Source organism: Amblyomma americanum, chromosome 1, assembly GCF_052857255.1.
Source record: "Amblyomma americanum isolate KBUSLIRL-KWMA chromosome 1, ASM5285725v1, whole genome shotgun sequence".
Lineage (NCBI taxonomy): Eukaryota > Metazoa > Arthropoda > Arachnida > Ixodida > Ixodidae > Amblyomma > Amblyomma americanum.
The window spans coordinates 60,258,970-60,402,727 of NC_135497.1; the positions used below are offsets into that span (position 1 = coordinate 60,258,970).

General features: G+C 49.6%; 3 protein-coding genes and 2 pseudogenes across 3 annotated transcripts; 4 read left to right on the plus strand and 1 right to left on the minus strand.

Moving 5' to 3' along the window:
- The first annotated feature begins 17,449 nt into the window (after nt 1-17,449).
- On the plus strand, nt 17,450-33,709 carry LOC144099271 (piwi-like protein 1). Its single transcript, XM_077632492.1, has 6 exons — nt 17,450-17,653; nt 21,001-21,846; nt 22,220-22,360; nt 25,963-26,535; nt 27,593-27,976; nt 33,053-33,709. Exons 1-6 carry the CDS (start codon nt 17,450-17,452, stop codon nt 33,503-33,505), a joined length of 2,601 nt encoding a protein of 866 aa, XP_077488618.1. The 3' UTR covers nt 33,506-33,709.
- A 22,011-nt stretch (nt 33,710-55,720) lies between these two features.
- LOC144099343 (piwi-like protein 1) lies at nt 55,721-72,171 on the plus strand. Its single transcript, XM_077632606.1, has 6 exons — nt 55,721-55,924; nt 59,295-60,140; nt 60,514-60,654; nt 64,261-64,833; nt 65,891-66,274; nt 71,353-72,171. The coding sequence occupies exons 1-6, from the start codon at nt 55,721-55,723 to the stop codon at nt 71,803-71,805; spliced, it is 2,601 nt and encodes an 866-aa protein (XP_077488732.1). The 3' UTR covers nt 71,806-72,171.
- A 21,851-nt stretch (nt 72,172-94,022) lies between these two features.
- LOC144099410 (piwi-like protein 1) lies at nt 94,023-110,472 on the plus strand. Its single transcript, XM_077632731.1, has 6 exons — nt 94,023-94,226; nt 97,596-98,441; nt 98,815-98,955; nt 102,558-103,130; nt 104,188-104,571; nt 109,654-110,472. The coding sequence occupies exons 1-6, from the start codon at nt 94,023-94,025 to the stop codon at nt 110,104-110,106; spliced, it is 2,601 nt and encodes an 866-aa protein (XP_077488857.1). The 3' UTR covers nt 110,107-110,472.
- A 21,920-nt stretch (nt 110,473-132,392) lies between these two features.
- The window catches only part of LOC144099477 (piwi-like protein 1), a 15,310-nt pseudogene continuing 3,944 nt past the window's right edge, over nt 132,393-143,758 (plus strand).
- On the minus strand, nt 142,199-142,341 carry LOC144116758 (U2 spliceosomal RNA; annotated as a pseudogene).

The following is a 143,758-nucleotide window of genomic DNA, read 5'->3' on the forward strand; positions in this document are numbered from 1 at the left end:
TTGTCGTCATTCCCTCGCCTCTGCCGCCGTTAGCTTACGGTGTGGTGGGGGATAGACTTGCCTTTGTGTTCGGAGAAGGAGGAGGCGCTCGCCGTATGTAGAGAGGAGAGGGGAGAGGTCGGGGAGGTTAGTCGCTCGGTTAGTATATCCTCGAGCTAGTCTGTCCGCGGCCTCGTTTCCCTCGAGCCCCTCGTGCCCAGGAGTCCAAGTGATTTGGTGCTTGCATGTGGAATTTTGAACTCGAGGGGTAGTCAGAATGGGAGCGACGGAATGTGGAGGTCTGCCAGAGAGGAAGAGGCGAAACGCGGACTGGGAGTCGGTAATAATTTTAACTGATTTCCCGTAGCATCACCGTGCTGGATTGCGAGGGCAATTGCAGCAGTTTCTGCTACTGTGGGAGGGCAGTTTCGTAGGGAGGCGCTGGCGATTTCCTTGAAATTGGTGTCCAAGACGACCGCCACCGCGTTTGTTGAATCAAGGTACATGACTGCGTCGACGTATACAGCATTTTGTGCCTGTCGATGTGTGCGGCGCAGATAGTTCACTCGCGCCTTTCGTCGTCCCTTTTGTGAGTCCGAGTGCATGTTCTTCGGGAGTGGAGCTACATACACACGAGTTCGCATAGTTGAGGGTAGGTCTCGGTTGTCCTGGACGGCGCGTATATCAGCCGGGGAACCCACTCTTTCCAAGATTGCGCGTCCAGCTTTGGTGGTGAGGAGGCGTTCCTTTTGCGATGCTAGGACGGCTTCTCGAATTTCTTCTATTGTGTTGGTCAGTCCCAAGTCCTCGAGGTGGCAGTTGGCCGTGTACATCGGGAGGCCTAAGGCATGTTTGTAGGCGGTACGGATGATGGCATCTGCTTTGTCTCGCTCATTCCCCAGAAGTGGTAGGAATGGGAGACCGTATGACAGGCGGCTCATAACTAGAGCCTGTATCAGTCGAATTGTATCCTCCTCTCTCATGCCTTTTCGGTTGCGAGTGATGCGCCGAATCATGCAGGAGATCTGGAAGGCAGTTGTCCGGAGACGCTGTAACGTGTGGTTGGCTTTCCTGTCGCTCTGAAGCCAAAGGCCCAGGATGCGGATAAGAGGGACTTCCTTTATTCTCGTGCCTTCGAGGTAAACCTCGACGTCGCCGGGAGATTTGTAGGCATAGCCCTGAATGCGGATAATCTCGGATTTTTCGGGTGCGCAGCGGAGGCCGAAATTTGCTGCTTGTCGTCCTACGCAATTGACTGCCTCTTGTAGGCTGTTTGCTTTGTCGGCAAGGGAACCCCAGGTGGACCAGATGGTAATATCATAAGCGTAGATAGTATAGCCGATGCCTTGAATAGCCTCGAGTGCTTTTGCCATGCCGATCATAGCTATATTGAAGAGGAGAGGAGAAATAATAGAGCCTTGGGGAGTGCCTTTGTTGGGTGTCTGCTCTGTGCCGGAGCGGACATCTCCCATGATAATCGTGGCCGTGCGGTTGCTGAGAAAGTTTTTGACGTAGTTGAAGGTCTTGGGTCCGCAATCGAGGGTGTTGAGCTCTTTCAAGATGGCGTCGTGAGAAACGTTGCCAAAAGCGCCTTTCAGATTAAGTGCCATAATTAGGTGCTCGCCGCCTCTAGGGATGTTACTGAGTACTTCTTCCTTGAGAAGGAGGAAAGCGTTTTGCGTAGAAAGACCTTTCCTGAAACCAATCATAGTGGGTGGAAAGAGGTTGTTGTGCTCTATGTAGTTTTGGAGGCGGGTCTGGATAACGCGCTCGTATAGTTTGCCCAGGCAAGAGGTGAGGGAGATGGGTCATAATGCTTCCAGGCTTGGTGGTTTGCCTGGTTTTGGGATAGTCACGATTTCGGAGTGTTTCCACTCTGCAGGGAGTTCTCCCGCCTCCCATAGGGTGTCATTTATGTAGGTAGTGAGGACCTCGTTCTGGGACTTGCCCAGGTTTCAAATAATCCCATTTGTGATCTTGTCCGCGCCAGCTGCTGATCTTGTCCCACACGCAACACGCGTGTGGGAGATCGAGCCGCGGCGTAAACCTCGGCAGTGGTGATGGAGGCGTCCAGCCTCTCACTTGGTCCTCCCGTGTACGAGATTGTGCTGGGAGGATGAGGGGCAACGATGTATTTGGCTTTGAGGGCGGTGAGGAGGGCCGCGTCGTCTCCGGGGTACAGATGGGCGATTTTCTTGAGCGTACGGTTAGAGGCAGACCGCGATGTTTGCGGATCGACGAGGCTGCGGAGGATCGCCCAGGTGCGGGAGGTCCCCAGCGTGCCGCGTTGTGAGTCGCAAAATTCCTGCCAATTCTGTTCAGAGAGGTGTTGTGCATACTCTTGTGCTTCTGCCATGATCGGTGATGTCGTCCTCGGAGAGTTCTAATCGCAGTGGGGCAATGTTTATTTCATTTATTTATGGTCTTCCTAAGGTAAAGCGAAATAAAAATTCGGTCAGCCAGTTTGACGTCGTGAAGTAGTGATTTCGCACTAAAACTCCGTGATCTGACGAGGGGCATCAAGAGCTAAATCTTCGTTGTCTAACGGGCCGTAGCACGCGAGGAGCTCCCTTCGATGGCACAGCCGCCACAGTTTTGATCCTTGTCGTACTTTATTCGTAAAGATGTGCAGCAGGCGCTAACGCAACGCGAACTTCTCCAACCGAAACACACCTGCCGCGGTGGCTCAGTGGTTAGGGCGCTCGACTACTGATCCGGAGTTCCGGGTTCGATCCCGACCGCGGCGGCTGCGTTTTTATGGAGGAAAAACGCTAAGGCGCCCGTGTGCTGTGCGATGTCAATGCACGTTAAAGATCCCAAGGCGGTCGAAATTATTCCGGAGCCATCCACTACGGCACCTCTCCTTCCTTTCTTCTTTGACTCCCTCCTTTATCCCTTCCCTTACGGCGTGGTTCAGGTGTCCAACGATATATGAGACAGATACTGCGCCATTTCCTTTCCCCAGAAACCAATTATTATGATTGTTATTAACCGAAACCGCCACAGGCCATGGTATACCCGCCGCGGCAGCTGCCTGCTTAGGGCACTCGTCTACAGAGCCGAAGTATATATACATACATACAAATTTCATGTTTTCCAGAAACAGGAAAGGTCTCCTGAGCTTAAAAGCTGTAAGCTTGACTAGGCACAGGAGACTCAATACATGCCACTAGAGTGCGTTTACAAAAAAGAGATAAACATTCACCCAAGATGTTCACAAATGAAACTGATCTATACTATTTCCATAGCATACACACAGCATTTAGCATACATGATGCATATCACGAAAAAAAGATCTCACACAAAGCAAAACAAACGAGTTGTAACACAAATGTGCAACTAAATATTGAATATCGCTAACAGAACAAAAATAGCAATAGAAGTCTTTTATTAGCAAAATAGGAATGCAGCTGCTTGACACTGTGTTCTTGAATAGAATAGTATTTGTTGAGCGCAACAGGAAGGTTATGGGTCAAGAATTGATGTTTATAGAAAGTCTTTTGTCTGTGTTTCTCGTGTTTATGTTTGAATTTGTAATGCACTGTTTTATGGATGCCAAAAAGCTATGGGTTGGAACCGCCGAGTTTCGATGGAGGCGAAACGCAAAAGGCGCCGGTGTGCTTTGCGATGTCAGTGCTCGTTAAAGATCCCCCTTTAGTCGAAATTATTCCGGAGCCCTCCACTACGACACCTCTTTCTTCCTTTCTTCTCTTAGTTCCTCCCTTATAATTTTCCTTATAGCGCGGTTTGGGTGTCGACCAGAATATGACAGCGTTGCTGCGCCATTTCTATCCTTCAAAAGCAATTTTCAATATTGAATGGCATACGCAGCAGCCAATCGTCGTGCCGGTCCACGCAAAAGCGACTTGTCGCACACTGCCGCTCATCGCGCTATGTGCTGCCATTGCTGAGAGGCTGGTCACGAGCACTACAACTGCGTTTACCGACGAATATCTTCGCTAGGATTTACTCCAAACGCGCTACGAGCGCTGCGCAGACAGCGGCCGCATCAGTTAGCTTATAACTATTACCGGTCGCCTTTTCCGCGTCCTTTCTGATATACGGTGGTCTGAAGCGGAGACGGTGGCCTACACCCCGTAGTGAAAACCGGAAGCGGCAACATTTGTGGAGTGTCTGTTCCTCTGCAACCAGAAAAAAATTAATGCGGATAAGCTCAGCTAATCCAGGACATACATAGCGAAAGACTTCAGCGTTCCCTCTGTTCATTGGCGTTGACAATGTTCTAGACGGCGATGGCTTTGAGCAAAGAAAGGGCGCATATCTGGCACCCTGGATATACGGTCGCCTCATTCGTGCTTTGATACATGGGGCGGTGGGGAGAGAGAGATGTGTCCTGAATGCATTAGCGCTGACAGCGTTGTTGCTGGCATGCGGCACTGCAGCAATAGCAGGGCCGCAGCGTTCATTTGGCGATCAATCTCTCGTGATCAACCATTAACTGCATGCCACCTCCCAGGGTGGCAGGCGCGCTCCCTATCCAGTGTGCGGAACGCAATCAAAGCAGAATTTTATAGTCGGACACCAACGCCACGTGCATAAAAGCGAGATCGAGGTCTCCACAGACCTATGGAGCCGGTTGAGCGCCTTTCCTTTCGTGAAAATGAGCGGCCTTAGCAAAGTTGTCAAGGCCAATGAACTCTATGAACGCCGTCTGCTCACTTGTTTGGTTTAGTTTTTGAGGAAAGGAAATGTCACAGTAACTGCCTCACATATATCTCGGTGGACACCGGAACCACGACGTAAAGAAATGGACAAAGGAGGGAAGGAAAGAAGAAAGAAAAAACAAAACTGAAAGTTGTATTTTAAAAATTGAAAGCTCGGATTTATTGTACCCGCCGCGGTGTCTCAGTGGTTAGGGCGCTCGGCTACTGATCCGGAACACCCGAGTTCGAACCCGACCGCGGTGGCTGCGTGTTTATACAGAAAAAAACAACGATAAGGCGCCCGATGTTTCAGCGAACACATTAAAACATTTTGAAAATTAGGCCTTCAGATAAAAATACGGCTTTTGCGGTAAAGTGCAGTGTTGGCGGACACCAGAAAACCAATGAGTCATCTTAAGTAGTAAGCTCTTTGACTAACTTTGAAACACTAGAGTTAGGCGCCTAGCAGCAATTAGAGATTTGTAGTCGGTCACTATAGTAATACCCATATCAGTTTTAGAGTTTAGAAACCGCGATCTTCCTCGGCGCTGAGACTCGACAAAATTTGGTACCTTCAACTTGTTCCCTGCACTGGACGGGTTGCTTTGTCTGCGTGCTTTCAAAAGCGCATGTATTTTCGCATGCGTGCTTACACGTCTGCAGTGGCCGATTGTGCAGCTGTCGTGTGCGTGCTCTGCGGCGACGACAGATTTAAGGACCCCTTGCGCCATGAGCTACCCCTTACCGTTTTATTTAGGACTCTCATTTCTGCTCTATGTTTTTCACAGACCGTCAAGGTTGCCTCCTGTGTTCCATCGCAATTCGAGCACTTGTGCGCTTCCACCCTGCACGGAGGCCCATGCTGGACATCTATTCCCGCATCTGAAGGCGGCGTTGACGCGCAAGCCTCTGACATTTGTGGCATTACATAGGGTGCTGGCATACACGGGAGGACGCGGCGCCTCCCGTGTTCTACCCATATATGACGCGGCTATTTTTACCCTTCAAACCCGTACCAGACACCTCCACCGTGCAGAGTGGTTAATGCTAGGTTTGCGCACACTAGATTACAGCAACTTCCGTAAGTGAACATTTAATGTCCTCGTCGACGCTGGAAATCACTGCTGCCGTTGCACTTCCGTCGGCGCAAAATGAACCCCGCATATACTGCCGAAGCTCGATAGGAACTTCTAGGGTGTCCAAGGTTGTCCGGATAAATACATCAACAGAAAGGACGTTCTCCATGGCGCTGATACGGGCCTCCTTAACTTGCCCAGGAACCATCTCTTCAGGAGAGGCTGCAAGTTTGTTTGTCGAAGGAATACAAGTCTGACGCTACCGCGAAACCTCTTTAACGGTATGAGTTGTGTAGCTCACTGCAACTTGTTTACGCATGCTGGCAAGCTCGGTGACTTCAGGCCCGTACGCGCTCTAAATCCTGCTGAGCATTATTTTTGGGTGTCAGTTCATGACCTTGGTGCATCTACTATCGTACTCCATGTCTTCCAAGGCGCAGAATGTATAGATATCCTTGCGAGCTCTTAGTTGAGACAATCTTTTTCTCCTCGCCGGCTTCAAGCTCCGGGACTGCTACTCGTTGCAGACAGCACAGGCCAAAAAAGTCACCCGGCGTCGATTAAGACGGCGAAATCGTCGCATAAATTTTAGCACAAGCCATCAAACAAGAGAGGAACGCACGAAGAGCTAACAGCACTGCAAGTCTAGAGCTTTAATAATAATTGGTTTGTTGGGGGAAAGAAAATGGCGCAGTATCTGTCTCTTATATCGTTGGACACCTGAACCGCGCCGTAAAGGAAGGGTAAAGGAGGGAGTGAAAGAAGAAAGGAAGAGAGAGGTGCCGTAGTGGGGGCTCCGGAATAATTTCGACCACCTGGGGATCTTTAACGTGCACTGACATCGCACAGCACACGGGCGCCTTAGCGTTTTTCCTCCAAGTCTAGAGCTGCTGAAGAAGAAATCAGAACAACCGAGCGCACAGAAAATAAAAATTTGTTTTTGAGGAAAGAAAACGGGGCGGTATCTGTCTCACATATCGGTGGGAACGTGAACCGCGCCGTAAGGGAAGGGTAAAGGAGGGAGTGAAAGAAGAAAGGATGAAGTAGGTGAGTAGTGTAGATTTGTTGGTTGGTAACAACTTTATTTGAGGTCCTGCAGAGCTTTCCAAAACGGCGCCTGAGGTTTCCCGCGTGGGGACGTCGAAAAGTTGCCTCGGAGTCGCCTCACAGGCCTGCTGGACGGCCCAGAGTTGGTCGCCGAGGCCGGGGGAGCGCAAGGCAGCGGCCCACCTTGGCGGCAAGGTTCCGGAGTTTGCACCATGCGGGTTATTGCTACGGTCCCAGAGCATGTTGGTTAAAGTTGTGATATCCGTGTGGCAGACCTTACATATAGTTGTTGGGTATGTGCAGGAGTAGAGCCTGTGGTATCGTTCCGAGTTGGGGTATGTGATCGTCTGCAGTTGTCTGAGCGCTACCGCGCGCGCGCAGTCCAGATTGTCGCTGGACGGAGGGAAGGTTCGGCGGGCCTGGCAGAGAGCGTTGGTAATTTCGTTGTAGTTGGTGCTGTCGCATGGACGACGGTCGCCGGCGCGGTTCGCGAGCTTGCTCGGCTTGGCTTGTGTCGTCTCGTTTCGGTTGCGATATATCTTCGATACTTCTCCCATGTGTGCCGGGAACCACTGAGTTCTGGTTTGAAAATATACCTCCCGCCACTCGAATCGACGACCGCAACCGCTAATCGCGAGCGTTCTGCGTTTATTGGCGGTTTTTGAGGGAAGGAAATGGCGCAGTATGTGTCAGATATCGACGGACACCTGATCTGCGCCGTTTGGGAAGCGATTAAGCAGGAAGTGAAAGAAGAAAGAGGTGCCGTAGTGGAGGTCTCTGGAATAATTTCGACCACCTGGGGATTTTTAATGCACTGACATCGTACAGCACACGGGCGTCTTAGCGTTTCGCCTCCATCGAAACGCCGCCGCCGCGGTGGGGCTCCAACTCTAAGCCTCCGGTGTAGACGAGCGCCTTAACCACTGAACCACCGCGGCGGGGCGAGCGTACAGACGTTTCCACTTTTTACCGGTTGATAGAGCGCCTGCGCCTTGGACTGCATGTGATGCGTATGCGTGGTTAATGCCTAGATGAAATCCTTTAATCAGAACGCTGCTGGCACAGCCTAAAAGAAATATAACAGCGCTTAAAAAGGTAAAAGTGAAAAGGTCTACGGGTTCGAATCCGACCGCGGCGGCAGCGTTTCGATAGAGGCAAAACACATAGGCGCCTGTGTGCTGTGCGATGTCAGTGCATGATCACAGTAAATGCGTGATCACAGAAGGCATACCAGATGCACACTCCACGCCATCTATTTTAATTGCAAATATATATCACACACCGTCTCATCCGATGGCTTCATTGGAAACGCTACTGCGCGATCCCCATCGTCTTGCAGGCAAGGATCCTTTGATTATCGGAAAGGACTTCAACAGTCAGAATACTGACTGGGCTACCGCACCATCACGGGACGCGGAAGGCGACTCTGGTCCTTTGTACAACTCCGCCTCACAATACACAAGTTTAACACTCCCACGAGAATTGGCAACAGTGTCAGCGCGCACACCAGCCCGGACTTGACACTGAGCCACAACCTTGCGGGTATTACGTGGAACACAACACATCACACATCAGGGAGCGATCTTTACATCATCTCCGTTGCAGTACCGCACAAAGAACGACCCTTCACCTAACACACAAACTCACCAACTGGGATTCGGTCCGCGCCGCACGGGCGGCCCTTCCTGACGCCCCCATTACAGACATCCACCAGTGGGTGGCATCACTCATGAACGATGTCGCCGCACATACTCGAACGCTTGACACCACACGAGATACGCCCACCCTCGACACTCGCCTGACCCACCTATGGGAGGCCCACCATAGCATCCTAGAGCGCTGGAAAGGGAAAAAGCTCAATCAGACCCTTAAAAAGCAGCTAGCCGCACTGAAAACACAAATTGCTGAGAACTCTGAGGAGCTCTGCCGATCCAACTGGGGGCAAATTTGCGGCAGTATGGCTGGCAATCTGTCCTCCAACCGCAGTTGGCAACTCCTCCGTCACTTAAATGTCCCCACGCAATCCAAAACAGCCACATAACACCACGTCACACGCCTTATACACAGGACCGACCTTTCTCCCGACGCACTCATCGACATACTTAGGAACACACATACAACTCCCGGTACCTCAAACCAACTGCCCCCTATGCCGGCAACCCGAATGCCAATCTCGACGCGGAGATTACGGAAGCAGAAGTCAGAGCGGCCCTCCTGACTCTCCGCTCTAACTCCACTCCAGGAGGTGACCGTATCTCATAAAGCATGCTCCGCAATTTGCACGATCGGTCGATTGCCCAGCTCACGGGGTACTTCAACAGATGCTGGCAGGAGGGCACCCTTCCGCAATCCTGGCGTCACGCCTAAATCTTATTCATACCCAAGCCCCACAAGCCCCTTACACCTGCAAATCTTCGTCCCATCTCACTAACATCATGTCTGGGCAAGCTTTTGGAGCATGTCGCACTCGCCCGACTCACCCAACACATGACGGAGCAAGACCTCTATCTGCAGAGCATGGTGGGCTTCCGTCCCCACCTCTCGGCCCAGGACGCCATGCTCCAGCTCACACAGTATATTTTTGACGCCTCATACCGGGCCAAACAAAAGCTGTCCTCGCCTTGGATCTCTCTAAGGGCTTTGATCGCCTAGACCATAAATAGATCATGGTGGCGCTCTCCCCCTTGAACATAGGTGAACGTATGTACACCTATAGTCAAGCATTCCTTACTAACGGCACGGCCGAAATTCACTTCGGTCTCCACACATCCCATCCATACACCCTTAAAGGGGTTGACACCCCCCCAGGGATCTGTCCTCTCCCCTTTCATCTTCAATTTCACACTCATCCCCCTTGCCCGCAAACTACAAACTATCCCTCACCTTCGGCATACACTCTATGCTAATGATATCACTCTATGGACCACTCATGGCAGTGATGGAGACATAGAGAATACCCTGCAGTCGGCAGCTACACTCACCCATACACATGCGCGGAGTATCGGACTCTCATGCTCTCCGTAGAAGTCGGAGCTCCTCATTCTCTGCCCCACAACCCAAAACTGCCCCACAGCCCCCATAACCGTGAAACTGGAAAACAGGTACATCCCGGAGGTACACACTCTCCGGGTACTGGGCCTCCACTTCCAGAACAACGGGCAAAATATTCTCACCATCCAGAAACTCAAGCAGACGGCGGTGTCGATATCCCACCTAATCCGAAGAGTTTCTGGACACCACCGGGGCATGAAGGAGCAGGACCTATGTCGTCTAATTCATGCCTTCGTATTCAGCCGCTTTCTCTTCACACTTGCCTACCTGAAACTCCAGGCCACAGAAATCTCCACCCTCGATGCCATGATCCGAACAGCAATTAAAACAGCACTACACGTATCCCTAAATACCTCAACCGAAAAACTCCTCCAGCTAGCTCTACACAACACGATAAGTGAGCTTATCGAGGCCCACCGACAGACACAATACATACGTCTCGCGAGAACCACCACCGGCAGACACATCCTGCACAGCCTCGGCATCAGGATACCAGCCACGGATCCCACACAGCTCCCGGTCCCCCCCAACATTTACCGCGAACTACTTAATAAACCACTCCCTAAAAACATGCACCCCACCTACCACGAACCCCGCCGCAGAGCTCGCGCACGGGCGCTCCACAAACACTATGGCATGGAACCGGATGCCGTTTGGGTGGATGCCGCATGCACGGGCGAGGACGCGGTTGTAGCCATCACAAACCCCTCCCTACAAACGATTGCTACCCTTCACATATCTCCCACTGCCACTTCGGAGGAGGCTGAAGAGGCCGCTATTGTCCTAGCCATCAGGCGCACGGAGGCCCGGTATATAATATCGGACTCTAAAACTACCATAATAAATTTCGCCCGCGGGAGAGTTCACGTCCCTGCATTTCGCATATTGAACTCCCTCGCCGCACACCCGCCCGGCCACATGGAGCTCATATGGGTGCCTGCCCAATCCGGGAATCGCGGAAACGAGGCTGCCAACGCTTTAGCCCGAGGTTCTCTCAACCGGGCATCGGCGGCCTCCGATCTGAGGTTCTCACGGGAGCGCATGCGTTCCTTCAGTGAACTGACACAGGCCTGCAAAGCCGAGCGTCGGCTGTACACCCCACCCCACCCCTCCCTCGACAATTATCAACAGACATTTTAGAGGCTGCTCCACACACGCACCTTACCCTCCCCTTATATACGCACGCGCTATCACCAAGTCCACACAAACCCCTCCTGTACCCTCTGCCACCACTCCAAAGCCACTCTCGATTATGTCCTTTTCCTCTGCCCGGCGGATCCTCCCCCGCGAGGTCTGGAGCACCTTACCACTTGGGAGGCTTGGGAGACCCTACTGCGCTCCGAGGACCCGGCCAAGCAAGCCATCGCCACAGGCCGGCTGCCAGCGTTATGAGCCTCCGGGACATGAACATTTGAGTGCAGTGGAGCCGTGCGGGGGCCCAAGGGGCCCAAAGAACAGCGAAGAAAGGGACAGCAAGTCACGGCTCTATCTGGAATCACTGATTATTCAGACGACAGCGCACACGCTCAATCGAAATGACGGGAAATTGACCCAATCTACGTCAGGTGTCGGGGGTCGCTCATGCGCCGTGTATAAATAAAGGACGAAGCTACGTTATTGCTCATTGTGAACAAGGCTCCCGTGGGGAGCCGAAACGTCATCCCATATTTTCTTTTGGTCGGCGCCTTGTTCTTTCGTGAACAACCGCTATTCTGCGTGACGTCACGCGTGGGTACGACGGTGGAGCAGGCGCACGGCCGTGGCGACGACTTTCCTCCTTTCTCCGTTCATTTTCTTTATCTCTTCTTTTACGAAGCGGTTCAGGTATCCGCCGATATGTGAAACATACTGTACCATTTCCTTTCCCAAAAACCAATTTTCATTTTCATTCTCCCGGAGACCTTCAATACGGCACAACTTTCTCGCTTTCTTCTTTCTCTCCCTCCTTGATTCGTTCCTTATGGCGCGGTTCGGGTGTGCACCTACTTATGTGAGATCATTACTGCACCATTTTCATTCCTCAAAAAACAATGTTTAATTTCCAATTTCCTCTGGTGCATCGGGTAAGTTGACGTGTCTCGGGTGTCTGTAACGATGAGTGCGTTCCGCGCAATGAATAAGCAGCGCGCCCACCCTGCCAGACTGGCAGGTGGCAGTTGCATTAATGGCTGATTCCGACAGTTTCGTCCCCCAATGAACGCTGCGGCCTATTGCTGCAGTACGCAGGTCTGCCATAGCGTGTTCGGCGCTAATGCATGCAGCCCACATCACCCTCACCACTGCCATGTACCTCAAAGCACGATTGTGGCGTCCACTGAGCAAGGAAGCCAGTTATGCACCATTACTTCTCCCAAATTCATCGGAACCTAGAACGCTGTCCACGCCGACGTCAATGAGCACAATGAACCCCGACGGGCTTTTGAAACAGACCAGCGCTCGGTTTCGGCGGCGGCTGATTGTCATCATAGCTGTCAGGTGGTTTCTCATCGATTCAAGGTCGAATCGCACACGGGGAAGGGGCTACGGAGGGGCGTGGGAAAGCTTTCGCTTAAAAAAATGATGCCGCCACTCAAGGGACCCACCGGCCGTGAAATATTCAGTAATTTCCCTCTAAAATCTCAATTTTTCTGGAATCCAAACAACGGCGTCCCGGCGCGCATCTGTGCGACGATAGGACGAATGTCAGACGCGTCTTTTTTTTTGTTTAGGCGCGCCAATTGCACGCGAGCATGATCACGTGACATTCGCCCACGTGTGTACCCATTCCGCGCAGAGAGCAGAGAGCGAGAAGACGCCACTGCACAGAGTTCCCTGGAGCGACAGCCGACTCTTCGTCAGCTCAGATACTGGACACACAAAGGTCCGTGAGTATTGTTATTTGCTGCTTCGCAATATCTTCCCGTGCTTTTATTTCACATCTGTCTCAACGATATTTTTATGTTAGTGGTGTGTTGAGGAATTTGGCAACCATTTTTTTTCTCTAATGAATTGAGTTCGAGATCTGTCGTTAGGCCTCACAACGCGTTTCAAGCGGGGTGTATCAAGTAATAATCACGCTCTTTCGCAATTTGGATCTCTATTTTAGCTCAGTAGCGATGTATTGCCTCGGTATTTGTAAATCCAGATCGATTCCGCACATCGGAAGTTTTTTTTTCGAATGATATATACGGGCGCAACGGGTTTGGCAATTTCCGGCCGCGTTGTAGAATGCGTTTAGGCGCGACTTCGCAAAAGCAATTTAACGAGCAAATGGGTCAATTGTGCACGTTTTAGAAGAGGGGGATAGCCTCTTATTATTGTGAAAATGCATTTTTCAGTTACATAATCTTTCCCAGGTGTCGGAAGTTTTGTTGATCTTGATGGAGAATACTCTCAGACCTGCTAAGACTGAGCGTTCGAAGAGTGCACGGAGCCTAAATGTTGCTTTCGGTATGCTTGCTTAAACTTCGCATTTCAACTCTGCGTTATCGAGTTACTTTTAAACCTCGCTGTCTGCTTATTATAACGATGCAGTAACCGAGACGTTCATCTTGCCTCTGACGTATAATAGCTTTCTGGGCGTATCAGCTTGGAGAAGTTACTAGAACGAACGCTTGACATAAAAAAAGGTAAGTGCTGGCAGTTCATAAAAATAGCAGTTGTGCGGGAACCGAAGCTGTGCAAGTTTAAGCTGAATAAGGTGAGGGTTGTGCTTAGAGTTGCACGGTCTTCAGACTAACGTTCGTGCGATGCGCTGATGTTTGCTGGCCTTGACAAAAAAAAACCGTGGAAAGCTGTGAATAGAACGCGCTGGTACCTGGCGTGTGACAAAAATTTCGAATGTCTTTTTAGAATACTTTGCCTAATTTCGTGCCCATTTCCAATTTCGGACGACGAGCTCCTCCGACTGAAATTTGAAAGCTTTCCGCCACTTTTTTGCTATGTGACCTTGGTTGTTTTATGTCCGAAAGCTTTGTTGTGCGTTGACTAAACCCCAGGATCGAGCTGTCTTTTGGCGTTGTTGCGTTCGAGTACTGCACGCGCTATATCTGCCTCGAACGCTGCATGCCCCTAGCTGGTTGTGCCGTTGCGTTCGGAGTTAAGAACGCGATGGCTTTAAAAAGCTCGTTTCGAAGAAAAGTGGGCGTTGTGGGCCGTTGGCTTTGTTACATGAAACGCGAGATTCTCCATATAAAAAATTCCTGAGGGCACTTAAGTCTGCTTACGCGCAGACAATGCTAACGCATGGAACTTTCTAAAACGCGGGTTTTTTCCACCACAGCAGTAGTAGTTGTATTTTTAAATTTTTTCTGTAATTTTTATTTTCTATTTGGCATTTCAATTTTTTATTTTTTGTTTATTTCTATTACCTATGTTTGTCAATTTCCTTTTTCTTATTGTTTTTATTTTCATTAATTTTTAAGGTTTTCGCTTTTTATTCAGTTTTAGTATGCTGACGTGATTAGTTTGATTGACAGCTATAGTGTGACATGTTTCCGCGAACATCCCCGCTGGCGATTCACGAGCTTATAAAGGCTTTCGCCTTAAAAAATCGCGTAGACACTGGGAATGGAACCAAGGTTTCTCAGAATGCGAGGTAAGTACGCGTAAACGCGCTACGAAGGCTCGTTGGTTCGAACTGAATAGAAAGTGGACTTAGTGAATGTGTTGTGGTCTCTGACTTCGTGAAGTGTCTTCTTGTACTGATGCGCTCGTGAATAATTATGAGTGTGCAAATGTTGAAGCGGGACCCCAAAAAAACCGCGTTGTTCTTTATAATGCATATTAATTTACTCACGTGAGCTGTTTTAACGCGACACCATCTATGTTATAGCGATGAAGTAAATGCGAATAGCTTGCAGCTTGCAAACTCAAACCGTGTTCGGTTTGAGTTTGGGTTGATGGATTTCGGCGTTCAAAAGCGTTTCAGGCTATGAGAGACGCCGTAGTAGATGGCTTCGGTAATTGCCCCAATCTGGAGTTAATAACGCAGACGGACATCGTAAAGGGGTTGTGGATTTCAATTTAGGGAACCAGCAAACGAAATCGTTGAAGACGTCAACTGGTCCGTACGCTGCGCCCGGTGATAACACGACGGTTCCGCCCCTGCGCGCGGCAGCGTGGGTGCAACACATCGCGACCTCTTCGGGATTTGCACACGGGCAGGCAGGGGTGGCCGGACCTGCGTGCGTCCTGTTTTGTGCGGGTGCCAACCATTGCGATGTCGTGGTGCTCGCACCGCCCGAGCGCCTTTGATGTAAATCGCGTCCGTGTGCTCTTGTGTTAAATGCGACGCCAACAAGGACGCAGACCTCCATTATATCCTTTGTCTGTCACTACAAACTTCCTCCCTTCCCTGACGGCGTGGTTGAGGTGTCCACTGGTATGTGAGGCAGTTACTACCCCTTTCTTTTCCTCTAAAATCACAACAAAGACGCACAATGGCCAATTTAGGAATCAGCGTTTCCGCAGCCCATTCGCCTCTTTCGGTGCCAGATGGGCTTTCTTCAGATGCCTGCTAGAGACTCCGGGCTATTTCTTTCATGGGCATGGCGTTGCACCGAACGGGCGAAGGCGTTCCGTGGACTCCCTGGCAGCTCTGCAACACACAGTTGGGTTCCGCTCTTAAAGGCGAAGCTTTAGCGTCCTCCAATTTATTTGTTCCGCATTGTTAAATTTGTTTCTCACTATTCAGCGAGCCTGTAATATATAATGCAGTTGTATATTATACCTATGTAAGCCCGGAATGTGTGGTGTGTTTGCGCGTTCTACTTTGCTAGCGTAGATGCTCCTGGACATGCGCTAGTTACCGAGGTTTCCCGTTTAGTGTTTTTTGTTGTGTGTGCGCGATGCGCAATATTGCTTAAAACATTCTTTGGGCCTTGGCTGGTTGGCCAATGATTTTATTTTGTAAGCTACATTAACTTAATTCGGCTACGTCGTTAGAACAGAGGTGGTCGGTCCTCTGTCGCTGGCGTTCTTTCAATCGAAGACTGCTCTCCTGGTCACCTACTGCAAGCATCCCGAGCCTTGCTGTTCGTGCAGCTTTGTCGTCAGACGCTGCCACGTGCTTCAAACGCCTCTTGGACGCTATACGTAGCTGCGAGCTACGTGCAGCACTCATGGATCCCGGGCGTGTTTCATGTGAGGCGAAAAAGAGTATTTGCGCAGCAACGCCCTGTCGTACTTGAGCTATCGAAGCGCAGCTCAGAGCCTCATCGCTTGGTGGAAATGAGAAGGAGCCGTCGAACTAGACACGTATAAATGCGCAGTCTGCTCCATTCAGTTGTAATTAATTGACAGGAAGGATATCCGCCGAAACGATTAGCCACGATGTGCATTTCAGTGATTGCCTGGATGCTTATATGTTTCGGCTGGTGGAACAAAAATCTTTAGTATAGAGCGATGGCCGACTGTCAGATTCCTGATGCGCAGCGTTCCAGGAGCACCAAGCTGTTGTGCACCTTAGTGTGTGACTTAGCAGTTGAGGTATACATGTTAGGGAAGGAATTAAACGCCCAGCTAACGCCTTTGTCGCGTTGTGCCTCCATCCAAATTATCCGGAACGCAACGTCGGATGTAGTGCATAAATAATATTCTTCTCAATTCAAAATCAGCTAAGGCACAAACGAAAAGCCATATTTCGGTCGGGCCTTATAGCGATGCCACGTGAGTAAGCTTCGTTGCTGTTGTCTCTCTGCTGCTGTGCCCTGTCTCACTTCATCGAACGGAATATCATTCCTTTTTGTGGTGCAAGTTGGTTTGGTTTGATTTATGGCGTTTATGTCCCAAAACGACTCAGGCTATTAGGGACGCCGTAGTGAAGGGCTCCGTAAATTACGACCATATGGGGTTCTTTAAGTGCAATGACATCGCACAGAGCACGATCCTCTAGAATTTCGCCTCCATGAAAATTCTACCACCGTGGTCGGGATCGAAACCGCGTCATTTGCGTCATTAGCCGAGCTCCATAACCACATAGCCACCTCGGCGGATGAGGTGCAAGTTGTGTTATCCCTTGAAGGAAAAAAAACGCGTGTTCTGAACGTCAGCGCTCGTGTACTGGTGCCATGCAGTTGCCTCCCGATATATGGTCCTTTTGTCCTGCTTGCATTTTAAAAGTGACGATAGTGTCTTTGTTCTTTGCCGGAAGGCTTCGAGTCGATGAGGCGAGGATATATACCTAAGCGGCCTCGCCCTTGACTTGTCTAAAACACCACTGCACTGAGTGGGCATCGCTGTAGCTCAGCGGATTATTGTGGAGCCAGATGTAATGTATATCTAGTAGCTTCTTTTAAATCTAGCGATAATGCTACAACTCTGAACTTTAAAACTTTTGGGGTTCGAATAACAGCGGAAAAATCACACAGGGACAAACTGTTTAACGATAACAAAAACATTGGCTATATTCAAGAGGCAATACACACGTCTTCTTCCGACGACTTTTCTTTTTGCACTGGCCCCGTCCACACGCTTTTTCACCCTCAATGTCTTCGTTTCCGTATTTCTTTACACCAGATGGACAGAAAGACCGGCGATCAAGCACCTCCGCCCGCCGGTCGCGCTCGCGGCCGTTCGCGCGGCAGGGCACGGGCTGTGGTCGTACTGCCCGGAGCACAGGCGGCACCTACGGTGCCTCAATTTCCTGCTGCCATGGCGCCGCCAGCGGCTTTGCCAAGGACGCCTGGTGTTTTGGGGCCTGCGACGGTGCCCTTGCCGGTGCCTTCGGTGGCGCCGTCGATGCCCGCCCTCGACAGCGTGGAGGGCCTGTCGTTCTCCATCGACAGCATGGCCATCGGACACGGGGCGCACCTCCAGCAGATGGCGGCGATGGCCCCTTCAGCTGTGGTACCGCAGGTAAGTTATCTCTTGTTTACAGCGACAGATCTTAAAGGGCCGTTGCCTATGTTTTAGGCCAAGGTCAATGTGGTTTAACGTTTCAAAGCGCCTGAGGCTATGAGCGCAGTGAAGGGCTCCGGAAAGTTTGGCGACCTCGGGTTCTTTAATGTGCACTAACATCGCACAGTACACGGGCCTCTAGAATTTCGCGTTCATGGAAATTCGACCATGGCGGACGGGATCCAACCCGCGTCTTTCGGGTCAGCAGCCGAGCTCCATAACCACTGGGCACCGCGGCAGCACTCCTGGGTTTTGCGTCGTAGTAGTAGTAATTCGCAACTGAAATATGGCTGTCCCGGAAAACCGTCCGAAGAGCTGTTACCGTAGACAGGGGAGGGTGAACGCGGAATGTGCAAAGTATTGAGAGAGCGGAAGAATATGCAATCGGAGTCAATTTATAACAACACCTGTTAAAGGCCCGTTAACTGGGATTCGCGTCGTAGTGCTACTCAAGAACTTAAAAGCGTTGCTCTGAACTAATCGCATATGCATGTCGCTCTCAAATTCTTTAACTCTAGATAATGAAATAAAGATAAACCCTCAGTTGGCCCTCAATCCGCCATTTCACAGTGGTGACAAAGAAGACAACTTGCCAAAGTTCGCCCGTATACATTAAACGTCTTAGCGCATTAATCTAATGACGAGAAGATGCTTCAACTGGAAATGGAGCTTTTCTACGCTAAGATGGTGCCGTGGTGCGCAGATGTCACCTTTGCCATGTTTTCGCGGGCAAAATGAAGAGACCTCCTTTCCTGCGGTCCCAGCATGGCCAGAAATCGGCCTAACTGTCACCGTGCCGGGGGTATGCACGGCCTCACTGAGGTCGTCGTATAGGTCCGCCGGGATTGTTCGCTTTGGAAGACAAAGAATAGCATATCCACATTGCCCGTGTATATTGTGTATACTGATGCTGGGGTAACTGAGTGAATGACTGTATGGTGTGCACAGCTGGGATTGTTTCCAGGTTTTAAGCATTAGGAGATTTTACCGTATGGGCTGGAGGTGTATATGTGAGACGTGAGCGTGTGGCGCTGTACACATAATGCTTGTTGTAGCGCCCAGTCTGTGTGAATATAAGACCACCGCCTCATTGTACGCCACCGTCTGGTTGCGGCACGGAGTTGTGTGATGTGTCGCGCGTACAAGCCGCCTGTCTTCGTCTAGCCTTGATGTCATGCGATGGGGGAGGGGACAAACTCCAGGTTAGATGAGACGGGGGTTGGTAACGTGATGAGAGAGATCGAATGTGGAAAGGCTGAATTGATGAAGTAGCCAAGCGTCCCTTGGAAGGCGCCGGATAATTATGCAATTTGTCGCTTCCGGAGAACGCCAGGAAGGCAGGTAAGAGGTAGGAAGAGACCGTTGTCATGTAGTCTGATTTTGACTGGGGAGGTGGAGAGAAGCTTCGTGTAAATTGTTTAGGTAGAAGCGAGCCATGTGAGTTGTTGCTGTGTAAGGAAGATTTAATTCACTCATAGCATGAAGATAGCTAAAGTCATAGTTATACATAAAGGAGGCCGGCGTGACTACATAAACAAATTGCCCTCCTATCCCAGTCTTTCCTGTGTCCTCAAAAATTATAGATCGCCTCCTGAAAATGCGGGAGACGAGAGGATTGATGACTTTGAGAATGTTCGCGAAAATTGATTTCAGGCTGGTTATGCCTTGCGTTATGCACGAAATTTGTTGTTTGCATAATGCCAAACACACCTTAAATGCGGCTCATTGCTGTTCGAGGCAAGTACTTGATGAAGGGTGGTTGGATGAAGTTAGAGGGCCAGGATGGTTCCTGGCTGAGGATGACACCTGGCTGAGCAGTTGTTGACTTGGGCCTCCCGCACTAGAACAAGGTGACCTTTCCAATCAATTAACGTGGGATTGGATGGTAAGACCTCAGCTGCTGTCCGCTTGTTCCGCGGCGCGGGTGTTGGATGTGATCGGGAAGGGGATTGCGGTGAGGTTATTTGCAGTGGAAATCGTTCTAGTCTGGCCCAAGTTTCTGTATGACGGAAGACCCAAGTTGCCGTATGAGGCAGGTCGAGTGTCGGTGCCCCTTCCGATCTGTGTCCAGGGGAGGATGGGGCCGGAGTGCTATGGAGTGAGGTGGGATGAGGTTGTGGCTTTTGCGCGTCAAAATGGTTGTCGGTTGCAAGGATACGGTCCAGCGTTCAGCGAAGATGACATCAGTGACTATAGGCCACCTGTATACAAACTCGGTCCTTCGCTGTCGGACAGAGCACCTTGTATTGAAAGGGGGTGGTCCCCTCCGATGTGGTAGCACCACGGGGTGCAGGGATGCGGCGCTTGTTCAGGAAGGGTGGCTGCACAAGTGCAGCTGCGACAGAAAGTTGTTCTTAGCCTTTTAATATGCGATGCCCACACTGTAGGCACTTTTCGCGTTTTAGAGCCTCAGTTTGATGTGGTTGGCAGTCATACTGCTCGGACCTGTTTCCGGCAGTCAAAAAGATTAGGAGTGTTTTAACATCTGTGCGTGTCTGATGTGAGGGTTGTACGGGTTGTTGCAGTATTAAACATCACCTCGTTGATCACCTCAACAGTAGTATGAGTTAAGGCGTAAGCCTATCTTCGCTCATGAGTGCCGTGGACGGATGTCGTGGACGGAAATTATTAGCACGAACTGTCAATCTTAAGTTGTGTGGTAAATAAATGTAAAAAGCTACGCAACAGTTCACAAGCAGTTAAAGTATACGCAATGAAATAAGATAGAAATGGTTAAAATATATACAGAGAAATAAAAACAAAAATTACAAATTACAAAAATGAAATAGTAAAAGTTAACAGAAATGACGACGAATAATAAAAATATTGAAAAATAGAGGGATAGTTGATTTTTGACATAATGAAATGACGAAGCAACTGTCTCACATACATCGGCGCACACACTAACACGCTGTAAGGGAAGTGATAGAGGGAGTAGAAGAAGAAAGGAAGTAAGAGGTTCCATTAGGAGATCTCCGGAATAATATTTACCAGCCTGGGATCTTTAACTTGCACCGACTTCGCACAGCACAGAGGCGCCTTTTGCATTTCGCCTTCACCGAAACGCGACTGTCCATGACTAATCGAACCAGGGTACTCCGGCAAGATAATCGAGCGCTCTAATCGCTCAGCCACCGCTGCGGATGAAAAATGGAGGGAAGAAACAGAGGACAGGGGAAGGGTTTCGTAATTGCGCTCTTAAGCAGATTTAGTGCATTCTTGTAAATTTAAGTATATTCGTATTGTGTGCGCCAGCTTTGTGTGCAAAGCTGTCTCCCTCCTTTTCTCTTTATGTCTGCTTGCAGCAGTTCCAGTTTGCAGCGGCCGTCACACCGGCCGAGAATGGCGACTGCGGCCGCCCAGAGACCCGGCGTCGCCGCGACGAGTTCGCCGTCATCGAAACGCGGCCTGTGCAGATCGATAACAAGAGGGGCACTTCGGGCAGCCCGATTAAGGTTCTGGCCAACTACTTCCGGCTGCTTTCCATGCCCCAATGCTGCATACACAAGTACCACGTGGAGTTCACGCCGACGGTGGAGTCTAGTCGCATGCGGCGCGCCCTGCTCGTGGACTTCATGCACATGTTCGATAAGTGCCTCGTGTTCGACGGCATGTCTGACTTGAAGTCGCCCAAGCGGCTGGACCAGGACATCACCGAGGTAATATCGCAGCGGCGCACCGACGGCGTGATCACCTGCGTCCGCTTCAAGTGGGTCCAGGAACTGGCCCCGTTAGACCCGGAGCTGCTGCGCCTGTTCAACACGCAGATGCGCCGCAACCTGGAGCGCCTGGACTTCGTGCAGATAAACCGGCACTTCTTCGACAGGCGCGCTGTGGCGAGCATACCTCAGTACGGGCTCGAGCTGTGGCAGGGGCTCGTCGCGGCCATCGGTCAGTACGAGTCGGGCGTCATGTTGGTGACGGACACGCTGTACAAGGTGCTGCGTCGCGACAGCGTCTTCGACCTCATGTCTCAGATCCAGCACGTCCCGAACTACAAGGACGAGTGCGTGAAACGGGTGGCCGGCTGCATTGTGATGACACCCTACAACAACAAGACCTACAGGGTGGACGACATTGACTGGGACAAGAACCCGGCCTGCACCTTTGAAACCAAGGAGGGGCCCAAGACGTATGCCGACTACTACCGGGTACGTGTTGCTACTAGTGCCATGTTATAGGTTCTGTGCAAAGTGGTGAATTAACTTTTGGCGTGGTCATCATCACATCAGATAGTTCTTCCAATGTATTATGCCAGGAGGGTCCACTCCGAAGTGGTCCCCGAATTTTTCCAACTTTGTCTCTTTACCTGGCTCAGCCGCCTCTGACTGTATCACGTTTTCCTTCCTTTGATGTCGTTTTTCTGTGCCAAACAACTAGCTAACTGTTATTGAGATCATTTCGTTGCCTCACAAACATTTGTCCATGTGTTGCAAAGCCCAGTGTATGTGAGAGTTCGTGCGCTTAGCAGTATAGCTGCAGGTACGACCGACACCGTCTGTCTTTGGGCGATGCCTTGTGCAGGACCATTACGAGAAGCGCATTCGCGACATGCGCCAGCCCCTGCTGGTGTGCCGTCCCAAGGAAAAGGATTTGCGCGCCGGCCGCACGCAAAACATCTACCTGGTGCCGGAGCTGTGTGTCCTGACGGGACTCACTGACGAGGTGGGCAGTTGGTTCGAATGTAGTGCTGTTTGACCTTTTCTACAGCGGCCGCTGTTTATAATGGGTCTAACACCTGTTTTCGTGACTTGGCCGTAGATGTCCGCACAGCCTAGAGGGGGGGGGTTAAGGAGGAGGCGGGGAGGGATCAGGGCATTGATGCGCCACACGGCGAGCTTGAATACTTGCAAATACTACGCAGTGTGGTGTAGAGGATGAGGTGCAGCGGCACGACGAAAAGGGGCTCTACAGTGACGGCGCGGTGCGGAAAGCGGAAAGTGTGCTATGTTAAACAGCGTAACAGTCAACCTTCGTTCTCTTTTAATGCGCGGCATACCTAAACGTTTGTCAATTTGTCAAATGACAAACCTCATGGCAATTCTAATCTTCCAGCCATAGAGCTAGGAACTATAGATCAACAATGCCTATATGGCTGTTCGAAACGTATACGGCTGTTTGTCTCTTTTTTGCCAGCGTCAGCTGTTAAAGTGGCAGGTGATATATAGATGTAGTTTGGCCATAAAGCCCTGCATTCTACCGCGTGATCTACAACAGCGTCAGCCTTAGGAGCTTAATGCAATTCAATTCACTTGTTACCTGCTTAACACAGTTGACAGGTTGCGGATTGCAAGGAGGGAAATCCAGCTTTTCGCATAAGCGGAGAGGAGGAGGGCAAGTAGGAGAGGAACGGCAGAGAATGTGGGAGGTGATAGGTCGCTAGATCAGATTTCACTTATTCATATGACCACGGCTGCAGTCGGATACACCTCAAGAACGAAGCGGCTTCTGCCCGTCAAAGGTTTTCCTTCCAGCCAACAGCGTCGGCCGATTCTCATGACAATGGAGTGAGCGGCTCCACAGTGCAGTGAGGAGAATATCCCTTTTTTATCTGCGACTCCTTGAATTGTCACGCAAAGAAGGTTGTGAGAACCACCGGCCAACGCCAGTGGTCGCAAGGGGGCCCTGGAACGGAGGAAAACCGCATTTTTCTACCGCTTATGATTGACAAAGTAGATTCCAGGGTCAAATGCAGAGCTAAACGAAAGGAATGACAGCTTTCGCTGATTAAGTGGTTAAGCTTTTCAGGGTAGCTCTGCTTAGTGAGCTTTTATAGAATAAGTGCCACCAGTTGCTTACAGGATAAGAGCCAGGAGAGCGCTCGGGACAACGGGAACATAGCTGTCGCAGTTCATTTTTACCATCTGCCACCGTCATTCGCGATGTCGTCTATCGAATGCGCCGGTCTGCTCTGCTGAAGTACCAGTCGTCCTGTTTAGGGTAGAGTGCGTCTGCTGTGAATGTTATGCTACCCCACCCTCCGCGGTTGGCCTGTGGTTAGAGCGCTCGGCTACTGAGCCCTCAGACCTGGCCTCAAGGCTGCGCGCTTCAATGTCGGCGAAACGTGGAACGTGTCCATGTACTGCGCGATGTGAGAGGGCGGTAAAGAATCCCGGGTGGTCGACATTAAATGCGGAGCTTAAACTCCCTCAATTTGCGATTGATATTTTGCTTCGTGGCGTGGACACTTGAGGGCGTATTCCGAAAGTGTCCACGGAACGGGCAGGTTCACTTCGGTACGCGCCGATTGATTCCAGCCCGAAACGCGGCCGTGACAGCTGCGTGGCGACACCTGACGTGTTTTTCAGGTTACGTCATATTACTATCATATTGCCCTTGTACTGCGTCAATATTAGGGTAATGGCATCAAGGATGGAACACGCGGACGCTGTTAGACACCCAGGTGATTTAAATTATTTTAATCCCGCTATTACGGCATCCCTCATGGCTTGTGTTGCTATGGGATGTTAAACCCCAAATACCGTACTCTTCTGTTTTAGTCTGGAAACACTATTATGATGGGTTATCCTGGAGCAAGATCTTGCGCTGTTTGTGGCTTTGTGCCATCACTGCCGACGGTGCCGCTATCATTTACAGACCTAGCGCCACCGCTTGGCCAATGCTCTCAGGCATAAAGCGTCACCAGCGCGCTCCGCCGTCCCTGCTCACAGCGCGCGACAGCCATCAGGGTCGGAGTCACATGAGCAATCGCTCATGCCGTGCCGTGTCTTTTCATGCAGTTGCATCTGAGTGGCTAGGGTTTACGCAGTTCTGCTTTTCCACATTTATAGAATTTAGGCGAAAATTCTCTGTCATTTTTATTCGCGCATGACCACATAAATTCGTAATTCTGTTATATGCATCGAGGCTATTCTAGCGCATCTTCCAGGGCGTTTCAATCGGCTCTAAATTTCCCCACTAGACGCCGGCTGATTTCTCTGCTCGGCCTCGGCCGCCGTTTTGGTTGAACAGGCGAAGCCCGTCTTAAGTTTCCTCGATGGCGTTTCGACAGAGGCAGCAGTGTCCCTATCGGACAACGCTGTATTGACGCCTCAAATGTACTGTCTGTCTCTAAGCAAGCAAAAGGCGACAGTTTCTAGAGTACCCCTCCAATATAAACTTTTACGAGCACTTCGCAGGCGTTATGTTCCGCGGTGGTAAGCATCCGGAGATTCGCTCTCTTTCCTCCCACCCCGCGGGCGAAGGAGAGGTGCTTTGTTAGGTCACATAAGTGCTCGCTCTCCGAGTGTGTCAGTAGCTTCAAGCGTGCTACGCTGTATCCGTATCGACGTATTACCCGTGAAGCTTGCTTCCTTACAATGCGTAGCGTACTCGTGGGTGTGCTACGAGATATTCCTTCAGCGTTTTCCGTGATTGGTACGCGTTAACCGAAACGTTCACGATAAGCCGCTGCGCCGTGATCGGGCATCAAGATATGAGGCTCAATGGAAGCGGAGGCGGGAAATATCGTGCTGCAACTTCCTAAGCACACGTATTGCTCATGCGAGTACACCCTGAGCTGACTTGACAAGGTTTTACTGCATTACGAAATGGTACTGCAAAATGCATAGGACTTGGTATCTACTGAAAACCTGAAATTATTATTGAAAGGATGGAAAGCTGAATTGGGGGTTTGTGCATCTTCTTCATAAGGTTTTGGTCCCAATTGATTTGAAGGCGCTACAAACGTTTTTGGAGCAACGGTCTTGGGGACGGGAAGGTGTCAGCATCTTTTACGTCCCTTGTAGAACCATAAAGTGCGCCCAGTTTAAGCCATGCCCACATGGTTGTATGCACTTGGTGGCAACTTGCAGAATACGGACCCAGCGCTGTGTCGTGGTCGCTAAGAGTACATATGTGCTCCTACAAAATCTAGTTTGCACTATTTTTAAAACTGGTTTAGAATATAATGGGTATACGGGCCTTCCGGGACCCGACCGAAAATCATTGGCGAACTCTGAACCATTGGAGCTACCCAGAGAAGTGCCACTGTCCGCAAGCCGCGTGGCTGACTGGTTATGGTGCTCGCCTGCTGACCTGAGAGACACGGGCTCGATCCCTGCCGCAGCGGTCGCATTTCGATGGAGGCGAATTTGTGGAGGCTCGCGTACCGCGCATTGTCAGCGCACGTTAACGAACTCAAGGTGGCTGAAATTATCCGAAGACCCTCCACTACGGCGTCCCTCATAGCCTGAGTTAATTGCTTAAGGGCGGCCATAGACCGCAAACCGCAATTGCTGTCTAATGGGCCCATAATTCCCTCGCAGATGCGGGCCAACGTGACCGTGATGCGGGACATGGCTCAGCACACACGCGTGGAGCCTTCCAAACGCTGGCGGAACCTGCTCGTGTTCATGGAGCGCATCAACAACAACGAGGCTATCCGCAACGATATGGACCGCTGGGGTATCCGATTCGACGACTCACTCGTCAAAATCGACGCCCGCGTGCTGCAGCCCGAGAAGGTGATGCAGGGCAGCAACACGTACCGCTACAGCGCGGCCACGGCCGACTTCTCGCGCGAGACGCGCGACCGGCCGCTGCACGTGGCCGTCGCCGTCGAGTCGTGGATTGTCCTCTGCCACCGGTGCGAGGAGGCCAACGTGACACAGTTCGTGCGCACCCTGATGTCCGTGTGCCCGCCCATGGGCGTCAAGATCAGGCAACCGCGCCTGGTGCTGCTGGACGACGACCGGCCCTCAGGCTTCGTGTATGCCCTGCGCCAGCTTGCCAGTGGGGGCAATATTGAGCTGGCTTTGATTGTGCTTCCCAACAGCCGAAAGGACCGCTACGACATAATCAAGAAGGAGGCCTGCGTCGACCTCGGCCTCCACACACAGGTCAGCCGAGGCTATTGTTCTTTGTCGCCCGAAGTGGGGAGCGAGATACAGTAAAAACTCTGGATTCACTTTCAAGACTTATCACGAGTCTGTTTTTGTATACTGTAAGATGACCAGTGTACAGGAGGCCTGTGGCTTCGTCAAGTGGTCTTCATGACAGCTTTTTCTGCAGAACTCTGGCATCCTGTATATTGTATTTGATTGTATTATTATGATCATTACAGAGCACCGAGCCCAGCTTTCTTGAAACACAATTGCAATCAGTTGGAATATGTGTTCCCTTTGCCCTTTGTAAGGAAAATAGGGAAATGGTGTGGTGTGCTTTTTCAGGACTCAAATAATTTAGAATTAGCTCATTTCAGTTGTTCTTCGGTTTGTTTCGTTTCTATAAATGGAGGCTCCAATGGGCCATAACTGGCGAGAACGCTGTGCGCAAAGAGAACAATCACTTCGTTTCACGTGGTGAGCACCGAGCAATTCTCTGGCCAAGAGCTTCACTGTCCAGTTGGTCGTGCTGTAATCTGTATTACTGTCAAGATTATCTGTCTTTCTGTTGTTGCCAGGAAGAAAGAAAAGGAAATTGCACAGGCCTGCTCACTGGCTCAAGCCGAGCCACAATCGCTACCACGTGCAGATAGTAGGAGAGTTGAAAGATGGGATAGGAAGACAGGATAGTAAAGAGGCGGTAAAGACAAGGGCGATCCCGGAGGTAGTGCCATACCGGGCCAACCGGTGTTGGGAGTGAAGGATCCTTCAAACTCTCCGCCACATTTCCAAAAATAAGTCCAATTGGACCCGTAACAGATACTCTACGGGGTCCGGACATCGATACAAGATTAGCTGTTGCCTCTTTTCCCTGCGCTGTAAACACTTACGCCAGGAACGATGCGAGGGTTGTCTAGGTGTGAAAGTTGGTCGACGTGTATGTAAGTGTTAACGTAGCAAGGAGTTGTAGGGTCAGATAAGGCAAGTAGACTGAGGAAAGCAAAGTCATGGCAAATGCAGTACAGTGCATAATGGTGACGATGGCCCTCATTGTTTTCTGTACACTTTCCAGGTTATCCTCGCCCGCACCATCGGCAACCGCAGGAACATCCACTCGGTGGCCACCAAGGTGGCGGTGCAGCTTAACTGCAAGCTGGGCGGCGAGGCCTGGTGCCTGGAGATCCCGCTGGTCAGCACCATGGTGATCGGCTACGACACCTACCCAGACTCGAGCACGCCCAATCGCTCTGCGGGTGCCTTCGTGGCCAGCATTAACAAGAGTCTGACGCGCTGGTACCAGCGCGTCTGCTTCCACGACACCCACGAGGGGCTGGCCAAATCACTCCCTTCGCTGCTGCGCGATGCACTGCGCAAGTACTCGCAGTGCAACGATGGTGCCTCTCCCGACCGCATCATTTTCTATCGCGACGGGGTGTCCGACGGACAGATCCCCCAGGTGAGCGTTTATCGTGGTACTCTGTTTACCTGCAGATTTAACGCGACAGCGTCAGGGGCCTCGTTACCCAGGACACCCGGCGTTATAGTTGTGAGCGAAAACATTCTCCGCCAACGCTGCCCCAGTGTTCGACTTTAGGTGTTAGCAACGGGAGCTCTGTATTTGCATCGGCGTGCTCAGCAAACGTTAAGAGTAAATACGAACGTTCGCGAATGTTTCGTTTCCGGAAACATCCCTTCTGAGACGCAAGCAGCGCCGTCTACCTCATGGATTTTGCACTACTGTTGCAGTTTATAGCCAGCTTCGCTATATCAGGTATATTTCCTCGTTATGTGAGATATTGAATATTTAAACGTGTGCAGTACAACAGGATGAATCGTTTGACACCAACCGGGACCCCTTCCGACAGGCGGTTCGGCCGCAATTGTCGCCTGAACATCCTTGGATTGTACGGTTTGGGACGAGAAGGTCGTCGCTGCGAATCTCGCACGTGTTTTGGGCTTCACCTCAATTTTCAGTTTTGTCCTCCGGAATGTGTCGTCATTTGGCACCACTATTAACATTCTCCATCAAGCTGGTGGCCCCTAGAATGTATTCAAATGATGGCGCAATACTAGCACTTATATAATGAGTCGAAAGTATAGGTATCTATTCGGGCGCTACGCACACACTTTCGCTGTAATGTACCGTGGTCACGTGGTAACTGTTTTGGTGAATTTGACTTTCATTGCATACGGACGCGTCCTTGACAAACGTAAGTAAAGTCACGAGCATGACTCTGGCAGGTGGTGCCCACAGAGCAACCCAGGAGGCAGGTGGGCCATCTAGTTCACGTGGCCTTGAGGCGTCGTCGCAACCTGCCTACCGGATAAAGAGCAAGCTACCCATCATCGCAGATGGCAGTTAATGATTGGTTGCTCGAAAAGAGAAACATGGGGCGCAGAAGGGCGCAGCCACGTTTCTCACTGCTTAACCGCTGCACCACTGCGCCAGGATGGGTATGAGGAGTGCCATGTTTCTATGAAAGTATAAAATGACCTTCTGCATATATGGGAATCAACCTTTTATGCTTTCGCGTCATATCGTTAAGGCGGAGCTTAAATGTTCTCTCCAATATTTGTACCGTGACCATTGAACTGTAATGTTATTTCTTGGCTTTACGAATGCCGAATCTTTCTAGTTTTTGCCCATCCTTCCTGGACCATTCGACATCTGCAGTATTATGTAAATATAGTCAAATAATGTAGGTGCATGAGTAGTGTAATTAAGGTTCGTAGTGCAGGCATTTTGCGCTGTAACTGCAGTGGTGGCGAACATGCGAGATTTCCGGAGCCCTTCAGTATGGCGTCCCTCTTAGCGTAACTCTCTTTGTACCTTAAACCCATGCAATCCATGAACCATAAACATCCAAATACAAGCGAATCAGGTGTACAGATAAGCTGCCTAGCTAAATTGTAATCGCTTGCTACATAACTTTTGTGGTTATTCGGATAGGCTCAATGAGAGATACGTAGCTGGCCGATGCTAAGGTCATCCCCTCAAAACATTTCAGTAGAGTTTCTCTCGACTTTCAGCAGAAATACATCGAAAGTCTACTACTGTCAGCAGGAGTTCTTGGCAGGGGGTGTCAGTTCTTAAGAGTTTTCAACATTTACTGGTCGAGAAGCACACCCACCTTCTGTTTGCGGCTTTCAGAAAATCGAATTTCGAAGGCGTGACTATGGCCTGGTACATGGCACCGTATGGCCTCAAAAACTAATTTGCTTGTATGGTGCTGGCGTCCCATCATCTTATCTCTCCCGCCTGAGCAGGCCATTTAACGTCGCAGAAAGAATTTGTCTAACCATCTATCTAGATAATAACATGATTGACCTGTTTTGTGGCGTTTGTCATCACTGGTAATAAATACATGGGCGCGACGATCCATTGCATCTCGGCAAGCATTTCGCGGGTTGCTAAAATGACCTGGCGAGACAGACTTCGTCATATTGGCTCTGTAAAACTTCAAGTTATTGATAAATGTTTGCTATAGCGTGTTTCGTAGCTGGGAAGAAAAAAAAACATTTTGGAGCGATCAGTTGGAGTGAGGAAATATGACAGCATTCTTCTTTGCCTCACCAGTATATTTCTGTTTTCATTTTATTATAATTATATTTCTATTCCAATTCTGAGTCCATTGTCTTCCACTACCAAGTCTACTCCAGTTGTTTTCTATGCAAAATCTGAGATTGCGGCGAGTCCTCGTACCACTACCGGCGCAGTGCGGGAGTGGTTATGCGATATCCCTTACAAAAAGTTTCTATAGATAGTCTATAAACATGTTATAGAGACTGTTGTTTCCTAAAGATATATATGTTTTGTCTATTCATACTCTATAGGCAGTCTACAGAAAAAAAGTCAACTAAATGTGTATGGTCATAAACATATAGAATGTGTATAGACTGCCTATATGATTAATATTGCCTACAGACTTTTCTCTAGCATTTGTCCACAGAGTCTATAGACATTATAGACAGAAGTCTATGAACAGGCCATAGCATTTGTCCATAACCAGTCTATAGACTTTATAGACAAAAGTCTACGGTCAGTCTATTGATTGTCTAAAGGAAATTTTTGTAAGGAATACCTCTACACAGGAAGGTGGCCGATTCGAACAGAGCCACCGGTGGAGAGTCACGTTGTTCTTCCCGACCTATGCCAGAAGGAGTGGATCCAGGAAGCTTCAATTTCGCACACATCGTTCTTTGTTAGGCTATGTATTCTGAGCATGGGTCTGCTGCTTATCCTCATTCATCGACCCACGTCTTGCTCCTCTCCCCTGCAAGGGGACAGTTGACAGGTGGAGGGTGGAGAGAGGGAAGCCCCTTTAAGGTGGGTGCTTCACGTAGACAACTGGTGGCGAGTTTTCCCGTTCATGGCCCATTTAATTCTATCACATTAAAAAAATTGGAGAGGACACGTAAGCTTCGCTTTAACGGTGTAACGCGACAGCGGAGTTTGTTAGGCTCTCCATTCTCAGCAGTTTGACACCTTTGAACGCATTTTTATTTTTCAATTGTTTCAGATAAATAATTGATCAATTACACATCCTATATTGTCTTAATTAGCATTGTCAAGCATTAGCTGATCATTCAGAGAAATTTGACGTCTTTGAACACCGCTTCTTACATTTTATTCTTTTCTTTAATATACCAATTTTTCAAATAAACTCAATTATTTCATTACCTCTTCGCCTATCCCACACCAGTGAATCGTCGATCGGTAGAACCGCAAATTGGCTTGATAAGAGTTTTTACACAGCCCGATTATAAAACGCCGGCTATAATTCCTGCCGCGAGCTAAGCTCGAACTTAGTACATTTATGCTGCGCGAAACGCTGAATCATAAGAGACAATCCGGAACATTGTGCGGAAAACGCTTGGCACGGTAAGATTTGTTTTACGCAGCCCCAATTATTTTCGACATGAGGAGCCGAATACGACGACGCCTTTTCGACCGAACGAGATGTATACTCAATCGCCTAAAAACGTTTGGCACTGAGCGTACCAAACCTGCATGAAAGCTGCGAGATATGGTGTAGTGGAGGGCACGAGGATAATTTAGACCACCGGTGGCTCATATTTACAAGCTGTTCTTTAACTTGCATTTACATTGCAAACTACGCGGGTATTTTTACATTTCGTGTCCGCTGGAGATGATGCGGCCTGCGTGTTGCAAGTGTGATGAAGCAGGAAAGTGCAGTAGTGGACCACGCTTAACTTTTTGGCGAGGCGTTGTAGTGATTACAGAAAGCTATTATTCCACAGTAAACTTCGATTTTCTTCAAGACGGTAACTTTTTATCGCAAGGCTTGCTGAATTTCGGACTAATAGAATAGGATTAGGAATCAAGAGGCTGGAGCTCTGAGCATCTGCCATGTACGTACGCAATGATTTGATTCCCGGGAGTTCCGAATAGCATGAGAAAATGTGCAGATATTTGAAATTTGGCAGATGGCACCTGCGTGGGCGGCCCATTTTCCATGAGGATGTCATCATGGCTAGAAAGTATGTGACAGGCATGCGCGTCTTGCTGCAGACCAGGCTCGCGGCAGTACAGTGCGGTACTCGAAAGTTTTAGCATAATGTTTTTGGTGGTTTCCACATGAGATGCCAGAGGCTGTATGATGTGCAACATGTAAATTCGATGTTGGAATCCCGAGCAAGTGGCGATAAGCAGATTCGACTTACGCGCGCGATTCCACCACGTTTCATCAATCTACACATACATGGCTGCCACTGCAGCTTGAGTGAAAGCTCCTGGTGAAGCTCCTGGTTAATATATGCCGCTAGCTGGAGCCCTGGGTAGCGCATGCGCAATTGGCTCCGGCTCGTTTTTTTTCGGTAATGGGTAAAAATAGCATGACATTTTTCGCGGTTTCGTGGCATTACGATCTTGTCATCACGACAACGTTCAGCATCAAAAAATCTCGCAGTGGAAATAATGAGGTGCATGTGGGGTAAATTATTAGAGCCAAAAATATTCAGCATCAAAAAATCTCTTGGGGCAAATAATGAGGTGCATGTGGGGTAATTTATTAGAGCCAAAATATTCAGAAAGTGAGCGGGGCCGGGGCAAAAGTGGCGCGAAATTCGAAAACACCGCAAATGGGCGGAGCTAATGTGTACGGCCAAATTTGAAAAACCGGAATTTGAGACGGAGCGACGCATGACGCCAGATTTGGAAACGAAGCGTGGCACAAAGTTTTTAAAATTAAAATGGGCAATGATGAAGCTTAATTTAGGCAAAGAGTGGCAAAGAGGGGCGAGGAGGTGTCTGCTCACGAATTCCCCCAATGCGGGTGCTGCAGTGATCTTATAATCTTTTTTAACTGTGTTATAAATTGGCCTCACAATCCTCCGTTTTCAGTCCTGCACTTTTAACCGTATGTCACCTCTCTAGTTTTGAGCCACCAGTCGTCCAATCACTTTTTGGTAAGTTCCAATGCCCTCTGCTGTCAGCAGAAATGCACTGGCAGGTGGTGCTGGTGGCGGCAGTGGGCGCGACTGAAGCGTGTCTCGGGTGTGCGCGGCGCAGGTGATGGAGTGGGAGATCAATCCGATCGTGGCCTCGCTGCAAGGGCTCTTCCCTGGCGTGAACCACAAGCTGGCCTTCGTGGTGGTGACCAAGCGCATCTCGACGCGCTTCTTCCTGCCGAGCCGTGAGCACGTGACTAACCCGCCGCCGGGCACCGTGGTCGACAGCGAGGTGACGCGCCTCGAGCGCTACGACTTCTTCCTGGTGTCGCAGAGCGTGCGCCAGGGCACCGTGGCCCCGACCCACTACAACGTCGTCTACGACACGACGGGCCTCAAGCCGGACCACATGCAGCGCCTGGCCTACAAGCTGACGCACCTCTACTTCAACTGGCCGGGCACCATCCGCGTGCCGGCCCCGTGCCAGTACGCCCACAAGCTGGCCTTCCTGGCCGGCCAGTCGCTGCACGCGGAGCACAACCCGCGCCTCTCCTCTACCCTCTTTTACCTCTAAACTGCACCGTTCGTGGTTTGCCGACGTTCACCGGTGTGAGGAAGGTGGGAAGGGAGGTTTACGCCCTCTGCCTCCATCTGGACACCTGCGCACAGCATCTAAGGAGCACGGAAAGAAGCTAAGCAGGTGTGTGTGATCGACCACCGCATGTTCCTATGACAGTTCATGAACGAATCGCCGGCGTCTAATAGAAGCAGGGAGGGATTCAGCCCTAATATGGCTCTCTAGTAGGGGTTGCTTTTTCAGGTGAAAACTCACTGGCGATGTGAAGGGCGTGTCAGATGATTGTGGAAAGGTTCATTCCTGAGGCTTTCGCTGTAGGAGGTGCTGCGTGGCAGCAAAGCTCACTGATTCAATGTTCATCTGTACTAGATGGCACATTTTTTTGCGCTTTACCGTAGGAGAGCAATGAATCCGATATGTTTTGTGCAATTTGAGTCCCTATTTTACTTTTTTCAAGATTCATTTTCAAAACCTCTGTGAGCTCTTAAGGTGACTGAAAGCCTGTTTTCTTTTCTCCGGAAATGGTGAGTAATGCATTGTGCTTCAATTAAATCTGCTTTATTTTTTCGTTTAGTTCAACATGCTTTATGTCACAACAAATTGGGGAACACTTTTCTTTCTACCAATGGTTTACTTTCTAATTTCTTGCTTTTCTTTTTCCCTTCATTGTGTGCAATTTCTTGTCAGTACTTGGTTTGCTTTCCAAATTTGCCGTAGCAACTTATTTGTTTGTTGTGTTGTCTTTACATGTTGCTTTGCTTTGAATTCGTGTTAAAACTTCATGATAATTCACGACACTATTTTTGTAATGTCCTTAATAGTTTTATATCTTAAGCAATGTGCAGCTGTACCATACTTTTGTCCTTATCGCTATTTTTAATGCTCAGCGAGTAAGAACCTAACCGTTTTTTCCTTTGTTTTCCTATGTCAAATGATGTGCTAGACATTTTTATATACCTTCATTGCTTCACGTCATAATATGCTGTGCTACTCATGCTCCTTCCGTACCCATAATTTCTTGATTGTGTACATTGTAGACTTGGCCTATCACTGCATTTTGTGTTTGCTCCTAACCGAAATTTGTTTTTCTTTTGCGCAGATACTTGAATCTATTGTACATTTGTAACTATTGTCTTCATTATTCCTTGTTACTAGTTTCTGATCGGTGTTCGGTCTGTGTTCACTACTGTTTTGCCTTTGAGGGTATAAGGGCTTAGTCAAGCTGCGTACGCAGCTTTTTGCCTTATCTCCTCCATTATATGTAATGAAAGACCAATAAATATGGTCAGGCTTAAAAAAATGCTGTCAGTTTATTTGCTTTCAAAAGTTGTGCAAGCAGGTTTTTTGTTTTTGCATTGTCTTTAGACATAGGTTTGCTTTGAAGTTGTACTGAAACTTTTTGTATGTCAATGTTGTCATATGGTTCGCTTTCAGAAGTTGTTAACGCAATTTTTTGTTCTGTTGTCTTTGAATGTTAGTTTGCTTTAAATTTGTATTGAAGTTTGTTTTTGTAAATGTCACAAAAACTTCACTGAAACTGATTTGGTTGAAGAAATTGTGCCATTACCATTTTGTAAATAAAGCACCCTGAAGCCTGCGAGTTCCTGCATGAGAATGTGACAACAAATCCCATTTCTCTGCTTGCTGCTTTGCTTAGTCTCATAGTTGAAGGGACCATTTGGAACACTCATGCACTCAAGAGGGTTAACTTCATGTGTGAGAGTAAATAGGCAGACGGCAGCGGAAGCTCGGCCTTCAAAACAGAAGAATAGTGCTACATTAAGCAGTCTAAGGAACTGAAATTGCTTGGCTTGGAGTTTTTTTCATGCAGCATGTGGGCAATGAATTATCCTGCATAGATGTACATTGTCTTTAGATATTTTGATTTGAATTGCGACTGCAAACATCTTTATGAAAAACAGTACTGCTGGTCTGGCTTGGATAGTTGCGTAATTTCATTATGGTATGCTCAAGAAAGCTCCCCGAATCCTTCCAGGTTTCTACATCTCGAATGTAATGACATTTCCCCGATGTCTCAGCTTAACGACTTAGTTTACGACATCGGTTTCAACGCTCTTGCCTCAAAAGGGCTAAGTATGTCTGGAGGAGCAGGCAGATGGCAATGGAAGCTCAGCTATGTAACATAGGGATCTAAAAAGTTTTGGCTTAGGGGATTTTCTGAGCATTAAGTATTAAAATTAGAAGCTAAGCAACCAACCTCAGTCGCATGCATTGTATGCGAAATAGAGTCTCAGATTATAAGAACTTAAAAATGCTAATTGCTTTGGAAAGAAGGGTGTTGACAAGAATTGGAATATGCCAAAATTGCAGTTACGTGATTTATAGAAGGTGTGCATTATTTCATTGAAGGATGTATGGCGTAATTTTTCATGTGCTTTCCGAAGTTTTAACAAGCTTGGCAGTTACCGAGTTTGTGTTATATCGGGCGCAGTGTGAGGTCATGTGTGTAGCTTTCACTTTTTCCTGTGTAAAAGCATTGAAGGTTGTTTAACTGGTATCAAAAGAAGTTGGGCTTATGTCAGTGAACTGCTTCTTGCATGATGTTATTTTCTTATTTGGGATATCATACATATGTAGCAGTTACCCAGCTTGAATTTACTTTTGTGCACTTCTGATGATTTGGACAAACAGTTTCTTTTGGATGTAACTTACAGTGTGTTCAATAAAATTCATACTAAGTTTCAAGCTTGAACACTTGCGCTTCATTGATGTAGCATTGGCATATGACAATTACTCTAGCTTCCTGGCTGCTGTCTATGCAAACATTGCGTGGCTGGGCTCTTCGCTTCGTGTTGTGTAGTGTTACTGTATTGCATGATACCTGTAGCTCTGGTGCTTAATGAGATAGGAAAGTGAAGTGTTCAAAAGCCGCCTAAAACTTAACCACGCTGAAGTTTTCATTTGTTCGTGCCAAAATTTGGAACACCAAGAAAGATGCATGGCCGCTTGTGTTAGCTGCCCTGCGCGCTTTTCATGCCGGGTCGGCATTCTACTTCAAAACTCCCATTCTCTATGGAGGCGAAACGCAAGGCTCCTAGGCGTTAAAGGACCCCAGGTGGTCGAAATTTTTCAGGAGGCCTTCACTACGGCACCTCTACCTTTATTCTGTCCTTTCCTCATTTATCCCTTCCCTTACAGCGCGATCCGGGTGCCCGCCGTGATAGGCGAGACAGTTACTGCTTCATTTCCTTTCCTTAAAAACAAATTTTCATTTTCGATACCGAAAGCCCGCTTCACATAGACCGATTGTCAACGCAGCGCAGTGTATATGAGCCGTTTCGCGATAGCAATTCGCGTGGCTGTCATCGCAGACGAACTGCGACTGGCTTCCAAGAAGTTTGGCGCATTGTTGCACAGTCAGTGCGATCTTTCTGAATACCCCAGTCGTCAGTTTGGGTGCCTTTAGGCACCCTACGGCCAGCTTGGTTCCGACGGTGTGCCACCTGCCAGGAAAAGAAGGAGTGGAAGCCGGATTTGTCTGAAATAAAAGTGCGTGATAGTTGAATTTACATAATCCTGCAAATATAGGCAACAAATTACTGGTAGTTTGGTGGTTTAGTATTGTTAAGTACGAAACATTGTGGGAAAGCATGGTTCTTTGCAGGTGGGCCCCATCGTCACATACCTGAAAGCACGATCGAGGTGTCCACAGCCCACAGGTGTCCACAAACCTATGGAGCCAGTTATGCTCGTCATGAGATTTTTCACCATCGTGCCAATTTGCCATTTATAAAATGCCGCGTTCATGCAGCAATGTCGACACTAACGCGCATGCTCTATGTGCCGTGTTACTGCTACAACACTGTCCATGCCAACGCATGCCGCGAACATCTGTCACGACCGCAATATTAGGTTTACAATAGTATTGACGAAGAATATGATGTGCAATGCTCAGCGCGAGAGTGTTCTGCAAGTCTCCCTGTCTGTATGTCTGCGTGTGTGTGTGCGTGTGTGTTGATCACATGCGTGTGCGATCGCGCCTCAACTTATCCTTTAGGCGTGATCGGCTGCGCCGATATCACAGTGCTTTCGTGCACTGCACCAGATGCGCCGATCTTTTCGCGTCCTCGGAGAGTAGTAGTAGAAAATATTTATTCCAAAAAGGTAGGATAGAGAGGCGAAAATACAGATTTTGGGTGGAGGCCTTATTTCATGACCCCAATGTCCACCGCAGTTGCTTTTGCTTGGGATATCAGCTTTCGCTGCGTCGCCAAGTCAGAGATGAGTAGGGGAGACTCCCACTGTTCCTCGGAGTGATGTTTGTCTAGTTCGGGGGGCTTGGGACCGGAGCAGCCCCATGTTACATATGTTGTTGGAATTCCGCCACACAAGGGGCAGATGCTGTCATATGTCTGGGAAGATGATGTGGTACTTGTGTAGGTTAGAAAAGGTGTTCTTCTGTAGTTGTCGTCATTCCCTCGCCTCTGCCGCCGTTAGCTTACGGTATGGTGGGGGATAGACTTGCCTTTGTGTTCGGAGAAGGAGGAGGCGCTCGCCGTATGTAGAGAGGAGAGGGGAGAGGTCGGGGAGGTTAGTCGCTCGGTTAGTATATCCTCGAGCTAGTCTGTCCGCGGCCTCGTTTCCCTCGAGCCCCTCGTGCCCAGGAGTCCAAGTGATTTGGTGCTTGCATGTGGAATTTTGAACTTGCGGGGTAGTCAGAATGGGAGCGACGGAATGTGGAGGTCTGCCAGAGAGGAAGAGGCGAAACGCGGACTGGGAGTCGGTAATAATTTTAACTGATTTCCCGTAGCATCACCGTGCTGGATTGCGAGGGCAATTGCAGCAGTTTCTGCTACTGTGGGAGGGCAGTTTCGTAGGGAGGCGCTGGCGATTTCCTTGAAATTGGTGTCCAAGACGACCGCCACCGCGTTTGTTGAATCAAGGTACATGACTGCGTCGACGTATACAGCATTTTGTGCCTGTCGATGTGTGCGGCGCAGATAGTCCACTCGCGCCTTTCGTCGTCCCTTTTGTGAGTCCGAGTGCATGTTCTTCGGGAGTGGAGCTACATACACACGAGTTCGCATAGTGGAGGGTAGGTCTCGGTTGTCCTGGACGGCGCGTATATCAGCCGGGGAACCCACTCTTTCCAAGATTGCGCGTCCAGCTTTGGTGGTGAGGAGGCGTTCCTTTTGCGATGCTAGGACGGCTTCTCGAATTTCTTCTATTGTGTTGGTCAGTCCCAAGTCCTCGAGGTGGCAGTTGGCCGTGTACATCGGGAGGCCTAACGCATGTTTGTAGGCGGTACGGATGATGGCATCTGCTTTGTCTCGCTCATTCCCCAGAAGTGGTAGGAATGGGAGACCGTATGACAGGCGGCTCCTAACTAGAGCCTGTATCAGTCGAATTGTATCCTCCTCTCTCATGCCTTTTCGGTGGCGAGTGATGCGCCGAATCATGCAGGAGATCTGGAGGGCAGTTGTCCGGAGACGCTGTAACGTGTGGTTGGCTTTCCTGTCGCTCTGAAGCCAAAGGCCCAGGATGCGGATAAGAGGGACTTCCTTTATTCTCGTGCCTTCGAGGTAAACCTCGACGTCGCCGGGAGATTTGTAGGCATAGCCCTGAATGCGGATAATCTCGGATTTTTCGGGTGCGCAGCGGAGGCCGAAATTTGCTGCTTGTCTTCCTACGCAATTGACTGCCTCTTGTAGGCTGTTTGCTTTGTCGGCAAGGGAACCCCAGGTGGACCAGATGGTAATATCATAAGCGTAGATAGTATAGCCGATGCCTTGAATAGCCTCGAGCGCTTTTGCCATGCCGATCATAGCTATATTGAAGAGGAGAGGAGAAATAATAGAGCATTGGGGAGTGCCTTTGTTGGGTGTCTGCTCTGTGCCGGAGCGGACATCTCCCATGATAATCGTGGCCGTGCGGTTGCTGAGAAAGTTTTTGACGTAGTTGAAGGTCTTGGGTCCGCAATCGAGGGTGCTGAGCTCTTTCAAGATGGCGTCGTGAGAAACGTTGCCAAAAGCGCCTTTCAGATTAAGTGCCATAATTAGGTGCTCGCCGCCTCTCGGGATGTTACTGAGTACTTCTTCCTTGAGAAGGAGGAAAGCGTTTTGCGTAGAAAGACCTTTCCTGAAACCAATCATAGTGGGTGGAAAGAGGTTGTTGTGCTCTATGTAGTTTTGGAGGCGGGTCTGGATAACGCGCTCGTATAGTTTGCCCAGGCAAGAGGTGAGGGAGATGGGTCATAATGCTTCCAGGCTTGGTGGTTTGCCTGGTTTTGGGATAGTCACGATTTCGGAGTGTTTCCACTCTGCAGGGAGTTCTCCCGCCTCCCATAGGGTGTCATTTATGTAGGTAGTGAGGACCTCGTTCTGGGACTTGCCCAGGTTTCAAATCATCCCATTTGTGATCTTGTCCGCGCCAGCTGCTGATCTTGTCCCACACGCAACACGCGTGTGGGAGATCGAGCCGCGGCGTAAACCTCGGCAGTGGTGATGGAGGCGTCCAGCCTCTCATTTGGTCCTCCCGTGTACGAGATTGTGCTGGGAGGATGAGGGGCACCGATGTATTTGGCTTTGAGGGCGGTGAGGAGGGCCGCGTCGTCTCCGGGGTACAGATGGGCGATTTTCTTGAGCGTACGGTTTGAGGCAGACCGCGATGTATGCGGATCGACGAGGCTGCGGAGGATCGCCCAGGTGCGGGAGGTCCCCAGCGTGCCGCGTTGTGAGTCGCAAAATTCCTGCCAATTCTGTTGAGAGAGGTGTTGTGCATACTCTTGTGCTTCTGCCATGATCGGTGATGTCGTCCTCGGAGAGTTCTAATCGCAGTGGGGCAATGTTTATTTCATTTATTTATGGTCTTCCTAAGGTAAAGCGAAATAAAAATTCGGTCAGCCAGTTTGACGTCGTGAAGTAGTGATTTCGCACTAAAACTCCGTGATCTGACGAGGGGCATCAAGAGCTAAATCTTCGTTGTCTAACGGGCCGTAGCACGCGAGGAGCTCTCTTCGATGGCACAGCCGCCACAGTTTTGATCCTTGTAGTACTTTATTCGTAAAGATGTGCAGCAGGCGCTAACGCAACCCGAACTTCTCCAACCGAATTACACCTGCCGCGGTGGCTCAGTGGTTAGGGCGCTCGACTACTGATCCGGAGTTCCCGGGTTCGATCGCGACCTCGGCGGCTGCGTTTTTATGGAGGAAAAACGCTAAGGCGACCGTGTGCTGTGCGATGTCAATGCACGTTAAAGATCCCAAGGCGGTCGAAATTATTCCGGAGCCATCCACTACGGCACCTCTCCTTCCTTTCTTCTTTGACTCCCTCCTTTATCCCTTCTCTTACGGCGTGGTTCAGGTGTCCAACGATATATGAGACAGATACTGCGCCATTTCCTTTCCCCAGAAACCAATTATTATGATTGTTATTAACCGAAACCGCCACAGGCCATGGTATACCCGCCGCGGCAGCTGCCTGCTTAGGGCACTCGTCTACAGAGCCGAAGTATATATACATACATACAAATTTCATGTTTTCCAGAAATAGGAAAGGTCTCCTGAGCTTAAAAGCTGTCAGCTTGACTAGGCCCAGGAGACTCAATACATGCCACTAGAGTGCGTTTAATACAAAGAGATAAACATTCACCCAAGATGTTCACAAATGAAGCTGATCTATACTATTTCCATAGCATACACACAGCATTTAGCATACATGATGCATATCACGAAAAAAAGATCTCACACAAAGCAAAACAAACGAGTTGTAACATAAATGTGCAACTAAATATTGAATATCGCTAACAGAACAAAAATAGCAATAGAAGTCTTTTATTAGCAAAATAGGAATGCAGCTGCTTCACACTGTGTTCTTGAATAGAATAGTATTTGTTGAGCGCAACAGGAAGGTTATGGGTCAAGAATTGATGTTTATAGAAAGTCTTTTGTCTGTGTTTCTCGTGTTTATGTTTGAATTTGTAATGCACTGTTTTATGGATGCCAAAAAGCTATGGGTTGGAACCACCACGGCGGCCGAGTTTCGATGGAGGCGAAACGCAAAAGGCGCCGGTGTGCTTTGCGATGTCAGTGCTCGTTAAAGATCCCCCTTTAGTCGAAATTATTCCGGAGCCCTCCACTACGACACCTCTTTCTTCCTTTCTTCTCTTAGTTCCTCCCTTATAATTTTCCTTATAGCGCGGTTTGGGTGTCGACCAGAATATGACAGCGTTGCTGCGCCATTTCTATCCTTCAAAAGCAATTTTCAATATTGAATGGCATACGCAGCAGCCAATCGTCGTGCCGGTCCACGCAAAAGCGACGTGTCGCACACTGCCGCTCATCGCCCTATGTGCTGCCATTGCTGAGAGGCTGGTCACGAGCACTACAACTGCGTTTACCGACGAATATCTTCGCTAGGATTTACTCCAAACGCGCTACGAGCGCTGCGCAGACAGCGGCCGCATCAGTTAGCATATAACTATTACCGGTCGCCTTTTCCGCGTCCTTTCTGATATACGGTGGTCTGAAGCGGAGACGGTGGCCTACACCCTGTAGTGAAAACCGGAAGCGGCAACATTTGTGGAGTGTCTGTTCCTCTGCAACCAGAAAAAAATTAATGCGGATAAGCTCAGCTAATCCAGGACATACAAAGCAAAAGACTTCAGCGTTCCCTCTGTTCATTGGCGTTGACAATGTTCTAGACGGCGATGGCTTTGAGCAAAGAAAGGGCGCATATCTGGCACCCTGGATATACGGTCGCCTCATTCGTGCTTTGATACATGGGGCGGTGGGGAGAGAGAGATGTTTCCTGAATGCATTAGCGCTGACAGCGTTGTTGCTGGCATGCGGCACTGCAGCAATAGCAGGGCCGCAGCGTTCATTTGGCGATCAATCTCTCGTGATCAACCATTAACTGCATGCCACCTCCCAGGGTGGCAGGCGCGCTCCCTATCCAGTGTGCGGAACGCAATCAAAGCAGAATTTTATAGTCGGACACCAACGCCACGTGCATAAAAGCGAGATTGAGGTCTCCACAGACCTATGGAGCCGGTTGAGCGCCTTTCCTTTCGTGAAAATGAGCGGCCTTAGCAAAGTTGTCAAGGCCAATGAACTCTATGAACGCCGTCTGCTCACTTGTTTGGTTTAGTTTTTGAGGAAAGGAAATGTCACAGTAACTGCCTCACATATATCTCGGTGGACACCGGAACCACGACGTAAAGAAATGGACAAAGGAGGGAAGGAAAGAAGAAAGAAAAAACAAAACTGAAAGTTGTATTTTTAAAATTGAAAGCTCGGATTTATTGTACCCGCCGCGGTGTCTCAGTGGTTAGGGCGCTCGGCTACTGATCCGGAACACCCGAGTTCGAACCCGACCGCGGTGGCTGCGTGTTTATACAGAAAAAAACAACGATAAGGCGCCCGATGTTTCAGCGAACACATTAAAACATTTTGAAAATTAGGCCTTCAGATAAAAATACGGCTTTTGCGGTAAAGTGCAGTGTTGGCGGACACCAGAAAACCAATGAGTCATCTTAAGTAGTAAGCTCTTTGACTAACTTTGAAACACTAGAGTTAGGCGCCTAGCAGCAATTAGAGATTTGTAGTCGGTCACTATAGTAATACCCATATCAGTTTTAGAGTTTAGAAACCGCGATCTTCCTCGGCGCTGAGACTCGACAAAATTTGGTACCTTCAACTTGTTCCCTGCACTGGACGGGTTGCTTTGTCTGCGTGCTTTCAAAAGCGCATGTATTTTCGCATGCGTAGCTTACACGTCTGCAGTGGCCGATTGTGCAGCTGTCGTGTGCGTGCTCTGCGGCGACGACAGATTTAAGGACCCCTTGCGCCATGAGCTACCCCTTACCGTTTTATTTAGGACTCTCATTTCTGCTCTATGTTTTTCACAGACCGTCAAGGTTGCCTCCTGTGTTCCATCGCAATTCGAGCACTTGTGCGCTTCAACCCTGCACGGAGGCCCATGCTGGACATCTATTCCCGCATCTGAAGGCGGCGTTGACGCGCAAGCCTCTGACATTTGTGGCATTACATAGGGTGCTGGCATACACGGGAGGACGCGGCGCCTCCCGTGTTCTACCCATATATGACGCGGCTATTTTTACCCTTCAAACCCGTACCAGACACCTCCACCGTGCAGAGTGGTTAATGCTAGTTATGCGCACACTAGATTACAGCAACTTCCGTAAGTGAACATTTAATGTCCTCGTCGACGCTGGAAATCACTGCTGCCGTTGCACTTCCGTCGGCGCAAAATGAACCCCGCATATACTGCCGAAGCTCGATAGGAACTTCTAGGGTGTCCAAGGTTGTCCGGTTAAATACATCAACAGAAAGGACGTTCTCCATGGCGCTGATACGGGCCTCCTTAACTTGCCCAGGAACCATCTCTTCAGGAGAGGCTGCAAGTTTGTTTGTCGAAGGAATACAAGTCTGACGCTACCGCGAAACCTCTTTAACGGTATGAGTTGTGTAGCTCACTGCAACTTGTTTACGCATGCTGGCAAGCTCGGCGACTTCAGGCCCGTACGCGCTCTAAATCCTGCTGAGCATTATTTTTGGGTGTCAGTTCATGACCTTGGTGCATCTACTATCGTACTCCATGTCTTCCAAGGCGCAGAATGTATAGATATCCTTGAGAGCTCTTAGTTGAGACAATCTTTTTCTCCTCGCCGGCTTCAAGCTCCGGGACTGCTACTCGTTGCAGACAGCACAGGCCAAAAGAGTCACCCGGCGTCGATTAAGACGGCGAAATCGTCGCATAAATTTTAGCACAAGCCATCAAACAAGAGAGGAACGCACGAAGAGCTAACAGCACTGCAAGTCTAGAGCTTTAATAATAATTGGTTTGTTGGGGGAAAGAAAATGGCGCAGTATCTGTCTCTTATATCGTTGGACACCTGAACCGCGCCGTAAAGGAAGGGTAAAGGAGGGAGTGAAAGAAGAAAGGAAGAGAGAGGTGCCGTAGTGGGGGCTCCGGAATAATTTCGACCACCTGGGGATCTTTAACGTGCACTGACATGACACAGCACACGGGCGCCTTAGCGTTTTTCCTCCAAGTCTAGAGCTGCTGAAGAAGAAATCAGAACAACCGAGCGCACAGAAAATAATTTGTTTTTGAGGAAAGAAAACGGGGCGGTATCTGTCTCACATATCGGTGGGAACGTGAACCGCGCCGTAAGGGAAGGGTAAAGGAGGGAGTGAAAGAACAAAGGAACAGAGAGGTGCCGTAGTGGGGGCTCCGGAATAATTTCGACCATCAGGGGATCTTTAACGTGCACTGACATCGCACAGCAACCGGGCGCCTTAGCGTTTTTCCTCCATGTCTAGAGCTGCTGAAGAAGAAATCGGAACAACCGAGCGCACAGAAAATAAAAAAATTGTTTTTGAGGAAAGAAAACGGGGCGGTATCTGTCTCACATATCGGTGGGAACGTGAACCGCGCCGTAAGGGAAGGGATAAAGGAGGGAGTGAAAGAAGAAAGGATGAAGAAGGTGAGTAGTGTAGATTTGTTGGTTGGTAACAACTTTATTTGAGGTCCTGCAGAGCTTTCCAAAACGGCGCCTGAGGTTTCCCGCGTGGGGACGTCGAAAAGTTGCCTCGGAGTCGCCTCACAGGCCTGCTGGACGGCCCAGAGTTGGTCGCCGAGGCCGGGGGAGCGCAAGGCAGCGGCCCACCGTGGCGGCAAGGTTCCGGAGTTTGCACCATGCGGGTTATTGCTATGGTCCCAGAGCATGTTGGTTAAAGTTGTGATATCCGTGTGGCAGACCTTACATATAGTTGTTGGGTATGTGCAGGAGTAGAGCCTGTGGTATCGTTCCGAGTTGGGGTATGTGATCGTCTGCAGTTGTCTGAGCGCTACCGCGCGCGCCCAGTCCAGATTGTCGCTGGACGGAGGGAAGGTTCGGCGGGCCTGGCAGAGAGCGTTGGTAATTTCGTTGTAGTTGGTGCTGTCGCATGGACGACGGTCGCCGGCGCGGTTCGCGAGCTTGCTCGCCTTGGCTTGTGTCGTCTCGTTTCGGTTGCGATATATCTTCGATACTTCTCCCATGTGTGCCGGGAACCACTGAGTTCTGGTTTGAAAATATACCTCCCGCCACTCGAATCGACGACCGCAACCGCTAATCGCGAGCGTTCTGCGTATATTGGCGGTTTTTGAGGGAAGGAAATGGCGCAATATGTGTCACATATCGACGGACACCTGATCTGCGCCGTTTGGGAAGCGATTAAGCAGGAAGTGAAAGAAGAAAGAGGTGCCGTAGTGGAGGTCTCTGGAATAATTTCGACCACCTGGGGATTTTTAATGCACTGACATCGTACAGCACACGGGCGTCTTAGCGTTTCGCCTCCATCGAAACGCGGCCGCCGCGGTGGGGCTCCAACTCTAAGCCTCCGGTGTAGACGAGCGCCTTAACCACTGAACCACCGCGGCGGGGCGAGCGTACAGACGTTTCCACTTTTTACCGGTTGATAGAGCGCCTGCGCCTTGGACTGCATGTGATGCGTATGCGTGGTTAATGCCTAGATGAAATCCTTTAACCAGAACGCTGCTGGCACAGCCTAAAAGAAATATAACAGCGCTCAAAAAGGTAAAAGTGAAAAGGTCTACGGGTTCGAATCCGACCGCGGCGGCAGCGTTTCGATAGAGGCAAAACACATAGGCGCCTGTGTGCTGTGCGATGTCAGTGCATGATCACAGTAAATGCGTGATCACAGAAGGCATACCAGATGCACACTCCACGCCATCTATTTTAATTGCAAATATATATCACACACCGTCTCATCCGATGGCTTCATTGGAAACGCTACTGCGCGATCCCCATCGTCTTGCAGGCAAGGATCCTTTGATTATCGGAAAGGACTTCAACAGTCAGAATACTGACTGGGCTACCGCATCATCACGGGACGCGGAAGGCGACTCTGGTCCTTTGTACAACTCCGCCTCACAATACACAAGTTTAACACTCCCACGAGAATTGGCAACAGTGTCAGCGCGCACACCAGCCCGGACTTGACACTGAGCCACAACCTTGCGGGTATTACGTGGAACACAACACATCACACGTTAGGGAGCGATCTTTACATCCTCTCCGTTGCAGTACCGTACAAAGAACGACCCTTCACCTAACACACAAACTCACCAACTGGGATTCGGTCCGCGCCGCACGGGCGGCCCTTCCTGACGCCCCCATTACAGACATCCACCAGTGGGTGGCATCACTCATGAACGATGTCGCCGCACATACTCGAACGCTTGACACCACACGAGATACGCCCACCCTCGACACTCGCCTGACCCACCTATGGGAGGCCCACCATAGCATCCTAGAGCGCTGGAAAGGGAAAAAGCTCAATCAGACCCTTAAAAAGTAGCTAGCCGCACTGAAAACACAAATTGCTGAGAACTCTGAGGAGCTCTGCCGATCCAACTGGGGGCAAATTTGCGGCAGTATGGCTGGCAATCTGTCCTCCAACCGCAGTTGGCAACTCCTCCGTCACTTAAATGTCCCCACGCAATCCAAAACAGCCCAATAACACCACGTCACACGCCTTATACACAGGACCGACCTTTCTCCCGACGCACTCATCGACATACTTAGGAACACACATACAACTCCCGGTACCTCAAACCAACTGCCCCCTATGCCGGCAAACCGAATGCCAATCTCGACGCGGAGATTACGGAAGCAGAAGTCAGAGCGGCCCTCCTGACTCTCCGCTCTAACTCCACTCCAGGAGGTGACCGTATCTCATAAAGCATGCTCCGCAATTTGCACGATCGGTCGATTGCCCAGCTCACGGGGTACTTCAACAGATGCTGGCAGGAGGGCACCCTTCCGCAATCCTGGCGTCACGCCTAAATCTTATTCATACCCAAGCCCCACAAGCCCCTTACACCTGCAAATCTTCGTCCCATCTCACTAACATCATGTCTGGGCAAGCTTTTGGAGCATGTCGCACTCGCCCGACTCACCCAACACATGACGGAGCAAGACCTCTATCTGCAGAGCATGGTGGGCTTCCGTCCCCACCTCTCGGCCCAGGACGCCATGCTCCAGCTCACACAGTATATTTTTGACTCCTCATACCGGGCCAAACAAAAGCTGTCCTCGCCTTGGATCTCTCTAAGGCCTTTGATCGCCTAGACCATAAATAGATCATGGTGGCGCTCTCCCCCTTGAACATAGGTGAACGTATGTACACCTATAGTCAAGCATTCCTTACTAACGGCACGGCCGAAATTCACTTCGGTCTCCACACATCCCATCCATACACCCTTAAAGGGGTTGACACCCCCCCAGGGATCTGTGCTCTCCCCTTTCATCTTCAATTTCACACTCATCCCCCTTGCCCGCAAACTACAAACTATCCCTCACCTTCGGCATACACTCTATGCTAATGATATCACTCTATGGACCACTCATGGCAGTGATGGAGACATAGAGAATACCCTGCAGTCGGCAGCTACACTCACCCATACACATGCGCGGAGTATCGCACTCTCATGCTCTCCGGAGAAGTCGGAGCTCCTTATTCTCTGCCCCACAACCCGAAACTGCCCCACAGCCCCTATAACCGTGAAACTGGAAAACAGGTACATCCCGGAGGTACACACTCTCCGGGTACTGGGCCTCCACTTCCAGAACAACGGGAAAAATATTCTCACCATCCAGAAACTCAAGCAGACGGCGGTGTCGATATCCCACCTAATCCGAACAGTTTCTGGACACCACCGGGGCATGAAGGAGCAGGACCTATGTCGTCTAATTCATGCCTTCGTATTCAGCCGCTTTCTCTTCACACTTGCCTACCTGAAACTCCAGGCCACAGAAATCTCCACCCTCGATGCCATGATCCGAACAGCAATTAAAACAGCACTACACCTATCCCTAAATACCTCAACCGAAAAACTCCTCCAGCTAGCTCTACACAACACGATAAGTGAGCTTATCGAGGCCCACCGACAGACACAATACATACGTCTCGCGAGAACCACCACCGGCAGACACATCCTGCACAGCCTCGGCATCAGGATACCAGCCACGGATCCCACACAGCTCCCGGTCCCCCACCACATTTACCGCGAACTACTTAATACACCTCTCCCTAAAAACATGCACCCCACCTACCACGAACACCACCGCAGAGCTCGCGCACGGGCGCTCCACAAACACTATGGCATGGAACCGGATGCCGTTTGGGTGGATGCCGCATGCACGGGCGAGGACGCGGTTGTAGCCATCACAAACCCCTCCCTACAACCGATTGCTACCCTTCACATATCTCCCACTGCCACTTCGGAGGAGGCTGAAGAGGCCGCTATTGTCCTAGCCATCAGGCGCACGGAGGCCCGGTATATAATATCGGACTCTAAAACTACCATAATAAATTTCGCCCGCGGGAGAGTTCACGTCCCTGCATTTCGCATATTGAACTCCCTCGCCGCACACCCGCCCGGCCACATGGCGCTCATATGGGTGCCTGCCCAATCCGGGAATCGCGGAAACGAGGCTGCCAACGCTTTAGCCCGAGGTTCTCTCAACCGGGCATCGGCGGCCTCCGATCTGAGGTTCTCACGGGAGCGCATGCGTTCCTTCAGTGAACTGACACAGGCCTGCAAAGCCGAGCGTCGGCTGTACACCCCACCCCACCCCTCCCTCGACAATTATCAACAGACATTTTAGAGGCTGCTCCACACACGCACCTTACCCTCCCCTTATATACGCACGCGCTATCACCAAGTCCACACAAACCCCTCCTGTACCCTCTGCCACCACTCCAAAGCCACTCTCGATTATGTCCTTTTCCTCTGCCCGGCGGATCCTCCCCCGCGAGGTCTGGAGCACCTTACCACTTGGGAGGCTTGGGAGACCCTACTGCGCTCCGAGGACCCGGCCAAGCAAGCCATCGCCACAGGCCGGCTGCCAGCGTTATGAGCCTCCGGGACATGAACATTTGAGTGCAGTGGAGCCGTGCGGGGGCCCAAGGGGCCCAAAGAACAGCGAAGAAAGGGACAGCAAGTCACGGCTCTATCTGGAATCACTGATTATTCAGACGACAGCGCACACGCTCAATCGAAATGACGGGAAATTGACCCAATCTACGTCAGGTGTCGGGGGTCGCTCATGCGCCGTGTATAAATAAAGGACGAAGCTACGTTATTGCTCATTGTGAACAAGGCTCCCGTGGGGAGCCGAAACGTCATCCCATCTTTTCTTTTGGTCGGCGCCTTGTTCTTTCGTGAACAACCGCTATTCTGCGTGACGTCACGCGTGGCTACGACGGTGGAGCAGGCGCACGGCCGTGGCGACGACTTTCCTCCTTTCTCCGTTCATTTTCTTTATCTCTTCTTTTACGAAGCGGTTCAGGTATCCGCCGATATGTGAAACATACTGTACCATTTCCTTTCCCAAAAACCAATTTTCATTTTCATTCTCCCGGAGACCTTCAATACGGCACCACTTTCTCGCTTTCTTCTTTCTCTCCCTCCTTGATTCGTTCTTTATGGCGCGGTTCGGGTGTGCACCTACTTATGTGAGATCATTACTGCACCATTTTCATTCCTCAAAAAACAATGTTTAATTTCCAATTTCCTCTGGTGCATCGGGTAAGTTGACGTGTCTCGGGTGTCTGTAACGATGAGTGCGTTCCGCGCAATGAATAAGCAGCGCGCCCACCCTGCCAGACTGGCAGGTGGCAGTTGCATTAATGGCTGATTCCGACAGGTTCGTCCCCCAATGAACGCTGCGGCCTATTGCTGCAGTACGCAGGTCTGCCATAGCGTGTTCGGCGCTAATGCATGCAGCCCACATCACCCTCACCACTGCCATGTACTTCAAAGCACGATTGTGGCGTCCACTGAGCAAGGAAGCCAGTTATGCACCATTACTTCTCCCAAATTCATCGGAACCTAGAACGCTGTCCACGCCGACGTCAATGAGCACAATGAACCCCGACGGGCTTTTGAAACAGACCAGCGCTCGGTTTCGGCGGCGGCTGATTGTCATCATAGCTGTCAGGTGGTTTCTCATCGATTCAAGGTCGAATCGCACACGGGGAAGGGGCTACGGAGGGGCGTGGGAAAGCTTTCGCTTAAAAAAATGATGCCGCCACTCAAGGGACCCACCGGCCGTGAAATATTCAGTAATTTCCCTCTAAAATCTCAATTTTTCTGGAATCCAAACAACGGCGTCCCGGCGCGCATCTGTGCGACGATAGGACGAATGTCAGACGCGTCTTTTTTTTTGTTTAGGCGCGCCAATTGCACGCGAGCATGATCACGTGACATTCGCCCACGTGTGTAGCCATTCCGCGCAGAGAGCAGAGAGCGAGAAGACGCCACTGCACAGAGTTCCCTGGAGCGACAGCCGACTCTTCGTCAGCTCAGATACTGGACACACAAAGGTCCGTGAGTATTGTTATTTGCTGCTTCGCAATATCTTCCCGTGCTTTTATTTCACATCTGTCTCAACGATATTTTTATGTTAGTGGTGTGTTGAGGAATTTGGCAACCATTTTTTTTTCTCTAATGAATTGAGTTCGAGATCTGTCGTTAGGCCTGACAACGCGTTTCAAGCGGGGTGTATCAAGTAATTATCACGCTCTTTCGCAATTTGGATCTCTATTTTAGCTCAGTAGCGATGTATTGCCTCGGTATTTGTAAATCCAGATCGATTCCGCACATCGGAAGTTTTTTTTTCGAATGATATATACGGGCGCAACGGGTTTGGCAATTTCGGGCCGCGTTGTAGAATGCGTTTAGGCGCGACTTCGCAAAAGCAATTTAACGAGCAAATGGGTCAATTGTGCACGTTTTAGAAGAGGGGGATAGCCTCTAATTATTGTGAAAATGCATTTTTCAGTTACATAATCTTTCCCAGGTGTCGGAACTTTTGTTGATCTTGATGGAGAATACTCTCAGACCTGCTAAGACTGAGCGTTCGAAGAGTGCACGGAGCCTAAATGTTGCTTTCGGTATGCTTGCTTAAACTTCGCATTTCAACTCTGCGTTATCGAGTTACTTTTAAACCTCGCTGTCTGCTTATTATAACGATGCAGTAACCGAGACGTTCATCTTGCCTCTGACGTATAATAGCTTTCTGGGCGTATCAGCTTGGAGAAGTTACTAGAACGAACGCTTGACATAAAAAAAGGTAAGTGCTGGCAGTTCATAAAAAATAGCAGTTGTGCGGGAACCGAAGCTGTGCAAGTTTAAGCTGAATAAGGTGAGGGTTGTGCTTAGAGTTGCACGGTCTTCAGACTAACGTTCGGGCGATGTGCTGATGTTTGCTGGCCTTGACAAAAAAAAACCGTGGACAGCTGTGAATAGAACGCGCTGGTACCTGGCGTGTGACAAAAATTTCGAATGTCTTTTTAGAATACTTTGCCTAATTTCGTGCCCATTTCCAATTTCGGACGCCGAGCTCCTCCGACTGCCACGAGCGAAGAGAACTGCGAGTCAGTTTAGTGTTTCCTGAAATTTGAAAGCTTTCCGCCACTTTTTTGCTATGTGACCTTGGTTGTTTTATGTCCGAAAGCTTTGTTGTGCGTTGACTAAACCCCTGGATCGAGCTGTCTTTTGGCGTTGTTGCGTTCGAGTACTGCGCGCGCTATATCTGCCTCGAACGCTGCATGCCCCTAGCTGGTTGTGCCGTTGCGTTTGGAGTTAAGAACGCGATGGCTTTAAAAAGCTCGTTTCGAAGAAAAGTGGGCGTTGTGGGCCGTTGGCTTTGTTACATGAAACGCGAGATTCTCCATATAAAAAATTCCTGAGGGCACTTAAGTCTGCTTACGCGCAGACAATGCTAGCGCATGGAACTTTCTAAAACGCGGGTTTTTTCCACCACAGCAGTAGTAGTTGTATTTTTAAATTTTTTCTGTAATTTTTATTTTCTATTTGGCATTTCAATTTTTTATTTTTTGTTTATTTCTATTACCTATGTTTGTCAATTTCCTTTTTCTTATTGTTTTTATTTTCATTAATTTTTAAGGTTTTCGCTTTTTATTCAGTTTTAGTATGCTGACGTGATTAGTTTGATTGACAGCTATAGTGTGACATGTTTCCGCGAACATCCCCGCTGGCGATTCACGAGCTTATAAAGGCTTTCGCCTTAAAAAATCGCGTAGACACTGGGAATGGAACCAAGGTTTCTCAGATTGCGAGGTAAGTACGCGTAAACGCGCTACGAAGGCTCGTTGGTTCGAACTGAATAGAAAGTGGACTTAGTGAATGTGTTGTGGTCTCTGACTTCGTGAAGTGTCTTCTTGTACTGATGCGCTCGTGAATAATTATGAGTGTGCAAATGTTGAAGCGGGACCCCAAAAAAACCGCGTTGTTCTTTATAATGCATATTAATTTACTCACGTGAGCTGTTTTAACGCGACACCATCTATGTTATAGCGATGAAGTAAATGCGAATAGCTTGCAGTGAGGCATGAAAGGTGGTATAATGACCGTGTTCGGTTTGAGTTTGGGTTGATGGATTTCGGCGTTCAAAAGCGTTTCAGGCTATGAGAGACGCCGTAGTAGATGGCTTCGGTAATTGCCCCAATCTGGAGTTAATAACGTAGACGGACATCGTAAAGGGGTTGTGGATTTCAATTTAGGGAACCAGCAAACGAAATCGTTGAAGACGTCAACTCGTCCGTACGCTGCGCCCGGTGATAACACGACGGTTCCGCCCCTGCGCGCGGCAGCGTGGGTGCAACACATCGCGACCTCTTCGGGATTTGCACACGGGCAGGCAGGGGTGGCCGGACCTGCGTGCGTCCTGTTTTGTGCGGGTGCCAACCATTGCGATGTCGTGGTGCTCGCACCGCCCGAGCGCCTTTGATGTAAATCGCGTCCGTGTGCTCTTGTGTTAAATGCGACGCCAACAAGGACGCAGACCTCCATTATATCCTTTGTCTGTCACTACAAACTTCCTCCCTTCCCTGACGGCGTGGTTTAGGTGTCCACTGGTATGTGAGGCAGTTACTACGCCTTTCTTTTCCTCTAAAATCACAACGAAGACGCACAATGGCCAATTTAGGAATCAGCGTTTCCGCAGCCCATTCGCATCTTTCGGTGGCAGATGGGCTTTCTTCAGATGCCTGCTAGAGACTCCGGGCCATTTCTTTCATGGGCATGGCGTTGCACCGAACGGGCGAAGGCGTTCCGTGGACTCCCTGGCAGCTCTGCAACACACAGTTGGGTTCCGCTCTTAAAGGCGAAGCTTTAGCGTCCTCCAATTTATTTGTTCCGCATTGTTAAATTTGTTTCTCACTATTCAGCGAGCCTGTAATATATAATGCAGTTGTATATTATACCTATGTAAGCCCGGAATGTGTGGTGTGTTTGCGCGTTCTACTTTGCTAGCGTAGATGCTCCTGGACATGCGCTAGTTACCGAGGTTTACCGTTTAGTGTTTTTTGTTGTGTGCGCGCGATGCGCAATATTGCTTAAAACATTCTTTGGGCCTTGGCTGGTTGGCCAATGATTTTATTTTGTAAGCTACATTAACTTAATTCGGCTACGTCGTTAGAACAGAGGTGGTCGGTCCTCTGTCGCTGGCGTTCTTTCAATCGAAGACTGCTCTCCTGGTCACCTACTGCAAGCACCCCGAGCCTTGCTGTTCGTGCAGCTTTGTCGTCAGACGCTGCCACGTGCTTCAAACGCCTCTTGGACGCTGTACGTATCTGCGAGCTACGTGCAGCACTCATGGATCCCGGGCGTGTTTCATGTGAGGCGAAAAAGAGTATTTGCGCAGCAACGCCCTGTCGTACTTGAGCTATCGAAGCGCAGCTCAGAGCCTCATCGCTTGGTGGAAATGAGAAGGAGCCGTCGAACTAGACACGTATAAATGCGCAGTCTGCTCCATTCAGTTGTAATTAATTGACAGGAAGGATATCCGCCGAAACGATTAGCCTCGATGTGCATTTCAGTGATTGCCTGGATGCCTATATGTTTCGGCTGGTGGAACAAAAATCTTTAGTATAGAGCGATGGCCGACTGTCAGATCCCTGATGCGCAGCGTTCCAGGAGCACCAAGCTGTTGTGCACCTTAGTGTGTGACTTAGCAGTTGAGGTATACATGTTAGGGAAGGAATTAATCGCCCAGCTAACGCCTTTGTCGCGTTGTGCCTCCATCCAAATTATCCGGAACGCAACGTCGCATGTAGTGCATAAATAATATTCTTCTCAATTCAAAATCAGCTAAGGCACAAACGAAAAGCCATATTTCGGTCGGGCCTTATAGCGATGCCACGTGAGTAAGCTTCGTTGCTGTTGTCTCTCTGCTGCTGTGCCCTGTCTCACTTCATCGAACGGAATATCATTCCTTTTTGTGGTGCAAGTTGGTTTGGTTTGGTTTGATTTATGGCGTTTAATGTCCCAAAACGACTCAGGCTATTAGGGACGCCGTAGTGAAGGGCTCCGTAAATTACGACCATATGGGGTTCTTTAAGTGCAATGACATCGCACAGAGCACGATCCTCTAGAATTTCACCTCCATGAAAATTCTACCACCGTGGTCGGGATCGAAACCGCGTCATTTGCGTCATTAGCCGAGCTCCATAACCACATAGGCACCTCGGCGGATGAGGTGCAAGTTGTGTTATCCCTTGAAGGAAAAAAAACGCGTGTTCTGAACGTCAGCGCTCGTGTACTGGTGCCATGCAGTTGCCTCCCGATATATGGTCCTTTTGTCCTGCTTGCATTTTAAAAGTGACGATAGTGTCTTTGTTCTTTGCCGGAAGGCTTCGAGTCGATGAGGCGAGGATATATACCTAAGCGGCCTCGCCCTTGACTTGTCTAAAACACCACTGCACTGAGTGGGCATCGCTGTAGCTCAGCGGATTATTGTGGAGCCAGATGTAATGTATATCTAGTAGCTTCTTTTAAATCTAGCGATAATGCTACAACTCTGAACTTTAAAACTTTTGGGGTTCGAATAACAGCGGAAAAATCACACAGGGACAAACTGTTTAACGATAACAAAAACATTGGCTATATTCAAGAGGCAATACACACGTCTTCTTCCGACGACTTTTCTTTTTGCACTGGCCCCGTCCACACGCTTTTTCACCCTCAATGTCTTCGTTTCCGTATTTCTTTACACCAGATGGACAGAAAGACCGGCGATCAAGCACCTCCGCCCGCCGGTCGCGCTCGCGGCCGTTCGCGCGGCAGGGCACGGGCTGTGGTCGTACTGCCCGGAGCACAGGCGGCACCTACGGTGCCTCAATTTCCTGCTGCCATGGCGCCGCCAGCGGCTTTGCCAAGGACGCCTGGTGTTTTGGGGCCTGCGACGGTGCCCTTGCCGGTGCCTTCGGTGGCGCCGTCGATGCCCGCCCTCGACAGCGTGGAGGGCCTGTCGTTCTCCATCGACAGCATGGCCATCGGACACGGGGCGCACCTCCAGCAGATGGCGGCGATGGCCCCTTCAGCTGTGGTACCGCAGGTAAGTTATCTCTTGTTTACAGCGACAGATCTTAAAGGGCCGTTGCCTATGTTTTAGGCCAAGGTCAATGTGGTTTAACGTCTCAAAGCGCCTGAGGCTATGAGCGCAGTGAAGGGCTCCGGAAAGTTTGGCGACCTCGGGTTCTTTAATGTGCACTAACATCGCACAGTACACGGGCCTCTAGAATTTCGCGTTCATGGAAATTCGACCATGGCGGACGGGATCCAACCCGCGTCTTTCGGGTCAGCAGCCGAGCTCCATAACCACTGGGCACCGCGGCAGCACTCCTGGGTTTTGCGTCGTAGTAGTAGTAATTCGCAACTGAAATATGGCTGTCCCGGAAAACCGTCCGAAGAGCTGTTACCGTAGACAGGGGAGGGTGAACGCGGAATGTGCAAAGTATTGAGAGAGCGGAAGAATATGCAATCGGAGTCAATTTATAACAACACCTGTTAAAGGCCCGTTAACTGGGATTCGCGTCGTAGTGCTACTCAAGAACTTAAAAGCGTTGCTCTGAACTAATCGCATATGCATGTCGCTCTCAAATTCTTTAACTCTAGATAATGAAATAAAGATAAACCCTCAGTTGGCCCTCAATCCGCCATTTCACAGTGGTGACAAAGAAGACAACTTGCCAAAGTTCGCCCGTATACATTAAACGTCTTAGCGCATTAATCTAATGACGAGAAGATGCTTCAACTGGAAATGGAGCTTTTCTACGCTAAGATGGTGCCGTGGTGCGCAGATGTCACCTTTGCCATGTTTTCGCGGGCAAAATGATGAGACCTCCTTTCCTGCGGTCCCAGCATGGCCAGAAATCGGCCTAACTGTCACCGTGCCGGGGGTATGCACGGCCTCACTGAGGTCGTCGTATAGGTCCGCCGGGATTGTTCGCTTTGGAAGACAAAGAATAGCATATCCACATTGCCCGTGTATATTGTGTATACTGATGCTGGGGTAACTGAGTGAATGACTGTATGGTGTGCACAGCTGGGATTGTTTCCAGGTTTTAAGCATTAGGAGATTGACCGTATGGGCTGGAGGTGTATATGTGAGACGTGAGCGTGTGGCGCTGTACACATAATGCTTGTTGTAGCGCCCAGTCTGTGTGAATATAAGACCACCGCCTCATTGTACGCCACCGTCTGGTTGCGGCACGGAGTTGTGTGATGTGTCGCGCGTACAAGCCGCCTGTCTTCGTCTAGCCTTGATGTCATGCGATGGGGGAGGGGACAAACTCCAGGTTAGATGAGACGGGGGTTGGTAACGTGATGAGAGAGATCGAATGGGGAAAGGCTGAATTGATGAAGTAGCCAAGCGTCCCTTGGAAGGCGCCGGATAATTATGCAATTTGTCGCTTCCGGAGAACGCCAGGAAGGCAGGTAAGAGGTAGGAAGAGACCGTTGTCATGTAGTCTGATTTTGACTGGGGAGGTGGAGAGAAGCTTCGTGTAAATTGTTTAGGTAGAAGCGAGCCATGTGAGTTGTTGCTGTGTAAGGAAGATTTAATTCACTCATAGCATGAAGATAGCTAAAGTCATAGTTATACATAAAGGAGGCCGGCGTGACTACATAAACAAATTGCCCTCCTATCCCAGTCTTTCCTGTGTCCTCAAAAATTATAGATCGCCTCCTGAAAATGCGGGAGACGAGAGGATTGATGACTTTGAGAATGGTCGCGACCATTGATTTCAGGCTGGTTATGCCTTGCGTTATGCACGAAATTTGTTGTTTGCATGATGCCAAACACACCTTAAATGCGGCTCATTGCTGTTCGAGGCAAGTACTTGATGAAGGGTGGTTGGATGAAGTTAGCTTGGGTGGTACAAGGACAGAGAGAGGGCCAGGATGGTTCCTGGCTGAGGATGACACCTGGCTGAGCAGTTGTTGACTTGGGCCTCCCGCACTAGAACAAGGTGAGCTTTCCAATCAATGAACGTGGGATTGGATGGTAAGACCTCAGCTGCTGTCCGCTTGTTCCGCGGCGCGGGTGTTGGATGTGATCGGGAAGGGGATTGCGGTGAGGTTATTTGCAGTGGAAATCGTTCTAGTCTGGCCCAAGTTTCTGTATGACGGAAGACCCAAGTTGCCGTATGAGGCAGGTCGAGTGTCGGTGCCCCTTCCGATCTGTGTCCAGGGGAGGATGGGGCCGGAGTGCTATGGAGTGATGTAGGATGAGGTTGTGGCTTTTGCGCGTCAAAATGGGTGTCGGTTGCAAGGATACGGTCCAGCGTTCAGCGAAGATGACATCAGTGACTATAGGCCACCTGTATACAAACTCGGTCCTTCGCTGTCGGACAGAGCACCTTGTATTGAAAGGGGGTGGTCCCCTCCGATGTGGTAGCACCACGGGGTGCAGGGATGCGGCGCTTGTTCAGGAAGGGTGGCTGCACAAGTGCAGCTGCGACAGAAAGTTGTTCTTAGCCTTTTAATATGCGATGTCCACACTGTAGGCACTTTTCGCGTTTTAGAGCCTCAGTTTGATGTGGTTGGCAGTCATACTGCTCGGACCTGTTTCCGGCAGTCAAAAAGATTAGGAGTGTTTTAACATCTGTGCGTGTCTGATGTGAGGGTTGTACGGGTTGTTGCAGTATTAAACATCACCTCGTTGATCACCTCAACAGTAGTATGAGTTAAGGCGTAAGCCTATCTTCGCTCATGAGTGCCGTGGACGGATGTCGTGGACAGAAATTTTTAGCACGAACTGTCAATCTTAAGTTGTGTGGTAAATAAATGTAAAAAGCTACGCAACAGTTCACAAGCAGTTAAAGTATACGCAATGAAATAAGATAGAAATGGTTAAAATATATACAGAGAAATAAAAACAAAAATTACAAAATACAAAAATGAAATAGTAAAAGTTAACAGAAATGACGACGAATAATAAAAATATTGAAAAATAGAGGGATAGTTGATTTTTGACATAATGAAATGACGAAGCAACTGTCTCACATACATCGGCGCACACACTAACACGCTGTAAGGGAAGTGATAGAGGGAGTAGAAGAAGAAAGGAAGTAAGAGGTTCCATTAGGAGATCTCCGGAATAATATTTACCAGCCTGGGATCTTTAACTTGCACCGACTTCGCACAGCACAGAGGCGCCTTTTGCATTTCGCCTTCACCGAAACGCGACTGTCCATGACTAATCGAACCAGGGTACTCCGGCAAGATAATCGAGCGCTCTAATCGCTCAGCCACCGCTGCGGATGAAAAATGGAGGGAAGAAACAGAGGACAGGGGAAGGGTTTCGTAATTGCGCTCTTAAGCAGATTTAGTGCATTCTTGTAAATTTAAGTATATTCGTATTGTGTGCGCCAGCTTTGTGTGCAAAGCTGTCTCCCTCCTTTTCTCTTTATGTCTGCTTGCAGCAGTTCCAGTTTGCAGCGGCCGTCACACCGGCCGAGAATGGCGACTGCGGCCGCCCAGAGACCCGGCGTCGCCGCGACGAGTTCGCCGTCATCGAAACGCGGCCTGTGCAGATAGATAACAAGAGGGGCACTTCGGGCAGCCCGATTAAGGTTCTGGCCAACTACTTCCGGCTGCTTTCCATGCCCCAATGCTGCATACACAAGTACCACGTGGAGTTCACGCCGACGGTGGAGTCTAGTCGCATGCGGCGCGCCCTGCTCGTGGACTTCATGCACATGTTCGATAAGTGCCTCGTGTTCGACGGCATGTCTGACTTGAAGTCGCCCAAGCGGCTGGACCAGGACATCACCGAGGTAATATCGCAGCGGCGCACCGACGGCGTGATCACCTGCGTCCGCTTCAAGTGGGTCCAGGAACTGGCCCCGTTAGACCCGGAGCTGCTGCGCCTGTTCAACACGCAGATGCGCCGCAACCTGGAGCGCCTGGACTTCGTGCAGATCAACCGGCACTTCTTCGACAGGCGCGCTGTGGCGAGCATACCTCAGTACGGGCTCGAGCTGTGGCAGGGGCTCGTCGCGGCCATCGGTCAGTACGAGTCGGGCGTCATGTTGGTGACGGACACGCTGTACAAGGTGCTGCGTCGCGACAGCGTCTTCGACCTCATGTCTCAGATCCAGCACGTCCCGAACTACAAGGACGAGTGCGTGAAACGGGTGGCCGGCTGCATTGTGATGACACCCTACAACAACAAGACCTACAGGGTGGACGACATTGACTGGGACAAGAACCCGGCCTGCACCTTTGAAACCAAGGAGGGGCCCAAGACGTATGCCGACTACTACCGGGTACGTGTTGCTACTAGTGCCATGGTATAGGTTCTGTGCAAAGTGGTGAATTAACTGATGGCGTGGTCATCATCACATCAGATAGTTCTTCCAATGTATTATGCCAGGAGGGTCCACTCCGAAGTGGTCCCCGAATTTTTCCAACTTTGTCTCTTTACCTGGCTCAGCCGCCTCTGACTCTATCACGTTTTCCTTCCTTTGATGTCGTTTTTCTGTGCCAAACAACTAGCTATCTGTTATTGAGATCATTTCGTTGCCTCACAAACATTTATCCATGTGTTGCAAAGCCCAGTGTATGTGAGAGTTTGTGCGCTTAGCAGTATAGCTGCAGGTACGACCGACACCGTCTGTCTTTGGGCGATGCCTTGTGCAGGACCATTACGAGAAGCGCATTCGCGACATGCGCCAGCCCCTGCTGGTGTGCCGTCCCAAGGAAAAGGATTTGCGCGCCGGCCGCACGCAAAACATCTACCTGGTGCCGGAGCTGTGTGTCCTGACGGGACTCACTGACGAGGTAGGCAGTTGGTTCGAATGTAGTGCTGTTTGACCTTTTCTACAGCGGCCGCTGTTTATAATGGGTCTAACACCTGTTTTTGTGACTTGGCCGTAGATGTCCGCACAGCCTAGAGGGGGGGGGGGGGTTAAGGAGGAGGCGGGGAGGGATCAGGGCATTGATGCGCCACACGGCGAGCTTGAATACTTGCAAATACTACGCAGTGTGGTGTAGAGGATGAGGTGCAGCGGCACGACGAAAAGGGGCTCTACAGTGACGGCGCGGTGCGGAAAGCGGAAAGTGTGCTATGTTGAACAGCGTAACAGTCAACCTTCGTTCTCTTTTAATGCGCGGCATACCTAAACGTTTGTCAATTTGTCAAATGACAAACCTCATGGCAATTCTAATCTTCCAGCCATAGAGCTAGGAACTATAGACCAACAATGCCTATATGGCTGTTCGAAACGTATACGGCTGTTTGTCTCTTTTTTGCCAGCGTCAGCTGTTAAAGTGGCAGGTGATATATAGATGTAGTTTGGCCATAAAGCCCTGCATTCTACCGCGTGATCTACAACAGCGTCAGCCTTAGGAGCTTAATGCAATTCAATTCAATTGTTACCTGCTGAACACAGTTGACAGGTTGCGGATTGCAAGGAGGGAAATCCAGCTTTTCGCATAAGCGGAGAGGAGGAGGGCAAGTAGGAGAGGAACGGCAGAGAATGTGGGAGGTGATAGGTCGCTAGATCAGATTTCACTTATTCATATGACCACGGCTGCAGTCGGATACACCTCAAGAACGAAGCGGCTTCTGCCCGTCAAAGGTTTTCCTTCCAGCCAACAGCGTCGGCCGATTCTCATGACAATGGAGTGAGCGGCTCCACAGTGCAGTGAGGAGAATATCCCTTTTTTATCTGCGACTCCTTGAATTGTCACGCAAAGAAGGTTGTGAGAACCACCGGCCAACGCCAGTGGTCGCAAGGGGGCCCTGGAACGGAGGAAAACCGCATTTTTCTACCGCTTATGATTGACAAAGTAGATTCCAGGGTCAAATGCAGAGCTAAACGAAAGGAATGACAGCTTTCGCTGATTAAGTGGTTAAGCTTTTCAGGGTAGCTCTGCTTAGTGAGCTTTTATAGAATAAGTGCCACCAGTTGCTTACAGGATAAGAGCCAGGAGAGCGCTCGGGACAACGGGAACATAGCTGTCGCAGTTCATTTTTACCATCTGCCACCGTCATTCGCGATGTCGTCTATCGAATGCGCCGGTCTGCTCTGCTGAAGTACCAGTCGTCCTGTTTAGGGTAGAGTGCGTCTGCTGTGAATGTTATGCTACCCCACCCTCCGCGGTTGGCCTGTGGTTAGAGCGCTCGGCTACTGAGCCCTCAGACCTGGCCTCAAGGCTGCGCGCTTCAATGTCGGCGAAACGTGGAACGTGTCCATGTACTGCGCGATGTGAGAGGGCGTTAAAGAATCCCGGGTGGTCGACATTAAATGCGGAGCTTAAACTCCCTCAATTTGCGATTGATATTTTGCTTCGTGGCGTGGACACTTGAGGGTGTATTCCGAAAGTGTCCACGGAACGGGCAGGTTCACTTCGGTACGCGCCGATTGATTCCAGCCCGAAACGCGGCCGTGACAGCTGCGTGGCGACACCTGACGTGTTTTTCAGGTTACGTCATATTACTATCATATTGCCCTTGTACTGCGTCAATATTAGGGTAATGGCATCAAGGATGGAACACGCGGACGCTGTTAGACACCCAGGTGATTTAAATTATTTTAATCCCGCTATTACGGCATCCCTCATGGCTTGTGTTGCTATGGGATGTTAAACCCCAAATACCGTACTCTTCCGTTTTAGTCTGGAAACACTATTATGATGGGTTATCCTGGAGCAAGATCTTGCGCTGTTTGTGGCTTTGTGCCATCACTGCCGACGGTGCCGCTATCATTTACAGACCTAGCGCCACCGCTTGGCCAATGCTCTCAGGCATAAAGCGTCACCAGCGCGCTCCGCCGTCCCTGCTCACAGCGCGCGACAGCCATCAGGGTCGGAGTCACATGAGCAATCGCTCATGCCGTGCCGTGTCTTTTCATGCAGTTGCATCTGAGTGGCTAAGGTTTACGCAGTTCTGCTTTTCCACATTTATAGAATTTAGGCGAAAATTCTCTGTCATTTTTATTCGCGCATGACCACATAAATTCGTAATTCTGTTATATGCATCGAGGCTATTCTAGCGCATCTTCCAGGGCGTTTCAATCGGCTCTAAATTTCCCCACTAGACGCCGGCTGATTTCTCTGCTCGGCCTCGGCCGCCGTTTTGGTTGAACAGGCGAAGCCCGTCTTAAAATTCCTCGATGGCGTTTCGACAGAGGCAGCAGTGTCCCTATCGGACAACGCTGTATTGACGCCTCAAATGTACTGTCTGTCTCTAAGCAAGCAAAAGGCGACAGTTTCTAGAGTACCCCTCCAATATAAACTTTTACGAGCACTTCGCAGGCGTTATGTTCCGCGGTGGTAAGCATCCGGAGATTCGCTCTCTTTCCTCCCACCCCGCGGGCGAAGGAGAGGTGCTTTGTTAGGTCACATAAGTGCTCGCTCTCCGAGTGTGTCAGTAGCTTCAAGCGTGCTACGCTGTATCCGTATCGACGTATTACCCGTGAAGCTTGCTTCCTTACAATGCGTAGCGTACTCGTGGGTGTGCTACGAGATATTCCTTCAGCGTTTTCCGTGATTGGTACGCGTTAACCGAAACGTTCACGATAAGCCGCTGCGCCGTGATCGGGCATCAAGATATGAGGCTCAATGGAAGCGGAGGCGGGAAATATCGTGCTGCAACTTCCTAAGCACACGTATTGCTCATGCGAGTACACCCTGAGCTGACTTGACAAGGTTTTACTGCATTACGAAATGGTACTGCAAAATGCATAGGACTTGGTATCTACTGAAAACCTGAAATTATTATTGAAAGGATGGAAAGCTGAATTGGGGGTTTGTGCATCTTCTTCATAAGGTTTTGGTCCCAATTGATTTGAAGGCGCTACAAACGTTTTTGGAGCAACGGTCTTGGGGACGGGAAGGTGTCAGCATCTTTTACGTCCCTTGTAGAACCATAAAGTGCGCCCAGTTTAAGCCATGCCCACATGGTTGTATGCACTTGGTGGCAACTTGCAGAATACGGACCCAGCGCTGTGTCGTGGTCGCTAAGAGTACATATGTGCTCCTACAAAATCTAGTTTGCACTATTTTTAAAACTGGTTTAGAATATAATGGGTATACGGGCCTTCCGGGACCCGACCGAAAATCATTGGCGAACTCTGAACCATTGGAGCTACCCAGAGAAGTGCCGCTGTCCGCAAGCCGCGTGGCTGACTGGTTATGGTGCTCGCCTGCTGACCTGAAAGACACGGGCTCGATCCCTGCCGCAGCGGTCGCATTTCGATGGAGGCGAATTTGTGGAGGCTCGCGTACCGCGCATTGTCAGCGCACGTTAACGAACTCAAGGTGGCTGAAATTATCCGAAGACCCTCCACTACGGCGTCCCTCATAGCCTGAGTTAATTGCTTAGGGGCGGCCATAGACCGCAAACCGCAATTGCTGTCTAATGGGCCCATAATTCCCTCGCAGATGCGGGCCAACGTGACCGTGATGCGGGACATGGCTCAGCACACACGCGTGGAGCCTTCCAAACGCTGGCGGAACCTGCTCGTGTTCATGGAGCGCATCAACAACAACGAGGCTATCCGCAACGATATGGACCGCTGGGGTATCCGATTCGACGACTCACTCGTCAAAATCGACGCCCGCGTGCTGCAGCCCGAGAAGGTGATGCAGGGCAGCAACACGTACCGCTACAGCGCGGCCACGGCCGACTTCTCGCGCGAGACGCGCGACCGGCCGCTGCACGTGGCCGTCGCCGTCGAGTCGTGGATTGTCCTCTGCCACCGGTGCGAGGAGGCCAACGTGACACAGTTCGTGCGCACCCTGATGTCCGTGTGCCCGCCCATGGGCGTCAAGATCAGGCAACCGCGCCTGGTGCTGCTGGACGACGACCGGCCCTCAGGCTTCGTGTATGCCCTGCGCCAGCTAACCAGTGGGGGCAATATTGAGCTGGCTTTGATTGTGCTTCCCAACAGCCGAAAGGACCGCTACGACATAATCAAGAAGGAGGCCTGCGTCGACCTCGGCCTCCACACACAGGTCAGCCGAGGCTATTGTTCTTTGTCGCCCGAAGTGGGGAGCGAGATACAGTACAAACTCTGGATTCACTTTCAAGACTTATCACGAGTCTGTTTTTGTATACTGTAAGATGACCAGTGTACAGGAGGCCTGTGGCTTCGTCAAGTGGTCTTCATGACAGCTTTTTCTGCAGAACTCTGGCATCCTGTATATTGTATTTGATTGTATTATTATGATCATTACAGAGCACCGAGCCCAGCTTTCTTGAAACACAATTGCAATCAGTTGGAATATGTGTTCCCTTTGCCCTTTGTAAGGAAAATAGGGAAATGGTGTGGTGTGCTTTTTCAGGACTCAAATAATTTAGAATTAGCTCATTTCAGTTGTTCTTCGGTTTGTTTCGTTTCTATAAATGGAGGCTCCAATGGGCCATAACTGGCGAGAACGCTGTGCGCAAAGAGAACAATCACTTCGTTTCACGTGGTGAGCACCGAGCAATTCTCTGGCCAAGAGCTTCACTGTCCAGTTGGTCGTGCTGTAATCTGTATTACTGTCAAGATTATCTGTCTTTCTGTTGTTGCCAGGAAGAAAGAAAAGGAAATTGCACAGGCCTGCTCACTGGCTCAAGCCGAGCCACAATCGCTACCACGTGCAGATAGTAGGAGAGTTGAAAGATGGGATAGGAAGACAGGATAGTAAAGACGCGGTAAAGACAAGGGCGATCCCGGAGGTAGTGCCATACCGGGCCAACCGGTGTTGGGAGTGAAGGATCCTTCAAACTCTCCGCCACATTTCCAAAAATAAGTCCAATTGGACCCGTAACAGACACTCTACGGGGTCCGGACATCGATACAAGATTAGCTGTTGCCTCTTTTCCCTGCGCTGTAAACACTTACGCCAGGAACGATGCGAGGGTTGTCTAGGTGTGAAAGTTGGTCGACGTGTATGTAAGTGTTAACGTAGCAAGGAGTTGTAGGGTCAGATAAGGCAAGTAGACTGAGGAAAGCAAATTCATGGCAAATGCAGTACAGTGCATAATGGTGACGATGGCACTCATTGTTTTCTGTACACTTTCCAGGTTATCCTCGCCCGGACCATCGGCAACCGCAGGAACATCCACTCGGTGGCCACCAAGGTGGCGGTGCAGCTTAACTGCAAGCTGGGCGGCGAGGCCTGGTGCCTGGAGATCCCGCTGGTCAGCACCATGGTGATCGGCTACGACACCTACCCAGACTCGAGCACGCCCAATCGCTCTGCGGGTGCCTTCGTGGCCAGCATTAACAAGAGTCTGACGCGCTGGTACCAGCGCGTCTGCTTCCACGACACCCACGAGGGGCTGGCCAAATCACTCCCTTCGCTGCTGCGCGATGCACTGCGCAAGTACTCGCAGTGCAACGATGGTGCCTCTCCCGACCGCATCATTTTCTATCGCGACGGGGTGTCCGACGGACAGATCCCCCAGGTGAGCGTTTATCGTGGTACTCTGTTTACCTGCAGTTTTAACGCGACAGCGTCAGGGGCCTCGTTACCCAGGACACCCGGCGTTATAGTTGTGAGCGAAAACATTCTCCGCCAACGCTGCCCCAGTGTTCGACTTAGAGTGTTAGCAACGGGAGCTCTGTATTTGCATCGGCGTGCTCAGCAAACGTTAAGAGTAAATACGAACGTTCGCGAATGTTTCGTTTCCGGAAACATCCCTTCTGAGACGCAAGCAGCGCCGTCTACCTCATGGATTTTGCACTACTGTTGCAGTTTATAGCCAGCTTCGCTATATCAGGTATATTTCCTCGTTATGGGAGATAATGAATATTTAAACGTGTGCAGTACAACAGGATGAATCGTTTGACACCAACCGGGACCCCTTCCGACAGGCGGTTCGGCCGCAATTGTCGCCTGAACATCCTTGGATTGTACGGTTTGGGACGAGAAGGTCGTCGCTGCGAATCTCGCACGTGTTTTGGGCTTCACCTCAATTTTCAGTTTTGTCCTCCGGAACGTGTCAAGTCATTTGGCACCACTATTAACATTCTCCATCAAGCTGGTGGCCCCTAGAATGTATTCAAATGATGGCGCAATACTAGCACTTATATAATGAGTCGAAAGTATAGGTATCTATTCGGGCGCTACGCACACACTTTCGCTGTAATGTACCGTGGTCACGTGGTAACTGTTTTGGTGAATTTGACTTTCATTGCATACGGACGCGTCCTTGACAAACGTAAGTAAAGTCACGAGCATGACTCTGGCAGGTGGTGCCCACAGAGCAACCCAGGAGGCAGGTGGGCCATCTAGTTCACGTGGCCTTGAGGCGTCGTCGCAACCTGCCTACCGGATAAAGAGCAAGCTACCCATCATCGCAGATGGCAGTTAATGATTGGTTGCTCGAAAAGAGAAACATGGGGCGCAGAAGGGCGCAGCCACGTTTCTCACTGCTTAACCGCTGCACCACTGCGCCAGGATGGGTATGAGGAGTGCCATGTTTCTATGAAAGTATAAAATGACCTTCTGCATATATGGGAATCAACCTTTTTCTTTCGCGTCATATCGTTAAGGCGGAGCTTAAATGTTCTCTCCAATATTTGTACCGTGACCATTGAACTGTAATGTTATTTCTTGGCTTTACGAATGCCGAATCTTTCTAGTTTTTGCCCATCCTTCCTGGACCATTCGACATCTGCAGTATTATGTAAATATAGTCAAATAATGTAGGTGCATGAGTAGTGTAATTAAGGTTCGTAGTGCAGGCATTTTGCGCTGTAACTGCAGTGGTGGCGAACATGCGAGATTTCCGGAGCCCTTCAGTATGGCGTCCCTCTTAGCGTAACTCTCTTTGTTACCTTAAACCCATGCAATCCATGAACCATAAACATCCAAATACAAGCGAATCAGGTGTACAGATAAGCTGCCTAGCTAAATTGTAATCGCTTGCTACATAACCTTTGTGGTTATTCGGAGAGGCTCAATGAGAGATACGTAGCTGGCCGATGCTAAGGTCATCCCCTCAAAACATTTCAGTAGAGTTTCTCTCGACTTTCAGCAGAAATACATCGAAAGTCTACTACTGTCAGCAGGAGTTCTTGGCAGGGGGTGTCAGTTCTTAAGAGTTTTCAACATTTACTGGTCGATAAGCACACCCACCTTCTGTTTGCACTTTCAGAAAATCGAATTTCGAAGGCGTGACTATGGCCTGGTACATGGCACCGTATGGCCTCAAAAACTAATTTGCTTGTATGGTGCTGGCGTCCCATCATCTTATCTCTCCCGCCTGAGCAGGCCATTTAACGTCGCAGAAAGAATTTGTCTAACCATCTATCTAGATAATAACATGATTGACCTGTTTTGTGGCGTTTGTCATCACTGGTAATAAATACATGGGCGCGACGATCCATTGCATCTCGGCAAGCATTTCGCGGGTTGCTAAAATGACCTGGCGAGACAGACTTCGTCATATTGGCTCTGTAAAACTTCAAGTTATTGATAAATTTTTGCTATAGCGTGTTTCGTAGCTGGGAAGAAAAAAAAACATTTTGGAGCGATCAGTTGGAGTGAGGAAATTTGACAGCATTCTTCTTTGCCTCACCAGTATATTTCTGTTTTCATTTTATTATAATTATATTTCTATTCCAATTCTGAGTCCATTGTCTTCCACTACCAAGTCTACTCCAGTTGTTTTCTATGCAAAATCTGAGATTGCGGCGAGTCCTCGTACCACTACCGGCGCAGTGCGGGAGTGGTTATGCGATATCCTTTACAAAAATTTTCTATAGATAGTCTATAAACATGTTATAGAGACTGTTGTTTCCTAAAGATATATATGTTTTGTCTATTCATACTCTATAGGCAGTGTACAGAAAAAAAGTCAACTAAATGTGTATGGTCATAAACATATAGAATGTGTATAGACTGCCTATATGATTAATATTGCCTACAGACTTTTCTCTAGCATTTGTCCACAGAGTCTATAGACATTATAGACAGAAGTCTATGAACAGGCCATAGCATTTGTCCATAACCAGTCTATAGACTTTATAGACAAAAGTCTACGGTCAGTCTATTGATTGTCTAAAGGAAATTTTTGTAAGGAATACCTCTACACAGGAAGGTGGCCGTTTCGAACAGAGCCACCGGTGGAGAGCCACGTTGTTCTTCCCGACCTATGCCAGAAGGAGTGGATCCAGGAAGCTTCAATTTCGCACACATCGTTCTTTGTTAGGCTATGTATTCTGAGCATGGGTCTGCTGCTTATCCTCATTCATCGACCCACGTCTTGCTCCTCTCCCCTGCAAGGGGACAGTTGACAGGTGGAGGGTGGAGAGAGGGAAGCCCCTTTAAGGTGGGTGCTTCACGTAGACAACTGGTGGCGAGTTTTCCCGTTCATGGCCCATTTAATTCTATCACATTAAAAAAATTGGAGAGGACACGTAAGCTTCGCTTTAACGGTGTAACGCGACAGCGGAGTTTGTTAGGCTCTCCATTCTCAGCAGTTTGACACCTTTGAACGCATTTTTATTTTTCAATTGTTTCAGATAAATAATTGATCAATTACACATCCTATATTGTCTTAATTAGCATTGTCAAGCATTAGCTGATCATTCAGAGAAATTTGACGTCTTTGAACACCGCTTCTTACGTTTTATTCTTTTCTTTATTATACCAATTTTTCAAATGAACTCAATTATTTCATTAACTCCTCATCGCCTATCCCACACCAGTGAATCGTCGATCGGTAGAACCGCAAATTGGCTTGATAGGAGTTTTTACACAGCCCGATTATAAAACGCCGGGTATAATTCCTGCCGCGAGCTAAGCTCGAACTTAGTACATTTATGCTGCGCGAAACGCTGAATCATAAGAGACAATCCGGAACATTGTGCGGAAAACGCTTGGCACGGTAAGATTTGTTTTACGCAGCCCCAATTATTTTCGACATGAGGGGCCGAATACGACGACGCCTTTTCGACCGAACGAGATGTATACTCAATCGCCTAAAAACGTTTGGCACTGAGCGTACCAAAGCTGCATGAAAGCTGCGAGATATGGTGTAGTGGAGGGCACGAGGATAATTTAGACCACCGGTGGCTCATATTTACAAGCTGTTCTTTAACTTGCATTTACATTGCAAACTACGCGGGTATTTTTACATTTCGTGTCCGCTGGAGATGATGCGGCCTGCGTGTTGCAAGTGTGATGAAGCAGGAAAGTGCAGTAGTGGACCACGCTTAACTTTTTGGCGAGGCGTTGTAGTGATTACAGAAAGCTATTATTCCACAGTAAACTTCGATTTTCTTCAAGACGGTAACTTTTTATCGCAAGGCTTGCTGAATTTCGCACTAATAGAATAGGATTAGGAATCAAGAGGCTGGAGCTCTGAGCATCTGCCATGTACGTACGCAATGATTTGATTCCCGGAAGTTCCGAATAGCATGAGAAAATGTGCAGATATTTGAAATTTGGCAGATGGCACCTGCGTGGGCGGCCCATTTTCCATGAGGATGTCATCATGGCTAGAAAGTATGTGACAGGCATGCGCGTCTTGCTGGAGACCAGGCTCGCGGCAATACAGTGCGGTACTCGAAAGTTTTAGCATAATGTTTTTGGTGGTTTCCACATGAGATGCCAGAGGCTGTATGATGTGCAACATGTAAATTCGATGTTGGAATCCCGAGCAAGTCGCGATAAGCAGATTCGACTTACGCGCGCGATTCCACCACGTTTCATCAATCTACACATACATGGCTGCCACTGCAGCTTGAGTGAAAGCTCCTGGTGAAGCTCCTGGTTACTATATGCCGCTAGCTGGAGCCCTGGGTAGCGCATGCGCAATTGGCTCCGGCTCGGTTTTTTTCGGTAATGGGTAAAAATAGCATGACATTTTTCGCGGTTTCGTGTCATTACGATCTTGTCATCACGACAACGTTCAGCATCAAAAAATCTCGCAGTGGAAATAATGAGGTGCATGTGGGGTAAATTATTAGAGCCAAAAATATTCAGCATCAAAAAATCTCTTGGGGCAAATAATGAGGTGCATGTGGGGTAATTTATTAGAGCCAAAATATTCAGAAAGTGAGCGGGGCCGGGGCAAAAGTGGCGCGAAATTCAAAAACACCGCAAATGGGCGGAGCTAATGTGTACCGCCAAATTTGAAAAACCGGAATTTGAGACGGAGCGACGCATGACACCAGATTTGGAAACGAAGCGTGGCACAAAGTTTTTAAAATCAAAATGGGCAATGATGAAGCTTAATTTAGGCAAAGAGTGGCAATGAGGGGCGAGGAGTGTCTGCTCACGAATTCCCCCAATGCGGGTGCTGCAGTGATCTTATAATCATTTTTAACTGTGTTATAAATTGGTCTCACAATCCTCCGTTTTCAGTCCTGCACTTTTAACCGTATGTCACCTCTCTAGTTTTGAGCCACCAGTCGTCCAATCACTTTTTGGTAAGTTCCAATGCCCTCTGCTGTCAGCAGAAATGCACTGGCAGGTGGTGCTGGTGGCGGCAGTGGGCGCGACTGAAGCGTGTCTCGGGTGTGCGCGGCGCAGGTGATGGAGTGGGAGATCAATCCGATCGTGGCCTCGCTGCAAGGACTCTTCCCTGGCGTGAACCACAAGCTGGCCTTCGTGGTGGTGACCAAGCGCATCTCGACGCGCTTCTTCCTGCCGAGCCGTGAGCACGTGACTAACCCGCCGCCGGGCACCGTGGTCGACAGCGAGGTGACGCGCCTCGAGCGCTACGACTTCTTCCTGGTGTCGCAGAGCGTGCGCCAGGGCACCGTGGCCCCGACCCACTACAACGTCGTCTACGACACGACGGGCCTCAAGCCGGACCACATGCAGCGCCTGGCCTACAAGCTGACGCACCTCTACTTCAACTGGCCGGGCACCATCCGCGTGCCGGCCCCGTGCCAGTATGCCCACAAGCTGGCCTTCCTGGCCGGCCAGTCGCTGCACGCGGAGCACAACCCGCGCCTCTCCTCTACCCTCTTTTACCTCTAAACTGCACCGTTCGTGGTTTGCCGACGTTCACCGGTGTGAGGAAGGTGGGAAGGGAGGTTTACGCCCTCTGCCTCCATCTGGACACCTGCGCACAGCATCTAAGGAGCACGGAAAGAAGCTAAGCAGGTGTGTGTGATCGACCACCGCATGTTCCTATGACAGTTCATGAACGAATCGCCGGCGTCTAATAGAAGCAGGGAGGGATTCAGCCTTAATATGGCTCTCTAGTAGGGGTTGATTTTTCAGGTGAAAACTCACTGGCGATGTGAAGGGCGTGTCAGATGATTGTGGAAAGGTTCATTCCTGAGGCTTTCGCTGTAGGAGGTGCTGCGTGGCAGCAAAGCTCACTGATTCAATGTTCATCTGTACTAGATGGCACATTTTTTTGCGCTTTACCGTAGGAGAGCAATGAATCCGATATGTTTTGTGCAATTTGAGTCCCTATTTTACTTTTTTCAAGATTCATTTTCAAAACCTCTGTGAGCTCTTAAGGTGACTGAAAGCCTGTTTTCTTTTCTCCGGAAATGGTGAGTAATGCATTGTGCTTCAATTATATCTGCTTTATTTTTTCGTTTAGTTCAACATGCTTTATGTCACAACAAATTGGGGAACACTTTTCTTTCCACCAATGGTTTACTTTCTAATTTCTTGCTTTTCTTTTTCCCTTCATTGTGTGCCTTTTCTTGTCAGTACTTGGTTTGCTTTCCAAATTTGCCGTAGCAACTTTTTTGTTTGTTGTGTTGTCTTTACATGTTGCTTTGCTTTGAATTCGTGTTAAAACTTCATGATAATTCATGACACTATTTTTGTAATGTCCTTATTAGTTTTATATCTTAAGCAATGTGCAGCTGTACCATTCTTTTGTCCTTATCGCTATTTTTAATGCTCAGCAAGTAAGAACCTAACCGTTTTTTCCTTTGTTTTCCTATGTCAAATGATGTGCTAGACATTTTTATGTACCTTCATTGCTTCACGTCATAATATGCTGTGCTACTCATGCTCCTTCCGTACCCATAATTTCTTGATTGTGTACATTGTAGACTTGGCCTATCACTGCATTTTGTGTTTGCTCCTAACCGAAATTTGTTTTTCTTTTGCGCAGATACTTGAATCTATTGTACATTTGTAACTATTGTCTTCATTATTCCTTGTTACTAGTTTCTGATCGGTGTTCGGTCTGTGTTCACTACTGGTTTGCCTTTGAGGGTATAAGGGCTTAGTCAAGCTGCGTACGCAGCTTTTTGCCTTATCTCCTCCATTATATGTAATGAAAGACCAATAAATATGGTCAGGCTTAAAAAAATGCTGTCAGTTTATTTGCTTTCAAAAGTTGTGCAAGCAGGTTTTTTGTTTTTGCATTGTCTTTAGACATAGGTTTGCTTTGAAGTTGTACTGAAACTTTTTGTATGTCAATGTTTTCATATGGTTCGCTTTCAGAAGTTGTTAACGCAATTTTTTGTTCTGTTGTCTTTGAATGTTAGTTTGCTTTAAATTTGTATTGGAAGTTTGTTTTTGTAAATGTCACAAAAACTTCACTGAAACTGATTTGGTTGAAGAAATTGTGCCATTACCATTTTGTAAATAAAGCCCCCTGAAGCCTGCGAGTTCCTGCATGAGAATGTGACAACAAATCCCATTTCTCTGATTGCTGCTTTGCTTAGTCTCATAGTTGAAGGGACCATTTGGAACACTCATGCACTCAAGAGGGTTAACTTCATGTGTGAGAGTAAATAGGCAGATGGCAGCGGAAGCTCGGCCTTCAAAATAAAGAATCGTGCTACATTAAGCAGTCTAAGGAACTGAAATTGCTTGGCTTGGAGTTTTTTTCATGCAGCATGTGGGCAATGAATTATCCTGCATAGATGTACATTGTCTTTAGATATTTTGATTTGAATTGCGACTGCAAACATCTTTATGAAAAACAGTGCTGCTGGTCTGGCTTGGATAGTTGCGTAATTTCATTATGGTATGCTCAAGAAAGCTCCCCGAATCCTTCCAGGTTTCTACATCTCTAATGTAATGACATTTCCCCGATGTCTCAGCTTAACGACTTAGTTTACGACATCGGTTTCAACGCTCTTGCCTCAAAAGGGCTAAGTATGTCTGGAGGAGCAGGCAGATGGCAATGGAAGCTCAGCTATGTAACATAGGGATCTAAAAAGTTTTGGCTTAGGGGATTTTCTGAGCATTAGGTATTAAAATTAGAAGCTAAGCAACCAACCTCAGTCGCATGCATTGTATGCGAAATAGAGTCTCAGATTATAAGAACTTAAAAATGCTAATTGCTTTGGAAAGAAGGGTGTTGACTAGAATTGGAATATGCCAAAATTGCAGTTACGTGATTTATAGAAGGTGTGCATTATTTCATTGAAGGATGTATGGCGTAATTTTTCATGTGCTTTCCGAAGTTTTAACAAGCTTGGCAGTTACCGAGTTTGTGTTATATCGGGTGCAGTGTGAGGTCATGTGTGTAGCTTTCACTTTTTCCTGTGTAAAAGCATTGAAGGTTGTTTAACTGGTATCAAAAGAAGTTGGGCTTATGTCAGTGAACTGCTTCTTGCATGATGTTATTTTCTTATTTGGGATATCATACATATGTAGCAGTTACCCAGCTTGAATTTACTTTTGTGCACTTCTGATGATTTGGACAAACAGTTTCTTTTGGATGTAACTTACAGTGTGTTCAATAAAATTCATACTAAGTTTCAAGCTTGAACACTTGCGCTTCATTGATGTAGCATTGTCATTTGACAATTACTCTAGCTTCCTGGCTGCTGTCTATGCAAACATTGCGTGGCTGGGCTCTTCGCTTCGTGTTGTGTAGTGTTACTGTATTGCATGATACCTGTAGCTCTGGTGCTTAATGAGATAGGAAAGTGAAGTGTTCAAAAGCCGCCTAAAACTTAACCACGCTGAAGTTTTCATTTGTTCGTGCCAAAATTTGGAACACCAAGAAAGATGCATGGCCGCTTGTGTTAGCTGCCCTGCGCGCTTTTCATGCCGGGTCGGCATTCTACTTCAAAACTCCCATTCTCTATGGAGGCGAAACGCAAGACTCCTATGCGTTAAAGAACCCCAGGTGGTCGAAATTTTTCAGGAGGCCTTCATTACGGCACCTCTACCTTTCTTCTGTCCTTTCCTCATTTATCCCTTCCCTTACAGCGCGATCCGGGTGCCCGCCGTGATAGGCGAGACAGTTACTGCTTCATTTCCTTTCCTCAAAAACAAATTTTCATTTTCGATACCGAAAGCCCGCTTCACATAGACCGATTGTCAACGCAGCGCAGTGTATATGAGCCGTTTCGCGATAGCAATTCGCGTGGCTGTCATCGCAGACGAACTGCGACTGGCTTCCAAGAAGTTTGGCGCATTGTCGCACAGTCAGTGCGATCTTTCTGAATACCCCAGTCGTCAGTTTGGGTGCCTTTAGGCACCCTACGGCCAGCTTGGTTCCGACGGTGTGCCACCTGCCAGGAAAAGAAGGAGTGGAAGCCGGATTTGTCTGAAATAAAAGTGCGTGATAGTTGAATTTACATAATCCTGCAAATTTAGGCAACAAATTACTGGTAGTTTGGTGGTTTAGTATTGTTAAGTACGAAACATTGTGGGAAAGCATGGTTCTTTGCAGGTGGGCCCCATCGTCACATACCTGAAAGCACGATCGAGGTGTCCACAGCCCACAGGTGTCCACAAACCTATGGAGCCAGTTATGCTCGTCATGAGATTTTTCACCATCGTGCCAATTTGCCATTTATAAAATGCCGCGTTCATGCAGCAATGTCGACACTAACGCGCATGCTCTATGTGCCGTGTTACTGCTACAACACTGTCCATGCCAACGCATGCCGCGAACATCTGTCACGACCGCAATATTAGGTTGACAATAGTATTGACGAAGAATATGATGTGCAATGCTCAGCGCGAGAGTGTTCTGCAAGTCTCCCTGTCTGTATGTCTGCGTGTGTGTGTGCGTGTGTGTTGATCACATGCGTGTGCGATCGCGCCTCAACTTATCCTTTAGGCGTGATCGGCTGCGCCGATATCACAGTGCTTTCGTGCACTGCGCCAGATGCGCCGATCTTTTCGCGTCCTCGGAGAGTAGTAGTAGAAAACATTTATTCCAAAAAGGTAGGATAGAGAGGCGAAAATACAGATTTTGGGTGGAGGCCTTATTTCATGACCCCAATGTCCACCGCAGTTGCTTTTGCTTGGGATATCAGCTTTCGCTGCGTCGCCAAGTCAGAGATGAGTAGGGGAGACTCCCACTGTTCCTCGGAGTGATGTTTGTCTAGTTCGGGGGGCTTGGGACCGGAGCACCCCATGTTACATATGTTGTTGGAATTCCGCCACACAAGGGGCAGATGCTGTCATATGTCTGGGAAGATGATGTGGTACTTGTGTAGGTTAGAAAAGGTGTTCGTCTGTAGTTGTCGTCATTCCCTCGCCTCTGCCGCCGTTAGCTTACGGGGTGGTGGGGGATAGACTTGCCTTTGTGTTCGGAGAAGGAGGAGGCGCTCGCCGTATGTAGAGAGGAGAGGGGAGAGGTCGGGGAGGTTAGTCGCTCGGTTAGTATATCCTCGAGCTAGTCTGTCCGCGGCCTCGTTTCCCTCGAGCCCCTCGTGCCCAGGAGTCCATGTGATTTGGTGCTTGCATGTGGAATTTTGAACTTGCGGGGTAGTCAGAATGGGAGCGACGGAATGTGGAAGTCTGCCAGAGAGGAAGAGGCGAAACGCGGACTGGGAGTCGGTAATAATTTTAACTGATTTCCCGTAGCATCACCGTGCTGGATTGCGAGGGCAATTGCAGCAGTTTCTGCTACTGTGGGAGGGCAGTTTCGTAGGGAGGCGCTGGCGATTTCCTTGAAATTGGTGTCCAAGACGACCGCCACCGCGTTTGTTGAATCAAGGTACATGACTGCGTCGACGTATACAGCATTTTGTGCCTGTCGATGTGTGCGGCGCAGATAGTCCACTCGCGCCTTTCGTCGTCCCTTTTGTGAGTCCGAGTGCATGTTCTTCGGGAGTGGAGCTACATACACACGAGTTCGCATAGTTGAGGGTAGGTCTCGGTTGTCCTGGACGGCGCGTATATCAGCCGGGGAACCCACTCTTTCCAAGATTGCGCGTCCAGCTTTGGTGGTGAGGAGGCGTTCCTTTTGCGATGCTAGGACGGCTTCTCGAATTTCTTCTATTGTGTTGGTCAGTCCCAAGTCCTCGAGGTGGCAGTTGGCCGTGTACATCGGGAGGCCTAACGCATGTTTGTAGGCGGTACGGATGATGGCATCTGCTTTGTCTCGCTCATTCCCCAGAAGTGGTTGGAATGGGAGACCGTATGACAGGCGGCTCATAACTAGAGCCTGTATCAGTCGAATTGTATCCTCCTCTCTCATGCCTTTTCGGTTGCGAGTGATGCGCCGAATCATGCAGGAGATCTGGAGGGCAGTTGTCCGGAGACGCTGTAACGTGTGGTTGGCTTTCCTGTCGCTCTGAAGCCAAAGGCCCAGGATGCGGATAAGAGGGACTTCCTTTATTCTCGTGCCTTCGAGGTAAACCTCGACGTCGCCGGGAGATTTGTAGGCATAGCCCTGAATGCGGATAATCTCGGATTTTTCGGGTGCGCAGCGGAGGCCGAAATTTGCTGCTTGTCTTCCTACGCAATTGACTGCCTCTTGTAGGCTGTTTGCTTTGTCGGCAAGGGAACCCCAGGTGGACCAGATGGTAATATCATAAGCGTAGATAGTATAGCCGATGCCTTGAATAGCCTCGAGTGCTTTTGCCATGCCGATCATAGCTATATTGAAGAGGAGAGGAGAAATAATAGAGCCTTGGGGAGTGCCTTTGTTGGGTGTCTGCTCTGTGCCGGAGCGGACATCTCCCATGATAATCGTGGCCGTGCGGTTGCTGAGAAAGTTTTTGACGTAGTTGAAGGTCTTGGGTCCGCAATCGAGGGTGTTGAGCTCTTTCAAGATGGCGTCGTGAGAAACGTTGCCAAAAGCGCCTTTCAGATTAAGTGCCATAATTAGGTGCTCGCCGCCTCTCGGGATGTTACTGAGTACTTCTTCCTTGAGAAGGAGGAAAGCGTTTTGCGTAGAAAGACCTTTCCTGAAACCAATCATAGTGGGTGGAAAGAGGTTGTTGTGCTCTATGTAGTTTTGGAGGTGGGTCTGGATAACGCGCTCGTATAGTTTGCCCAGGCAAGAGGTGAGGGAGATGGGTCATAATGCTTCCAGGCTTGGTGGTTTGCCTGGTTTTGGGATAGTCACGATTTCGGAGTGTTTCCACTCTGCAGGGAGTTCTCCCGCCTCCCATAGGGTGTCATTTATGTAGGTAGTGAGGACCTCGTTCTGGGACTTGCCCAGGTTTCAAATCATCCCATTTGTGATCTTGTCCGCGCCAGCTGCTGATCTTGTCCCACACGCAACACGCGTGTGGGAGATCGAGCCGCGGCGTAAACCTCGGCAGTGGTGATGGAGGCGTCCAGCCTCTCATTTGGTCCTCCCGTGTACGAGATTGTGCTGGGAGGATGAGGGGCACCGATGTATTTGGCTTTGAGGGCGGTGAGGAGGGCCGCGTCGTCTCCGGGGTACAGATGGGCGATTTTCTTGAGCGTACGGTTTGAGGCAGACCGCAATGTTTGCGGATCGACGAGGCTGCGGAGGATCGCCCAGGTGCGGGAGGTCCCCAGCGTGCCGCGTTGTGAGTCGCAAATTTCCTGCCAATTCTGTTGAGAGAGGTGTTGTGCATACTCTTGTGCTTCTGCCATGATCGGTGATGTCGTCCTCGGAGAGTTCTAATCGCAGTGGGGCAATGTTTATTTCATTTATTTATGGTCTTCCTAAGGTAAAGCGAAATAAAAATTCGGTCAGCCAGTTTGACGTCGTGAAGTAGTGATTTCGCACTAAAACTCCGTGATCTGACGAGGGGCATCAAGAGCTAAATCTTCGTTGTCTAACGGGCCGTAGCACGCGAGGAGCTCTCTTCGATGGCACAGCCGCCGAAGTTTTGATCCTTGTCGTACTTTATTCGTAAAGATGTGCAGCAGGCGCTAACGCAACCCGAACTTCTCCAACCGAAACACACCTGCCGCGGTGGCTCAGTGGTTAGGGCGCTCGACTACTGATCCGGAGTTCCCGGGTTCGATCCCGACCGCGGCGGCTGCGTTTTTATGGAGGAAAAACGCTAAGGCGCCCGTGTGCTGTGCGATGTCAATGCACGTTAAAGATCCCAAGGTGGTCGAAATTATTCCGGAGCCATCCACTACGGCACCTCTCCTTCTTTTCTTCTTTGACTCCCTCCTTTATCCCTTCCCTTACGGCGTGGTTCAGGTGTCCAACGATATATGAGACAGATACTGCGCCATTTCCTTTCCCCAGAAACCAATTATTATTATTGTTATTAACCGAAACCGCCACAGGCCACGGTATACCCGCCGCGGCAGCTGCCTGCTTAGGGCACTCGTCTACAGAGCCGAAGTATATATACATACATACAAATTTCATGTTTTCCAGAAATAGGAAAGGTCTCCTGAGCTTAAAAGCTGTCAGCTTGACTAGGCCCAGGAGACTCAATACATGCCACTAGAGTGCGTTTACAAAAAAGGGATAAACATTCACCCAAGATGTTCACAAATGAAACTGATCTATACTATTTCCATAGCATACACACAGCATTTAGCATACATGATGCATATCACGAAAAAAGGATCTCACACAAAGCAAAACAAACGAGTTGTAACATAAATGTGCAACTAAATATGGAATAATGCTAACAAAACAAAAATAGCAATAGAAGTATTTTATTAGCAAAATAGGAATGCTGCTGCTTGACACTGTGTTCTTGAATAGAATAGTATTTGTTGAGCGCAACAGGAAGGTTATGGGTCAAGAATTGATGTTTATAGAAAGTCTTTTGTCTGTGTTTCTCGTGTTTATGTTTGAATTTGTAATGCACTGTTTTATGGATGCCAAAAAGCTATGGGTTGGAACCACCACGGCGGCCGAGTTTCGATGGAGGCGAAACGCAAAAGGCGCCGGTGTGCTTTGCGATGTCAGTGCTCGTTAAAGATCCCCCTTTAGTCGAAATTATTCCGGAGCCCTCCACTACGACACCTCTTTCTTCCTTTCTTCTCTTAGTTCCTCCCTTATAATTTTCCTTATAGCGCGGTTTGGGTGTCGACCAAAATATGACAGCGTTGCTGCGCCATTTCTATCCTTCAAAAGCAATTTTCAATATTGAATGGCATACGCAGCAGCCAATCGTCGTGCCGGTCCACGCAAAAGCGACGTGTCGCACACTGCGGCTCATCGCCCTATGTGCTGCCATTGCTGAGAGGCTGGTCACGAGCACTACAACTGCGTTTACCGACGAATATCTTCGCTAGGATTTACTCCAAACGCGCTACGAGCGCTGCGCAGACAGCGGCCGCATCAGTTAGCATATAACTATTACCGGTCGCCTTTTCCGCGTCCTTTCTGATATACGGTGGTCTGAAGCGGAGACGGTGGCCTACACCCCGTAGTGAAAACCGGAAGCGGCAACATTTGTGGAGTGTCTGTTCCTCTGCAACCAGAAAAAAATTAATGCGGATAAGCTCAGCTAATCCAGGACATACAAAGCGAAAGACTTCAGCGTTCCCTCTGTTCATTGGCGTTGACAATGTTCTAGACGGCGATGGCTTTGAGCAAAGAAAGGGCGCATATCTGGCACCCTGGATATACGGTCGCCTCATTCCTGCTTTGATACATGGGGCGGTGGGGAGAGAGAGATGTGTCCTGAATGCATTAGCGCTGACAGCGTTGTTGCTGGCATGCGGCACTGCAGCAATAGCAGGGCCGCAGCGTTCATTTGGCGATCAATCTCTCGTGATCAACCATTAACTGCATGCCACCTCCCAGGGTGGCAGGCGCGCTCCCTATCCAGTGTGCGGAACGCAATCAAAGCAGGATTTTATAGTCGGACACCAACGCCACGTGCATAAAAGCGAGATCGAGGTCTCCACAGACCTATGGAGCCGGTTGAGCGCCTTTCCTTTCGTGAAAATGAGCGGCCTTAGCAAAGTTGTCAAGGCCAATGAACTCTATGAACGCCGTCTGCTCACTTGTTTGGTTTAGTTTTTGAGGAAAGGAAATGTCACAGTAACTGCCTCACATATATCTCGGTGGACACCCGAACCACGACGTAAAGAAATGGATAAAGGAGGGAAGGAAAGAAGAAAGAAAAAAGAAAACTGAAAGTTGTATTTTAAAAATTGAAAGCTCGGATTTATTGTACCCGCCGCGGTGTCTCAGTGGTTACGGCGCTCGGCTACTGATCCGGAACACCCGAGTTCGAACCCGACCGCGGTGGCTGCGTGTTTATACAGAAAAAAACAACGATAAGGCGCCCGATGTTTCAGCGAACACATTAAAACATTTTGAAAATCAGGCCTTCAGATAAAAATACGGCTTTTGCGGTAAAGTGCAGTGTTGGCGGACACCAGAAAACCAATGAGTCATCTTAAGTAGTAAGCTCTTTGACTAACTTTGAAACACTAGAGTTAGGCGCCTAGCAGCAATTAGAGATTTGTAGTCGGTCACTATAGTAATACCCATATCAGTTTTAGAGTTTAGAAACCGCGATCTTCCTCGGCGCGGAGACTCGACAAAATTTGGTACCTTCAACTTGTTCCCTGCACTGGACGGGTTGCTTTGTCTGCGTGCTTTCAAAAGCGCATGTATTTTCGCATGCGTAGCTTACACGTCTGCAGTGGCCGATTGTGCAGCTGTCGTGTGCGTGCTCTGCGGCGATGACAGATTTAAGGACCCCTTGCGCCATGAGCTACCCCTTACCGTTTTATTTAACACTCTCATTTCTGCTCTATGTTTTTCACAGACCGTCAAGGTTGCCTCCTGTGTTCCATCGCAATTCGAGCACTTGTGCGCTTCCACCCTGCACGGAGGCCCATGCTGGACATCTATTCCCGCATCAAAAGGCGGCGTTGACGCGCAAGCCTCTGATATTTGTGGCATTACATAGGGTGCTGGCATACACGAGAGGACGCGGCGCCTCCCGTGTTCTACCCATATATGACGCGGCTATTTTTACCCTTCAAACCCGTACCAGACACCTCCACCGTGCAGAGTGGTTAATGCTAGTTATGCGCACACTAGATTACAGCAACTTCCGTAAGTGAACATTTAATGTACTCGTCGACGCTGGAAATCACTGCTGCCGTTGCACTTCCGTCGGCGCAAAATGAACCCCGCATATACTGCCGAAGCTCGATAGGAACTTCTAGGGTGTCCAAGGTTGTCCGGTTAAATACATCAACAGAAAGGACGTTCTCCATGGCGCTGATACGGGCCTCCTTAACTTGCCCAGGAACCATCTCTTCAGGAGAGGCTGCAAGTTTGTTTGTCGAAGGGATACAAGTCTGACGCTACCGCGAAACCTCTTTAACGGTATGAGTTGTGTAGCTCACTGCAACTTGTTTACGCATGCTGGCAAGCTCGGCGACATCAGGCCCGTACGCGCTCTAAATCCTGCTGAGCATTATTTTTGGGTGTCAGTTCATGACCTTGGTGCATCTACTATCGTACTCCATGTCTTCCAAGGCGCAGAAGGCATAGATATCCTTGCGAGCTCTTAGTTGAGACAATCTTTTTCTCCTCGCCGGCTTCAAGCTCCGGTACTGCTACTCGTTGCAGACAGCACAGGCCAAAAGAGTCACCCGGCGTTGATTAAGACGGCGAAATCGTCGCATAAATTTTAGCACAAGCCATCAAACAAGAGAGGAACGCACGAAGAGCTAACAGCACTGCAAGTCTAGAGCTTTAATAATAATTGGTTTGTTGGGGGAAAGGAAATGGCGCAGTATCTGTCTCTTATATCGTTGGACACCTGAACCGCGCCGTAAAGGAAGGGTAAAGGAGGGAGTGAAAGAAGAAAGGAAGAGAGAGGTGCCGTAGTGGGGGCTCCGGAATAATTTCGACCACCTGGGGATCTTTAACGTGCACTTGCATCGCACAGCACACGGGCGCCTTAGCGTTTTTCCTCCATGTCTAGAGCTGCTGAAGAAGAAATCAGAACAACCGAGCGCACAGAAAATAAAAATTTGTTTTTGAGGAAAGAAAACGGGGCGGTATCTGTCTCACATATCGGTGGGAACGTGAACCGCGCCGTAAGGGAAGGGTAAAGGAGGGAGTGAAAGAACAAAGGAACAGAGAGGTGCCGTAGTGGGGGCTCCGGAATAATTTCGACCATCAGGGGATCTTTAACGTGCACTGACATCGCACAGCAACCGGGCGCCTTAGCGTTTTTCCTCCATGTCTAGAGCTGCTGAAGAAGAAATCGGAACAACCGAGCGCACAGAAAATAAAAAATTGTTTTTGAGGAAAGAAAACGGGGCGGTATCTGTCTCACATATCGGTGGGAACGTGAACCGCGCCGTAAGGGAAGGGATAAAGGAGGGAGTGAAAGAAGAAAGGATGAAGAAGGTGAGTAGTGTAGATTTGTTGGTTGGTAACAACTTTATTTGAGGTCCTGCAGAGCTTTCCAAAACGGCGCCTGAGGTTTCCCGCGTGGGGACGTCGAAAAGTTGCCTCGGAGTCGCCTCACAGGCCTGCTGGACGGCCCAGAGTTGGTCGCCGAGGCCGGGGGAGCGCAAGGCAGCGGCCCACCGTGGCGGCAAGGTTCCGGAGTTTGCACCATGCGGGTTATTGCTACGGTCCCAGAGCATGTTGGTTAAAGTTGTGATATCCGTGTGGCAGACCTTACATATAGTTGTTGGGTATGTGCAGGAGTAGAGCCTGTGGTATCGTTCCGAGTTGGGGTATGTGATCGTCTGCAGTTGTCTGAGCGCTACCGCGCGCGCCCAGTCCAGATTGTCGCTGGACGGAGGGAAGGTTCGGCGGGCCTGGCAGAGAGCGTTGGTAATTTCGTTGTAGTTGGTGCTGTCGCATGGACGACGGTCGCCGGCGCGGTTCGCGAGCTTGCTCGCCTTGGCTTGTGTCGTCTCGTTTCGGTTGCGATATATCTTCGATACTTCTCCCATGTGTGCCGGGAACCACTGAGTTCTGGTTTGAAAATATACCTCCCGCCACTCGAATCGACGACCGCAACCGCTAATCGCGAGCGTTCTGCGTATATTGGCGGTTTTTGAGGGAAGGAAATGGCGCAATATGTGTCACATATCGACGGACACCTGATCTGCGCCGTTTGGGAAGCGATTAAGCAGGAACTGAAAGAAGAAAGAGGTGCCGTAGTGGAGGTCTCTGGAATAATTTCGACCACCTGGGGATTTTTAATGCACTGACATCGTACAGCACACGGGCGTCTTAGCGCTTCGCCTCCATCGAAACGCGGCCGCCGCGGTGGGGCTCCAACTCTAAGCCTCCGGTGTAGACGAGCGCGTTAACCACTGAACCACCGCGGCGGGGCGAGCGTACAGACGTTTCCACTTTTTACCGGTTGATAGAGCGCCTGCGCCTTGGACTGCATGTGATGCGTATGCGTGGTTAATGCCTAGATGAAATCCTTTAATCAGAACGCTGCTGGCACAGCCTAAAAGAAATATAACAGCGCTCAAAAAGGTAAAAGTGAAAAGGTCTACGGGTTCGAATCCGACCGCGGCGGCAGCGTTTCGATAGAGGCAAAACACATAGGCGCCTGTGTGCTGTGCGATGTCAGTGCATGATCACAGTAAATGCGTGATCACAGAAGGCATACCAGATGCACACTCCACGCCATCTATTTTAATTGCAAATATATATCACACACCGTCTCATCCGATGGCTTCATTGGAAACGCTACTGCGCGATCCCCATCGTCTTGCAGGCAAGGATCCTTTGATTATCGGAAAGGACTTCAACAGTCAGAATACTGACTGGGCTACCGCACCATCACGGGACGCGGAAGGCGACTCTGGTCCTTTGTACAACTCCGCCTCACAATACACAAGTTTAACACTCCCACGAGAATTGGCAACAGTGTCAGCGCGCACACCAGCCCGGACTTGACACTGAGCCACAACCTTGCGGGTATTACGTGGAACACAACACATCACACATTAGGGAGCGATATTTACATCCTCTCCGTTGCAGTACCGTACAAAGAACGACCCTTCACCTAACACACAAACTCACCAACTGGAATTCGGTCCGCGCCGCACGGGCGGCCCTTCCTGACGCCCCCATTACAGACATCCACCAGTGGGTGGCATCACTCATCAACGATGTCGCCGCACATACTCGAACGCTTGACACCACACGAGATACGCCCACCCTCGACACTCGCCTGACCCACCTATGGGAGGCCCACCATAGCATCCTAGAGCGCTGGAAAGGGAAAAAGCTCAATCAGACCCTTAAAAAGCAGCTAGCCGCACTGAAAACACAAATTGCTGAGAACTCTGAGGAGCTCTGCCGATCCAACTGGGGGCAAATTTGCGGCCGTATGGCTGGCAATCTGTCCTCCAACCGCAGTTGGCAACTCCTCCGTCACTTAAATGTCCCCACGCAATCCAAAACAGCCACATAACACCACGTCACACGCCTTATACACAGGACCGACCTTTCTCCCGACGCACTCATCGACATACTTAGGAACACACATACAACTCCCGGTACCTCAAACCAACTGCCCCCTATGCCGGCAACCCGAATGCCAATCTCGACGCGGAGATTACGGAAGCAGAAGTCAGAGCGGCCCTCCTGACTCTCCGCTCTAACTCCACTCCAGGAGGTGACCGTATCTCATAAAGCATGCTCCGCAATTTGCACGATCGGTCGATTGCCCAGCTCACGGGGTACTTCAACAGATGCTGGCAGGAGGGCACCCTTCCGCAATCCTGGCGTCACGCCTAAATCTTATTCATACCCAAGCCCCACAAGCCCCTTACACCTGCAAATCTTCGTCCCATCTCACTAACATCATGTCTGGGCAAGCTTTTGGAGCATGTCGCACTCGCCCGACTCACCCAACACATGACGGAGCAAGACCTCTATCTGCAGAGCATGGTGGGCTTCCGTCCCCACCTCTCGGCCCAGGACGCCATGCTCCAGCTCACACAGTATATTTTTGACTCCTCATACCGGGCCAAACAAAAGCTGTCCTCGCCTTGGATCTCTCTAAGGCCTTTGATCGCCTAGACCATAAATAGATCACGGTGGCGCTCTCCCCCTTGAACATAGGTGAACGTATTTACACCTATAGTCAAGCATTCCTTACTAACGGCACGGCCGAAATTCACTTCGGTCTCCACACATCCCATCCATACACCCTTAAAGGGGTTGACACCCCCCCAGGGATCTGTCCTCTCCCCTTTCATCTTAAATTTCACACTCATCCCCCTTGCCCGCAAACTACAAACTATCCCTCACCTTCAGCATACACTCTATGCTAATGATATCACTCTATGGACCACTCATGGCAGTGATGGAGACATAGAGAATACCCTGCAGTCGGCAGCTACACTCACCCATACACATGCGCGGAGTATCGGACTCTCATGCTCTCCGGAGAAGTCGGAGCTCCTCATTCTCTGCCCCACAACCCGAAACTGCCCCACAGCCCCCATAACCGTGAAACTGGAAAACAGGTACATCCCGGAGGTACACACTCTCCGGGTACTGGGCCTCCACTTCCAGAACAACGGGAAAAATATTCTCACCATCCAGAAACTCAAGCAGACGGCGGTGTCGATATCCCACCTAATCCGAACAGTTTCTGGACACCACCGGGGCATGAAGGAGCAGGACCTATGTCGTCTAATTCATGCCTTCGTATTCAGCCGCTTTCTCTTCACACTTGCCTACCTGAAACTCCAGGCCACAGAAATCTCCACCCTCGATGCCATGATCCGAACAGCAATTAAAACAGCACTACACCTATCCCTAAATACCTCAACCGAAAAACTCCTCCAGCTAGCTCTACACAACACGATAAGTGAGCTTATCGAGGCCCACCGACAGACACAATACATACGTCTCGCGAGAACCACCACCGGCAGACACATCCTGCACAGCCTCGGCATCAGGATACCAGCCACGGATCCCACACAGCTCCCGGTCCCCCACCACATTTACCGCGAACTACTTAATAAACCTCTCCCTAAAAACATGCACCCCACCTACCACGAACCCCGCCGCAGAGCTCGCGCACGGGCGCTCCACAAACACTATGGCATGGAACCGGATGCCGTTTGGGTGGATGCCGCATGCACGGGCGAGGACGCGGTTGTAGCCATCACAAACCCCTCCCTACAACCGATTGCTACCCTTCACATATCTCCCACTGCCACTTCGGAGGAGGCTGAAGAGGCCGCTATTGTCCTAGCCATCAGGCGCACGGAGGCCCGGTATATAATATCGGACTCTAAAACTACCATAATAAATTTCGCCCGCGGGAGAGTTCACGTCCCTGCATTTCGCATATTGAACTCCCTCGCCGCACACCCGCCCGGCCACATGGAGCTCATATGGGTGCCTGCCCAATCCGGGAATCGCGGAAACGAGGCTGCCAACGCTTTAGCCCGAGGTTCTCTCAACCGGGCATCGGCGGCCTCCGATCTGAGGTTCTCACGGGAGCGCATGCGTTCCTTCAGTGAACTGACACAGGCCTGCAAAGCCGAGCGTCGGCTGTACACTTCACCCCACCCCTCCCTCGACAATTATCAACAGACATTTTAGAGGCTGCTCCACACACGCACCTTACCCTCCCCTTATATACGCACGCGCTATCACCAAGTCCACACAAACCCCTCCTGTACCCTCTGCCACCACTCCAAAGCCACTCTCGATTATGTCCTTTTCCTCTGCCCGGCGGATCCTCCTCCGCGAGGTCTGGAGCACCTTACCACTTGGGAGGCTTGGGAGACCCTACTGCGCTCCGAGGACCCGGCCAAGCAAACCATCGCCACAGGCCGGCTGCCAGCGTTATGAGCCTCCGGGACATGAACATTTGAGTGCAGTGGAGCCGTGCGGGGGCCCAAGGGGCCCAAAGAACAGCGAAGAAAGGGACAGCAAGTCACGGCTCTATCTGGAATCACTGATTATTCAGACGACAGCGCACACGCTCAATCGAAATGACGGGAAATTGACCCAATACACGTCAGGTGTCGGGGGTCGCTCATGCGCCGTGTATAAATAAAGGACGAAGCTACGTTATTGTTCATTGTGAACAAGGCTCCCGTGGGGAGCCGAAACGTCATCCCATCTTTTCTTTTGGTCGGCGCCTTGTTCTTTCGTGAACAACCGCTATTCTGCGTGACGTCACACGTGGCTACGACGGTGGAGCAGGCGCACGGCCGTGGCGACGACTTTCCTCCTTTCTCCGTTCATTTTCTTTATCTCTTCTTTTACGAAGCGGTTCAGGTATCCGCCGATATGTGAAACATACTGTACCATTTCCTTTCCCAAAAACCAATTTTCATTTTCATTCTCCCGGAGACCTTCAATACGGCACCACTTTCTCGCTTTCTTCTTTCTCTCCCTCCTTGATTCGTTCCTTATGGCGCGGTTCGGGTGTGCACCTACTTATGTGAGATCATTACTGCACCATTTTCATTCCTCAAAAAAAAATGTTTAATTTCCAATTTCCTCTGGTGCATCGGGTAAGTTGACGTGTCTCGGGTGTCTGTAACGATGAGTGCGTTCCGCGCAATGAATAAGCAGCGCGCCCACCCTGCCAGACTGGCAGGTGGCAGTTGCATTAATGGCTGATTCCGACAGGTTCGTCCCCCAATGAACGCTGCGGCCTATTGCTGCAGTACGCAGGTCTGCCATAGCGTGTTCGGCGCTAATGCATGCAGCCCACATCACCCTCACCACTGCCATGTACCTCAAAGCACGATTGTGGCGTCCACTGAGCAAGGAAGCCAGTTATGCACCATTACTTCTCCCAAATTCATCGGAACCTAGAACGCTGTCCACGCCGACGTCAATGAGCACAATGAACCCCGACGGGCTTTTGAAACAGACCAGCGCTCGGTTTCGGCGGCGGCTGATTGTCATCATAGCTGTCAGGTGGTTTCTCATCGATTCAAGGTCGAATCGCACACGGGGAAGGGGCTACGGAGGGGCGTGGGAAAGCTTTCGCTTAAAAAAATGATGCCGCCACTCAAGGGACCCACCGGCCGTGAAATATTCAGTAATTTCCCTCTAAAATCTCAATTTTTCTGGAATCCAAACAACGGCGTCCCGGCGCGCATCTGTGCGACGATAGGACGAATGTCAGACGCGTCTTTTTTTTTGTTTAGGCGCGCCAATTGCACGCGAGCATGATCACGTGACATTCGCCCACGTGTGTAGCCATTCCGCGCAGAGAGCAGAGAGCGAGAAGACGCCACTGCACAGAGTTCCCTGGAGCGACAGCCGACTCTTCGTCAGCTCAGATACTGGACACACAAAGGTCCGTGAGTATTGTTATTTGCTGCTTCGCAATATCTTCCCGTGCTTTTATTTCACATCTGTCTCAACGATATTTTTATGTTAGTGGTGTGTTGAGGAATTTGGCAACCATTTTTTTTTCTCTAATGAATTGAGTTCGAGATCTGTCGTTAGGCCTGACAACGCGTTTCAAGCGGGGTGTATCAAGTAATAATCACGCTCTTTCGCAATTTGGATCTCTATTTTAGCTCAGTAGCGATGTATTGCCTCGGTATTTGTAAATCCAGATCGATTCCGCACATCGGAAGTTTTTTTTTCGAATGATATATACGGGCGCAACGGGTTTGGCAATTTCCGGCCGCGTTGTAGAATGCGTTTAGGCGCGACTTCGCAAAAGCAATTTAACGAGCAAATGGGTCAATTGTGCACGTTTTAGAAGAGGGGGATAGCCTCTAATTATTGTGAAAATGCATTTTTCAGTTACATAATCTTTCCCAGGTGTCGGAACTTTTGTTGATCTTGATGGAGAATACTCTCAGACCTGCTAAGACTGAGCGTTCGAAGAGTGCACGGAGCCTAAATGTTGCTTTCGGTATGCTTGCTTAAACTTCGCATTTCAACTCTGCGTTATCGAGTTACTTTTAAACCTCGCTGTCTGCTTATTATAACGATGCAGTAACCGAGACGTTCATCTTGCCTCTGACGTATAATAGCTTTCTGGGCGTATCAGCTTGGAGAAGTTACTAGAACGAACGCTTGACATAAAAAAAGGTAAGTGCTGGCAGTTCATAAAAAATAGCAGTTGTGCGGGAACCGAAGCTGTGCAAGTTTAAGCTGAATAAGGTGAGGGTTGTGCTTAGAGTTGCACGGTCTTCAGACTAACGTTCGGGCGATGCGCTGATGTTTGCTGGCCTTGACAAAAAAAAACCGTGGACAGCTGTGAATAGAACGCGCTGGTACCTGGCGTGTGACAAAAATTTCGAATGTCTTTTTAGAATACTTTGCCTAATTTCGTGCCCATTTCCAATTTCGGACGCCGAGCTCCTCCGACTGCCACGAGCGAAGAGAACTGCGAGTCAGTTTAGTGTTTCCTGAAATTTGAAAGCTTTCCGCCACTTTTTTGCTATGTGACCTTGGTTGTTTTATGTCCGAAAGCTTTGTTGTGCGTTGACTAAACCCCTGGATCGAGCTGTCTTTTGGCGTTGTTGCGTTCGAGTACTGCGCGCGCTATATCTGCCTCGAACGCTGCATGCCCCTAGCTGGTTGTGCCGTTGCGTTCGGAGTTAAGAACGCGATGGCTTTAAAAAGCTCGTTTCGAAGAAAAGTGGGCGTTGTGGGCCGTTGGCTTTGTTACATGAAACGCGAGATTCTCCATATAAAAAATTCCTGAGGGCACTTAAGTCTGCTTACGCGCAGACAATGCTAACGCATGGAACTTTCTAAAACGCGGGTTTTTTCCACCGCAGCAGTAGTAGTTGTATTTTTAAATTTTTTCTGTAATTTTTATTTTCTATTTGGCATTTCAATTTTTTATTTTTTGTTTATTTCTATTACCTATGTTTGTCAATTTCCTTTTTCTTATTGTTTTTATTTTCATTAATTTTTAAGGTTTTCGCTTTTTATTCAGTTTTAGTATGCTGACGTGATTAGTTTGATTGACAGCTATAGTGTGACATGTTTCCGCGAACATCCCCGCTGGCGATTCACGAGCTTATAAAGGCTTTCGCCTTAAAAAATCGCGTAGACACTGGGAATGGAACCAAGGTTTCTCAGATTGCGAGGTAAGTACGCGTAAACGCGCTACGAAGGCTCGTTGGTTCGAACTGAATAGAAAGTGGACTTAGTGAATGTGTTGTGGTCTCTGACTTCGTGAAGTGTCTTCTTGTACTGATGCGCTCGTGAATAATTATGAGTGTGCAAATGTTGAAGCGGGACCCCAAAAAAAACCGCGTTGTTCTTTATAATGCATATTAATTTACTCACGTGAGCTGTTTTAACGCGACACCATCTATGTTATAGCGATGAAGTAAATGCGAATAGCTTGCAGTGAGGCATGATAGGTGGTATAATGACCGTGTTCGGTTTGAGTTTGGGTTGATGGATTTCGGCGTTCAAAAGCGTTTCAGGCTATGAGAGACGCCGTAGTAGATGGCTTCGGTAATTGCCCCAATCTGGAGTTAATAACGTAGACGGACATCGTAAAGGGGTTGTGGATTTCAATTTAGGGAACCAGCAAACGAAATCGTTGAAGACGTCAACTCGTCCGTACGCTGCGCCCGGTGATAACACGACGGTTCCGCCCCTGCGCGCGGCAGCGTGGGTGCAACACATCGCGACCTCTTCGGGATTTGCACACGGGCAGGCAGGGGTGGCCGGACCTGCGTGCGTCCTGTTTTGTGCGGGTGCCAACCATTGCGATGTCGTGGTGCTCGCACCGCCCGAGCGCCTTTGATGTAAATCGCGTCCGTGTGCTCTTGTGTTAAATGCGACGCCAACAAGGACGCAGACCTCCATTATATCCTTTGTCTGTCACTACAAACTTCCTCCCTTCCCTGACGGCGTGGTTTAGGTGTCCACTGGTATGTGAGGCAGTTACTACGCCTTTCTTTTCCTCTAAAATCACAACGAAGACGCACAATGGCCAATTTAGGAATCAGCGTTTCCGCAGCCCATTCGCATCTTTCGGTGGCAGATGGGCTTTCTTCAGATGCCTGCTAGAGACTCCGGGCCATTTCTTTCATGGGCATGGCGTTGCACCGAACGGGCGAAGGCGTTCCGTGGACTCCCTGGCAGCTCTGCCACACACAGTTGGGTTCCGCTCTTAAAGGCGAAGCTTAAGCGTCCTCCAATTTATTTATTCCGCATTGTTAAATTTGTTTCTCACTATTCAGCGTGCCTGTAATATATAATGCAGTTGTATATTATACCTATGTAAGCCCGGAATGTGTGGTGTGTTTGCGCGTTCTACTTTGCTAGCGTAGATGCTCCTGGACATGCGCTAGTTACCGAGGTTTCCCGTTTAGTGTTTTTTGTTGTGTGTGCGCGATGCGCAATATTGCTTAAAACATTCTTTGGGCCTTGGCTGGTTGGCCAATGATTTTATTTTGTAAGCTACATTAACTTAATTCGGCTACGTCGTTAGAACAGAGGTGGTCGGTCCTCTGTCGCTGGCGTTCTTTCAATCGAAGACTGCTCTCCTGGTCACCTACTGCAAGCACCCCGAGCCTTGCTGTTCGTGCAGCTTTGTCGTCAGACGCTGCCACGTGCTTCAAACGCCTCTTGGACGCTATACGTAGCTGCGAGCTACGTGCAGCACTCATGGATCCCGGGCGTGTTTCATGTGAGGCGAAAAAGAGTATTTGCGCAGCAACGCCCTGTCGTACTTGAGCTATCGAAGCGCAGCTCAGAGCCTCATCGCTTGGTGGAAATGAGAAGGAGCCGTCGAACTAGACACGTATAAATGCGCAGTCTGCTCCATTCAGTTGTAATTAATTGACAGGAAGGATATCCGCCGAAACGATTAGCCTCGATGTGCATTTCAGTGATTGCCTGGATGCCTATATGTTTCGGCTGGTGGAACAAAAATCTTTAGTATAGAGCGATGGCCGACTGTCCGATCCCTGATGCGCAGCGTTCCAGGAGCACCAAGCTGTTGTGCACCTTAGTGTGTGACTTAGCAGTTGAGGTATACATGTTAGGGAAGGAATTAAACGCCCAGCTAACCCCTTTGTCGCGTTGTGCCTCCATCCAAATTATCCGGAACGCAACGTCGCATGTAGTGCATAAATAATATTCTTCTCAATTCAAAATCAGCTAAGGCACAAACGAAAAGCCATATTTCGGTCGGGCCTTATAGCGATGCCACGTGAGTAAGCTTCGTTGCTGTTGTCTCTCTGCTGCTGTGCCCTGTCTCACTTCATCGAACGGAATATCATTCCTTTTTGTGGTGCAAGTTGGTTTGGTTTGGTTTGATTTATGGCGTTTAATGTCCCAAAACGACTCAGGCTATTAGGGACGCCGTAGTGAAGGGCTCCGTAAATTACGACCATATGGGGTTCTTTAAGTGCAATGACATCGCACAGAGCACGATCCTCTAGAATTTCGCCTCCATGAAAATTCTACCACCGTGGTCGGGATCGAAACCGCGTCATTTGCGTCATTAGCCGAGCTCCATAACCACATAGCCACCTCGGCGGATGAGGTGCAAGTTGTGTTATCCCTTGAAGGAAAAAAAACGCGTGTTCTGAACGTCAGCGCTCGTGTACTGGTGCCATGCAGTTGCCTCCCGATATATGGTCCTTTTGTCCTGCTTGCATTTTAAAAGTGACGATAGTGTCTTTGTTCTTTGCCGGAAGGCTTCGAGTCGATGAGGCGAGGATATATACCTAAGCGGCCTCGCCCTTGACTTGTCTAAAACACCACTGCACTGAGTGGGCATCGCTGTAGCTCAGCGGATTATTGTGGAGCCAGATGTAATGTATATCTAGTAGCTTCTTTTAAATCTAGCGATAATGCTACAACTCTGAACTTTAAAACTTTTGGGGTTCGAATAACAGCGGAAAAATCACACAGGGACAAACTGTTTAACGATAACAAAAACATTGGCTATATTCAAGAGGCAATACACACGTCTTCTTCCGACGACTTTTCTTTTTGCACTAGCCCCGTCCACACGCTTTTTCACCCTCAATGTCTTCGTTTCCGTATTTCTTTACACCAGATGGACAGAAAGACCGGCGATCAAGCACCTCCGCCCGCCGGTCGCGCTCGCGGCCGTTCGCGCGGCAGGGCACGGGCTGTGGTCGTACTGCCCGGAGCACAGGCGGCACCTACGGTGCCTCAATTTCCTGCTGCCATGGCGCCGCCAGCGGCTTTGCCAAGGACGCCTGGTGTTTTGGGGCCTGCGACGGTGCCCTTGCCGGTGCCTTCGGTGGCGCCGTCGATGCCCGCCCTCGACAGCGTGGAGGGCCTGTCGTTCTCCATCGACAGCATGGCCATCGGACACGGGGCGCACCTCCAGCAGATGGCGGCGATGGCCCCTTCAGCTGTGGTACCGCAGGTAAGTTATCTCTTGTTTACAGCGACAGATCTTAAAGGGCCGTTGCCTATGTTTTAGGCCAAGGTCAATGTGGTTTAACGTCTCAAAGCGCCTGAGGCTATGAGCGCAGTGAAGGGCTCCGGAAAGTTTGGCGACCTCGGGTTCTTTAATGTGCACTAACATCGCACAGTACACGGGCCTCTAGAATTTCGCGTTCATGGAAATTCGACCATGGCGGACGGGGTCCAACCCGCGTCTTTCGGGTCAGCAGCCGAGCTCCATAACCACTGGGCACCGCGGCAGCACTCCTGGGTTTTGCGTCGTAGTAGTAGTAATTCGCAACTGAAATATGGCTGTCCCGGAAAACCGTCCGAAGAGCTGTTACCGTAGACAGGGGAGGGTGAACGCGGAATGTGCAAAGTATTGAGAGAGCGGAAGAATATGCAATCGGAGTCAATTTATAACAACACCTGTTAAAGGCCCGTTAACTGGGATTCGCGTCGTAGTGCTACTCAAGAACTTAAAAGCGTTGCTCTGAACTAATCGCATATGCATGTCGCTCTCAAATTCTTTAACTCTAGATAATGAAATAAAGATAAACCCTCAGTTGGCCCTCAATCCGCCATTTCACAGTGGTGACAAAGAAGACAACTTGCCAAAGTTCGCCCGTATACATTAAACGTCTTAGCGCATTAATCTAATGACGAGAAGATGCTTCAACTGGAAATGGAGCTTTTCTACGCTAAGATGGTGCCGTGGTGCGCAGATGTCACCTTTGCCATGTTTTCGCGGGCAAAATGAAGAGACCTCCTTTCCTGCGGTCCCAGCATGGCCAGAAATCGGCCTAACTGTCACCGTGCCGGGGGTATGCACGGCCTCACTGAGGTCGTCGTATAGGTCCGCCGGGATTGTTCGCTTTGGAAGACAAAGAATAGCATATCCACATTGCCCGTGTATATTGTGTATACTGATGCTGGGGTAACTGAGTGAATGACTGTATGGTGTGCACAGCTGGGATTGTTTCCAGGTTTTAAGCATTAGGAGATTGACCGTATGGGCTGGAGGTGTATACGTGAGACGTGAGCGTGTGGCGCTGTACACATAATGCTTGTTGTAGCGCCCAGTCTGTGTGAATATAAGACCACCGCCTCATTGTACGCCACCGTCTGGTTGCGGCACGGAGTTGTGTGATGTGTCGCGCGTACAAGCCGCCTGTCTTCGTCTAGCCTTGATGTCATGCGATGGGGGAGGGGACAAACTCCAGGTTAGATGAGACGGGGGTTGGTAACGTGATGAGAGAGATCGAATGGGGAAAGGCTGAATTGATGAAGTAGCCAAGCGTCCCTTGGAAGGCGCCGGATAATTATGCAATTTGTCGCTTCCGGAGAACGCCAGGAAGGCAGGTAAGAGGTAGGAAGAGACCGTTGTCATGTAGTCTGATTTTGACTGGGGAGGTGGAGAGAAGCTTCGTGTAAATTGTTTAGGTAGAAGCGAGCCATGTGAGTTGTTGCTGTGTAAGGAAGATTTAATTCACTCATAGCATGAAGATAGCTAAAGTCATAGTTATACATAAAGGAGGCCGGCGTGACTACATAAACAAATTGCCCTCCTATCCCAGTCTTTCCTGTGTCCTCAAAAATTATAGATCGCCTCCTGAAAATGCGGGAGACGAGAGGATTGATGACTTTGAGAATGTTCGCGACCATTGATTTCAGGCTGGTTATGCCTTGCGTTATGCACGAAATTTGTTGTTTGCATGATGCCAAACACACCTTAAATGCGGCTCATTGCTGTTCGAGGCAAGTACTTGATGAAGGGTGGTTGGATGAAGTTAGCTTGGGTGGTACAAGGACAGAGAGAGGGCCAGGATGGTTCCTGGCTGAGGATGACACCTGGCTGAGCAGTTGTTGACTTGGGCCTCCCGCACTAGAACAAGGTGAGCTTTCCAATCAATGAACGTGGGATTGGATGGTAAGACCTCAGCTGCTGTCCGCTTGTTCCGCGGCGCGGGTGTTGGATGTGATCGGGAAGGGGATTGCGGTGAGGTTATTCGCAGTGGAAATCGTTCTAGTCTGGCCCAAGTTTCTGTATGACGGAAGACCCAAGTTGCCGTATGAGGCAGGTCGAGTGTCGGTGCCCCTTCCGATCTGTGTCCAGGGGAGGATGGGGCCGGAGTGCTATGGAGTGAGGTAGGATGAGGTTGTGGCTTTTGCGCGTCAAAATGGGTGTCGGTTGCAAGGATACGGTCCAGCGTTCAGCGAAGATGACATCAGTGACTATAGGCCACCTGTATACAAACTCGGTCCTTCGCTGTCGGACAGAGCACCTTGTATTGAAAGGGGGTGGTCCCCTCCGATGTGGTAGCACCACGGGGTGCAGGGATGCGGCGCTTGTTCAGGAAGGGTGGCTGCACAAGTGCAGCTGCGACAGAAAGTTGTTCTTAGCCTTTTAATATGCGATGCCCACACTGTAGGCACTTTTCGCGTTTTAGAGCCTCAGTTTGATGTGGTTGGCAGTCATACTGCTCGGACCTGTTTCCGGCAGTCAAAAAGATTAGGAGTGTTTTAACATCTGTGCGTGTCTGATGTGAGGGTTGTACGGGTTGTTGCAGTATTAAACATCACCTCGTTGATCACCTCAACAGTAGTATGAGTTAAGGCGTAAGCCTATCTTCGCTCATGAGTGCCGTGGACGGATGTCGTGGACGGAAATTTTAGCACGAACTGTCAATCTTAAGTTGTGTGGTAAATAAATGTAAAAAGCTACGCAACAGTTCACAAGCAGTTAAAGTATACGCAATGAAATAAGATAGAAATGGTTAAAATATATACAGAGAAATAAAAACAAAAATTACAAATTACAAAAATGAAATAGTAAAAGTTAACAGAAATGACGACGAATAATAAAAATATTGAAAAATAGAGGGATGGTTGATTTTTGACATATTGAAATGACGAAGCAACTGTCTCACATACATCGGCGCACACACTAACACGCTGTAAGGGAAGTGATAGAGGGAGTAGAAGAAGAAAGGAAGTAAGAGGTTCCATTAGGAGATCTCCGGAATAATATTTACCAGCCTGGGATCTTTAACTTGCACCGACTTCGCACAGCACAGAGGCGCCTTTTGCATTTCGCCTTCACCGAAACGCGACTGTCCATGACTAATCGAACCAGGGTACTCCGGCAAGATAATCGAGCGCTATAATCGCTCAGCCACCGCTGCTGATGAAAAATGGAGGGAAGAAACAGAGGACAGGGGAAGGGTTTCGTAATTGCGCTCTTAAGCAGATTTAGTGCATTCTTGTAAATTTAAGTATATTCGTATTGTGTGCGCCAGCTTTGTGTGCAAAGCTGTCTCCCTCCTTTTCTCTTTATGTCTGCTTGCAGCAGTTCCAGTTTGCAGCGGCCGTCACACCGGCCGAGAATGGCGACTGCGGCCGCCCAGAGACCCGGCGTCGCCGCGACGAGTTCGCCGTCATCGAAACGCGGCCTGTGCAGATCGATAACAAGAGGGGCACTTCGGGCAGCCCGATTAAGGTTCTGGCCAACTACTTCCGGCTGCTTTCCATGCCCCAATGCTGCATACACAAGTACCACGTGGAGTTCACGCCGCCGGTGGAGTCTAGTCGCATGCGGCGCGCCCTGCTCGTGGACTTCATGCACATGTTCGATAAGTGCCTCGTGTTCGACGGCATGTCTGACTTGAAGTCGCCCAAGCGGCTGGACCAGGACATCACCGAGGTAATATCGCAGCGGCGCACCGACGGCGTGATCACCTGCGTCCGCTTCAAGTGGGTCCAGGAACTGGCCCCGTTAGACCCGGAGCTGCTGCGCCTGTTCAACACGCAGATGCGCCGCAACCTGGAGCGCCTGGACTTCGTGCAGATCAACCGGCACTTCTTCGACAGGCGCGCTGTGGCGAGCATACCTCAGTACGGGCTCGAGCTGTGGCAGGGGCTCGTCGCGGCCATCGGTCAGTACGAGTCGGGCGTCATGTTGGTGACGGACACGCTGTACAAGGTGCTGCGTCGCGACAGCGTCTTCGACCTCATGTCTCAGATCCAGCACGTCCCGAACTACAAGGACGAGTGCGTGAAACGGGTGGCCGGCTGCATTGTGATGACACCCTACAACAACAAGACCTACAGGGTGGACGACATTGACTGGGACAAGAACCCGGCCTGCACCTTTGAAACCAAGGAGGGGCCCAAGACGTATGCCGACTACTACCGGGTACGTGTTGCTACTAGTGCCATGTTATAGGTTCAGTGCAAAGTGGTGAATTAACTGATGGCGTGGTCATCATCACATCAGATAGTTCTTCCAATCTATTATGCCAGGAGGGTCCACTCCGAAGTGGTCCCCGAATTTTTCCAACTTTGTCTCTTTACCTGGCTCAGCCGCCTCTGACTGTATCACGTTTTCCTTCCTTTGATGTCGTTTTTCTGTGCCAAACAACTAGCTATCTGTTATTGAGATCATTTCGTTGCCTCACAAACATTTATCCATGTGTTGCAAAGCCCAGTGTATGTGAGAGTTCGTGCGCTTAGCAGTATAGCTGCAGGTACGACCGACACCGTCTGTCTTTGGGCGATGCCTTGTGCAGGACCATTACGAGAAGCGCATTCGCGACATGCGCCAGCCCCTGCTGGTGTGCCGTCCCAAGGAAAAGGATTTGCGCGCCGGCCGCACGGAAAACATCTACCTGGTGCCGGAGCTGTGTGTCCTGACGGGACTCACTGACGAGGTGGGCAGTTGGTTCGAATGTAGTGCTGTTTGACCTTTTCTACAGCGGCTGCTGTTTATAATGGGTCTAACACCTGTTTTCGTGACTTGGCCGTAGATGTCCGCACAGCCTAGAGGGGGGGGGTTAAGGAGGAGGCGGAGAGAGATCAGGGCATTGATGCGCCACACGGCGAGCTTGAATACTTGCAAATACTACGCAGTGTTGTGTAGAGGATGAGGTGCAGCGGCACGACGAAAAGGGGCTCTACAGTGACGGCGCGGTGCGGAAAGCGGAAAGTGTGCTATGTTGAACAGCGTAACAGTCAACCTTCGTTCTCTTTTAATGCGCGGCATACCTAAACGTTTGTCAATTTGTCAAATGACAAACCTCATGGCAATTCTAATCTTCCAGCCATAGAGCTAGGAACTATAGACCAACAATGCCTATATGGCTGTTCGAAACGTATACGGCTGTTTGTCTCTTTTTTGCCAGCGTCAGCTGTTAAAGTGGCAGGTGATATATAGATGTAGTTTGGCCATAAAGCCCTGCATTCTACCGCGTGATCTACAACAGCGTCAGCCTTAGGAGCTTAATGCAATTCAATTCACTTGTTACCTGCTTAACACAGTTGACAGGTTGCGGATTGCAAGGAGGGAAATCCAGCTTTTCGCATAAGCGGAGAGGAGGAGGGCAAGTAGGAGAGGAACGGCAGAGAATGTGGGAGGTGATAGGTCGCTAGATCAGATTTCACTTATTCATATGACCACGGCTGCAGTCGGATACACCTCAAGAACGAAGCGGCTTCTGCCCGTCAAAGGTTTTCCTTCCAGCCAACAGCGTCGGCCGATTCTCATGACAATGGAGTGAGCGGCTCCACAGTGCACTGAGGAGAATATCCCTTTTTTATCTGCGACTCCTTGAATTGTCACGCAAAGAAGGTTGTGAGAACCACCGGCCAACGCCAGTGGTCGCAAGGGGGCCCTGGAACGGAGGAAAACCGCATTTTTCTACCGCTTATGATTGACAAAGTAGATTCCAGGGTCAAATGCAGAGCTAAACGAAAGGAATGACAGCTTTCGCTGATTAAGTGGTTAAGCTTTTCAGGGTAGCTCTGCTTAGTGAGCTTTTATAGAATAAGTGCCACCAGTTGCTTACAGGATAAGAGCCAGGAGAGCGCTCGGGACAACGGGAACATAGCTGTCGCAGTTCATTTTTACCATCTGCCACCGTCATTCGCGATGTCGTCTATCGAATGCGCCGGTCTGCTCTGCTGAAGTACCAGTCGTCCTGTTTAGGGTAGAGTGCGTCTGCTGTGAATGTTATGCTACCCCACCCTCCGCGGTTGGCCTGTGGTTAGAACGCTCGGCTACTGAGCCCTAAGACCTGGCCTCAAGGCTGCGCGCTTCAATGTCGGCGAAACGTGGAACGTGTCCATGTACTGCGCGATGTGAGAGGGCGTTAAAGAATCCCGGGTGGTCGACATTAAATGCGGAGCTTAAACTCCCTCAATTTGCGATTGATATTTTGCTTCGTGGCGTGGACACTTGAGGGTGTATTCCGAAAGTGTCCACGGAACGGGCAGGTTCACTTCGGTACGCGCCGATTGATTCCAGCCCGAAACGCGGCCGTGACAGCTGCGTGGCGACACCTGACGTGTTTTTCAGGTTACGTCATATTACTATCATATTGCCCTTGTACTGCGTCAATATTAGGGTAATGGCATCAAGGATGGAACACGCGGACGCTGTTAGACACCCAGGTGATTTAAATTATTTTAATCCCGCTATTACGGCATCCCTCATGGCTTGTGTTGCTATGGGATGTTAAACCCCAAATACCGTACTCTTCCGTTTTAGTCTGGAAACACTATTATGATGGGTTATCCTGGAGCAAGATCTTGCGCTGTTTGTGGCTTTGTGCCATCACTGCCGACGGTGCCGCTATCATTTACAGACCTAGCGCCACCGCTTGGCCAATGCTCTCAGGCATAAAGCGTCACCAGCGCGCTCCGCCGTCCCTGCTCACAGCGCGCGACAGCCATCAGGGTCGGAGTCACATGAGCAACCGCTCATGCCGTGCCGTGTCTTTTCATGCAGTTGCATCTGAGTGGCTAGGGTTTACGCAGTTCTGCTTTTCCACATTTATAGAATTTAGGCGAAAATTCTCTGTCATTTTTATTCGCGCATGACCACATAAATTCGTAATTCTGTTATATGCATCGAGGCTATTCTAGCGCATCTTCCAGGGCGTTTCAATCGGCTCTAAATTTCCCCACTAGACGCCGGCTGATTTCTCTGCTCAGCCTCGGCCGCCGTTTTGGTTGAACAGGCGAAGCCCGTCTTAAGTTTCCTCGATGGCGTTTCGACAGAGGCAGCAGTGTCCCTATCGGACAACGCTGTATTGACGCCTCAAATGTACTGTCTGTCTCTAAGCAAGCAAAAGGCGACAGTTTCTAGAGTACCCCTCCAATATAAACTTTTACGAGCACTTAGCAGGCGTTATGTTCCGCGGTGGTAAGCATCCGGAGCTTCGCTCTCTTTCCTCCCACCCCGCGGGCGAAGGAGAGGTGCTTTGTTAGGTCACATAAGTGCTCGCTCTCCGAGTGTGTCAGTAGCTTCAAGCGTGCTACGCTGTATCCGTATCGACGTATTACCCGTGAAGCTTGCTTCCTTACAATGCGTGGCGTACTCGTGGGTGTGCTACGAGATATTCCTTCAGCGTTTTCCGTGATTGGTACGCGTTAACCGAAACGTTCACGATAAGCCGCTGCACCGTGATCGGGCATCAAGATATGAGGCTCAATGGAAGCGGAGGCGGGAAATATCGTGCTGCAACTTCCTAAGCACACGTATTGCTCATGCGAGTACACCCTGAGCTGACTTGACAAGGTTTTACTGCATTACGAAATGGTACTGCAAAATGCATAGGACTTGGTATCTACTGAAAACCTGAAATTATTATTGAAAGGATGGAAAGCTGAATTGGGGGTTTGTGCATCTTCTTCATAAGGTTTTGGTCCCAATTGATTTGAAGGCGCTACAAACGTTTTTGGAGCAACGGTCTTGGGGACGGGAAGGTGTCAGCATCTTTTACGTCCCTTGTAGAACCATAAAGTGCGCCCAGTTTAAGCCATGCCCACATGGTTGTATGCACTTGGTGGCAACTTGCAGAATACGGACCCAGCGCTGTGTCGTGGTCACTAAGAGTACATATGTGCTCCTACAAAATCTAGTTTGCACTATTTTTAAAACTGGTTTAGAATATAATGGGTATACGGGATTTCCGGGACCCGACCGAAAATCATTGGCGAACTCTGAACCATTGGAGCTACCCAGAGAAGTGCCGCTGTCCGCAAGCCGCGTGGCTGACTGGTTATGGTGCTCGCCTGCTGACCTGAAAGACACGGGCTCGATCCCTGCCGCAGCGGTCGCATTTCGATGGAGGCGAATTTGTGGAGGCTCGCGTACCGCGCATTGTCAGCGCACGTTAACGAACTCAAGGTGGCTGAAATTATCCGAAGACCCTCCACTACGGCGTCCCTCATAGCCTGAGTAAATTGCTTAGGGGCGGCCATAGACCGCAAACCGCAATTGCTGTCTAATGGGCCCATAATTCCTTCGCAGATGCGGGCCAACGTGACCGTGATGCGGGACATGGCTCAGCACACACGCGTGGAGCCTTCCAAACGCTGGCGGAACCTGCTCGTGTTCATGGAGCGCATCAACAACAACGAGGCTATCCGCAACGATATGGACCGCTGGGGTATCCGATTCGACGACTCACTCGTCAAAATCGACGCCCGCGTGCTGCAGCCCGAGAAGGTGATGCAGGGCAGCAACACGTACCGCTACAGCGCGGCCACGGCCGACTTCTCGCGCGAGACGCGCGACCGGCCGCTGCACGTGGCCGTCGCCGTCGAGTCGTGGATTGTCCTCTGCCACCGGTGCGAGGAGGCCAACGTGACACAGTTCGTGCGCACCCTGATGTCCGTGTGCCCGCCCATGGGCGTCAAGATCAGGCAACCGCGCCTGGTGCTGCTGGAAGACGACCGGCCCTCAGGCTTCGTGTATGCCCTGCGCCAGCTTGCCAGTGGGGGCAATATTGAGCTGGCTTTGATTGTGCTTCCCAACAGCCGAAAGGACCGCTACGACATAATCAAGAAGGAGGCCTGCGTCGACCTCGGCCTCCACACACAGGTCAGCCGAGGCTATTGTTCTTTGTCGCCCGAAGTGGGGAGCGAGATACAGTAAAAACTCTGGATTCACTTTCAAGACTTATCACGAGTCTGTTTTTGTATACTGTAAGATGACCAGTGTACAGGAGGCCTGTGGCTTCGTCAAGTGGTCTTCATGACAGCTTTTTCTGCAGAACTCTGGCATCCTGTATATTGTATTTGATTGTATTATTATGATCATTACAGAGCACCGAGCCCAGCTTTCTTGAAACACAATTGCAATCAGTTGGAATATGTGTTCCCTTTGCCCTTTGTAAGGAAAATAGGGAAATGGTGTGGTGTGCTTTTTCAGGACTCAAATAATTTAGAATTACATCATTTCAGTTGTTCTTCGGTTTGTTTCGTTTGTATAAATGGAGGCTCCAATGGGCCATAACTGGCGAGAACGCTGTGCGCAAAGAGAACAATCACTTCGTTTCACGTGGTGAGCACCGAGCAATTGTCTGGCCAAGAGCTTCACTGTCCAGTTGGTCGTGCTGTAATCTGTATTACCGTCAAGATTATCTGTCTTTCTGTTGTTGCCAGGAAGAAAGAAAAGGAAATTGCACAGGCCTGCTCACTGGCTCAAGCCGAGCCACAATCGCTACCACGTGCAGATAGTAGGAGAGTTGAAAGATGGGATAGGAAGACAGGATAGTAAAGACGCGGTAAAGACAAGGGCGATCCCGGAGGTAGTTCCATACCGGGCCAACCGGTGTTGGGAGTGAAGGATCCTTCAAACTCTCCGCCACATTTCCAAAAATTAGTCCAATTGGACCCGTAACAGATACTCTACGGGGTCCGGACATCGATACAAGATTAGCTGTTGCCTCTTTTCCCTGCGCTGTAAACACTTACGCCAGGAACGATGCGAGGGTTGTCTAGGTGTGAAAGTTGGTCGACGTGTATGTAAGTGTTAACGTAGCAAGGAGTTGTAGGGTCAGATAAGGCAAGTAGACTGAGGAAAGCAAATTCATGGCAAATGCAGTACAGTGCATAATGGTGACGATGGCCCTCATTGTTTTCTGTACACTTTCCAGGTTATCCTCGCCCGCACCATCGGCAACCGCAGGAACATCCACTCGGTGGCCACCAAGGTGGCGGTGCAGCTTAACTGCAAGCTGGGCGGCGAGGCCTGGTGCCTGGAGATCCCGCTGGTCAGCACCATGGTGATCGGCTACGACACCTACCCAGACTCGAGCACGCCCAATCGCTCTGCGGGTGCCTTCGTGGCCAGCATTAACAAGAGTCTGACGCGCTGGTACCAGCGCGTCTGCTTCCACGACACCCACGAGGGGCTGGCCAAATCACTCCCTTCGCTGCTGCGCGATGCACTGCGCAAGTACTCGCAGTGCAACGATGGTGCCTCTCCCGACCGCATCATTTTCTATCGCGACGGGGTGTCCGACGGACAGATCCCCCAGGTGAGCGTTTATCGTGGTACTCTGTTTACCTGCAGTTTTAACGCGACAGTGTCAGGGGCCTCGTTACCCAGGACACCCGGCGTTATAGTTGTGAGCGTAAACATTCTCCGCCAACGCTGCCCCAGTGTTCGACTTAGAGTGTTAGCAACGGGAGCTCTGTATTTGCATCGGCGTGCTCAGCAAACGTTAAGAGTAAATACGAACGTTCGCGAATGTTTCGTTTCCGGAAACATCCCTTCTGAGACGCAAGCAGCGCCGTCTACCTCATGGATTTTGCACTACTGTTGCAGTTTATAGCCAGCTTCGCTATATCAGGTATATTTCCTCGTTATGTGAGATAATGAATATTTAAACGTGTGCAGTACAACAGGATGAATCGTTTGACACCAACCGGGACCCCTTCCGACAGGCGGTTCGGCCGCAATTGTCGCCTGAACATCCTTGGATTGTACGGTTTGGGACGAGAAGGTCGTCGCTGCGAATCTCGCACGTGTTTTGGGCTTCACCTCAATTTTCAGTTTTGTCCTCCGGAACGTGTCAAGTCATTTGGCACCACTATTAACATTCTCCATCAAGCTGGTGGCCCCTAGAATGTATTCAAATGATGGCGCAATACTAGCACTTATATAATGAGTCGAAAGTATAGGTATCTATTCGGGCGCTACGCACACACTTTCGCTGTAATGTACCGTGGTCACGTGGTAACTGTTTTGGTGAATGTGACTTTCATTGCATACGGACGCGTCCTTGACAAACGTAAGTAAAGTCACGAGCATGACTCTGGCAGGTGGTGCCCACAGAGCAACCCAGGAGGCAGGTGGGCCATCTAGTTCACGTGGCCTTGAGGCGTCGTCGCAACCTGCCTACCGGATAAAGAGCAAGCTACCCATCATCGCAGATGGCAGTTAATGATTGGTTGCTCGAAAAGAGAAACATGGGGCGCAGAAGGGCGCAGCCACGTTTCTCACTGCTTAACCGCTGCACCACCGCGTCAGGATGGGTATGAGGAGTGCCATGTTTCTATGAAAGTATAAAATGACCTTCTGCATATATGGGAATCAACCTTTTATGCTTTCGCGTCATATCGTTAAGGCGGAGCTTAAATGTTCTCTCCAATATTTGTACCGTGACCATTGAACTGTAATGTTATTTCTTGGCTTTACGAATGCCGAATCTTTCTAGTTTTTGCCCATCCTTCCTGGACCATTCGACATCTGCAGTATTATGTAAATATAGTCAAATAATGTAGGTGCATGAGTAGTGTAGTTAAGGTTCGTAGTGCAGGCATTTTGCGCTGTAACTGCAGTGGTGGCGAACATGCGAGATTTCCGGAGACCTTCAGTATGGCGTCCCTCTTAGCGTAACTCTCTTTGTTACCTTAAACCCATGCAATCCATGAACCATAAACATCCAAATACAAGCGAATCAGGTGTACAGATAAGCTGCCTAGCTAAATTGTAATCGCTTGCTACATAACTTTTGTGGTTATTCGGATAGGCTCAATGAGAGATACGTAGCTGGCCGATGCTAAGGTCATCCCCTCAAAACATTTCAGTAGAGTTTCTCTCGACTTTCAGCAGAAATACATCGAAAGTCTACTACTGTCAGCAGGAGTTCTTGGCAGGGGGTGCCAGTTCTTAAGAGTTTTCAACATTTACTGGTCGAGAAGCACACCCACCTTCTGTTTGCGGCTATCAGAAAATCGAATTTCGAAGGCGTGACTATGGCCTGGTACATGGCACCGTATGGCCTCAAAAACTAATTTGCTTGTATGGTGCTGGCGTCCCATCATCTTATCTCTCCCGCCTGAGCAGGCCATTTAACGTCGCAGAAAGAATTTGTCTAACCATCTATCTAGATAATAACATGATTGACCTGTTTTGTGGCGTTTGTCATCACTGGTAATAAATACATGGGCGCGACGATCCATTGCATCTCGGCAAGCATTTCGCGGGTTGCTAAAATGACCTGGCGAGACAGACTTCGTCATATTGGCTCTGTAAAACTTCAAGTTATTGATAAATGTTTGCTATAGCGTGTTTCGTAGCTGGGAAGAAAAAAAAACATTTTGGAGCGATCAGTTGGAGTGAGGAAATATGACAGCATTCTTCTTTGCCTCACCAGTATATTTCTGTTTTCATTTTATTATAATTATATTTCTATTCCAATTCTGAGTCCATTGTCTTCCACTACCAAGTCTACTCCAGTTGTTTTCTATGCAAAATCTGAGATTGCGGCGAGTCCTCGTACCACTACCGGCGCAGTGCGGGAGTGGTTATGCGATATCCCTTACAAAAATTTTCTATAGATAGTCTATAAACATGTTATAGAGACTGTTGTTTCCTAAAGATATATATGTTTTGTCTATTCATACTCTATAGGCAGTCTACAGAAAAAAAGTCAACTAAATGTGTATGGTCATAAACATATAGAATGTGTATAGACTGCCTATATGATTAATATTGCCTACAGACTTTTCTCTAGCATTTGTCCACAGAGTCTATAGACATTATAGACAGAAGTCTATGAACAGGCCATAGCATTTGTCCATAACCAGTCTATAGACTTTATAGACAAAAGTCTACGGTCAGTCTATTGATTGTCTAAAGGAAATTTTTGTAAGGAATACCTCTACACAGGAAGGTGGCCGATTCGAACAGAGCCACCGGTGGAGAGTCACGTTGTTCTTCCCGACCTATGCCAGAAGGAGTGGATCCAGGAAGCTTCAATTTCGCACACACCGTTCTTTGTTAGGCTATGTATTCTGAGCATGGGTCTGCTGCTTATCCTCATTCATCGACCCACGTCTTGCTCCTCTCCCCTGCAAGGGGACAGTTGACAGGTGGAGGGTGGAGAGAGGGAAGCCCCTTTAAGGTGGGTGCTTCACGTAGACAACTGCTGGCGAGTTTTCCCGTTCATGGCCCATTTAATTCTATCACATTAAAAAAATTGGAGAGGACACGTAAGCTTCGCTTTAACGGTGTAACGCGACAGCGGAGTTTGTTAGGCTCTCCATTCTCAGCAGTTTGACACCTTTGAACGCATTTTTATTTTTCAATTGTTTCAGATAAATAATTGATCAATTACACATCCTATATTGTCTTAATTAGCATTGTCAAGCATTAGCTGATCATTCAGAGAAATTTGACGTCTTTGAACACCGCTTCTTACATTTTATTCTTTTCTTTAATATACCAATTTTTCAAATAAACTCAATTATTTCTTTAACTCCTCATCGCCTATCCCACACCAGTGAATCGTCGATCGGTAGAACCGCAAATGGGCTTGATAGGAGTTTTTACACAGCCCGATTATAAAACGCCGGGTATAATTCCTGCCACGAGCTAAGCTCGAACTTAGTACATTTATGCTGCGCGAAAGGCTGAATCATAAGAGACAATCCGGAACATTGTGCGGAAAACGCTTGGCACGGTAAGATTTGTTTTACGCAGCCCCAATTATTTTCGACATGAGGGGCCGAATACGACGACGCCTTTTCGACCGAACGAGATGTATACTCAATCGCCTAAAAACGTTTGGCACTGAGCGTACCAAAGCTGCATGAAAGCTGCGAGATATGGTGTAGTGGAGGGCACGAGGATAATTTAGACCACCGGTGGCTCATATTTACAAGCTGTTCTTTAACTTGCATTTACATTGCAAACTACGCGGGTATTTTTACATTTCGTGTCCTCTGGAGATGATGCGGCCTGCGTGTTGCAAGTGTGATGAAGCAGGAAAGTGCAGCAGTGGACCACGCTTAACTTTTTGGCGAGGCGTTGTAGTGATTACAGAAAGCTATTATTCCACAGTAAACTTCGATTTTCTTCAAGACGGTAACTTTTTATCGCAAGGCTTGCTGAATTTCGCACTAATAGAATAGGATTAGGAATCAAGAGGCTGGAGCTCTGAGCATCTGCCATGTACGTACGCAATGATTTGATTCCCGGAAGTTCCGAATAGCATGAGAAAATGTGCAGATATTTGAAATTTGGCAGATGGCACCTGCGTGGGCGGCCCATTTTCCATGAGGATGTCATCATGGCTATAAAGTATGTGACAGGCATGCGCGTCTCTCTGGAGACCAGGCTCGCGGCAATACAGTGCGGTACTCGAAAGTTTTAGCATAATGTTTTTGGTGGTTTCCACATGAGATGCCAGAGGCTGTATGATGTGCAACATGTAAATTCGATGTTGGAATCCCGAGCAAGTCGCGATAAGCAGATTCGACTTACGCGCGCGATTCCACCACGTTTCATCAATCTACACATACATGGCTGCCACTGCAGCTTGAGTGAAAGCTCCTGGTGAAGCTCCTGGTTACTATATGCCGCTAGCTGGAGCCCTGGGTAGCGCATGCGCAATTGGCTCCGGCTCGGTTTTTTTCGGTAATGGGTAAAAATAGCATGACATTTTTCGCGGTTTCGTGTCATTACGATCTTGTCATCACGACAACGTTCAGCATCAAAAAATCTCGCAGTGGAAATAATGAGGTGCATGTGGGGTAAATTATTAGAGCCAAAAATATTCAGCATCAAAAAATCTCTTGGGGAAAATAATGAGGTGCATGTGGGGTAATTTATTAGAGCCAAAATATTCAGAAAGTGAGCGGGGCCGGGGCAAAAGTGGCGCGAAATTCAAAAACACCGCAAATGGGCGGAGCTAATGTGTACCGCCAAATTTGAAAAACCGGAATTTGAGACGGAGCGACGCATGACACCAGATTTGGAAACGAAGCGTGGCACAAAGTTTTTAAAATCAAAATGGGCAATGATGAAGCTTAATTTAGGCAAAGAGTGGCAAAGAGGGGCGAGGAGGTGTCTGCTCACGAATTCCCCCAATGCGGGTGCTGCAGTGATCTTATAATCTTTTTTAACTGTGTTATAAATTGGCCTCACAATCCTCCGTTTTCAGTCCTGCACTTTTAACCTTATGTCACCTCTCTAGTTTTGAGCCACCAGTCGTCCAATCACTTTCTGGTAAGTTCCAATGCCCTCTGCTGTCAGCAGAAATGCACTGGCAGGTGGTGCTGGTGGCGGCAGTGGGCGCGACTGAAGCGTGTCTCGGGTGTGCGCGGCGCAGGTGATGGAGTGGGAGATCAATCCGATCGTGGCCTCGCTGCAAGGGCTCTTCCCTGGCGTGAACCACAAGCTGGCCTTCGTGGTGGTGACCAAGCGCATCTCGACGCGCTTCTTCCTGCCGAGCCGTGAGCACGTCACTAACCCGCCGCCGGGCACCGTGGTCGACAGCGAGGTGACGCGCCTCGAGCGCTACGACTTCTTCCTGGTGTCGCAGAGCGTGCGCCAGGGCACCGTGGCCCCGACCCACTACAACGTCGTCTACGACACGACGGGCCTCAAGCCGGACCACATGCAGCGCCTGGCCTACAAGCTGACGCACCTCTACTTCAACTGGCCGGGCACCATCAGCGTGCCGGCCCCGTGCCAGTACGCCCACAAGCTGGCCTTCCTGGCCGGCCAGTCGCTGCACGCGGAGCACAACCCGCGCCTCTCCTCTACCCTCTTTTACCTCTAAACTGCACCGTTCGTGGTTTGCCGACGTTCACCGGTGTGAGGAAGGTGGGAAGGGAGGTTTACGCCCTCTGCCTCCATCTGGACACCTGCGCACAGCATCTAAGGAGCACGGAAAGAAGCTAAGCAGGTGTGTGTGATCGACCACCGCATGTTCCTATGACAGTTCATGAACGAATCGCCGGCGTCTAATAGAAGCAGGGAGGGATTCAGCCTTAATATGGCTCTCTAGTAGGGGTTGATTTTTCAGGTGAAAACTCACTGGCGATGTGAAGGGCGTGTCAGATGATTGTGGAAAGGTTCATTCCTGAGGCTTTCGCTGTAGGAGGTGCTGCGTGGCAGCAAAGCTCACTGATTCAATGTTCATCTGTACTAGATGGCACATTTTTTTGCGCTTTACCGTAGGAGAGCAATGAATCCGATATGTTTTGTGCAATTTGAGTCCCTATTTTACTTTTTTCAAGATTCATTTTCAAAACCTCTGTGAGCTCTTAAGGTGACTGAAAGCCTGTTTTCTTTTCTCCGGAAATGGTGAGTAATGCATTGTGCTTCAAATAAATCTGCTTTATTTTTTCGTTTAGTTCAACATGCTTTATGTCACAACAAATTGGGGAACACTTTTCTTTCCACCAATGGTTTACTTTCTAATTTCTTGCTTTTCTTTTTCCCTTCATTGTGTGCCTTTTCTTGTCAGTACTTGGTTTGCTTTCCAAATTTGCCGTAGCAACTTTTTTGTTTGTTGTGTTGTCTTTACATGTTGCTTTGCTTTGAATTCGTGTTAAAACTTCATGATAATTCACGACACTATTTTTGTAATGTCCTTATTAGTTTTATATCTTAAGCAATGTGCAGCTGTACCATACTTTTGTCCTTATCGCTATTTTTAATGCTCAGCGAGTAAGAACCTAACCGTTTTTTCCTTTGTTTTCCTATGTCAAATGATGTGCTAGACATTTTTATGTACCTTCATTGCTTCACGTCATAATATGCTGTGCTACTCATGCTCCTTCCGTACCCATAATTTCTTGATTGTGTACATTGTAGACTTGGCCTATCACTGCATTTTGTGTTTGCTCCTAACCGAAATTTCTTTTTCTTTTGCGCAGATACTTGAATCTATTGTACATTTGTAACTATTGTCTTCATTATTCCTTGTTACTAGTTTCTGATCGGTGTTCGGTCTGTGTTCACTACTGTTTTGCTTTTGAGGGTATAAGGGCTTAGTCAAGCTGCGTACGCAGCTTTTCGCCTTATCTCCTCCACTATATGTAATGAAAGACCAATAAATATGGTCAGACTTAAAAAAATGCTGTCAGTTTATTTGCTTTCAAAAGTTGTGCAAGCAGGTTTTTTGTTTTTGCATTGTCTTTAGACATAGGTTTGCTTTGAAGTTGTACTGAAACTTTTTGTATGTCAATGTTGTCATATGGTTCGCTTTCAGAAGTTGTTAACGCAATTTTTTGTTCTGTTGTCTTTGAATGTTAGTTTGCTTTAAATTTGTATTGGAAGTTTGTTTTTGTAAATGTCACAAAAACTTCACTGAAACTGATTTGGTTGAAGAAATTGTGCCATTACCATTTTGTAAATAAAGCCCCCTGAAGCCTGCGAGTTCCTGCATGAGAATGTGACAACAAATCCCATTTCTCTGCTTGCTGCTTTGCTTAGTCTCATAGTTGAAGGGACCATTTGGAACACTCATGCACTCAAGAGGGTTAACTTCATGTGTGAGAGTAAATAGGCAGACGGCAGCGGAAGCTCGGCCTTCAAAACAGAAGAATGGTGCTACATTAAGCAGTCTAAGGAACTGAAATTGCTTGGCTTGGAGTTTTTTCCATGCAGCATGTGGGCAATGAATTATCCTGCATAGATGTACATTGTCTTTAGATATTTTGATTTGAATTGCGACTGCAAACATCTTTATGAAAAACAGTGCTGCTGGTCTGGCTTGGATAGTTGCGTAATTTTATTATGGTATGCTCAAGAAAGCTCCCCGAATCCTTCCAGGTTTCTACATCTCGAATGTAATGACATTTCCCCGATGTCTCAGCTTAACGACTTAGTTTACGACATCGGTTTCAACGCTCTTGCCTCAAAAGGGCTAAGTATGTCTGGAGGAGCAGGCAGATGGCAATGGAAGCTCAGCTATGTAACATAGGGATCTAAAAAGTTTTGGCTTAGGGGATTTTCTGAGCATTAAGTATTAAAATTAGAAGCTAAGCAACCAACCTCAGTCGCATGCATTGTATGCGAAATAGAGTCTCAGATTATAAGAACTTAAAAATGCTAATTGCTTTGGAAAGAAGGGTGTTGACTAGAATTGGAATATGCCAAAATTGCAGTTACGTGATTTATAGAAGGTGTGCATTATTTCATTGAAGGATGTATGGCGTAATTTTTCATGTGCTTTCCGAAGTTTTAACAAGCTTGGCAGTTACCGAGTTTGTGTTATATCGGGTGCAGTGTGAGGTCAGGTGTGTAGCTTTCACTTTTTCCTGTGTAAAAGCATTGAAGGTTGTTTAACTGGTATCAAAAGAAGTTGGGCTTATGTCAGTGAACTGCTTCTTGCATGATGTTATTTTCTTATTTGGGATATCATACATATGTAGCAGTTACCCAGCTTGAATTTACTTTTGTGCACTTCTGATGATTTGGACAAACAGTTTCTTTTAGATGTAACTTACAGTGTGTTCAATTAAATTCATACTAAGTTTCAAGCTTGAACACTTGCGCTTCATTGATGTAGCATTGGCATTTGACAATTACTCTAGCTTCCTGGCTGCTGTCTATGCAAACATTGCGTGGCTGGGCTCTTCGCTTCGTGTTGTGTAGTGTTACTGTATTGCATGATACCTGTAGCTCTGGTGCTTAATGAGATAGGAAAGTGAAGTGTTCAAAAGCCGCCTAAAACTTAACCACGCTGAAGTTTTCATTTGTTCGTGCCAAAATTTGGAACACCAAGAAAGATGCATGGCCGCTTGTGTTAGCTGCCCTGCGCGCTTTTCATGCCGGGTCGGCATTCTACTTCAAAACTCCCATTCTCTATGGAGGCGAAACGCAAGGCTCCTATGCGTTAAAGGACCCCAGGTGGTCGAAATTTTTCAGGAGGCCTTCACTACGGCACCTCTACCTTTATTCTGTCCTTTCCTCATTTATCCCTTCCCTTACAGCGCGATCCGGGTGCCCGCCGTGATAGGCGAGACAGTTACTGCTTCATTTCCTTTCCTCAAAAACAAATTTTCATTTTCGATACCGAAAGCCCGCTTCACATAGACCGATTGTCAACGCAGCGCAGTGTATATGAGCCGTTTCGCGATAGCAATTCGCGTGGCTGTCATCGCAGACGAACTGCGACTGGCTTCCAAGAAGTTTGGCGCATTGTCGCACAGTCAGTGCGATCTTTCTGAATACCCCAGTCGTCAGTTTGGGTGCCTTTAGGCACCCTACGGCCAGCTTGGTTCCGACGGTGTGCCACCTGCCAGGAAAAGAAGGAGTGGAAGCCGGATTTGTCTGAAATAAAAGTGCGTGATAGTTGAATTTACATAATCCTGCAAATTTAGGCAACAAATTACTGGTAGTTTGGTGGTTTAGTATTGTTAAGTACGAAACATTGTGGGAAAGCATGGTTCTTTGCAGGTGGGCCCCATCGTCACATACCTGAAAGCACGATCGAGGTGTCCACAGCCCACAGGTGTCCACAAACCTATGGAGCCAGTTATGCTCGTCATGAGATTTTTCACCATCGTGCCAATTTGCCATTTATAAAATGCCGCGTTCATGCAGCAATGTCGACACTAACGCGCATGCTCTATGTGCCGTGTTACTGCTACAACACTGTCCATGCCAACGCATGCCGCGAACATCTGTCACGACCGCAATATTAGGTTGACAATAGTATTGACGAAGAATATGATGTGCAATGCTCAGCGCGAGAGTGTTCTGCAAGTCTCCCTGTCTGTATGTCTGCGTGTGTGTGTGCGTGTGTGTTGATCACATGCGTGTGCGATCGCGCCTCAACTTATCCTTTAGGCGTGATCGGCTGCGCCGATATCACAGTGCTTTCGTGCACTGCACCAGATGCGCCGATCTTTTCGCGTCCTCGGAGAGTAGTAGTAGAAAACATTTATTCCAAAAAGGTAGGATAGAGAGGCGAAAATACAGATTTTGGGTAAAGGCCTTATTTCATGACCCCAATGTCCACCGCAGTTGCTTTTGCTTGGGATATCAGCTTTCGCTGCGTCGCCAAGTCAGAGATGAGTAGGGGAGACTCCCACTGTTCCTCGGAGTGATGTTTGTCTAGTTCGGGGGGCTTGGGACCGGAGCAGCCCCATGTTACATATGTTGTTGGAATTCCGCCACACAAGGGGCAGATGCTGTCATATGTCTGGGAAGATGATGTGGTACTTGTGTAGGTTAGAAAAGGTGTTCGTCTGTAGTTGTCATTCCCTCGCCTCTGCCGCCGTTAGCTTACGGTGTGGTGGGGGATAGACTTGCCTTTGTGTTCGGAGAAGGAGGAGGCGCTCGCCGTATGTAGAGAGGAGAGGGGAGAGGTCGGGGAGGTTAGTCGCTCGGTTAGTATATCCTCGAGCTAGTCTGTCCGCGGCCTCGTTTCCCTCGAGCCCCTCGTGCCCAGGAGTCCAAGTGATTTGGTGCTTGCATGTGGAATTTTGAACTTGCGGGGTAGTCAGAATGGGAGCGACGGAATGTGGAAGTCTGCCAGAGAGGAAGAGGCGAAACGCGGACTGGGAGTCGGTAATAATTTTAACTGATTTCCCGTAGCATCACCGTGCTGGATTGCGAGGGCAATTGCAGCAGTTTCTGCTACTGTGGGAGGGCAGTTTCGTAGGGAGGCGCTGGCGATTTCCTTGAAATTGGTGTCCAAGACGACCGCCACCGCGTTTGTTGAATCAAGGTACATGACTGCGTCGACGTATACAGCATTTTGTGCCTGTCGATGTGTGCGGCGCAGATAGTCCACTCGCGCCTTTCGTCGTCCCTTTTGTGAGTCCGAGTGCATGTTCTTCGGGAGTGGAGCTACATACACACGAGTTCGCATAGTTGAGGGTAGGTCTCGGTTGTCCTGGACGGCGCGTATATCAGCCGGGGAACCCACTCTTTCCAAGATTGCGCGTCCAGCTTTGGTGGTGAGGAGGCGTTCCTTTTGCGATGCTAGGACGGCTTCTCGAATTTCTTCTATTGTGTTGGTCAGTCCCAAGTCCTCGAGGTGGCAGTTGGCCGTGTACATCGGGAGGCCTAACGCATGTTTGTAGGCGGTACGGATGATGGCATCTGCTTTGTCTCGCTCATTCCCCAGAAGTGGTTGGAATGGGAGACCGTATGACAGGCGGCTCATAACTAGAGCCTGTATCAGTCGAATTGTATCCTCCTCTCTCATGCCTTTTCGGTTGCGAGTGATGCGCCGAATCATGCAGGAGATCTGGAGGGCAGTTGTCCGGAGACGCTGTAACGTGTGGTTGGCTTTCCTGTCGCTCTGAAGCCAAAGGCCCAGGATGCGGATAAGAGGGACTTCCTTTATTCTCGTGCCTTCGAGGTAAACCTCGACGTCGCCGGGAGATTTGTAGGCATAGCCCTGAATGCGGATAATCTCGGATTTTTCGGGTGCGCAGCGGAGGCCGAAATTTGCTGCTTGTCTTCCTACGCAATTGACTGCCTCTTGTAGGCTGTTTGCTTTGTCGGCAAGGGAACACCAGGTGGACCAGATGGTAATATCATAAGCGTAGATAGTATAGCCGATGCCTTGAATAGCCTCGAGTGCTTTTGCCATGCCGATCATAGCTATATTGAAGAGGAGAGGAGAAATAATAGAGCCTTGGGGAGTGCCTTTGTTGGGTGTCTGCTCTGTGCCGGAGCGGACATCTCCCATGATAATCGTGGCCGTGCGGTTGCTGAGAAAGTTTTTGACGTAGTTGAAGGTCTTGGGTCCGCAATCGAGGGTGTTGAGCTCTTTCAAGATGGCGTCGTGAGAAACGTTGCCAAAAGCGCCTTTCAGATTAAGTGCCATAATTAGGTGCTCGCCGCCTCTCGGGATGTTACTGAGTACTTCTTCCTTGAGAAGGAGGAAAGCGTTTTGCGTAGAAAGACCTTTCCTGAAACCAATCATAGTGGGTGGAAAGAGGTTGTTGTGCTCTATGTAGTTTTGGAGGTGGGTCTGGATAACGCGCTCGTATAGTTTGCCCAGGCAAGAGGTGAGGGAGATGGGTCATAATGCTTCCAGGCTTGGTGGTTTGCCTGGTTTTGGGATAGTCACGATTTCGGAGTGTTTCCACTCTGCAGGGAGTTCTCCCGCCTCCCATAGGGTGTCATTTATGTAGGTAGTGAGGACCTCGTTCTGGGACTTGCCCAGGTTTCAAATCATCCCATTTGTGATCTTGTCCGCGCCAGCTGCTGATCTTGTCCCACACGCAACACGCGTGTGGGAGATCGAGCCGCGGCGTAAACCTCGGCAGTGGTGATGGAGGCGTCCAGCCTCTCATTTGGTCCTCCCGTGTACGAGATTGTGCTGGGAGGATGAGGGGCACCGATGTATTTGGCTTTGAGGGCGGTGAGGAGGGCCGCGTCGTCTCCGGGGTACAGATGGGCGATTTTCTTGAGCGTACGGTTTGAGGCAGACCGCGATGTTTGCGGATCGACGAGGCTGCGGAGGATCGCCCAGGTGCGGGAGGTCCCCAGCGTGCCGCGTTGTGAGTCGCAAATTTCCTGCCAATTCTGTTGAGAGAGGTGTTGTGCATACTCTTGTGCTTCTGCCATGATCGGTGATGTCGTCCTCGGAGAGTTCTAATCGCAGTGGGGCAATGTTTATTTCATTTATTTATGGTCTTCCTAAGGTAAAGCGAAATAAAAATTCGGTCAGCCAGTTTGACGTCGTGAAGTAGTGATTTCGCACTAAAACTCCGTGATCTGACGAGGGGCATCAAGAGCTAAATCTTCGTTGTCTAACGGGCCGTAGCACGCGAGGAGCTCTCTTCGATGGCACAGCCGCCGAAGTTTTGATCCTTGTCGTACTTTATTCGTAAAGATGTGCAGCAGGCGCTAACGCAACCCGAACTTCTCCAACCGAAACACACCTGCCGCGGTGGCTCAGTGGTTAGGGCGCTCGACTACTGATCCGGATTTCCCGGGTTCGATCCCGACCGCGGCGGCTGCGTTTTTATGGAGGAAAAACGCTAAGGCGCCCGTGTGCTGTGCGATGTCAATGCACGTTAAAGATCCCAAGGTGGTCGAAATTATTCCGGAGCCATCCACTACGGCACCCCTCCTTCTTTTCTTCTTTGACTCCCTCCTTTATCCCTTCCCTTACGGCGTGGTTCAGGTGTCCAACGATATATGAGACAGATACTGCGCCATTTCCTTTCCCCAGAAACCAATTATTATTATTGTTATTGACCGAAACCGCCACAGGCCACGGTATACCCGCCGCGGCAGCTGCCTGCTTAGGGCACTCGTCTACAGAGCCGAAGTATATATACATACATACAAATTTCATGTTTTCCAGAAATAGGAAAGGTCTCCTGAGCTTAAAAGCTGTCAGCTTGACTAGGCCCAGGAGACTCAATACATGCCACTAGAGTGCGTTTACAAAAAAGAGATAAACATTCACCCAAGATGTTCACAAATGAAACTGATCTATACTATTTCCATAGCATACACACAGCATTTAGCATACATGATGCATATCACGAAAAAAAGATCTCACACAAAGCAAAACAAACGAGTTGTAACATAAATGTGCAACTAAATATTGAATATCGCTAACAGAACAAAAATAGCAATAGAAGTCTTTTATTAGCAAAATAGGAATGCAGCTGCTTGACACTGTGTTCTTGAATAGAATAGTATTTGTTGAGCGCAACAGGAAGGTTATGTGTCAAGAATTGATGTTTATAGAAAGTCTTTTGTCTGTGTTTCTCGTGTTTGTGTTTGAATTTGTAATGCACTGTTTTATGGATGCCAAAAAGCTATGGGTTGGAACCACCACGGCGGCCGAGTTTCGATGGAGGCGAAACGCAAAAGGCGCCGGTGTGCTTTGCGATGTCAGTGCTCGTTAAAGATCCCCCTTTAGTCGAAATTATTCCGGAGCCCTCCACTACGACACCTCTTTCTTCCTTTCTTCTCTTAGTTCCTCCCTTATAATTTTCCTTATAGCGCGGTTTGGGTGTCGACCAAAATATGACAGCGTTGCTGCGCCATTTCTATCCTTCAAAAGCAATTTTCAATATTGAATGGCATACGCAGCAGCCAATCGTCGTGCCGGTCCACGCAAAAGCGACGTGTCGCACACTGCCGCTCATCGCCCTATGTGCTGCCATTGCTGAGAGGCTGGTCACGAGCACTACAACTGCGTTTACCGACGAATATCTTCGCTAGGATTTACTCCAAACGCGCTACGAGCGCTGCGCAGACAGCGGCCGCATCAGTTAGCATATAACTATTACCGGTCGCCTTTTCCGCGTCCTTTCTGATATACGGTGGTCTGAAGCGGAGACGGTGGCCTACACCCCGTAGTGAAAACCGGAAGCGGCAACATTTGTGGATTGTCTGTTCCTCTGCAACCGGAAAAAAATTAATGCGGATAAGCTCAGCTAATCCAGGACATACAAAGCGAAAGACTTCAGCGTTCCCTCTGTTCATTGGCGTTGACAATGTTCTAGACGGCGATGGCTTTGAGCAAAGAAAGGGCGCATATCTGGCACCCTGGATATACGGTCGCCTCATTCCTGCTTTGATACATGGGGCGGTGGGGAGAGAGAGATGTGTCCTGAATGCATTAGCGCTGACAGCGTTGTTGCTGGCATGCGGCACTGCAGCAATAGCAGGGCCGCAGCGTTCATTTGGCGATCAATCTCTCGTGATCAACCATTAACTGTATGCCACCTCCCAGGGTGGCAGGCGCGCTCCCTATCTAGTGTGCGGAACGCAATCAAAGCAGGATTTTATAGTCGGACACCAACGCCACGTGCATAAAAGCGAGATCGAGGTCTCCACAGACCTATGGAGCCGGTTGAGCGCCTTTCCTTTCGTGAAAATGAGCGGCCTTAGCAAAGTTGTCAAGGCCAATGAACTCTATGAACGCCGTCTGCTCACTTGTTTGGTTTAGTTTTTGAGGAAAGGAAATGTCACAGTAACTGCCTCACATATATCTCGGTGGACACCCGAACCACGACGTAAAGAAATGGATAAAGGAGGGAAGGAAAGAAGAAAGAAAAAACAAAACTGAAAGTTGTATTTTAAAAATTGAAAGCTCGGATTTATTGTACCCGCCGCGGTGTCTCAGTGGTTACGGCGCTCGGCTACTGATCCGGAACACCCGAGTTCGAACCCGACCGCGGTGGCTGCGTGTTTATACAGAAAAAAACAACGATAAGGCGCCCGATGTTTCAGCGAACACATGAAAACATTTTGAAAATCAGGCCTTCAGATAAAAATACGGCTTTTGCGGTAAAGTGCAGTGTTGGCGGACACCAGAAAACCAATGAGTCATCTTAAGTAGTAAGCTCTTTGACTAACTTTGAAACACTAGAGTTAGGCGCCTAGCAGCAATTAGAGATTTGTAGTCGGTCACTATAGTAATACCCATATCAGTTTTAGAGTTTAGAAACCGCGATCTTCCTCGGCGCTGAGACTCGACAAAATTTGGTACCTTCAACTTGTTCCCTGCACTGGACGGGTTGCTTTGTCTGCGTGCTTTCAAAAGCGCATGTATTTTCGCATGCGTAGCTTACACGTCTGCAGTGGCCGATTGTGCAGCTGTCGTGTGCGTGCTCTGCGGCGACGACAGATTTAAGGACACCCTTGCGCCATGAGCTACCCCTTACCGTTTTATTTAGCACTCTCATTTCTGCTCTATGTTTTTCACAGACCGTCAAGGTTGCCTCCTGTGTTCCATCGCAATTCGAGCACTTGTGCGCTTCCACCCTGCACGGAGGCCCATGCTGGACATCTATTCCCGCATCTGAAGGCGGCGTTGACGCGCAAGCCTCTGACATTTGTGGCATTACATAGGGTGCTGGCATACACGAGAGGACGCGGCGCCTCCCGTGTTCTACCCATATATGACGCGGCTATTTTTACCCTTCAAACCCGTACCAGACACCTCCACCGTGCAGAGTGGTTAATGCTAGTTATGCGCACACTAGATTACAGCAACTTCCGTAAGTGAACATTTAATGTACTCGTCGACGCTGGAAATCACTGCTGCCGTTGCACTTCCGTCGGCGCAAAATGAACCCCGCATATACTGCCGAAGCTCGATAGGAACTTCTAGGGTGTCCAAGGTTGTCCGGTTAAATACATCAACAGAAAGGACGTTCTCCATGGCGCTGATACGGGCCTCCTTAACTTGCCCAGGAACCATCTCTTCAGGAGAGGCTGCAAGTTTGTTTGTCGAAGGGATACAAGTCTGACGCTACCGCGAAACCTCTTTAACGGTATGAGTTGTGTAGCTCACTGCAACTTGTTTACGCATGCTGGCAAGCTCGGCGACATCAGGCCCGTACGCGCTCTAAATCCTGCTGAGCAATATTTTTGGGTGTCAGTTCATGACCTTGGTGCATCTACTATCGTACTCCATGTCTTCCAAGGCGCAGAAGGCATAGATATCCTTGCGAGCTCTTAGTTGAGACAATCTTTTTCTCCTCGCCGGCTTCAAGCTCCGGTACTGCTACTCGTTGCAGACAGCACAGGCCAAAAGAGTCACCCGGCGTTGATTAAGACGGCGAAATCGTCGCATAAATTTTAGCACAAGCCATCAAACAAGAGAGGAACGCACGAAGAGCTAACAGCACTGCAAGTCTAGAGCTTTAATAATAATTGGTTTGTTGGGGGAAAGGAAATGGCGCAGTATCTGTCTCTTATATCGTTGGACACCTGAACCGCGCCGTAAAGGAAGGGTAAAGGAGGGAGTGAAAGAAGAAAGGAAGAGAGGTGCCGTAGTGGGGGCTCCGGAATAATTTCGACCACCTGGGGATCTTTAACGTGCACTTGCATCGCACAGCACACGGGCGCCTTAGCGTTTTTCCTCCAAGTCTAGAGCTGCTGAAGAAGAAATCAGAACAACCGAGCGCACAGAAAATAAAAATTTGTTTTTGAGGAAAGAAAACGGGGCGGTATCTGTCTCACATATCGGTGGGAACGTGAACCGCGCCGTAAGGGAAGGGTAAAGGAGGGAGTGAAAGAAGAAAGGATGAAGTAGGTGAGTAGTGTAGATTTGTTGGTTGGTAACAACTTTATTTGAGGTCCTGCAGAGCTTTCCAAAACGGCGCCTGAGGTTTCCCGCGTGGGGACGTCGAAAAGTTGCCTCGGAGTCGCCTCACAGGCCTGCTGGACGGCCCAGAGTTGGTCGCCGAGGCCGGGGGAGCGCAAGGCAGCGGCCCACCGTGGCGGCAAGGTTCCGGAGTTTGCACCGTGCGGGTTATTGCTACGGTCCCAGAGCATGTTGGTTAAAGTTGTGATATCCGTGTGGCAGACCTTACATATAGTTGTTGGGTATGTGCAGGAGTAGAGCCTGTGGTATCGTTCCGAGTTGGGGTATGTGATCGTCTGCAGTTGTCTGAGCGCTACCGCGCGTGCCCAGTCCAGATTGTCGCTGGGCGGAGGGAAGGTTCGGCGGGCCTGGCAGAGAGCGTTGGTAATTTCGTTGTAGTTGGTGCTGTCGCATGGACGACGGTCGCCGGCGCGGTTCGCTAGCTTGCTCGCCTTGCCTTGTGTCGTCTCGTTTCGGTTCCGATATATCTTCGATACTTCTCCCATGTGTGCCGGGAACCACTGAGTTCTCGTTTGAAAATCTACCTCCCGCCACTCGAATCGACGACCGCAACCGCTAATCGCGAGCGTTCTGCGTATATTGGCGGTTTTTGAGGGAAGGAAATGGCGCAATATGTGTCACATATCGACGGACACCTGATCTGCGCCGTTTGGGAAGCGATTAAGCAGGAAGTGAAAGAAGAAAGAGGTGCCGTAGTGGAGGTCTCTGGAATAATTTCGACCACCTGGGGATTTTTAATGCACTGACATCGTACAGCACACGGGCGTCTTAGCGTTTCGCCTCCATCGAAACGCGGCCGCCGCGGTGGGGCTCCAACTCTAAGCCTCCGGTGTAGACGAGCGCCTTAACCACTGAACCACCGCGGCGGGGCGAGCGTACAGACGTTTCTACTTTTTACCGGTTGATAGAGCGCCGGCGCCTTGGACTGCATGTGATGCGTATGCGTGGTTAATGCCTAGATGAAATCCTTTAATCAGAACGCTGCTGGCACAGCCTAAAAGAAATATAACAGCGCTCAAAAAGGTAAAAGTGAAAAGGTCTACGGGTTCGAATCCGACCGCGGCGGCAGCGTTTCGATAGAGGCAAAACACATAGGCGCCTGTGTGCTGTGCGATGTCAGTGCATGATCACAGTAAATGCGTGATCACAGAAGGCATACCAGATGCACACTCCACGCCATCTATTTTAATTGCAAATATATATCACACACCGTCTCATCCGATGGCTTCATTGGAAACGCTACTGCGCGATCCCCATCGTCTTGCAGGCAAGGATCCTTTGATTATAGGAAAGGACTTCAACAGTCAGAATACTGACTGGGCTACCGCACCATCACGGGACGCGGAAGGCGACTCTGGTCCTTTGTACAACTCCGCCTCACAATACACAAGTTTAACACTCCCACGAGGATTGGCAACAGTGTCAGCGCGCACACCAGCCCGGACTTGACACTGAGCTACAACCTTGCGGGTATTACGTGGAACACAACACATCACACATTAGGGAGCGATCTTTACATCCTCTCCGTCGCAGTACCGTACAAAGAACGACCCTTCACCTAACACACAAACTCACCAACTGGGATTCGGTCCGCGCCGCACGGGCGGCCCTTCCTGACGCCCCCATTACAGACATCCACCAGTGGGTGGCATCACTCATGAACGATGTCGCCGCACATACTCGAACGCTTGACACCACACGAGATACACCCACCCTCGACACTCGCCTGACCCACCTATGGGAGGCCCACCATAGCATCCTAGAGCGCTGGAAAGGGAAAAAGCTCAATCAGACCCTTAAAAAGCAGCTAGCCGCACTGAAAACACAAATTGCTGAGAACTCTGAGGAGCTCTGCCGATCCAACTGGGGGCAAATTTGCGGCAGTATGGCTGGCAATCTGTCCTCCAAACGCAGTTGGCAACTCCTCCGTCACTTAAATGTCCCCACGCAATCCAAAACAGCCACATAACACCACGTCACACGCCTTATACACAGGACCGACCTTTCTCCCGACGCACTCATCGACATACTTACGAACACACATACAACTCCCGGTACCTCAAACCAACTGCCCCCTATGCCGGCAACCCGAATGCCAATCTCGACGCGGAGATTACGGAAGCAGAAGTCAGAGCGGCCCTCCTGACTCTCCGCTCTAACTCCACTCCAGGAGGTGACCGTATCTCATAAAGCATGCTCCGCAATTTGGACGATCGGTCGATTGCCCAGCTCACGGGGTACTTCAACAGATGCTGGCAGGAGGGCACCCTTCCGCAATCCTGGCGTCACGCCTAAATCTTATTCATACCCAAGCCCCACAAGCCCCTTACACCTGCAAATCTTCGTCCCATCTCACTAACATCATGTCTGGGCAAGCTTTTGGAGCATGTCGCACTCGCCCGACTCACCCAACACATGACGGAGCAAGACCTCTATCCGCAGAGCATGGTGGGCTTCCGTCCCCACCTCTCGGCCCAGGACGCCATGCTCCAGTTCACACAGTATATTTTTGACTCCTCATACCGGGCCAAACAAAAGCTGTCCTCGCCTTGGATCTCTCTAAGGCCTTTGATCGCCTAGACCATAAATAGATCATGGTGGCGCTCTCCCCCTTGAACATAGGTGAACGTATGTACACCTATAGTCAAGCATTCCTTACTAACGGCACGGCCGAAATTCACTTCGGTCTCCACACATCCCATCCATACACCCTTAAAGGGGTTGACACCCCCCAGGGATCTGTCCTCTCCCCTTTCATCTTCAATTTCACACTCATCCCCCTTGCCCGCAAACTACAAACTATCCCTCACCTTCGGCATACACTCTATGCTAATGATATCACTCTATGGACCACTCATGGCAGTGATGGAGACATAAAGAATACCCTGCAGTCGGCAGCTACACTCACCAATACACATGCGCGGAGTATCGCACTCTCATGCTCTCCGGAGAAGTCGGAGCTCCTCATACTCTGCCCCACAACCCGAAACTGCCCCACAGCCCCCATAACCGTGAAACTGGAAAACAGGTACATCCCGGAGGTACACACTCTCCGGGTACTTGGCCTCCACTTCCAGAACAACGGGAAAAATATTCTCACCATCCAGAAACTCAAGCAGACGGCGGTGTCGATATCCCACCTAATCCGAAGAGTTTCTGGACACCACCGGGGCATGAAGGAGCAGGACCTATGTCGTCTAATTCATGCCTTCGTATTCAGCCGCTTTCTCTTCACACTTGCCTACCTGAAACTCCAGGCCACAGAAATCTCCACCCTCGATGCCATGATCCGAACCGCAATTAAAACAGCACTACACCTATCCCTAAATACCTCAACCGAAAAACTCCTCGAGCTAGCTCTACACAACACGATAAGTGAGCTTATCGAGGCCCACCGACAGACACAATACATACGTCTCGCGAGAACCACCACCGGCAGACACATCCTGCACAGCCTCGGCATCAGGATACCAGCCACGGATCCCACACAGCTCCCGGTCCCCCACCACATTTACCGCTAACTACTTAATAAACCTCTCCCTAAAAACATGCACCCCACCTACCACGAACCCCGCCGCAGAGCTCGCGCACGGGCGCTCCACAAACACTATGGCATGGAACCGGATGCCGTTTGGGTGGATGCCGCATGCACGGGCGAGGACGCGGTTGTAGCCATCACAAACCCCTCCCTACAACCGATTGCTACCCTTCACATATCTCCCACTGCCACTTCGGAGGAGGCTGAAGAGGCCGCTATTGTCCTAGCCATCAGGCGCACGGAGTCCCGGTATATAATATCGGACTCTAAAACTACCATAATAAATTTCGCCCGCGGGAGAGTTCACGTCCCTGCATTTCGCATATTGAACTCCCTCGCCGCACACCCGCCCGGACACATGGAGCTCATATGGATGCCTGCCCAATCCGGGAATCGCGGAAACGAGGCTGCCAACGCTTTAGCCCGAGGTTCTCTCAACCGGGCATCGGCGGCCTCTGATCTGAGGTTCTCACGGGAGCGCATGCGTTCCTTCAGTGAACTGACACAGGCCTGCAAAGCCGAGCGTCGGCTGTACACCCCACCCCACCCCTCCCTCGACAATTATCAACAGACATTTTAGAGGCTGCTCCACACACGCACCTTACCCTCCCCTTATATACGCACGCGCTATCACCAAGTCCACACAAACCCCTCCTGTACCCTCTGCCACCACTGCAAAGCCACTCTCGATTATGTCCTTTTCCTCTGCCCGGCGGATCCTCCCCCGCGAGGTCTGGAGCACCTTACCACTTGGGAGGCTTGGGAGACCCTACAGCGCTCCGAGGACCGGCCAAGCAAGCCATCGCCACAGGCCGGCTGCCAGCGTTATGAGCCTCCGGGACATGAACATTTGAGTGCAGTGGAGCCGTGCGGGGGCCCAAGGGGCCCAAAGAACAGCGAAGAAAGGGACAGCAAGTCACGGCTCTATCTGGAATCACTGATTATTCAGACGACAGCGCACACGCTCAATCGAAATGACGGGAAATTGACCCAATCTACGTCAGGTGTCGGGGGTCGCTCATGCGCCGTGTATAAATAAAGGACGAAGCTACGTTATTGCTCATTGTGAACAAGGCTCCCGTGGGGAGCCGAAACGTCATCCCATCTTTTCTTTTGGTCGGCGCCTTGTTCTTTCGTGAACAACCGCTATTCTGCGTGACGTCACGCGTGGCTACGACGGCGTAGACTACAAGCTGGGAACTTCATAAACCCGGTGTGGGCATCACACGTATTTAGGGAAAAGGAAATAGAGGAAAAATGCAAAAAATGTGCGAATAGGGGGACCCTAGATCACATCATTTGGGAATGTACACACTCCCCAGGGATTAAAGAAGGAATAAATAGCAAGGAAGCCTGGGAAACCCTTCTGCAAAGCGCGGACCCCGCCGTGCAGAAAAAAGTCATTCACCTGGCACTGGAGGCCGCAAGAGACCAAGAACTCTATGCCTGCCTTTAGATGCGAGGCTCCCGGCCCCCACCCCTAGGCCTGCGTGCCAGAGATGGGGAGTAGGGGAGCCTCTTCTCTGGTGGAAATAAAGGTTTTTGGAATGGAATGGACGGTGGAGCAGGCGCACGGCCGTGGCGACGACTTTCCTCCTTTCTCCGTTCATTTTCTTTATCTCTTCTTTTACGAAGCGGTTCAGGTATCCGCCGATATGTGAAACATACTGTACCATTTCCTTTCCCAAAAACCAATTTTCATTTTCATTCTCCCGGAGACCTTCAATACGGCACCACTTTCTCGCTTTCTTCTTTCTCTCCCTCCTTGATTCGTTCCTTATGGCGCGGTTCGGGTGTGCACCTACTTATGTGAGATCATTACTGCACCATTTTCATTCCTCAAAAAACAATGTTTAATTTCCAATTTCCTCTGGTGCATCGGGTAAGTTGACGTGTCTCGGGTGTCTGTAACGATGAGTGCGTTCCGCGCAATGAATAAGCAGCGCGCCCACCCTGCCAGACTGGCAGGTGGCAGTTGCATTAATGGCTGATTCCGACAGGTTCGTCCCCCAATGAACGCTGCGGCCTATTGCTGCAGTACGCAGGTCTGCCATAGCGTGTTCGGCGCTAATGCATGCAGCCCACATCACCCTCACCACTGCCATGTACCTCAAAGCACGATTGTGGCGTCCACTGAGCAAGGAAGCCAGTTATGCACCATTACTTCTCCCAAATTCATCGGAACCTAGAACGCTGTCCACGCCGACGTCCATGAGCACAATGAACCCCGACGGGCTTTTGAAACAGACCAGCGCTCGGTTTCGGCGGCGGCTGATTGTCATCATAGCTGTCAGGTGGTTTCTCATCGATTCAAGGTCGAATCGCACACGGGGAAGGGGCTACGGAGGGGCGTGGGAAAGCTTTCGCTTAAAAAAATGATGCCGCCACTCAAGGGACCCACCGGCCGTGAAATATTCACTAATTTCCCTCTAAAATCTCAATTTTTCTGGAATCCAAACAACGGCGTCCCGGCGCGCATCTGTGCGACGATAGGACGAATGTCAGACGCGTCTTTTTTTTTTGTTTAGGCGCGCCAATTGCACGCGAGCATGATCACGTGACATTCGCCCACGTGTGTAGCCATTCCGCGCAGAGAGCAGAGAGCGAGAAGACGCCACTGCACAGAGTTCCCTGGAGCGACAGCCGACTCTTCGTCAGCTCAGATACTGGACACACAAAGGTCCGTGAGTATTGTTATTTGCTGCTTCGCAATATCTTCCCGTGCTTTTTTCACATCTGTCTCAACGATATTTTTATGTTAGTGGTGTGTTGAGGAATTTGGCAACCATTTTTTTTTCTCTAATGAATTGAGTTCGAGATCTGTCGTTAGGCCTGACAACGCGTTTCAAGCGGGGTGTATCAAGTAATAATCACGCTCTTTCGCAATTTGGATCTCTATTTTAGCTCAGTAGCGATGTATTGCCTCGGTATTTGTAAATCCAGATCGATTCCGCACATCGGAAGTTTTTTTTTCGAATGATATATACGGGCGCAACGGGTTTGGCAATTTCCGGCCGCGTTGTAGAATGCGTTTAGGCGCGACTTCGCAAAAGCAATTTAACGAGCAAATGGGTCAATTGTGCACGTTTTAGAAGAGGGGGATAGCCTCTAATTATTGTGAAAATGCATTTTTCAGTTACATAATCTTTCCCAGGTGTCGGAAGTTTTGTTGATCTTGATGGAGAATACTCTCAGACCTGCTAAGACTGAGCGTTCGAAGAGTGCACGGAGCCTAAATGTTGCTTTCGGTATGCTTGCTTAAACTTCGCATTTCAACTCTGCGTTATCGAGTTACTTTTAAACCTCGCTGTCTGCTTATTATAACGATGCAGTAACCGAGACGTTCAGCTTGGAGAAGTTACTAGAACGAACGCTTGACATAAAAAAAGGTAAGTGCTGGCAGTTCATAAAAAATAGCAGTTGTGCGGGAACCTAAGCTGTGCAAGTTTAAGCTGAATAAGGTGAGGGTTGTGCTTAGAGTTGCACGGTCTTCAGACTAACGTTCGGGCGATGCGCTGGTGTTTGCTGGCCTTGACAAAAAAAAACCGTGGACCGCTGTGAATAGAACGCGCTGGTACCTGGCGTGTGACAAAAATTTCGAATGTCTTTTTAGAATACTTTGCCTAATTTCGTGCCCATTTCCAATTTCGGACGCCGAGCTCCTCCGACTGCCACGAGCGAAGAGAACTGCGAGTCAGTTTAGTGTTTCCTGAAATTTGAAAGCTTTTCGCCACTTTTTTGCTATGTGACCTTGGTTGTTTTATGTCCGAAAGCTTTGTTGTGCGTTGACTAAACCCCTGGATCGAGCTGTCTTTTGGCGTTGTTGCGTTCGAGTACTGCGCGCGCTATATCTGCCTCGAACGCTGCATGCCCCTAGCTGGTTGTGCCGTTGCGTTCGGAGTTAAGAACGCGATGGCTTTAAAAAGCTCGTTTCGAAGAAAAGTGGGCGTTGTGGGCCGTTGGCTTTGTTACACGAAACGCGAGATTCTCCAAATAAAAAATTCCTGAGGGCACATAAGTCTTCTTACGCGCAGACAATGCTAACGCATGGAACTTTCTAAAACGCGGGTTTTTTCCACCACAGCAGTAGTAGTTGTATTTTTAAATTTTTTCTGTTATTTTTATTTTCTATTTGGCATTTCAATTTTTGTTTATTTTTTATTTATTTCTATTACCTATGTTTGTCAATTTCCTTTTTCTTATTGTTTTTATTTTCATTAATTTTTAAGGTTTTCGCTTTTTATTCAGTTTTAGTATGCTGACGTGATTAGTTTGATTGACAGCTATAGTGTGACATGTTTCCGCGAACATCCCCGCTGGCGATTCACGAGCTTATAGAGGCTTTCGCCTTAAAAAATCGCGTAGACACTGGGAATGGAACCAAGGTTTCTCAGATTGCGAGGTAAGTACGCGTAAACGCGCTACGAAGGTTCGTTGGTTCGAACTGAATAGAAAGTGGACTTAGTGAATGTGTTGTGGTCTCTGACTTCGTGAAGTGTCTTCTTGTACTGATGCGCTCGTGAATAATTATGAGTGTGCAAATGTTGAAGCGGGACCCCAAAAAAACCGCGTTGTTCTTTATAATGCATAATAATTTACTCACGTGAGCTGTTTTAACGCGACACCATCTATGTTATAGCGATGAAGTAAATGCGAATAGCTTGCAGTGAGGCATGATAGGTGGTATAATGACTGTGTTCGGTTTGAGTTTGGGTTGATGGAGTTCGGCGTTCCAAAGCGTTTCAGGCTATGAGAGACGCCGTAGTAGATGGCTTCGGTAATTGCCCCAATCTGGAGTTAATAACGTAGACGGACATCGTATAGGGGTTGTGGATTTCAATTTAGGGAACCAGCAAACGAAATCGTTGAAGACGTCAACTGGTCCGAACGCTGCGCCCGGTGATAACACGACGGTTCCGCCCCTGCGCGCGGCAGCGTGGGTGCAACACATCGCGACCTCTTCGGGATTTGCACACGGGCAGGCAGGGGCGGCCGGACCTGCGTGCGTCCTGTTTTGTGCGGGTGCCAACCATTGCGATGTCATGGTGCTCGCACCGCCCGAGCGCCTTTGATGTAAATCGCGTCCGTGTGCTCTTGTGTTAAATGCGACGCCAACAAGGACGCAGACCTCCATTACATCTTTTGTCTGTCACTACAAACTTCCTCCCTTCCCTGACGGCGTGGTTGAGGTGTCCACTGATATGTGAGGCAGTTACTACGCCTTTCTTTTCCTCTAAAATCACAACGAAGACGCACAATGGCCAATTTAGGAATCAGCGTTTCCGCAGCCCATTCGCATCTTTCGGTGGCAGATGGGCTTTCTTCAGATGCCTGCTAGAGACTACGGGCCATTTGTTTCATGGGCATGGCGTTGCACCGAAAGGGCGAAGGCGTTCCGTGGACTCCCTGGCAGCTCTGCAACACACAGTTGGGTTCCGCTCTTAAAGGCGAAGCTTAAGCGTCCTCCAATTTATTTGTTCCGCATTGTTAAATTTGTTTCTCACTATTCAGCGAGCCTGTAATATATAATGCAGTTGTATATTATACCTATGTAAGCCTGGAATGTGTGGTGTGTTTGCGCGTTCTACTTTGCTAGCGTAGATGCTCCTGGACATGCGCTAGTTACCGAGGTTTCCCGTTTAGTGTTTTTTGTTGTGTGTGCGCGATGCGCAATATTGCTTAAAACATTCTTTGGGCCTTGGCTGGTCGGCCAATGATTTTATTTTGTAAGCTACATTAACTTAATTCGGCTACGTCGTTAGAACAGAGGTGGCCGGTCCTCTGTCGCTGGCGTTCTTTCAATCGAAGACTGCTCTCCTGGTCACCTACTGCAAGCACCCCGAGCCTTGCTGTTCGTGCAGCTTTGTCGTCAGACGCTGCCACGCGCTTCAAACGCCTCTTGGAGGCTATACGTAGCTGCGAGCTACGTGCAGCACTCATGGATCCCGGGCGTGTTTCATGTGAGGCGAAAAGGAGTATTTGCGCAGCAACGCCCTGTCGTACTTGAGCTATCGAAGCGCAGCTCAGAGCCTCATCGCTTGGTGGAAATGAGAAGGAGCCGTCGAACTAGATACGTATAAATGCGCAGTCTGCTCCATTCAGTTGTAATTAATTGACAGGAAGGATATCCGCCGAAACGATTAGCCTCGATGTGCATTTCAGTGATATCCTGGATGCCTATATGTATCGGCTGGTGGAACAAAAATCATTAGTATAGAGCGATGGCCGACTGTCAGATCCCTGATGCGCAGCGTTCCAGGAGCACCAAGCTGTTGTGCACCTTAGTGTGTGACTTAGCAGTTGAGGTATACACGTTAGGGAAGGAATTAAACGCCCAGCTAACGCCTTGGTCGCGTTGTGCCTCCATCCAAATTATCCGGAACGCAACGTCGCATGTAGTGCATAAATATTATTCTTCTCAATTCAAAATCAGCTAAGGCACAAACGAAAAGCCATATTTCGGTCGGGCCTTATAGCGATGCCACGTGAGTAAGCTTCGTTGCTGTTGTCTCTCTGCTGCTGTGCCCTGTATCACTTCATCGAACGGAATATCATTCCTTTTGTGGTGCAAGTTGGTTTAGTTTGGTTTGATTTATGGGGTTTAATGTCCCAAAACGACTCAGGCTATTAGGGACGCCGTAGTGAAGGGCTGCGTAAATTACGACCACATGGGGTTCTTTAAGTGCAATGACATCGCACAGTGCACGATCCTCTAGAATTTCGCCTCCATGAAAATTCTACCACCGTGGTCGGGATCGAAACCGCGTCATTTGCGTCATTAGCCGAGCTCCATAACCACATAGCCACCTCGGCGGATGAGCTGCAGGTTGTGTTATCCCTTGAAGGAAAAAAAACGCGTGTTCTGAACGTCAGCGCTCGTGTACTGGTGCCATGCAGTTGCCTCCCGATATATGGTCCTTTTGTCCTGCTTGCATTTTAAAAGGGACGATAGTGTCTTTGTTCTTTGCCGGAAGGCTGCGAGTCGATGAGGCGAGGATATATACCTAAGCCGCCTCGCCCTTGACTTGTCTAAAACACCACTGCACTGAGTGGGCATCGCTGTAGCTCAGCGGATTATTGTGGAGCCAGATGTAATGTATATCTAGTAGCTTCTTTTAAATCTAGCGATAATGCTACAACTCTGAACTTTAAAACTTTTGGGGTTCGAATAACAGCGGAAAAATTACACAGGGACAAACTGTTTAACGATAACAAAAACATTGGCTATATTCAAGAGGCAATACACACGTCTTCTTCCGACGACTCTTCTTTTTGCACTGGCCCCGTCCACACGCTTTTTCACCCTCAATGTCTTCGTTTCCGTATTTCTTTACACCAGATGGACAGAAACACAGGCGATCAAGCACCTCCGCCCACCGGTCGCGCTCGCGGCCGTTCGCGCGGCAGGGCACGGGCTGTGGTTGTACTGCCCGGAGCACAGGCGGCACCTACGGTGCCTCAATTTCCTGCTGCCATGGCGCCGCCAGCGGCTTTGCCAAGGACGCCTGGTGTTTGGGGGCCTGCGACGGTGCCCTTGCCGGTGCCTTCGGTGGCGCCGTCGATGCCCGCCCTCGACAGCGTGGAGGGCCTGTCGTTCTCCATCGACAGCATGGCCATCGGACACGGGGCGCACCTCCAGCAGATGGCGGCATTGGCCCCTTCAGCTGTGGTACCGCGGGTAAGTTATCTCTTGTTTACAGCGACAGATCTTAAAGGGCCGTTGCCTATGTTTTAGGCCAAGGTCAATGTGGTTTAACGTCTCAAAGCGCCTGAGGCTATGAGCGCAGTGAAGGGCTCCAGAAAGTTTGGCCACCTCGGGTTCTTTAATGTGCACTAACATCGCACAGTACACGGGCCTCTAGAATTTCGCGTTCATGGAAATTCGACCATGGCGGACGGGATCCAACCCGCGTCTTTCGGGTCAGCAGCCGAGCTCCATGACCACTGGGCACCGCGGCAGCACTCCTGGGTTTTGCGTCGTAGTAGTAGTAATTCGCAACTGAAATATGGCTGTCCCGGAAAACCGTCCGAAGAGCTGTTACCGTAGACAGGGGAGGGTGAACGCGGAATGTGCAAAGTATTGAGGGAGCGGAAGAATATGCAATTGGAGTCAATTTATAACAACACCTGTTAAAGGCCCGTTAACTGGGATTCGCGTCGTAGTGCTACTCAAGAACTTAAAAGCGTTGCTCAGAACTAATCGCATATGCATGTCGCTCTCAAATTCTTTAACTCTAGATAATGAAATAAAGATAAACGCTCAGTTGGCTCTCAATCCGCCATTTCACAGTGGTGACAAAGAAGACAACTTGCCAATGTTCGCCCGTATACATTAAACGTCTTAGCGCATTAATCTAATGACGAGAAGATGCTTCAACAGGAAATGGTGCTATTCTACGCTAAGATGGTGCCGTGGTGTGCAGATGTCACCTTTGCCATGTTTTCGCGGGCAAAATGAAGAGACCTCCTTTCCTGCGGTCCCAGCATGGCCAGAAATCGGCCTAACTGTCACCGTGCCGGGGGTATGCACGGCCTCACTGAGGTCGTCGTATAGGTCCGCCGGGATTGTTCGCTTTGGAAGACAAAGAATAGCATATCCACATTGCCCGTGTATATTGTGTATACTGATGCTGGGGTAACTGAGTGAATGACTGTATGGTGTGCACAGCTGGGATTGTTTCCAGGTTTTAAGCATTAGGAGATTGACCGTATGGGCTGGAGGTGTATATGTGAGACGTGAGCGTGTGGCGCTGTACACATAATGCTTGTTGTAGCTCCAGTCTGTGTGAATATAAGACCACCGCCTCATTGTACGCCACCGTCTGGTTGCGGCACGGAGTTGTGTGATGTGTCGCGCGTACAAGCCGCCTGTCTTCGTCTAGCCTTGATGTCGTGCGATGGGGGAGGGGACAAACTCCAGGTTAGATGAGACGGGGGTTGGTAACGTGATGAGAGAGATCGAATGGGGAAAGGCTGAATTGATGAAGTAGCCAAGCGTCCCTTGGAAGGCGCCGGATAATCATGCAATTTGTCGTTTCCGGTGAACGCCAGGAAGGCAGGTAAGAGGTAGGAAGAGACCGGTGTCATGTAGTCTGATTTTGACTGGGGAGGTGGAGAGAAGCTTCGTGTAAGTTGTTTAGGTAGAAGCGAGCCATGTGAGTTGTTGCTGTGTAAGGAAGATTTAATTCACTCATAGCATGAAGATAGCTAAAGTCATAGTTATACATAAAGGAGGCCGGCGTGACTACATAAACAAATTGCCCTCCTATCCCAGTCTTTCCTGTGTCCTCAAAAATTATAGATCGCCTCCTGAAAATGCGGGAGACGAGAGGATTGATGACTTTGATTATGTTCGCGACCATTGATTTCAGGCTGGTTATGCCTTGCGTTATGCACGAAATTTGTTGTTTGCATGATGCCAAACACATCTTAAATGCGGCTCATTGCTGTTCGAGGCAAGTACTTGATGAAGGGTGGTTGGATGAAGTTAGCTTGGGTGGTACAAGGACAGGGAGAGGGCCAGGATGGTTCCTGGCTGAAGATGACACCTGGCTGAGCAGTTGTTGACTTGGGCAGCCCGCACTAGAACAAGGTGAGCTTTCCAATCAATGAACGTGGGATTGGATGGTAAGACCTCAGCTGCTGTCCGCTTGTTCCGCGGCGCAGGTGTTGGATGTGATCGGGAAGGGGATTGCGGTGAGGTTATTTGCAGTGGAAATCGTTCTAGTCTGGCCCAAGTTTCTGTATGACGGAAGACCCAAGTTGCCGTATGAGGCAGGTCGAGTGTCGGTGCCCCTTCCGATCTGTGTTCAGGGGAGGATGGGGCCGGAGTGCTATGGAGTGAGGTAGGATGAGGTTGTGGCTTTTGCGCGTCAAAATGGGTGTCGGTTGCAAGGATACGGTCCAGCGTTCAGCGAAGATGACTTCAGTGACTATAGGCCACCTGTATACAAACTCGGTCCTTCGCTGTCGGATAGAGCACCTTGTATTGAAAGGGGGTGGTCCCCTCCGATGTGGTAGCACCACGGGGTGCAGGGATGCGGCACTTGTTCAGGAAGGGTGGCTGCACAAGTGCAGCTGCGGCAGAAAGTTGTTCTTAGCCTTTTAATATGCGATGCCCACACTGTAGGCACTTTTCGCGCTTTAGAGCCTCAGTTTGATGTGGTTGGCAGTCATACTGCTCGGACCTGTTTCCGGCAGTCAAAAAGATTAGGAGTGTTTTAACATCTGTGCGTGTCTGATGTGAGGGTTGTACGGGTTGTTGCAGTATTAAACATCACCTCGTTGATCACCTCAACAGTAGTATGAGTTAAGGCGTAAGCCTATCTTCTCTCATGAGTGCCGTGGACGGATGTCGTGGACGGAAATTTTTAGCACGAACTGTCAATCTTAAGTTGTGTGGTAAATAAATGTAAAAAGCTACGCAACAGTTCACAAGCAGTTAAAGTATACGCAATGAAATAAGATAGAAATGGTTAAAATATATACAGAGAAATAAAAACAAAAATTACAAATTACAAAAATGAAATAGTAAAAGTTAACAGAAATGACGACGAATAATAAAAATATTGAAAAATAGAGGGATAGTTGATATTTGACATAATGAAATGACGAAGCAACTGTCTCACATACATCGGCGCACACACTAACACGCTGTAAGGGAAGTGATAGAGGGAGTAGAAGAAGAAAGGAAGTAAGAGGTTCCATTAGGAGATCTCCGGAATAATATTTACCAGCCTGGGATCTTTAACTTGCACCGACTTCGCACAGCACAGAGGCGACTTTTGCATTTCGCCTTCACCGAAACGCGACTGTCCATGACTAATCGAACCAGGGTACTCCGGCAAGATAATCGAGCGCTCTATTCGCTCAGCCACCGCTGCGGATGAAAAATGGAGGGAAGAAACAGAGGACAGGGGAAGGGTTTCGTAATTGCGCTCTTAAGCAGATTTAGTGCATTCTTGTAAATTTAAGTATATTCGTATTGTGTGCGCCAGCTTTGTGTGCAAAGCTGTCTCCATCCTTTTCTCTTTATGTCTGCTTGCAGCAGTTCCAGTTTGCAGCGGCCGTCACACCGGCCGAGAATGGCGACTGCGGCCGCCCAGAGACCCGGCGTCGCCGCGACGAGTTCGCCGTCATCGAAACGCGGCCTGTGCATATCGATAACAAGAGGGGCACTTCGGGCAGCCCGATTAAGGTTCTGGCCAACTACTTCCAGCTGCTTTGCATGCCTCAATGCTGCATACACAAGTACCACGTGGAGTTCACTCCGACGGTGAAGTCTAGTCGCATGCGGCGCGCCCTGCTCGTGGACTTCATGCACATGTTCGACAAGTGCCTCGTGTTCGACGGCATGTCTGACTTGAAGTCGCCCAAGCGGCTGGACCAGGACATCACCGAGGTAATATCGCAGCGGCGCACCGACGGCGTGATCACCTGCGTCCGCTTCAAGTGGGTCCAGGAACTGGCCCCGTTAGACCCGGAGCTGCTGCGCCTGTTCAACACGCAGATGCGCCGCAACCTGGAGCGCCTGGACTTCGTGCAGATCAACCGGCACTTCTTCGACAGGCGCGCTGTGGCGAGCATACCTCAGTACGGGCTCGAGCTGTGGCAGGGGCTCGTCGCGGCCATCGGTCAGTACGAGTCGGGCGTCATGTTGGTGACGGACACGCTGTACAAGGTGCTGCGTCGCGACAGCGTCTTCGACCTCATGTCTCAGATCCAGCACGTCCCGAACTACAAGGACGAGTGCGTGAAACGGGTGGCCGGCTGCATTGTGATGACACCCTACAACAACAAGACCTACAGGGCGGACGACATTGACTGGGACAAGAACCCGGCCTGCACCTTTGAAACCAAGGAGGGGCCCAAGACGTATGCCGACTACTACCGGGTACGTGTTGCTACTAGTGCCATGTTATAGGTTCTGTGCAAAGTGGTGAATTAACTGATGGCGTGGTCATCATCACATCAGATAGTTCTTCCAATCTATTATGCCAGGAGGGTCCACTCCGAAGTGGTCCCCGAATTTTTCCAACTTTGTCTCTTTACCTGGCTCAGCCGCCTCTGACTGTATCACGTTTTCCTTCCTTTGATGTCGTTTTTCTGTGCCAAACAACTAGCTATCTGTTATTGAGATCATTTCGTTGCCTCACAAACATTTATCCATGTGTTGCAAAGCCCAGTGTATGTGAGAGTTCGTGCGCTTAGCAGTATAGCTGCAGGTACGACCGACACCGTCTGTCTTTGGGCGATGCCTTGTGCAGGACCATTAGGAGAAGCGCATTCGCGACATGCGCCAGCCCCTGCTGGTGTGCCGTCCCAAGGAAAAGGATTTGCGCGCCGGCCGCACGCAAAACATCTACCTGGTGCCGGAGCTGTGTGTCCTGACGGGACTCACTGACGAGGTGGGCAGTTGGTTCGAATGTAGTGCTGTTTGACCTTTTCTACAGCGGCCGCTGTTTATAATGGGTCTAACACCTGTTTTCGTGACTTGGCCGTAGATGTCCGCACAGCCTAGAGGGGGGGGGGGGTTAAGGAGGAGGCGGGGAGGGATCAGGGCATTGATGCGCCACACGGCGAGCTTGAATACTTGCAAATACTACGCAGTGTGGTGTAGAGGATGAGGTGCAGCGGCACGACGAAAAGGGGCTCTACAGTGACGGCGTGGTGCGGAAAGCGGAAAGTGTGCTATGTTGAACAGCGTAACAGTCAACCTTCGTTCTCTTTTAATGCGCGGCATACCTAAACGTTTGTCAATTTGTCAAATGACAAACCTCATGGCAATTCTAATCTTCCAGCCATAGAGCTAGGAACTATAGACCAACAATGCCTATATGGCTGTTCGAAACGTATACGGCTGTTTGTCTCTTTTTTGCCAGCGTCAGCTGTTAAAGTGGCAGGTGATATATAGATGTAGTTTGGCCATAAAGCCCTGCATTCTACCGCGTGATCTACAACAGCGTCAGCCTTAGGAGCTTAATGCAATTCAATTCAATTGTTACCTGCTGAACACAGTTGACAGGTTGCGGATTGCAAGGAGGGAAATCCAGCTTTTCGCATAAGCGGAGAGGAGGAGGGCAAGTAGGAGAGGAACGGCAGAGAATGTGGGAGGTGATAGGTCGCTAGATCAGATTTCACTTATTCATATGACCACGGCTGCAGTCGGATACACCTCAAGAACGAAGCGGCTTCTGCCCGTCAAAGGTTTTCCTTCCAGCCAACAGCGTCGGCCGATTCTCATGACAATGGAGTGAGCGGCTCCACAGTGCAGTGAGGAGAATATCCCTTTTTTATCTGCGACTCCTTGAATTGTCACGCAAAGAAGGTTGTGAGAACCACCGGCCAACGCCAGTGGTCGCAAGGGGGCCCTGGAACGGAGGAAAACCGCATTTTTCTACCGCTTATGATTGACAAAGTAGATTCCAGGGTCAAATGCAGAGCTAAACGAAAGGAATGACAGCTTTCGCTGATTAAGTGGTTAAGCTTTTCAGGGTAGCTCTGCTTAGTGAGCTTTTATAGAATAAGTGCCACCAGTTGCTTACAGGATAAGAGCCAGGAGAGCGCTCGGGAGAACGGGAACATAGCTGTCGCAGTTCATTTTTACCATCTGCCACCGTCATTCGCGATGTCGTCTATCGAATGCGCCGGTCTGCTCTGCTGAAGTACCAGTCGTCCTGTTTAGGGTAGAGTGCGTCTGCTGTGAATGTTATGCTACCCCACCCTCCGCGGTTGGCCTGTGGTTAGAGCGCTCGGCTACTGAGCCCTAAGACCTGGCCTGAAGGCTGCGCGCTTCAATGTCGGCGAAACGTGGAACGTGTCCATGTACTGCGCGATGTGAGAGGGCGTTAAAGAATCCCGGGTGGTCGACATTAAATGCGGAGCTTAAACTCCCTCAATTTGCGATTGATATTTTGCTTCGTGGCGTGGACACTTGAGGGTGTATTCCGAAAGTGTCCTCGGAACGGGCAGGTTCACTTCGGTACGCGCCGATTGATTCCAGCCCGAAACGCGGCCGTGACAGCTGCGTGGCGACACCTGACGTGTTTTTCAGGTTACGTCATATTACTATCATATTGCCCTTGTACTGCGTCAATATTAGGGTAATGGCATCAAGGATGGAACACGCGGACGCTGTTAGACACCCAGGTGATTTAAATTATTTTAATCCCGCTATTACGGCATCCCTCATGGCTTGTGTTGCTATGGGATGTTAAACCCCAAATACCGTACTCTTCCGTTTTAGTCTGGAAACACTATTATGATGGGTTATCCTGGAGCAAGATCTTGCGCTGTTTGTGGCTTTGTGCCATCAATGCCGACGGTTCCGCTATCATTTACAGACCTAGCGCCACCGCTTGGCCAATGCTCTCAGGCATAAAGCGTCACCAGCGCGCTCCGCCGTCCCTGCTCACAGCGCGCGACAGCCATCAGGGTCGGAGTCACATGATCAACCGCTCATGCCGTGCCGTGTCTTTTCATGCAGTTGCATCTGAGTGGCTAGGGTTTACGCAGTTCTGCTTTTCCACATTTATAGAATTTAGGCGAAAATTCTCTGTCATTTTTATTCGCGCATGACCACATAAATTCGTTATTCTGTTATATGCATCGAGGCTATTCTAGCGCATCTTCCAGGGCCTTTCAATCGGCTCTAAATTTCCCCACTAGACGCCGGCTGATTTCTCTGCTAGGCCTCGGCCGCCGTTTTGGTTGAACAGGAGAAGCCCGTCTTAAGTTTCCTCGATGGCGTTTCGACAGAGGCAGCAGTGTCCCTATCGGACAACGCTGTATTGACGCCTCAAATGTACTGTCTGTCTCTAAGCATGCAAAAGGCGACAGTTTCTAGAGTACCCCTCCAATATAAACTTTTACGAGCACTTCGCAGGCGTTATGTTCCGCGGTGGTAAGCATCCGGAGCTTCGCTCTCTTTCCTCCCACCCCGCGGGCGAAGGAGAGGTGCTTTGTTAGGTCACATAAGTGCTCGCTCTCCGAGTGTGTCAGTAGCATCAAGCGTGCTACGCTGTATCCGTATCGACGTATTACCCGTGAAGCTTGCTTCCTTACAATGCGTGGCGTACTCGTGGGTGTGCTACGAGATATTCCTTCAGCGTTTTCCGTGATTGGTACGCGTTAACCGAAACGTTCACGATAAGCCGCTGCGCCGTGATCGGGCATCAAGATATGAGGCTCAATGGAAGCGGAGGCGGGACATATCGTGCTGCAACTTCCTCACGTATTGCTCACGTATTGCTCTTGCGAGTACACACTGAGCTGACTTGACAAGGTTTTACTGGATTACGAAATGGTACTGCAAAATGCATAGGACTTGGTATCTACTGAAAACCTGAAATTATTATTGAAAGGTTGGAAAGCAGAATTGGGGGTTTGTGCATCTTTTTCATAAGGTTTTTGGCCCAGTTGATTTGAAGGCGCTACAAACGTTTTTGGAGCAACGGGCTTGGGGACGGGAAGGCGTCAGCATCTTTTACGTCCCTTGTAGAACCATAAAGTGTGCCCAGTTTAAGCCATGCCCACATGGTTGTATGCACTTGGTGGGAACTTGCAGAATGCGGAACCCGCGCTGTGTCGTGGTCGCTAAGAGCACATATGTGCTCCTACAAAGTCCAGTTTGCACTATTTGTAAAACTGGTTTTGCATATAATGGGTATACGGGCCTTCTGGGGCCCGACCGAAAATCTTTGGCGAACTCTGAACCATTGGAGCCACCCAGAGAAGTGCCGCTGTCCGCAAGCCGCGTGGCTAACTGGTTATGGTGCTCGCCTGCTGACCTGAAAGACACGGGCTCGATCCCTGCCGCATCGGTCGCATTTCGATGGAGGCAAATTTGTGGAGGCTCGCGTACCGCGCATTGTCAGCGCACGTTAACGAACTCCAGGTGGGAGAAATTATCCGAAGACCCTCCACTACGGCGTCCCTCATAGCCTGAGTTAATTGCTTAGGGGCGGCCATAGGCCGCAAACCGCAATTGCTGTCTAAAGGGCCCATAATTCCCTCGCAGTTGCGGGCCAACGTGACCGTGATGCGGGACATGCCTCGGCACACACGCGTGGAGCCTTCCAAACGCTGGCGGAACCTGCTCGTGTTCATGGAGCGCATCAACAACAACGAGGCTATCCGCAACGATATGGACCGCTGAGGTATCCGGTTCGACGACTCACTCGTCAAAATCGACGCCCGCGTGCTGTAGGCCGAGAAGGTGATGCAGGGCAGCAACACGTACCGCTACAGCGTGGCCACGGCCGACTTTTCGCGCGAGACGCGCTACCGGCCGCTGCACGTGGCTGTCGCTGTCGAGTCGTGGATTGTCTTCTGCCACCGGTGCGAGGAGGCCAACGTGACAGAGTTCGTGCGCACCCTGATGTCCGTGTGCCCGCCCATGGGCCTCAATATCAGGCAACCGCGCCTGGTGCTGCTGGACGACCACCGGCCCTCAGGCTTCGTGTATGCCCTGCGCCAGCTTGCCATAGGGGGCAATATTGAGCTGGCTTTGATCGTGCTTCCCAACAGCCGCAAGGACCGCTACGACATCATCAAGAAGGAGGCCTGCGTCGACCTCGGCCTCCACACGCAGGCCAGCCGAGGCTATTGTTCTTTGTCGCCCGAAGTGGGGAGCGAGATCCAGTAAAAACTCTGGATTCACTTTCAAGACTTATCACGAGTCTGTTTTTGTATACTGTAAGATGACCATTGTACAGGGGGGCCTGTGGCTTCGTCAAGTGGTCTTCATGACAGCTTTTTCTGCAGACCTCTGGCATCCTGTATATTGTATTTGATGCCAACAAGATTTATTATTATGATTATTATAGAGCGCCGAGCCCAGCTTCCTTGAAACAGAATTGCAATCAGTTGGAATGTGTGTTCCCTTCGCCCTTTGTAAGGAAAATAGGGAAATGGTGTGGTGTGCTTTTTTAGGACTGAAATAATTTAGAATTAGCTCATTTCAGTTGTTCTTCGGTTAGTTTCATTTGTATAAATGGAGGCTCCAATGAGTCACAACTGGCGAGAACGCTGTGCGCAAAGAGAATAATCACTTCATTTCACGTGGTGAGCACCGAGTAATTCTCTGGCCAAGAGCTTCACTGTCCAGTTGGTCGTGCTGTAATCTGTATTACTGTCAAGATTATCTGTCTGTCTGTTGTTGCCAGGAAGAAAGAAAAGAAAATTGCGCAGGCCTGCTCACTGGCGCAAGCCGAGCTACCAGGTGCAGATAGTAGGAGAGTTGAAAGATGGGATAGGAGTACAGGATAGTAAAGACGCGGTAAAGACAAGGGCGATCCCGGAGGTAGTGCAATACCGGGCCAACCGGTGGCGGGAGTGAAGGATCCTTCAAACTCTCCGCCACATTTCCAAAAATAAGTTCAATTGGACCCGTAACAGATACATTACGGGGTCCGGACATCGATACAAGATTAGCTGTTGCCTCTTTTCCCTGCGCTGTAAACACTTACGCCAAGAACGATGCGAGGGTTGTCTAGTTGTGAAAGTTGGTCGACGTGTATGTGTTAACGTAGCAAGGAGCGGTAGGGTCAGATAATGCAAGTAGACTGAGGAAAGCAAAGTCATGGCAAATGCAGTACAGTGCATAATGGTGACGATGGCCCTCATTGTTTTCGGTACACTTTCCAGGTTATCCTCGCCCGCACCATCGGTAACCGCAGGAACATCCACTCGGTGGCCACCAAGGTGGCGGTGCAGCTGAACTGCAATCTGGGCGGTGAGGCCTGGTGCCTGGAGATCCCGCTGGTCAAGCACCATGGTGATCGGCTACGACACCTACCCGGACTCGAGCACGCCCAATCGCTCTGCGGGTGCCTTCGTGGCCAGGATGAACAAGAGTCTGACGCGCTGGTACCAGCGCGTCTGCTTCCACGACACCCTCGAGGGGCTGGCCAAATCACTCCCTTCGCTGCTGCGCGATGCACTGCGCAAGTACTCGCAGTGCAACGATGGCGCCTCGCCCGACCGCATCATCTTCTTCCGCGACGGGGTGTCCGACGGACAGATCCCCCAGGTGAGCATTTATCGTGGTACTCTGTTTACCTGCAGTATTAACGCGACAGCGTCAGGGGCCTCGTTACCCAGGACACCCGGCGTTATAGTTGTGAGCGAAAACATTCTCCGCCAACGCTGCCCCAGTGCTCGACTTAGAGTGTTAGCAACGGGAGCTCTGTATTTGCATCGTTGTGCTCAGCAAACGTTATGAGTAAATACGAACGTTCGCGAATGTTTCGTTTCCGGAAACATCCCTTCTGAGACGCAAGCAGCTCCGTCTACCTCATGGATTTTGCACTACTTTTGCAGTTTATAGCCAGCTTCTCTATATCAGGTATATTCCCTCGTTATGTCAGATAATGAATATTTAAACGTGTTCAGTACAACAGGACGAATCGTTTGACACCAACCGCAACCCCCTCCGATAGGCGGTTCGGCCGCAATTGTCGCCTGAACATCCTTGGATTGTACGGTTTGGGACGAGAAGGTCGTCGCTGCGAATCTCGCACGTGTTTGGGGCTTCACCTCAATTTCCAGTTTTGTCCTCCGGAACGTGTCAAGTCATTTGGCACCACTATTAACATTCTCCATCAAGCTGGTGGCCCCTAGAATGTATTCAAATCATGCCGCAATACTAGCACGTATAAGAGTCGAAAGTATAGGTATCTATTCGGGCGCTACGCACACACTTTCGCTGTAATGTACCGTGGTCACGTGAAAACTTTTGGTGAATTTGACCTTCATTGCATACCGACGTGTCCTTGACAAACGTAAGTAAAGTCACGAGCATGACTCTGGCAGGTGGTGCCCACTGAGCAACCCAGGAGG

Bases quoted from the DNA above. Each gene is read 5' to 3' on its own strand.
- LOC144099271 (XM_077632492.1), top strand. From the start codon at position 17,450: ATGGCGCCGCCAGCGGCTTTGCCAAGGACGCCTGGTGTTTTGGGGCCT. The intron at 17,654-21,000 runs GTAAGTTATCTC...GTCTGCTTGCAG, and splicing joins CTTCAGCTGTGGTACCGCAG to CAGTTCCAGTTTGCAGCGGC. The intron at 26,536-27,592 runs GTCAGCCGAGGC...TACACTTTCCAG, and splicing joins ACCTCGGCCTCCACACACAG to GTTATCCTCGCCCGCACCAT.
- LOC144099343 (XM_077632606.1), top strand. From the start codon at position 55,721: ATGGCGCCGCCAGCGGCTTTGCCAAGGACGCCTGGTGTTTTGGGGCCT. The intron at 60,655-64,260 runs GTAGGCAGTTGG...ATTCCCTCGCAG, and splicing joins TGACGGGACTCACTGACGAG to ATGCGGGCCAACGTGACCGT. The intron at 66,275-71,352 runs GTGAGCGTTTAT...TGCGCGGCGCAG, and splicing joins CCGACGGACAGATCCCCCAG to GTGATGGAGTGGGAGATCAA.
- LOC144099410 (XM_077632731.1), top strand. From the start codon at position 94,023: ATGGCGCCGCCAGCGGCTTTGCCAAGGACGCCTGGTGTTTTGGGGCCT. The intron at 98,956-102,557 runs GTGGGCAGTTGG...ATTCCTTCGCAG, and splicing joins TGACGGGACTCACTGACGAG to ATGCGGGCCAACGTGACCGT. The intron at 104,572-109,653 runs GTGAGCGTTTAT...TGCGCGGCGCAG, and splicing joins CCGACGGACAGATCCCCCAG to GTGATGGAGTGGGAGATCAA.